Raw genomic sequence first — 144179 nt, forward strand, 5'->3', positions numbered from 1 at the left:
CACTGATTAAACTTTGCATTTATCACAATACAAGATTGTGTGTTTGCTTGTGGAAGGTACTTACTTTTTTAGTCTAAAAAAGGCCACAGTATTTCTCATTTAAGTTTTAAAGTTGGTGGCATCAATTTATGAGCTGGGAATGGTATATTCAGGACCAACCCTGCTGCATAACAGAAGGTGTGGGTTTCTACTCTTTCCTCAGCATAAAGGACTGAAAATGAATCAACTGTCCAAATGTTAGGCAAAAAAATAGTATGATTTTTATATGAATTACTTATTTTAATAGATTTGCCTTTAAAGTGGACTAAAATGTGTAAAATAAACTATAGTTGCATTGGACATTGCATATACCCATTTTGTAAATATGCCTAAATCAGAATACTGGGCACATCAGATTTTTTTCTATTATGTTATTTGCTTCAGAGTATTTGTGGACATCGAAACATAGTTCTTATAAAGTGGCCCAAATATTGCATGGTAGCATATATCTTTACTTTCCCAGTGCCATTTATCTGACTAATCTCTTGTGAGAGGACTCCATTTTATTGATTTTTATGCAGATTAGAGGGCAAGTTGATATTAAACCTGGTTATCAGATGACATGATTTTCACATGAAAAAATATTTCTTAAGAAATCACTTTATCTAGCCCACAGCAACCTCAATCTGAGATATACTGTATGTATATGCTTAACACGCAGCCTGCATTAAGTCAATGAAGAAGTGAGAACCACAATGGTTCAGAAAGCAGACATCAGGATGCACAAATTGCTGTATCTGGTGTGAACGCTGGCCCCGGCACAGACAGACGGACGACATATTTTCACCCAACACACTTTTATTTACAATATTTACAAGTTCCATAAGTCACGTGCACTCACACACCCCAGCGCCTCTGCACTGAATCCCCCAAAGTCCAGGGCCCACAGTCTTTGTGCCTTTCTTCCTGGCCGCCTCCTGTCCTCTCTCAAGCTCCGTCCTTCTGCCTCCCGACTTCCACCACTGACTGGAGGGAGGCGGCCCCTTTTATGGGAACTGCTTCCAGCTGCTTCCCGGCACTTGGTCTTGGCCACACCCCTGTGTGGCGGAAGTGCCGGCTGCGCACCTGGAAGCCGTCCGTGTAACCCCTGTCGTCTTCCCCCCGGCACTTCCTGGTGTGGCGGAAGTGCGGGGCTCCCGGGATAAATAGGCACTGGGGCGCCGCCTGGCGGTGGCCATGGGTCCCTACAGGGCTGGGCTTCCAAGCCCTCTACCCGCGGCCTCCTGCATAACCAGGACGGACGCCACCTCTCGATCTGGAGGAGGCACACGCCCTCCTCTGGTCCTCCAAGGCGTCCCGGTCGGGCTCCATCCCCGGCCAAAGACCACACGGGGTAAACCGGCATCGGGGCGCCGCCTGGCGGTGACCACGGGTCCCAACAGGGCTGGGCTTCCAAGTCCTGCGCCCGTGGCCCCCCACATAACCAGGACGGATGCCCCCTCGCGGTCTGGAGGAGGTACAAGCCCTCCTCTCCTCCTCCTGGGCGTCCCGGCCGGGGACCACACTTGCAATATGGAATCCATGTACATAAACTGACATTTTCTCCTGTCAGGGTAACTCAAGAAAGTGCATTTTCAGTTTGTATAAGAAACATACACTTTGTTAGAGTTGAAAAAGCATCACCATGTTTAATAAACTGTGTATCATATTAATTCAAGTGGAAAGTCAGGATATAATAAAAACACATCTGTCCACTCTGCAGGGAGTCAAGAATGCTGGATGGTCTCAGTGTAATGGTGTGGGATGAGTTTTGGGGGCCAAAGACTGTGTCTTTAATTTGACACAACATGATAGCTGAAAATTTCCACAGATCAGGTGCATTCCTTCATATCAAGAGTGAACTTATTTGTGAATGAGCTTTATCAGTAGGATAATGATCTATGCCATAAGGTAGGAAAAAAACTCTTCAAATGCAGCCAAAAAACATGACAGTGAATTACAGGTCTATGGTGTACCTACCCAAGTAAAAACATCTCAGTTCAACAGTTCATCTGAAGAATGAGCTTTTGGAGCAGAGCTTCACCAAAAGGTATCACCAGCAATCCTGTCCCACATAAATGGCACTAATAACACGAATAATATAAATGTGGTAAGTGATATATACACAGTGCTTTACAGTTTTTTTTTTTTACTAAACTTGTTCAAATCCAAAGAAAAAGCTTCAATCATTTATTTTAGCTAAGTTTAACTGGCAAGTTGCAATATGTTAGAAATAAGTATATTAGAGGGGCAAAACAGGTATGACAGTTTAGTGACCGAGTGAGAGAGGCTAGATTGGGATGGTTTGGGCATGTTCAGAGGAAATATGAGGGGTACATTGGGAAAAGAATGTTGAAGATAAAACCACGAGGAAAAAGAAAAAGAGGAAGACCAAAGAAGAGGTTTATAGATGTGATGTATAAGACATGGATAGATGTAGACTTATGATCTGCTGTGGCAACCCCTAAATGGGAGTAGCCGAAAGAAGAAGACTACTTTTACTAGAAAGATTTTTATTAATGTATTTAGCATTGTATATTCTGAGATATTCAACTCTTTTTAGAACTTATTGTATGTATACCAGGATATATTTTACTGCAAAATTTCACACCAGACTTGAGTGTAGTTTGACATGCAAGAAGAGGCCACTCATTCCATCAAACTCATTTGCTTAGCTAATAGCTAAGTTGCCCCAGTATCTCATTGAGATTCTTTAAGTGATTGTTAAAGATGATGCTTCAACTACTTGACTTGGTAATTTATTCCAGACTGTTATAGCTCCTTGTATGAAGAAGTGCTTTGTAGCTTCCATCTTAAATACAGTACATGTCTCCGTACTTTCCACTGATGTACTGTAGTAAAGCAAATCAATTGATGTTTAGATAAAAGAGTTCTGCCGGATCAACTCTATTGACGTCTTTGAGAGTTCTGAAGACCTGGAATAGGTCCTCATGCAGCCCTCTCTGCTCAGTACCAAAGATGTTTAACTCCCTGAGCATGTCAAATTAGGTCATTAACTTTAGCCCTAGAATACATTTGGTTGCTCTCTTCCCCTCAATGTAAGTTATAGCTATGACTTTTTTGTAGTGCATGAAATCCTTTAAGATAAAGCCTAAAAAACGCAATAAGGAACTGTTTAAGAGCATTTATGTTAGGTAAAATGCCCAGTGGGTGCAGGATGGTGTTTTGGTCTTGAAACCCCAGTTTTTTTTTTTTCTGTTCTCCAGGCCAACTGACCTTCTCATCTAACTTATCTTTAGAGAATTAAAAAACAATTCTTTATGTAAGGACTCTACTTCTCTATTAATTATGTATCTAGTTTTTATGATCCTTATTTTAATATACCTTTCTTTGTTTTAACAAGTTCTTTGACACCTTGTAAAGCAGTTTGTACTACATCCTGTGTATGAAAATGTGCTAGAGAAGTAAATGTTGTTGTTGTTGTTGTAATGTCCTGAGCAGAACTGCACACAGTACCCCAGAAGTGGTCTCACTAGTGCTCACTTGTACATTCTAAACATAATGTCCCATGATTTATATTCAGCGGTTTTTACATCACTCAATATTTTATCTGCCTTTCTACTTGCTTATGCACATTGCTTAGACCACAAGAATGTTGTGTCAATATAAACTCTTAATTCCTTTATAAATCTTACTTCCAGTAAGAAAGTGCCCCATGTTGAATTTATAATAATTTTCTTTTGCCTATATGTAGCATATAGCATTTCTCTACATTAAATTCTAAATGTTTGCCCAGTTCTCAAGATTTTGCAGGGCTTTTAACTGTTTTTGCTGACCACTTAGTATCTGCTATCCATCCAATTTTATTGAATTTCACAAGCTTACTAACAATACCAGAATCTATGAAATTAATATAAATTAGAAAAAGTAGCAGTCCAAGGGATGTCAGAGTTGACCGTACCATGTTTCCTGATGATTAACCAATCAATTTTTGTATATTACTTCTGATCCCAATGTTTGTAGTTACAAAGTTAATCTTTGATGTTAGTGTTTATAAATGGTTTCTTGAAAGTTTCAATAGATTATATATTTTTGTCTGGTACACCAGTACTCCACTCCTAAAATTCTAGCAGATTGGTTTGGCAATATCTTCTTATAAAACCTTGCTGACTGTTATTTATAGTAGTATACTACTTTCATACACATACTATACTAATTTAGTTCTTAGTATAGTTTCTACAGTCTTGCATGGTACAGAAGAAAGACTCATTGGTGTGTAATTATCAGGATCCATTTTGTCAACCCCTCTTTTAGATTGGAGTGACAGTTGCAAACTTCCAGCTTCTTCCCCCATCTCAAGTGAACCTAGGAAAGGTTTCTATGGAATGTCTTTCATTTCTTTGAGTATATCCGGCAAACATCCTATCATGGCTGAGGGTTTTATTATTCTTCACATATTGGTCTACAGAACATCTCTAACTCTTCCATTTTAATTACTGTAAGCTCTTACAGATTTTGTTTTTGCTTAGAGAATTTGTTTTTACTTCGGCCTGACACATTCCATTGACCTGAATCACACTGGGGATTAGAGTGGGATGGAATGACCTTACAAAGCTGTATAGCCAATAAGTTACAGCTCTCTGTGGCAGATGTTTATGTACCTTTGAATCCTATTTTTTAATAGCTAGGCAAAGAGGACCAATGTTTATGCAAACTGCTTATATTTGTCAATATACAGCAGTGCTCTTATGATATCCTCTGAGAAACATTTGCTACTGTGTCTGAATGGGAGATGTAGTTCGATGTGTCACTCTTGTGAGCCAAATGTGCTACTTGTTATGTAATGGGAATGCTAGTCTCTTGGGAAGTGACATAAAAGCAGATAATAGGAGAATGGCTTTTCAGGACTAAGATATGCCAAAACACATTGCAATATGCTGCAGTTCATGCCATTTACAACAAGACACCCCTCCCAAAATATAACTCCTTTTTTATTATCCTGATATAATTGCTGAAATATTTTTACATACTGATTTATACTCTTAAATGCACTTTTGAAGTTTAGAGTACTAAATACACTTTATGATTTCTTTAACTCCGTTTTCTTTGGTTTAATTTTTTTTAATTTTTTGTGTATTATTTGTTTTTGTTCTACTTTAAATAAAAAAGGGGATTGTTGGTCTTAGCTGCATTATATTAGTAACTTTCATGTACACAATGCTATTTCCTCCCTCTGTTTTGACCTGGAAGGGTCGCTTTTAATTGTGTTAAATATAATTATTTTATTGCACAGTGAGGTGCCATCCAACATGTTATGTAAAAAGATGGTAGACTGTTGGAAAACCTCAGAGAAAGACAATTTTTATATTACCTACCAATTAGGAACTAACAAAAGAGATGCATTTTGGTAAATGTTTGAATTGTATTTGTTAGGGCAATTGAAAAGTTGTTTAGCAATCATGGGTAACATTAAAATAAATTCAGATGTTGTTTATGAAACATCAGCCACAGGCACCAAGTACATCATATAAACAAATTCTTATCCTGCTTAAATTTTAACAAATGTGGTGTGGATATCAATTTTCTCAGACACATTCCAGAATGAAGTACATCATCCTGAATAAACTGCACATAACATAAGTACTATAACAATCCTGCATCCTCTCCAGAATTAAACAGGACTGCTGATTTAATGTGACAATAAGATTTTTATGGGGGAAAAAATTGTCTGCTAATCTGGGAATTGTTAGCAAATTTCTTTGTTTTATGTAAATGTGGGTTATATACTCAAGAAGGGGTATATGTGTGTGTGTGTTTGTTTTTGAAAGCAACAAAAACTCTATTCAGAGATGCAGAGAAACAGAAATTATTTAGGTAGCATTATTAATTAGTATTAGTAGTCAGACTACTTTTTTAAACTATGACTTCGAAAAACGTCTAATAAATTGTTTGAATCAGTTTAATAGGAGAAATTAATAAATCAACCCCAACCTGAAACTGAATTAATCTGGTTTGTAAAATACACAGACAGAATTATTGCCTGAAATTCTATTTAGCAACAGATCAAAGAGAAAACACATACTGTTCACAAACATAAATGGGAGTTTACTCAATATTTGTATGAAAAGTAAAGAAATTAAAAAAATCTTCATTAAGGTACTGATAGTGGAAACTGTATAGAGCTGATATCATCAAGCAGAGAAGATATTTAAGACAGATGGCTTTGGGGTAACTTTTGGCGCAGACAAACCCATCGAAATGTAATTAGAATCATTGAAGAACGAACAATATAAATGTATTCGTATTTATGAAAATGATGGAAATTAACACCACACATTTTGCACTTAGAAATAAACGAAAAGTTTAAGTATGCCGATGCAACTATACTGCTGCTGAGTCACAGTAGTTGAGATAAAACAGCCACTTCATGTTTTCTTTCCAGTTCCTGATCAGCTCCCAGTGACGTTATTCATTCAATCTGAACTTCTGGTAAGATCATTAAACTTGTCAGTTGAAAAGGAGAGTATAAATATGCACGTTGAAGTCAAGGGTTCTTCTTTATAATTCCTGTCCAAACCACCTCCCTTTTACATCAGTCTATCTACTCCTTGCATATTCCAAAGCACAGAACTCACAGTCTGAATTTAAACCCCGTCCATCGTGCACATATTTTATCACACACGCATTTTCACAGCACGCGATGCTACTTTTGACGTAAAAGCCGATTCATTAATTCAACTATAAACAACCATGTAAACGGCCAATTTATTTCACTTTATCCAACGGGTTCAGGGTAGCTCTGTGACACTATCGTTGTCTCGCAACTCCAGAGAGCCATCCGATGACACTTATTGGGTGCTTGCTTTCCTCTCAGAACCTAAGTATGTGCTTGTCAAATTTCATTTACGACTTAAACTGCCCCGAGAGAATGGCTGCATGGTGGTCATACTCATACTCCCAAACCTGGCCCCTGCTCCTCTCGAACCTATAAACAAAACTTGATGCAAAACTGGGATCATTATTTCTTGAAATTGGTACATTAATACAATAATCATGAGCCCCTTACGCAAAAATAAGCGACCAGTCCACCCTCTTCATAGCTGAGCTGACGTTATTTCGCAGCTGTATAGTACGAGTCATTTCCGGACGCGCGCGCGCGCGTGCTCGTGAAAGCGGCAGCTGGAAAAGTGCGCTCAGCGTTTGGGAAAAGTGGGAGCAAACCGGGCAAAACAGATAATACAGGGAAGGAAGTATAAAATAAGGCGATGACCAGAAGGAACTGATACGACTGGAGGTGTTTGAGGTCAACACCTTAAGGACGTCTTTGTATTTTATGGTGTAAAACTAAAAAAAAAAGTTCCGAGGAAAATCATGGCTTTGTCCTGCAGGAGTTGGCTGTCCAACGAGGGGGGCAAGCATCTACTTCTGGTGAGTGGAACTACAAAGCCATTAACGCGTTCAGAACGCTAGGGTTTTGCCATTCATTTGCAAGGCATTTAGTAGGAGGGCACGAACCCGGCTTAGCTAAGTCCGACTCTAGCTTCTTTTGTGTTGTGCGGTATAGTATTACAGTAATGAATTATGTATGTGACCATCATGTTCATGAAAGTATTTTGCAGGACACCTTCCAGTTTAGTAATGAGAAATTACAAAATTTCAGTTTAGCTTATCAGGAGTGTGGAATATTTGTAAAATGTTCCCATTTATAACACGTTACAATATTTACATATACTTTATTAAGGAACTAATTAAGTATTGCTAACAATTTATAATTGCACGAAGTATGTTTATGAAAGTCTACTGCTAACGTACACATATACTACCAATAACAGCAAATATGACTTCAAACAAATGACAATAATAATTACTTGCAGGTACTTAATAAACAGATAAAACCAATAAAGTGTATTTTGAACATTCAAGGAGACATGCCTTATTATTTGAGTGCTTTAAATGGACTAATGTCATGGCATCCTCTTTTTGAGTAATATGTGGGAAAATGTATTTACTTGCAATATTCTAGTACCTTTGACTTAACGAAGGTAAATATAAAACAAAGAAGTCCACTCCTGCTATTTTATTTTCCTTCTAATCTTTGCCTTGGGAAAGAGCTTTCATCCTCAGTTTAAATGGGTGACTCACCACCAGTTTCACCAACCATATTTGTTACTCTGGAGAGAAACGTGTAACAAATTATACAGTACTGTACAAGGAAACCTATAAATAAAGGTACCATGAATGTTTGGTAGGATAACCTTTTTATGTGATACTGTACCAAATGTCAGTTTAACTCAAAAACAAATTTAAAATTTGATCACATGCCATTACCTTCATGTACAGACTGTCTAATCCACTAAATCAAGAGCTGTGCAGTTTGTTCTGTGGCTGCAGGGGAAAGCAGTTGTATATCAACTCATTCAGTGATATAACTTTTTTCCACAGTGTGTTTTTCAATGTATCTATTGGTGTCTTGCAGACAGATATCATAAGATTACAGAATGAAACTGAATGCATCTGAGCAAATTAAAAATAAATAACATTGCATGCTTGTCTGATTTCAGCTCTTGTGGTTGGCTGCCAATGTTTGGCTGTTTTGGAAAACCTTCATCTTATACCTTAAAGGGCCAGAATACTATTATCTTTATAAAATGCTTGGGGTAAGTATTTTACGGTTTTATCTGCAATGGAAATAAAGTGTCATGTCTATATTTAAAATATCTTTTTAATTAGTTCTTGAAAAACATTGTATCACTGCCACATAATTTAATACGTTTGGGAGATGCAATGTTCATTTTATCAGGAATGTTTTTAAGAGTGGTTTCTCAGTGCTGTAAAAATGCCACTCTTGATGATCCAACAGTTTGGAGAAAGTAAGAATTGTAAGATGTTCTTAATAAAACATACACTTTTACAGTATAAGTGTTTTACTGATATAATATGATTTTAAAATGGCTAAATATGACACCAAACTCGAAGAACTTGTGCATTTCGACTTGCCTGTACATTAACAGATCAGTTAAAGCAATCTGTGGGGCTACATACCTCGTATGATACATATATTGGATGAAGCATTGGCTACGTATCTGTGCTGGTATATGGAAGGTTGCCGGTTCAAATCCTTTTACTGCCAGAAAAGGATCCTACTCTGTTGGGTCCATGAGAACGGCCCTTAACCTGAAAAATGGTCCATGGGTGGCTGACCCTACTCTCTGATCCCTAAAGGTCATGCAAAAAGGCAATTTCCCATTGGGTATTAACAAAGTATATATTAAAAAAAAAAAAATCTCTGTAAACAACATTAGCAGATCTCTTTTAGTCACAAGCCTGCTATAAGGAGATATACAGATGACATCTTTTGCATTTTAAACATGAGTGAATTTATGTCTTTTTATTTTGTATGCTTTTATTTAAAATGAAAAAACATCAGGTACTGAAAAATTAAAAACATTCATTTTAAATGTTCATATATGAGTGGAATAGATAGATGTAGCGTGAAAGAGTACATTTTCCTCTGTAAACCAGTTTAGTTTGCAATGCAGCAAAGAAAACTTGTCCTACAGTGACTAGTTTTTGGTAAGAATTAACCCTTAAATTACTTTTATTGAAATAAATTATCTGCTATCTTGCTCATGAATACAAATTCTGTTGTCATGTACATCTTCTAAACAGACAGTTGATGTGTTATTGAAACTATTTAAGACAACAAAAGTCTTTTTGTAATAACTTAAGTTATAGTAACCATCCATTCTTTCATTTCTAACCTGCTTTTCCAACTCAGAGATTGATGCTTGTACTGGCAGTGTTGAGTGTAAAATTTCAACCAGCCCTAGACAAGCAGGGTAAATTAAAAAATAAATAAAAACAAATAATAGGACATGGGGGTTTATAAAGTGGAAAAAAAATGTGCATGCGGAATGTACTAGGAAAGGAGTGCTGACATTTGGCATTAGTTATCTGATGATTCAGTAGTGTTCATGGTTGGAAACTGATCATTCTGAATTTGATACTTCACAATGTTTTTAAAAAGTAAAAAATATTTAGTAGAACTTCATTTTTTTTTTTAGGTTTTTACAGATATGTTTGCCTAGCTTTAATACATAACAATTCAAAATAAACATGCTTTCCTATGTGGATGAATCATTTTTTTAAGTAATAACTGATATAATTTGGCAATCTAAAAACAGTTTACTAACTATTATCATTTAAATGCTTTCCATTTCTTTCTTCAGTATAATTTTGACATGTAATATTTAACAGGTAGCATGGAATCATTAATCATGCTTGCATTGTAGCAAAATCTATAGCACATGACTCTGAATTGGATTAAGTGGGTTTGAGAATAGTATCTTATAGTGTGTGTGTGGTTGTATGTATAGGTATATGTAAAGAATGAAATTTAATTTTATGACACTAACATTTTTCAAAAACTTTATATTAAATAAATATTGTTGTTAGGATCTAAAATGAAGGTTAAATAAAGCACTTATACATCCATTCATTATCCAACCTGCTATATCCTAACTACAGGGTCACGGGGGTCTGCTGGAGCCAATCCCAGCCAACACAGGGCACAAGGCAGAAAACAAACCCCAGGCAGGTCGCCAGCCCACCGCAGGGCACACACACACACACACATACATCCACACACTAGGGACAATTTAGAAACACCAGTGTTCCTAACCTGCATGTCTTTAGACTGTGGGAGGAAACCGGAGCACCCGGAGGAAACCCACCCAGACACAGGGAGAACATACAAAATCTATGCAAGGAGGACCTAGGAGCGAACCTGGGTCTCCTAACTGCGAGGCAGCAGCGCTACACACTGCTCCGTGCCGCCCCTTATACATTCAGTCACTCAATATTTGATCTTGAGTAATGACACTGGCCCATTTGGTCTTTGTTCCTTAATACTGTAAGTATGCTTTGAAACAAGCAACTTCTTGTTAAAATTTTGTACAACCACCAACAATTTTATATAAATCATATCTGCTTGCGTTGAAGAGTCTTTTTAACATCATTAACATTCATTTAAACATACAAGTTAGAATTTCACTGTATTCTGTACACCTGACAATTCTACTATTGATACTACAACATTTATCAAATTGGGCTTGACTGAAGCTTGTACCTTTCCATATAGAATTTTAATGAAAAACTAGAGCCTATGTAGGGTACACATAATATGAGAAAAGTCTTAAACATTTAAGAAATTGAAAATTGTGTCATACAATCTTGTACAAGGTGGGAAAGCTGGCGCATGCCTGCCGCTGCTTATCTCAGTATGAATAACGCTTTTCGCAATTACAATGAACTTTGCATATTTTGCCTTACTTTTCACAGTTTCTCACTGTGTGTGTTGTTCATGGATCCAAATAGCTACTTTATTGTTTTGAATTTGTTTTTTTTTTATGGATTTATGCCTTGGCTGTATTTGTGGCCTCTTGGACAATTGATTTGAATGTCCGTGTGCTTCATTTTTTCGATGCCCATCTGCATCCTGATGCCTGATTTGTGTTTTTTTTTTCTTTACAATGTGGAGACCTAGTTTTTGGGAATGTTCCATTTTCTTTGATATACTGGATCGTTGCCAGCCCTGTCTGTATGTACTTCAAGTAGAAAAATGAACTCATGCCTGCATTTACCTGTACGTCTTTGATGGTTATGGTGGCCCTGTTGACTGATTTGATTTACTTTTTATGTACTTCAGGCCGTGATTCATAACATTTGTGTGGATCGCTGCCCATTTGCAATTGACATTTCTTGGTGGCTTGTGTTGCTACACTCCTAAAAATAAAAGTTCCACAGTGGTTCTTCAGCACTACGTCAGCAATGCCATGTGGGAACCAAAAGTGTTTCTGAACAAATGCATTCATATGAGAGTTCTAGAAAGAGCCTTTATATATTTAGATCTGTAACAGGCTCCATAGAGTAAACAATTGTGAACAGATGGTAACAGATTTGTGAAATTATTTTAAAAAGACTCTTGCTTCAAAAATAAAACAGGCTATGTCCAGTTGTTCCTAATCTGTTAGTGAACTGCTAGGAGGCCTACCACACATTGAAGATATCAGTTTATTTTTACATATTTGGAAGTTTTTCAAAACATAAAGTACCAAATTCATATGCAAAGAACCCTTCACAAAATGAATTTGCCATCACTAGCAGCACATGTACTGGAATACACTTTCCTACTCACGCTCTTAAGAGGGTGTCAACATGCCAAATTTGCACTACATTGAAATAAACTTTGGATTTGGATCTGCATACAATGAACTCTCGGCCACTGACATTGCTTTGTTTAACACAAGGTCTGTCCGAGGCAAATCACCAGTACTATCAGAATTAATTACTGATTATAATCTTGATATATTATGTTTAGCAGAAACTTGATCAAAACCAAATGAGTTTGTGTGTCTAATCAAGGCAAGACAAGCTGGGGGGCTTGCTGTAATTGTGAGATCTAAGCTAGGCAGTAAAAGAATCCTAACTGAATGTCCATTGGGCATGTATCTGGCTCTAAAACTAATAATGAAATCTGGTTGTATCTAATTTATTGTTTTTTATCATCTTCCAAAATAGAATGGGCATTTTTTAAATCTGATATGATTAAATTAGTAATACATATAAGTTATCTTTCCCAGACATTTATTCTTGGGGGTGACTTTAATATTCAGATTGATGGTCCTTCATGTATTCTGACAAGTGAATTTTTATTTCTCCTGGACTCTTTTTACTTGGTGTAGCATGTTGATTTTCCTACCCACTCTGATGGTCACATATTGGATCTCAGTTATCTGTTGTCCACCCTTACAGCAGTTATTTGGGGATCTCTGACCACAAATAAGTCTTTTTCACTATCTCAATGCCTCTTCCTGTACATAACTATGGACTAGGCCATGGTAAAAATATTGATTTTTTAATTAATCGTTATTTTTCAATTATCAATTCTTAAAGTCTCAAGATCGATCTCATGAATCTCTCTCATGCTCAATTACTATATGTAGATTTTTGCTTATCTTCATTTTTGGCGTCCAATGCAGTAGATGCCTGACTTTGGAAGGGGTTGGGCTCCTTTAAAGGATTGTTTTAAAGAGGTGCCATGGGACATGGCTAAATGTGTATGCCTTTGCCCTACATCCCCTGCTATTATATGGACCCTGATCACTGCCACTATGATTTGAAAATTGGTTTACGCTACTCCATACCGGCAATTCCTTGTTAGAGTTTTGTAGTACTGGCAGATAATAAAACTCCTCCTGATGTGGACTGGGTAATGTGTTAGGAATGAAAGGATGCCACATCATTTGATGGAAATGAAAATTATCAACCTACAGACGGCTGAATTCAAAGACACCCCGAAAATCAAAGTGAAAAAATGAGGCGGCAGGCTAGTCACGTTTGCCGAAATTTCATTGCAGCAGCTCAAAATCGTACTCAATAGTTTGTGCTTGTCTGCATGCCTGACAATGTCAGGGCATCCTCCTAATGAGACGATGAATGGTGTCCTGGGGGATCTCCTACCAGATCTCTACCAGGGCATCACTGAGCTCCTGGACAGTCTGAGGTGCAACCTGGTGGCGTCGTATGGACTGAAACATAATGTCCCAGAGGTGTTCTGTTGGATTTAGGTCAGGCAAGCGTGGGGGCCAGGCAATGGTATGATTCCTTCATCCTTCAGGAACTGCCTGCATACTCTCGTCACATGATGCCAGGCATTGTCGTGCAGCAGGAGGAACCCAGGACCCACTGCACCAGCATAGATTCTGACAATGGGTCCCAGGAACTCATTCTGATACCTAATGGCGGTCAAGGTGCTGTTGTCTAGCATGTAAAGGTCTGTGCTTCCCTTCATGGATATGCCTCCCCATACCATCACTGATCCATCACCAAACCGGTCATGCTGAACAATGTTGCAGACAGCATTACATTCTCCATGGCTTCTCCAGACCCTTTCACATCTGTCACATGTTCTCAGGGTGAACCTGCTCTCATCAGTGAAAAGCACAGGGCACCAGTGGTGGACCTGCCAATTCTGGTATTCTATGGCAAATTCCAGTCGAGCTCCATGGTGCTGGACAGTGAGCACAGGGCCCATTAGAGGACGTTGGGCCCTCAGGCCACCCTTATGAAGTCTGTTTCTAATTGTTTTGCCAGAGATATTCACACCAGTGGTCTGCTGGAGGTCATTTTGTAGGGCTCTGGCAGTGCTCATCCTGTTCCTCCTTGCCCAAAGGAGCAGATACTGGTGCTGCTGATGGGTTAAGGAGCTTCTACAGCCCTGTCCAGCTCTCCTAAAGTAACTGCCTGTTTCTTGGAATCTCCTCCATGCCCTTGAGACGGTGCTGGGAGACAGCAAACCTTCTGGCAATGGCACGTATTGATGTGCCATCCTGGAGAAGTTGGACTACCTGTGCAACTTCTATAGGGTTCAGGTATCGCCTCATGCTACCAGTAGTGACACTGACTGTAGCCAAATACAAAACTAGTGAAAAAACACTCCAAAAAGATGAGGAGGGAAAAATGTCAGTGGCCTCCACCTGTTAAGCCATTCCTGTTTTGGGGGTCGTCTCATTAGTGCACCTGTTGTTAATTTCATTAACACCAAACAGCTGAAACTGATTAACAGCCCCCTCTGCTACTTAACTGACCAGATCAATATCCCAGATGTTTCATTGACTTGATGCTATACTCTGATTAAAAAGTGTTCCATTAATTCTTTTAAGCAGTATATATGCATATAAGTGCTTACCAACACAATCAGAGAGCTTATGATGTGATGGATCGGCATTATGTACTTAGAAAAATGATGTCCTAAATTTTGTTATCTGCCTTTCATTAATACCCTAATTTATTCTGTTTATTTTAATTTACTGTTTAAAAGTTCTTCTTCTTCTTCTTTCAGCTGCTCCCGTTAGGGGTCACCACAGCGGATCATCTTCTTCCATATCTTTCTGTCCTCTGCATCTTGTTCTTTAACACCCATCACCTGCATGTCCTATCTCACCACATCCACAAACTTTTTCTTAAACCTTCCTCTTTTTCTCTTGCCTGGCAGCTCTATCCTTAACATCCTTCTCCCAATATCCTCAGCATCTCTCCTCTGTACATGTCCAAACTAACTCAATCTCACCTCTCTGACTTTGTCTCCCAACCGTCCAACTTGAGCTGACCCTCTAATGTACTCATTTCTAATCCTATCCATCCTTGTCACACCCAATGCAAATCTTAGCATCTTTAACTCTGACACCTCCAGCTCTGTCTCCTGCTTTCTGGTCAGTGCCACCGTCTACAACCCATATACTATAACATAGCTGGTCTCACTACTGTCCTGTAGACCTTCCCTTTCACTCTTGCTCATATCCATCTGTCACAAATCACTCCTGACACTTTTTTCCACATATTCCACCCTGACTGCACTCTCTTCTTCACCTCTCTTCCACACTCCCCATTACTCTGTACTGTTGTTCCCAAGTATTTAAACTCATCCACCTTCGCCAACTCTAATCCTTGCATCCTCACCATTCCACTGAGCTCCCTCTCATTTACACACATGTATTCTGTCTTGTTCCTACTGACCTTTATTCCTCTCCTGTCTAGAGCATATCTCCACCTCTCCAGGGTCTCCACAACCTACTCCCTACTATCGCCACAGATCACAATGTCATCAGCAAACATCATAGTTCACGGAGACTCCTGTCTAATCTCGTCTGTAAACCTGTCCATCATCATTGCAAATAAGAAAGGGCTCAGAGCCGATCCCTGATGTAATCCCAACTCCAACTTGAATGCATCCGTCACTCCTACCACAGACCTCACCACTGTCACACTTCCCTCGTACATATCCTGTACAACTCTTACATACTTCTCTGCTACTCCCGAATTCCCCATACAATACCACAGCTCCTCTCGAGGCCCCCTGTCATATGCTTTCTCCAGGTCCACAAACACACAATACAACTCTTTCTGGAGTTCTCAATGCTTCTCCATCAACACCCTCAGAGCAAACATCACATCTGTGGTGCTCATTCTTGGCATGAAACCATACTGCTGCTCATCATCACCTCTCTTCTTAACCGAGCTTCCACTACTTTTTCCCATAACTTCATGCTGTGGCTCATCAATTTTATCCCCCTGTAGTTACCACAGTCCTGCACATCCCCCTTATTCTTAAATATCGGTACCAGTACACTTCTTCTCCACTCCTCAGCATCCTCTCACTTTCCAAGATTACATTAAACAATCTGGTTAAAAACTCCACTGCCATCTCTCCTAAACACCTCCATTCTTCCATAGGTATGTCATCTGGATCAACGGCTTTTCCATTTTTCATCCTCTTCAAAGCTGTCCTTACTTCCTTCTTGCTAATCTGTTGCATTTCCTGATTCACTATCTCCACATCATACAACCTCGCCTCTCTCTTGTTCTCTTCATTTATAAGCCTCTCAAAGTACTCTTTACATCTGCTTAACACACTCTAATTGCTTATATGCGGACAACCGTTGAAAAGAAGTTATTGTAATAAAAGTAGGAAAGGAAAGCATTTGACACATCTTGTATTTAAAATAGGTGCACTTTTTTGACAAGTATGTTGGCATTATGAAAATGTCATTTGCAAACAATAATCCAAAACTATGCAACTCTTGAGTAAATGTTATATTGTTCATTTCTAGACAATGATGTTAGTCTGATGCCAGTTATTTCTTAAGTAGTGTAAGTGTTCCACACTATAAAAAAAACAAAGAAATGATTATTAATGTGTAGATTAAAAAAAGATCACTCAGACTGTTTAGATTACATATTTAAAAGGTTTTAACATCCTACCCCCAATCTCTGGTTTAAACATTAGAACATTAGATTATTAGAACAGTATTGATGAATCCCCTTAATTGTCTCTGTACACTATTTGAATGTAAAAAGTAAAGTGTGCATTAAGATAACTATGTCCTTCTCATAAAGTGTAATTTGAAGTTTCAAATTTCCAATTGTTTATTCAAATCACATTTTACATTTATTTACATAAACTTTCATCTGTCACAAATCTGCTCAAGCCTGTATTTTTGCCTCTTCCCTCTGTAATGATTTGGCTATTCTACATCTGCTGTTCCACCTAATTTAGTATAGTATGCAAATTAATGAGCATCTATATATCACTAAGGCAAGACACCCATGGAAAGCACCCCGGAAGGGGCGTGGATTCACTAAGCCGCCGACAAGTAAGACACCTATGGCGCATGCGGGAAGGAGCTACGCCACCAACTCCAAGACCATTGGATACGACAACAACTCGCAGAGCCGAGGTTAAAACACAATGAAGTGAGCAGTCTTTAAAAACTGAGTTTTCGGTTACGACGCACGACCGCGTGCACCATAGCAAACTGTTTTACATGCTACATACAGCAGTTCACATCCGCGACAAACATGCGTCTTCTTAGATGCTCCTGCAGGAACACGGAAAGTCTACGTGAGTCACAGGTGCATCTAGATTGTGCAAAGACAACAACGACTTAAGTGACGAGTTGGAGGTGGGCACATGAGCGATGGCGGTCCGCCAGTTTTCAGTCACTGACGATTGTGTGTTGGTTCGTTCCGTGCATTGTTACAATGTTGCTTTTCTTGCTAATTTATTACATTACCAATTTTTCAAATGTTAATTTTCTCCCTGTGCTTAAAAATCATTAAAATACCGGCCTGATTATGCGGCGTATGGTACGCCGCGGGTTGGGTAGTATTATTTACAATCTTATTTAGATGATTTGATTTTAAAAAGAGTAGTGACCACAGCACTGATCCCAGATCACCTAATTCAGAAAAACTTCCTCTTACTAGAACTATCAGTTTAGCCAACAAATAAAGTTTGAATATTTAAATTAAAAATAAGTAAATATTTAATTAATTTCATTTTATAAACTATTTAGAGTATTATGTATATGTTTGAACACTGTTTTATATGCACTTATATTATTATAGTAATGACAGAGGTGTCAGAAGCCACAGCAACAACGAAAACCAAAAGGAAAAATCTTAGTGGTACTCAGCAACTGTTATTTAAATATAAGTGCCATCAAAGCCACCCATGCAGGTGCACCCTATAAAAATGAAATGAAGAGTGTGCACAGTTGTCTTGTCTTTCATATAGAACTGACAACTGGTTGAGCAAATTAGGGCTAGGGTTAGAGTTACTTCTGGTCTTTGAGAAAATTCTTGAAGGAAATTACAGGATGTGTAGAATGTATTTAGTTAAAATAAAAAAAATGCCAGTTGTGCAAAGTAGAGTGTGTGGACTCCAACTTGATACATTTGTACTGCTGAACACTAGTTATAGTAATAACTGAAAAAACAGAATTATGGTTGTTGTATTTAATTTGCTTTAATTAGAACATCTTAGCATTAAACATCAGTGAGGATCACAGGTTTAGCAGTGTTTTGGGGCAGAACGATGCTTGTAGGTTACAGGAGACATGTTTAGAAAAAGCTGCTCAGTTAATCAAAAAGAGGAGCAGTGGTATAGACAAAACTGTCTCAAATTATGATGTCAGATGGGGTGGGTGAAACTGTTACTAATGAAGAGAACAAGCTTACAATTCAAATATTATGAAAAGGCTGATATGCCAAACTAGATCTGTGAAATACAGAAGTAGATTTGAAATTGTAACACAATGTGAAAATTAGTGAGAGGTATGCCAAATATCTGTTCTTTTTCAAATGTCAGCATTTGTCTTTGAATAAGACATTTTTCAAATAAATTTGAATTATATTTTAATAGTGAAATTCTAGCTGACAGCTCTACCTCTTACCATAATCCTTTAAATGCTTTTGGTGGTTCCTCATAAAACTCCATCATACCAGTGAAGCACAATTCTAAGTGTTCTCAGTGTCTAAACTGATGTTGACTATTCACTAATACATCTGGTTTGCCACGTGCTACTCAATATTTTTTTTAAATAATTAAATCCATTAAATTACCTGTGATACATAATAAGCTTACTGACCTTTTATTATGTGCAGTGATTTTTTTAAATATGTTTTTAATGTACTTGCTCACTTCTTTATGTACTCTTCGATAAATGTTATCTTGTCCCATATAATTTGTTTGATTTTTAAATCTAAGCAGCACTTTTTTCTTCATAATTTCTAAATCATTAAGTACCTCCTTGATATTTTGTGTAACTACCAGGAGGTTATCAGCTTCTTCAAATGTGAAAACTTAAAAAAAAATGCAAATTTAGAATACTTGCTATAAAATTGTCTGTAAATTTTGGTTCTTCTGTACTGTTCCTAATACAATCCAGTTACTCTTTCATTGTTCTTATTTGCTTTGTTCTTTTGTTCCTAAAAATGCTGAAATAATCTCTTTGAATTGTGCTCTAATATTTCTCAGTAATTACCTTTTGGCATTTTCAGTATCATATTTGACAATTACTCTCATGCTCTCACAAACCCTATAACTAGTGCTATAGTTATTTGTTTTATATGCATTCTGCAAATGTTTTTTTTTAATATGCTTTTTTGTGCTCCTAATTTATCCACAAAGTCAAAGTTAAAGCGAACTTTATTGTCATCTCAACCATATACAAATATACAAATAGACGAAATTGTGAAGCTTATGGTCCACAGTGTAACAACATGAAATGCAAATAAAAAATTAAAATTAAGTTAAAATTTAAATTTAAAATTAAAACACAAACAAGAAAAAACATTGTGCAAAGACAAGATTGATGCAATGTATGGTATTATGCAATCTAGATACTGTACATAAATATAGTCAATAAATATGTAATATAATAAATAAATAATAGATATAGATAATACAGAAATTATCAGTGTTTGATAATAGTTAATAGTTAAATGATAATGTGTAAACAATGATAGGTCAGAATGTTTCAAAGAATGTCAAAGTGAAGTGTGCAAAATACTTAAAGGTCAGTATGAGATTTTTAGTTCTTTTCTACATGCACACACGTCTTTACAGGAAAGTGGCTTGCATGTATAAAGTTCTGTCTTTAGAGATGGTTGAGGCAGTGTGGAAGATCCCAGGGGGCAGAATGGTTGCTCTGGTTCTCTTTTATATCTTACTACTTCTAAGTTTCAGGATGAACCTTTTCTGTGTCGTACATAAAATGCTTTTAAGTCTTTAATCTGTTCCACTGTTCCATGACTAATTTTACACTTAAAAACATATCTCAGTTTGTGTTTTTTAAGTTTTGTAGCATTTGCCCTATTAAAAGTTAAATGTAACAGTTTTAGTGTTTGCTCTGTAAAAGCACAGTGGAATGTAATAATTATATCATGAACACTATATTGAAATTGTTCAATCACCCGACCCAATGAATTCTATCCTGATTACCAGAAAATACTGAATCAAGACGGGCTTGTCAGGTTGTTGCTTTTTTCTGGGTTTCCTTTTCCTACATTCACTGAGTTCATTTGTGTTACTGGGTCTGTTTTACCCAAACAAACCTACTCACTGTTATTTTGATTATGTTCTTTTTAACCTAAGAGATAACCTGAGATATATCCATTATATGAGCAAAGAAAATAAATCCTCACATATTGCAGGGAAAAACTACAGTACTTAACTAAAAAATTACTTTTTCTATACTATATGTTACCAATTTCTTTAAAGAGTTCATCCTATCCACAGCTAATTGAGCCAGCAGTAAATTGTTTTCCTGCTTGCTGAATTCTAATTGTTATTGTCGGAGCTCTGAGACCTGGTTTGTTTACATTTTCATTTCCTGAGTATTTGACATCACAAAAGTGGTTTATTATTTTTTTTTCAATATTCATATTTTTGAAAGTATCATATCATGTACTTTTCTGACCTTTGTTGTCTTTGTTCAGCCAGGATTGTGTATTAGCAGGGCCTCTGCATCTGTTCTAAACCTTAACTGCAGCCTTATTCTTCTTCCAATGTGCCGTACGCTACTGGCTTTCCTACGAGGATCACACAAGGTAATTGCTGATATACCATAGTTAACTTGTTTTGAGTATGTATGTATGTCTTCCAGTAGTGAAGAATTTATTTTCTTGTAAGGATTTGTGGCAGTGGTGGAATGAATGTGTAATTTAGAAATAGTAGAGCTGTCCTATTAAATATGCTTCAGTTATTTTTTTTATTAGGGTTTGGTAAATATACTGACTGACATTTTTTATAAAGAGTAAGCAATTAAAATAACTAATAATTTGATTACAAAATGTAAAACCTTAATACATGTAAAAAGTATAAAGTTAACTCTTTATATTTTACTGTTAACAATAAGGTGAATATTTAAGTTTTTCACAAATAATAGTTTGTGCATAGGGGTGTTTTTTAACTGTTTCATTATATTTTACTTTTGTTAGAATGCATTTTGTGATTAGATTTTGGCACAGTTAAAAAGTAACAAGATTGGTTTACCTAAATTAGTGAATACATTACCTTTGGTAACAGATTACAAATAAGAATAGAATTTATAGCCTTTTTTGTATTTATATTTCAGCTAAAGAAAATTAATGGTTTCTTTAATCAAAACATAACTTTGGCTAACAAATCCAAAGAAACATTTCATTAGTAGATAGTAAAGTTTCTGAACAATTAGGTGCTTAGTTATGCTCTGTCACATTTCACGGTTGTCTCTTGTTAGATGTGAATTAAGAAAAATGAGGCTAGCTTAGATTGTTATAGCAAAGCAGAGAAAGCATACTTTTGTTAACATACTCCAAATGAACCAGGTAACTTTATATACGTTTGATGTTTTAGTGCATACTTAAAGCTGACAGGTTTATCTTAAACTGTCATACATGAATGTTGTTTTTAAAAATTAAACTTTACTTAACTATTGACAATTTAATGAAATTCTGGATTGAATTCAATACTATTGTTACTTCTATACCAAACATCTGCTAAAGACAGTGGATTCTACACTGCCTATTCAAATATTTGACCATCCAATCATAAATTAAAAGTGAACAATGTAACTTATTAGTAATTTGTAAATACAATAGATATCATAATGGGCAGTTCATTATTTTGCAAATTTCATCATTTATGTTTTAATGTATAATTAAAAAGCAAAATACAATGTTTTAGTGCATGACTTCTATAAACAACTATTTAGGATGTTTTACTTGTAACTGCTAACAGAAGTTTTTCTTTTTAAACATATACCCTTTTTCTTTATACTTGCACAGCTGGGGAAACTTTCAACACCATTTAACATTTTACAGATTTCTATATAACTAATTTCTAAAATAGGATCTAATCTCCATCAGGGTCTTTGCAGTGGGGTCTGATAAACAAATAACACATAAATATGCAATATGTTATCTTTATTCAACAGTAGTAATTGTACCTAGCAATGCCTGGAGTGGGGACACCAACGAAATTTCATAACAAAACATAGTTCATGGTGTTCCCCTGTACAAAATTTGGTGATTATAGGTTAAAATTGTTTGGATTTGCATATGGGACTAACACAAGCAGAGGTATTTGGTGCACTGACTAAATTTTGCTGCGAAACACAGCCTATGGTCTCCCCCTGTACAAATGGGGAAATAGTACAAAATTTGGCAGAGATAGATTCAAAGGTGTGGATTTCCATACTGGAGAAACACACACACAACCACACATTCAGCTTATATGTTAGATTAGGTATTGTTTTTATATTAAATGTCATGGTTGGGGGAAAATATGTAAAATTCTAGGAAAGAGGAGTGATTAGAGTTAGTTATTCCAATCAAAGCAATACAATGTTGGTGTCAGTTTAAGGTGTTCTTCTCTATTTTCTTGCTCTTCACAGTAGAGATATGTTGAAGTGCAACATGACCTGATCAAAAAAGATTTCAGGGTACCTTGACAGATGAAAACCTTATGTGAATTTCCACTTGGGATTAATAAAGTATCTATCTATCTATCTATCTACAGTGGTGTGAAAAACTATTTGCCCCCTTCCTGATTTCTTATTCTTTTGCATGTTTGTCACACAAAATGTTTCTGATCATCAAACACATTTAACCATTAGTCAAATATAACACAAGTAAACACAAAATGCAGTTTTTAAATGATGGTTTTTATTATTTAGGGAGAAAAAATCCAAACCTACATGGCCCTGTGTGAAAAAGTAATTGCCCCTTGTTCAAAAATCACCTAACTGTGGTGTATCACACCTGAGTTCAATTTCCGTAGCCCCCCCCCAGGCCTGATTACTGCCACACCTGTTTCAATCAAGAAATCACTTCAATAGGAGCTGCCAGACACAGAGAAGTCGACCAAAAGCACCTCAAAAGCTAGACATCATGCCAAGATCCAAAGAAATTCAGGAACAAATGAGAACAGAAGTAATTGAGATCTATCAGTCTGGTAAAGGTTATAAAGCCATTTCTAAAGCTTTGGGACTCCAGCGAACCACAGTGAGAGCCATTATCCACAAATGGCAAAAACATGGAACAGTGGTGAACCTTCCCAGGAGTGGCCGGCCGACCAAAATTACCCCAAGAGCGCAGAGACGACTCATCCGAGAGGTCACAAAAGACCCCAGGACAACGTCTAAAGAACTGCAGGCCTCACTTGCCTCAATTAAGGTCAGTGTTCACGACTCCACCATAAGAAAGAGACTGGGCAAAAATGGCCTGCATGGCAGATTTCAAGCGAAACCATAAGCAAAAAGAACATTAGGGCTCGTCTCAATTTTGCTAAGAAACATCTCAATGATTGCCAAGACTTTTGGGAAAATACCTTGTGGACTGATGAGACAAAAGTTGAACTTTTGGAAGGCAAATGTCCCGTTACATCTGGCGTAAAAGGAACACAGCATCATCATCTATCTATCTATCTATCTATCTATCTATCTATCTATCTATCTATCTATCTATCTATCTATCTGAATCAATTGAGATCTATCTATCTATCTATCTATCTGAATTACAACAATCTAATGAGTGGGCCAAAATTCCTTGTAAGGGCTGTAAAAGCATTTGTAAAAACATTAGTAAACACACTATTGCACAGAAGGAATAAATTGTGACTTACAAAAATCACTGACAGAGTGTGAGGTACTATGCTTAAAACATAGCAAAGCCCCCTAATTTGACAGCCAAGGACATGTGGGCATCAGTTGTGTGCAATTATGCCTGTGCCCATTAGTCTATTATAAGTAAAACACTGAGCAAGAGAAGTATTAATAAGAGGTTACAATAAATAAAACTACCATTCTACCCACCTATCACAGAAAAAAACATTTAAAGCTAGTTAAATGCCATCACAAAGCCTTAGAACAATAGTCTTTGGACAGATGAAAAAGATGTTGAACTTGACCAAATACTAGCACCATACGTAATTTAAAGTATGTGGAAGAAACAAAGGCTACATTTTTTGTTTAGATAGGAGAATGTGCCTAGAGGCTTTTCATTTAAATGCCCAAGAAGATCCAGGGGTACAGCGGTGAATTCTACTTTTTAGGTATTTTTGGGGCAGAAAGAAATCAGTTGGCTTGGATTAATTAACATGCAATATTTACATTATCTTACACTACTAAGCATGCAAATACAGGTAGAGCCAAAATGAAGTACCACATTTCTCAAGGTTATTGCGCAAAATAGAGGCAGCCAAGTGGGTTGGAGTCGGGGGTCGTCCTTTGATAGGTGATCCCTTGGTCCGTTGAACACCGTGCTTTTGCAGTCGAAGCGTTCTTCAAAAACAATGTATCCATCGTCACTACACAACGCATCTTCCGAATGCACTTCAGCATTCTTCCAAACAGTGACGTCCCAAATGAAAACAGTTCTTCAGTGGGTGGCTAAATTTAGACAGATGGGTACAACATTGAACAAAAATATCTCCAGGCTGTCGTCGGACTGTACGAATGCCTGAAAACATCCAAGCTGTAAGGGAATCAATTTTGTAGTCTCCTAGACGTTCAGCACACAAACATGCTTCTGCCTTAGGCATTTCCAACACATCTTTGAGGAGGATTTCGCATGAGGACCTTAATTTCTATTCATATAAAACCATGGTAGTGCAGGAACTCACTGAGAGATACAAGGAGAGCCATAGAGAGTTGTGCACAAACATTCTCCAAACCATTCATCGAGATGCCATTGTCATGTGCAGCAGCGAGTCACATTTCTATTTGAATGGTTGCATAATTAAGCAACATTATTACTACTGGGCTGAAACCAACCCTCGTGAACTTCATCAGAGACCCCTGCACAGTAAGCTTGTTACAGGTTGGTGCTCCATTGCAGAATTTGGAATTGTAGGCTTTTTTGAGGAGGGGGAGCAACAGTCATTGTCACTTCAGTATGTTACATTGAAATGCTACAGAACTTTTTACAACCCTCAGTTAGAAGAAATGGATGTGGTGGATGCCTGGTTTCAACAGGATGGAGCAACAGCTCATACGGTGCAGAGATGTTTCCGGGAAAGCTGAACTCCCTGCACGCCGATGTTGGGTGGCCTTCACTTTCTCCTGATGTCGCTCCCTGTGATTTCTTCTTATGGGGCTATCTCCAGTCGAAGGTATACACACACAGACCTCAAACCCTTGAAGCCCTCAAGGACACTATTTGCCATGAAATCATCGATATTCCCCTTGAAATGGCCGAATGAGTCATTCAAGAAATGTCTCAAAGAGTGTGTCGCTAATGATGGACCACCACCTTGAACACATCATTTTTAAATCACAGTGAAAAAAATCTATTTTGTATAGCCTTTCTTGTGTTGTAATGAAATTTATTTTATCTTGTAGTGTTTTTGTAGAATAAACGTTTGAAATGTGGTATTTCTGGCTCATCCTTTATTATAGTATATCAGTATGCCTGAGGAATATCAAAAGCATCTAATTTATGCAATGATTTTGATTGCCAGCATAGTTTAAATTGAGAACAATTCTGTCATTTTACATGCCACACCAATATCTCATTCTGAAAATTAACTACACAAAATTTAAAAAAAAGATTTTTTAATAATGTTAAATTGAATCCACAACAGATTCCTCTTTTGACAGTTGGACTAAATTTTATAATCATATACTAGGACCTCAACTTTCCTTCTAGACTTTAATTGTCAAGAACTTTCAAAATGTAGTATGGTTTCCTATCTTCCCAAACTAATGGTTTGTTTGTTTTCTAGACTGCTACACGAGATAGGGAAGTCTAGTCTGTTGTGATTAGGTTTGTACTACTTCAAACCATTATCAGCAAAACTGGAATAAAAAATAACCTAATATTGATCTTGACAATGCTGTGATCTTTGCAGAGTCAATGTAGGCTCTGATCTCTCTCTCAAGAGACTGAGTGAGGAGTCTGAGTCTCTGGGCCTTTAATGACCTCTTGAGTACAGCAGTGTGTCTGTTTGCAGAGAGACTTTCGACTTTGTTGAAAAGTTTACTTACCTAGGCAGCAACATTCGTGCCTCTGCTGACTCTTCCTATGAAGTCAGTAGACAGATTGGGAGAGAATGGGGGGTCATGAGGTTGCTGGAAAGGAGTGTGTAGCACTCACAATATCCTGGTACTTCCTGTTTTGCTATATGGTTACAAGACACTCCGTGACCCTGTAGTTAGGATATAGCGGGTTGGATAATGGATGGATGGATGGATGGGTTACAAGACATGGACGCTATCCAATGACCTGAGATGAAGACCTGATTTCTTTGGTACTGTGTCTGTCTGGAGAATCCTTGGGTACCATTGGTTTAGTATTGTGTCAAACAAGCGGTTGCTCATGGAGTCTCAAATGAGGCACATTACCTCCATTGTGAGAGGGTATTAGTTACTGTACTATGGTCATGTGGTGCAACTCCCCGAGGGTGATCCAGCTCACAGGATCCTCATTGTTGAGGATCCAAGTGGCTGGACCAGTCCTAGGCGACGCCTACATAACACTTGGCTCTGGCAGATAGATGGTCATTTCTGGGGGCAGGGAATTGGACCAAGTGTCTGCCTTGGGGGTTGCCTGAGCCATTTCATCGTGTGGTGGGTTTAACAACGCACTGTACCAGTGCATGCTCCCAAACCTGACCTGATCTGACCTGTTTCTTCATTTCCAATTTTACATAAAGCGATTTCAGCAAAATGTTTGTATGAAATTACTTATTTCAAACCTTGCATTTTTCATTCGCTGACTTGCAGTCTCTTGTCTTATTGTTCTGAAGACTTTCAAAATATTACTGAAATGTGTGCCTAGTTAATATTTGCCAGTTTATCTGAGCTGTATAAAATGTAGAATAGGCATATTAAATATTTAAGATTATGACAGTCGGAGGGATTCCCAGAATTTTTCTCATGTATACCTTGATGAACAAGATTACACTTTTGTTTGAATCATGCAGATACAGTATTAAAATAGTACATTTATACTATGTGATAAATATTTCTGTTTTATTTTTAGTTAATTTTTTAACTGGAGACCCCAATGGTAAATCTGCTTATGAATTCATTTTGCCCATCATAAAACTGTTTGTTTATTTCATTAAAGAATTTGATGAAGTAAAAAAATGTTGCAACAACTTAAAGAAAACAATTGATATGGAAAAATGATATGTACCTATGTGATTTTTAAGTTAAAGTTTGATTGCTTGTGATTTTTTTTCTTTGTCAGGTAACTGGTAGAAGAGCTAGACGATTGTTGGATAAAAGCAAAACTTTTCATACAGTTTGTGGCATTACTATCTCTGTCTTTTCAGGTGAGACAACTTATTTGTTTTGTCTGACCTATATGATTTTAGTTTACAAAGTATATAATATGTAACAGCTCACAGAATCCCCAATCAAATATGAGGTTTAATTTAATGTGATTATTAAAAATAAGATCATTTATTTCCATTTTCCTTTTAACTGTATTATGCAGTTTTGCAACTGATATTCATATTGTGTTATATGTGTTTTTTGTTTGCTGTCTCTCTCTTTCCATAAAATTGTTAAGTTGCTAAAATGTTTTCCATGTGCTTTTTTAGTACTTTGAGGTAATTTCCTCCCAAGGGCATGTGTTTTAGGTGTACAATTTTTTCAATCTTCAGTACAGGTTTGTCAGCTGCAGACAGCATTGTATTAATAGCCTTGTATTCTATAAGCACATTGTAATCATGTACCCCTTATAATATTGCCATTTAATCACAAGATCACACACTCCTTCACTTCAAACACGTCACTTAATATGGCACCTTTTTTTAAAAAGAGGACTTGCCAATTCCCAGTTTTTACATTCTGTTCTTTACACTGAAGGGAATGTTAATACCCATATTCTAGCCACGTTTCTCATGAGTTGCTCACACCTTCCTTAAATAGGTGCTGGACATGCACTATACATGTGGAAACTATGTTTTGACAAAAAAGAGAAAATTTGAGAGGAGGGAACAAGGTGATTGAAGGAAAAAGCCATACGCGAACCTTTCAGCACTCTAGTTACATTGTCTTATCTAAGTTCTGTTTATCTCATCCTAAGGTGAAGATCTGAGAAGGAATGGCAGAAAGAAGAAGACACAAAATATATAATAGAAAATATACCTTATACTTACAGTATTTGCTCAGTTCCACATCTGCAGTATTATGTGGTAATTTCAGTGACCATTCCAATAACTTGTTACTTTCCCAGGACAGACAGCTTGTTCAAAGTAGTCATGACATCAGTTGATATACTGTAGGAAGTCATAAGTTGAAACAGAGAATATGAAAAAACCTGGCCACATCTGGTAATGATAATAGTCACAGCTTTCTTTAAGAAAAATAGTGAACAAACATGTTCATAGTATTAGCTACAACATGAATTAAATTAAAGCTGTAATAGTCTTTCTGCTAAAGTTCAGACAAATAAGGTGTCGCATGCGGCTGGAGGTGGAGCCCAGCTGGGACCCCCAGGTGGACCGGAGGAGGGCTTGTGCCTCCTCCAGACCACGAGGGAGCGACCACCCTGGTTGTGTTTGGGGCCATGGGTAGAGCGCATGGAAGCCCTACCCTGTAGGGGCCCGTGGCTACCGCCAGGCGGCGCCCCGGTGCCTGAAGAACCCTGGACCTCAGCACTTCCTCCACACCAGGAAGTGCTGGAGGGAAGAAGACTGGGGATACCCGGAGGGCTTCCAGGTGCGCAGCCGGCACTTCCTCCACACGGGGGTGTGTCTGCAGGGGATTGCCGGAAAAGCAACTGGGGGCTGCTATTTACGTGGCTGCCTCCCTTCTGTCATCAGCAAGAGTCGGATGGAAGAGCACGGAGCTCAAGAGTGGAGTGGAGGCGGCCAGAAGGAAAGGCATTTGGTGACTGTGAGGCCAGGACTTTGGGGGATTGTGCTGGAGGCACTGGGACGTGCACTGAACAAATTGTAAATAATTGTATATAATAAAAGTGCGTTGGGTGAGCAAACGATGTCCGTCTGTCTGTGTCCGGGTCCAGTTCCACAAAGGTTAACATCATACTATACAAGTTTGAATCAGAGAGCATAATACACTTTACAACTGCAGGTGCTGGACCACAGTAACCAAATCTAATACATAATACAAAAATCAGAAAATCAACAATGCGAAAAACAAAAGTCAGAATTGATTATGCTCAAAAGGAGCACTAACTGCAATAAAAAGTCAGATCGTGTTTGTTTTAAATTGTAACATTGGACATTGGGAACAGTGTAACATCTTGTTTTTTCTGTAGTGGCACCATGCATTTACACATCATGTAACAGGACTCACTTGACTGGCATCTGCCCATGCCAACTGTAAATAAAATTCATGTGAAAAGTTAACGAAATCTGCAAATGGCACATGTCATCAGAACCCTCTCTCTTGCCAGTTGCTTGTGTATGCTCCTCAGTTTTAGAAGCAGTAATTTTCATTTCTTAGAAACCTGGAAATAAATATTCCATAAACATGCACATGCAAAATCTCAGAAATATTTTACAAGTGACAATTAAGTATTAATTACATAGTACATAGATACTGTTAATGAAGCAAACTGTTCCAAATATTATTTTAAATATTTTCAGTTATATTTTACTGTGGTGGGCTGGCGCCCTGCCCAGGGTTTGTTTCTTGCCTTGCACCCTGTGTTGGCTGGGATTGGCACCAGCAGACCCCTGTGACCCTGTAGTTAGGATATAGCGGGTTGGATAATGGATGGATGGACAGTTATATTTTGTATAACAGGTATTTGACACTTGGATAAGTTCTTGTTTGATAACTAGACTTAAATGTAAACACATTCCAAGTAATTCTTAGGCACAGTAATAGTGAAAGTAATAAAAACAACACATATCAGATGTTTTAGTTGGATTTCATGTTTTCACACCATTTTTATGTCATTCCAGGTTGCTCTCATCTTCCCGTTTAATTTTGAAAGAAGTGACATTAAATCTATTTGGAATTGAAACATTCCCTACAATTATTTATCATGTTCTCTAAATGCACTGTGGTTAAGATTGTCATATACAGTATATTTCAACTTTTTACCTTATATTTTACATTTGCACTTCCATGCATTATTGCTTACTTTGTTTGGACCAAGTTGTTTACCACCTTTTAGAAAAAAATATCATTAAGTGTTTGTTTTAATATATTAACTACAATTTTTAAGTGAAAAGTAAGCATTCTCTTAGTACTAGAAGTTCTTACTTCACAAACTACATCTTTAAATACTTTAGTAAACTAATTAGTTTGTTCAGACCAAGTCTTTTGTTATTACTTGTGTCCTTACTTATTACAGTCTTGACAGCTTTAACTATGCTTAATGTTTGCTGTTAAGAAAAGTAAATAAAGTCTCATTCCTTTTAACATAACTGCACCTCTAAGAATACAGCTCAGGTGTCACTGACATGTGATTCTATAGTAATGAGGAGACAACATAGCAGTTAAGGCTCTGTGCTGCATAACAAAACACTTGCTAGGATCTAAGAAGGCTTTAAAAACTGTGACACATTTTTGATGATGAAACCCTGTAAACACATTCAGCTCCAAAACCTAGGTGCAAACAGTTTGGGAGGGGTTCCTTTCTACATGTTACTTTAAACTTTTCTTGAAAGCTCTTTTAAGTGAGTTGCTGTGTTTTCATTAATTCAGTTAATGAATTGTAGGTAGTTAAGGCAGTGGTACAAGTACTTTCAGATAGTGGTAGTCAGTATTTTAGCTTTTTTTAGATGTACCCTTTGCATTGTACAGTATATTAGATTTCTATTTATGGCAATGTTCTAAAACACATGTAGTCTTTGCTCAGGAATTAGGGGTGCATTTCTGTTTATGTGCTCTGAGGGCTGTGTGGCCCAAACAAAAAGCACCTTATCTTTCCTCAGAAAAATGTAAAAGTACAGTATATAACTTATTGACCTGTCTTAATTTTTAAAGCTATTAAATGGTCCTGTTGTTACTGCTTAGTCATTTTCCTAAAATACGTTAAAGGATCTTTTTTTTTGAAGTCAGTTATTATGTCTCATTCATGGCAAATAATAATTTGCCCTGGATATCAAAAGCAGGGCTTATCTTTTAATAGTAACCAGAATTCCATCACCCCAGGTAATAATGCTTTCAACTTATAATAGATCTAGGGTATTCAGTATAAGTTGACAGCTGACACAAGCAGCTAATGACTAGGAGTAATGGTCAATTAGCTCAAATTGTGCACTTGCACTTCCAAGATGTTCATTTTTTTATGTTATGAATTTATTTTCCACATAAATGTGGGAGAACTTAGCAAGTAGTACTATCTCCCATGGAGAAATAAAATTCTTAGGTTTCATTTTATGTCACAGTATTTCATATGTTTGTTTATAGGCACATATATATTAACAGGTTATATGAACATTCACTGTTATAGCAGTGCTTATTTTCAGTCAAAAATTTGCTAATATTTTCCTCACTAGAGAAAAATTCTGGATGTCTAGTCAGTGTATTGTCTACATTGGTCAAAAGAATGTAGCCTGATAACAGCACCTGTGGGCAGTAATGCCCTTTTTCTATGGATTCTTAATGTGACTCAGGGTGTAATATGAATCTCTTTGTCTAAGTATTGTTGCACGTTTGAACATCAGTTATAACATAGTAGAAATTGTAAGAAAATGTTCCAGCTAAAGTCTTACTTAAGACTCATTCATACTGAAAAAGAATTGACAAATCACATTTGAACCACTTTATACATCTGTTAGATTAGTGAGTTTAGCTAAAGTAACAAAATAATACAGTACTCACTTTCATGGTTTAACATTTTATTTCTTGATATTTTGTATCACATTTCAGTGTGCAAGGATAAAGTTATTCAAAAGGATAAAACAGGTTCTGGACAAGCATAAAAAAACATTCTTGTTACATACTAAAATGCTAAAAATGCTTTTGGTAATTGCAGAAGAGAATGTCTTAAACACAAAAGTTTTCATATCTTTACACTGTTTTCATTTTTTTTTTCAGTGCTCCATGTTGCATCTCATATGATAAATGCTGTAAATTTCTCTGTCAATTTCAGCGAAGACTTTCCTCCATTGAATCTGGCACATTACAAAGGCGAGGTAAGTAGTAGTTAATGCATTACAGAAATACTTTTTTAGATGTTTTGCATTTGATGACTGCTTTTTTGTTGACTACTTTATAACTTTATTGATCTTTTCAATTTCTGTGCAACACTGACCAGACTTCTTATTGAGTCCATATTTTATAACCAGGTGTTTTTTTCACAGGTAGAAAAGTTTAGGCTTTCTCATTTCTATTTTATCTTCATTTGTGAGAATGCAAGTAGAACCTGCATATAAACAGCAAGTAAATAAATGAGAGGTGTGGCATATAAGCATTATATTTCTCATTTCAGTTGTCTTGCCTGTATATATTTCAGGTTGTTGGTGTCACTTAAGCAGACAGTAATAACCTGTGTATTGGGTAGGTCTTTTGCTTTTATAAGTTACTCACTCCAAATTTTGTAGAAAAACTAAATTCTAGAGAATTTTAAAATTTGTGTGATATCACACATAACCACAGACAAGATATGGAGGAAGCACACAATACCCCTGTACATAGTACATAAGTACATAGGCACCGAGAGACTTGTATCATAGATAACATTTATTACTTTTAATGGCTAGTAGACAAAAAAACTTCTAAAAGAACTTCTTTTTTTGGTGCAGAAAGAAAGAAAGAAAGAAAGAAAACTAAGCATAATTTTGTGTTTACTGTTTATGTAAAATATGGGGTGAAAGGGGTTATTTGACTCTTTGAGCTTTATGTATAAGTGTATATCTTTTCCTGTACTGGTTGGATTTAAGATGGGTGAATGGATGGCTTGACCTGTTGTTGAAAACAAAATCTATAAGCAAAACTTAGAATATAGCATCTTTCAGAACTGACAACATCACAGCAAAGGCGAGGTAAGTAGTAGTTAATGCATTACAGAAATGCTTTCTGTATTCTGTATACATAAATGCTGATTTATGTGCTTGTAAAAAGGTCTGTGCAGGGCATAAACGTCCATCTTTTGCGTGTGACTATAAACCATTCTGCCATAGTATTAAAAAGTGTGTTTAAAGTGTTCTAATATAGTTTCTTTCGGGTTTATTTGTGAGTGATTCATATTTGTTTGAAGCACCGTAGTACTAATACTGGAGGTGGTGATGGTGGGACTATCCAAAAATTATTTTCATATTTGGAATCAGGATGAAGATTAAGACTAACCACTCTTGTTAGTGATCTTAGAGATTTCTTAGAGAGGTTGTGTGTAGTAGTAGGACGGTAGAGTTAGGACTTTGTGGGAAGACTAAGACTATTAGTAATAAAGATTAGTTCAGTTTACTGGTTACTATGCATTGGTTACTATGCATGTGAGGGAAAGCAGATAATAAGTTGGTTAAACTGTGTGGAGGACTGCCAGCTTCGTGCTCCGGCCCTCACCCCCAGGCCGCCAGGAGGAGCTCTCCCGACAGCAGGATCGTGCCCCGAGTTCCAGCAGGGCATTATGGACTATGTAGTGTTTTTACACAGCCCTGCTGGATACCTTGGGGACCACTGGGAGTCGCTGTAGGGGGGCTCATGGGCTCTTGTGTGCCCTATAACCCGGGAGTACGTCACGGTCATGTGACAGGAAGGAACGACGTGCTCCCGGGTTGAAGAAAAGGACTGTTTACCCTGACCCGGAAGTAATAAAGAACTATGGGCTTAATTGGACAGGAACACCTCCTGGTCAGGGGCTATAAAGGGACAATGCCTCAGTCCAGACACTGAGCTGTGCTGGGAGGTAGAGGAGCAAAGTGTCTGGGCGAGGAGGAGTGATTATTGCGTTGAATTTGGTTTATAATTAATGAGTAGTGTGGAAGGTGCTTGGTGCACTGTGTTAAAAGAAAATAAAAAGTCTTGGAATTTTACCTGGTGTCTGGAGTTGTACCTGAGGGTTCAAGGGAGCACTAATGCCCCCTACTGCCACAACTGTTATTGACTAATGACTGGAGATACACTTGGATAATAATACATTGACTAAGTGACTTACTGTAGTTTATGGTACAAGTTTAACAAGTTGTTAAAATTATTTCATTGTATATTTCAGTTAACATGGATTGGAATAAAGGAATACTGAATACTGGAATGCTTTTTACTTTTATGTATCTATTTTAAATATTACATCTTTTTAATTTTGGAAATGCCATTTAATTGTAATCCCTTTGGTAAAAAAGAAGAAGAAGGAGGAGGTGGTAGTTTCAAAAGCTATTGAAATGGAAGAGGACCAGTATAAAATCAGGGCAGTTAGGCAGTACAAGCAAGGTTGCTCAACAACCTTAGAGATTTTCATCAACAAAGCTTTAAAATGGACTAACGTATGGATCATAACACAGGCCATACTCTGCTTTCATTTTAGGGCTACTTATGGTGTACACCTAAACCTCAGCAACCTGTGCCAGTGGTTCAGCACCTAAGCAAAGTGCCTCATCTGCAGTTTTTCTAAAACAAGTCTTCGGCACATTCTCTTGAGCTGCCAGACTGCATTATCACAAGACTGCCATTATCAGGAGGTTCTGGAGACAAGCAGAATGGAGGCAAATAAAGCTTGCCTTCAACAAAAATAGTTACCCATCACAAAAGGAGAAGCAGCACAGGACAAAAAGTGAAGGGAAAAGGAAAGAAAGAATAATTGTTCTTTCAAAAGAAAGCTTTTTTAATCAGTGTCGTCAGAGCTGAATCGACAGCTTTATTTTCTCATTCGAATGACAACCATGCTCACAGTACCTTTAGCAACAGACAAAACAGTCAGTATGATTGAGCTGACTATCCCATGGAAGAAAGCGGTGAAGGAGACCAATAAGAAGAACAGTCATAAAAACTCAATTGACAATTGAATGCAAGGAGCTGGGATGGAGGGGAGCCATTTTTCCATTAGAGGTTCTGGTTTCTTTGTAGGAACATCTTCCCAGTGTTATTTGTGTGGTGTTGGAGGTTTGGGCTGTGGCTAAGGAGGAGATGTAAGGGCTGGAGAGCACATACCGTAGTATACGAGGACAGCAGTAGCATAATACAAGTAGAACTAAGGAACCTTATGTGGTTCCTCTGGTAGAAAAGAATCCTGAGGCCAGTAGCAGGGAGCAGCAGGGAGATTTATCTAACTGCTCCATAACCAGGAGGTGTTCCAGGATTAAAAGAACAAATCATACGTTAGAGATGGCTTCCAGCTGATAATCCTGCAGCTGACAATAAGGCAGTTTTGAAATTTTTATTGTTAAAAAAACATTTTTGACTGTTTGATTCAGGGGGATAAACATATTGCTAAAGAGGCTACTACTAACCACAGACTACTCTGTACTTTAAATGTTCTTTGGACATCTCAAAAAGGTTACTTTAAATGAGATTAAGTTTTTGATTCTGTCAAATAAAGTTGATGAACAAGAATCTGTACAATTTATGCTGCATTCTTTATGATAATAAAAGTGTTTGTCCTTTGTATCTTTACTGTTCATAGGACCCTAGGATTCTAATCTTTACTACTGGTATGTACCATTTATTTGTTAAGTTAATTCTATTTCTAAGGGTATTATGTAAAGAGAAAACGTATTTATTTAATGTCTGGAATTTAAACAATCAACAGATAGTAATCAAACTTCATCTGTCTTTACAGAGTGGGGTAACTTTAAGAGTTTAAACTGGGTTCTTAAGCAGTTTGTAGTCTTTTGGTTAGACTACATTTGAACTTAAATTAAAAGTGGTTACAGTACTTAATTATAAATCCCACTTTAAACAGATGATCCCTCTTTTTAAACTTTTTACTTTTATATAAAAGTTTAGGAAAGAAAAAAATGTTGTCTTATGTCAAGAATTTGATATGTAAGGTTGAAATGAGTACTGCTAAATTGTTCCCCAAAGATACATGATCTGTGTTTCATTTAATGAGTGACAAAGTTAGTTTTTGTTTTGTCCCTGAGGACCAAAACTTTATAAAGAAATTGATTATGCTAACAAGTAAAATAAACCCTTAGATTTTTAACACTTGTGGGCTGAGGCCTATTTAAGCTAGTTACCGTATATTTGGCAGATATAAACTTTAAACAGTAGATTTTTATTGGATTTTAACCATTTTATTTTTCTTTTGCACTTAGTTCCAGGATTAACAGGTGTCCTCTTGGTACTGATTCTTTTCCTAATGGTTACAGCATCTTCATATTCAGTTAGGTAAGGAAAATGTGTTTGTTTAATGGACTTACCATAATGGGGCTGTATTAGAAAGCATTTGAAGTGGGAGATTACCAGTTTACAACAAGGGAGGTACTGATCAGCAGAACACCATTGTGAAAAATATTCATTAAGAGTGGATGTTCCTAGTTTACTCTCATTGGCGAAGCATTAAAATAGATAGGTCACAATATAATGCTTGTATAATATAAAGAACATTGACATACTGTAGTAATTTTGTTTAATTTGTTAACTAACATAGATAGATTTGCCTCCGTTCAATCATTATATGTTGTGAAGTGTAACTACAGTATACTGTGTGTCTGTGCTCCAGAAATACAGCAGTAGGACAAGACATTAAGTAAATTGTGTCTTATTAGTTTTCTTGCTTCAAACTAATTTGGGTAACTTGGTGACATGATTGCCAGTACTGCTGTTTTATAGCAATAGCACCCATAGTTTGCATCTATGTTCAGTCACTGATTGTGTGCTGTTTTTACATTCTCCCAAGTTCTTCTTGAGTTTTACACTAGGCACTCTTGGTTTCCCCATCCATCTCAAATTTGTATATATTAGGTTAATTTCAGGACTAAATAGGACTGATTTGAGCAAGTGAGTGTGGATGTGTCTATGAGTGTGCCCTATAGTGGTCTGACACCCTTCTGACTTTCAGCAGATTTCAATAAGTATGGACTGAGGAATTTAGAAAGAATAAATATTTTTTACCATAAAATACCTGATAAAAGTCACTTTGGCAATTTTGTATATTCTTAGAACTAAAGTAAAACTGCTAAAATACAGAGTATTAAAGAAGTATGTAATATAATGCATAATCACACGCACATACATACTTACTGTACATATGTTCTTTGTGCTGACATGTGCTTTGCAAACGCTAGAGGCTGTTGAGAGTTTTTGGTCTGTTCTGTGGTGTGAGATTTAAATAAAAAAAATACATTTTGCTCTTAAAAACTTGAGTTTTGGTTGCCGCTAAGGAACCGTGTGGGAATTTTTAAAGCTTTTTCCCTTTAGAAGGGTTTTTTTTTTGCTTTTTTTCCTCGCACAAGAGCAAAAGTAGCTGGGTGTTTGGAAGTGCGCTTGGAAAAGTTATTTGTACTTGTACCTGTACTTCTTTTTATCTGTATTTGAATTAGCATTCAGGAGGTAGGGTACAAAGCAGCAGTAACTGATATCGGCATTTGTAAGCAAATAACAGCAATTCCTTAGTTTAAAGGAAAAGAAAAAAAAGCCACGGCTGACTTCAAATCAGTAAAAGAAGAAGGCTCAGCAGTGCGCAGGTAAGTGCCCAACGTTAAGATGCCAATCAGACACTAGAGGCTGTAGGAGCAAATAAAATAGTACGGTTTTATTTATTTGTTTATTTTAGATTAAACAGTCCTTAGCGGTCCAGAGGTAGAACAGTTAAGTGGGCGACAGCGTATTGGTTCATTAATACGGGGGAATACAAACAGTGCGAGTGAAGAGCTTATAAGTAAGAGAGCAAAGTTAGGAGAAGAGACAGAGAAAAGTAAAGTTAACCTCATAGAAAGGCAAATAGCAGGCAGCTGAGAGGGAGAACAGTACAGGAGCTTAAGGGGAAAAGGTGTAAAATATCTGTAGCAGATCTTAGTGTTACCATTTAAGTTAAGGAGCAGCTGAAAAAGAAGAAATTTAATTTTAAGAAAAAAAAAAAGTTAAGGCAGCTTAGTAATCCCAAGTCAAATTTTAATAATGAGGCCAGTGCAATGCAAGTCCTGTTGGATGTTGGACTTTTAGATGATGGTTTGGAAGAGCCAGTTGTCTATGAGGGCTACATCTGCAAGAGATGCCAGCTGATCCAGCACCTCGAGCTCAGGGTCGCTGAACTGGAGGAGGAGTTGGCTGACCTGCATTGTAATAGAGAATTGGCGGACTTGGCCCAGGTGTCCTTTAGAGATAGTGTGCACCCCAAGGTGGCGCAAGAGGAGACCAGACCAGACCGGTAGAAATAGGTGGGTCAGAGTCACAAGGCATAAGGTAAAGGGTGCAAACTGTCCGGGGGCATCAACCCCATAATTAGAAGTGTCAAACCGTTATCATGTCCTTGCGGAGCTGGATGGTGTCTCTGAGGTGGTAGGCAGGGTTGAGGAGCCCCAACGGGCCATCTCAAAACCAGTTCCCAAAAAGAGAGAGGTAGTGATAGTTGGGGACTTAATCATTGGAGGGATTGAAGTGCAGGTGTGCTCCAGAGAGAGAGTCTCTGACGGTGTGTTGCCTTCCGGGAGCACAGGTGGGAGACCTCCTGGAAGGGTGGATAGGCTCTTGGCCAGAGCGGGGTGGATCCAGTTGTCATTGTCCACGTTGGAACAAATGACATACATAAGGGTAGTCTGTCAGTTCTGCATCCAAATTCAAAGAGTTAGGTACCAAGCTGAGGAGCAGAACTGACAAGGTAGTCTTCTCCGAAGTTCTGCCTGTGCCACGTGCCAGTCCAGGTAAGATTGAGGAGATTAGAAGGCTTAACGTGGCTCAAATCTTGGTGCAGGGTAGAAGGGTATAGGTTTATGGGGCATTGGGACTCCTTTTGGAACAGATGAGACCTGTTCCACCGTGACGGGTTACATCTGAACTGGAAGGGCACCAATGTATTGGGGAGGCGTATGTGTAGGCTAGTCGAGGATTGTTTAAACTAGGGAATGGGGGCAGGGAGTTTAGGACAGGCCAGATTTAGATCTATACATGGAAGAACAAACAATGGTGTAGAAATAAAAATGCATAGTAATGTAAATTTTAAGCAAACACGTAAATGTAGAAGGATTAACACATTAAAAATAGCTTGCCTTAATGCTAGAAGTATCAAAAATAAGGTAAGTGAGTTGGAGTTGTATGTAGCAGAGCATAATTATGATATTATAGCAATAACGGAAACCTGGCTAAATAACAAAGATGGGGATACACATTTTTTAGGAAGGATAGACAGAACAGAAAAGGAGGTGGGGTTGCTGTTTATGCCAAACAGGATTTAAATGTAAGTCATCTTCAGTTGGATGATGAGCCCCATCTTAGTGAGGACATGTGGCTTCGCCTGGAAAATATTAGGGAAAAAGGTCTCATTTTAGGAGTGTGTTATAGACCACCCAATTCAGACAGTAATTTCAACACACATCTTTTTAGTAATATCAAAAGGCAAGTTTACAGGGGATATTATAGTCATGGGGGACTTTAATTATCCAAATATTAACTGGGATAACCTTACAGATGGAGGAGCACAAGAGCAGGAGTTTTAGAAGTAATCAGTGACTTTTTTAACACAGCATGTTAAAGCACCAACAAGGGGTGAAGCCTATCTGGATTTAGTATTCTGTAATAATCAGGATAGAATTGAGGGTGTAGAGGTGATTGAACCACTAGGGTCAAGTGACCATAATGTAATACAATTCTCAGTGCAGATGCAAAGACTAAAATTGTTAAGTTGAACTTTAGTAGGGCTAATTTTGAGCAGATGCGACAAAGTCTAAGTAGGATAGACTGGGATAAGCTTTTAAATGTGGAGACAGTCGAGGAGCAGTGGAACAGGTTTAAAATGTTTTACATGTAATGCAGGACAGATACATACCTAAATTTGGAAGTAATAGGAAACTAAAAAAAAACTCCATGGTGGATTAATAAAGATTTAAAAAGAAGTTGCAAAGGAAAAAACTGCTGTATAAGGCATATAAGACTAATGACTGCAAAGAGAACCGTAGAGCATATGAGAACATGAGGGCAACCATTAAGAAGGATATCAGAGAGGCTAAAAGACAGTTGGAGAGGAATATAGCAGATAAGGCGAAAGAAGACCTAAGACCAAGAGATTCTTTCAGTATTTTAGTAGTAAAAGAACAGTTAAGGAGGAGGTCAAGTTCATCAGGAATAGTAAAGGGGAATTAAAAGATACAGACAATGAAATAGCAGATGCCCTAAACTTACATTTTTCTGAGGTGTTTACAAGTGAGCAAGTGGATAACCTGCCAGAGGTAAACACAACTACTAAGGAGGTACTGAGGGATTTGGAAATTGTAGAGGGAGAAGTGCTGCTCAGATTAAATAAGATGAAATCAAACAAATCACCAGGCCCAGATAATATTTATCCTCGTGTTCTTAAGGAGGCTAGTGAGTACATATATAAACCCTTGACACATATTTTTAGGAAGTCACTGTGCACTGAGAGATTCCGAAGGACTGGAAAATGGCAAATATCATCCCATTATATAAAAAGGGTGACAGGGCAGATCCAAGCAACTATAGGCCAGTAAGCTTAACAAGCATCACAGGAAAATTAATGGAAGGAATTATTAAGGATAAGATTGAGCAACACATGGCAAGGACAGGAGTTATTCTGAACAGTCAGCATGGGTTCAGAAGAGGGAGGTCGTGTTTTACTAACATGTTGGAATTCTATGAGGAGGCAACAAAAGGATACGATCAAAGTGGAGCTTATGATATTATTTATCTGGACTTTCAGAAAGCATTTGATAAGGTGCCACATGAGAGGTTGGGCATCAAATTAAAAGAAGTGGGAGTTCAGGGTGATGTTTTTAGATGGGTGCAGAATTGGCTCAGACACAGGAAGCAGAGGGTGATGGTGCGAGGAACCTCATCAGAACTGGCCAATGTTAAGAGTGGTGTTCCACAGGGGTCAGTGCTAGGGCCGCTGCTATTTTTAATATATATAAATGATTTAGATAGGAATATAAGTAACAAGCTGGTTAAGTTTGCAGATGATACCAAGATAGGTGGATTAGCAGATAATTTGGAATCTGTTATATCATTACAGAAGGACTTGAGTACTGTGTGCAGTTTTGGTCTCCAGGGTACAAAAAGGACATAGCAGCGCTAGAAAAGGTCTAGAGAAGAGTGACTAGGCTGATTCCAAGGCTACAGGTGTTGAATTATGAGGAAAGATTAAAAGAGCTGAGCCTATACAGTTTAAGTAAAAGAAGATTAAGAGGTGACATGATTGAAGTGTTTAAAATTATTATTGATAATTAAGGGAATTAGTACAGTGGATTGAGACTGTTATTTTAAAATGAGTTCATCAGGAACACGGGAACACAGTTGGAAACTTAAGGGTAAATTTCGCACAAACATTAGGAAGGTTTTCTTTACACAAAGAACGATACACATTTGGAATAAGCTACCAAGTACTGTGGTAGACAGTAAGATGTTAGGGACTTTCAAAACTTGACTCAATGTTTTTTTGGAAGAAATAAGTGGATAGGACTGGTGAGCTTTGTTGGGCTGTATGGCCTGTTCTCGTCTAGAGTGTTCTAATGTTCTACGTATATAGTGGATATAAATATATACAGTATAGTGTGACCACAAGGGGGTACCACTGAGCCCCAAACCTCAGACACAATAGTACCCAACACAGTCTTGAGTTCAAGTAAAGTAGTTTATTATAATTAAATCAATAATATGCAGAAATAACCAGCTCCTCTTGTTGAGGTTCATCTGCTACCTCCTGACTCTGGCTTTCCCAGTTGAGGCGGTGGGCTTCTTTTAAGCTGGCCCTGGGAATGCATCTGGTGCCACAGTGTGTCCTCTTGGAGGTACTTTCTGGTAATTTGGAAACCAGGGAGGTCCTCCCTCAACAGCGCCCTCCAACAGCACCCAGGGCTATACTTCCAGGCTCCAAATCCCTTGTACCTCTGCAGGTGTCTGAACTGTGATGCCTTAGGAAAACCATTGCCACCTGTCATAGTGGGAGTAGAACTGCTCCTGGCCACTGGTCCATCCATTTTAGCCTTCCTCTAGAAACAGAGAGGGAACTTTAAAAAAAAGAGTCCTTATCTTGTACCTTAAATTCTTCACCTTGTCTTGTTTCACCCTGAGCAGACGTGGTTGAGGTATTTGGGCCAATGTGATCTTGGTGGGACTTCCAGATTGTATATTACCTCACTGTTGGCAAGCCTTTATCCTTAGATATGCCCTCTTCATTTCTTTGAGGCTCCTGTACGGCTTATGATGCTCTAAGGATTAAAGAGGGGCCCTTAGTTTCTGTGCAGCCTTATTCAGATTGTGGGGATGATCCAAACCAGAATCACCAGAATCTTCTTTTGTAGGAGGCAGAGCTATTTGAAAAGCACACACACACTAATAAAAGTGACTTTTTTGCTCTGAACTCCAATTTCTTTACCTAATCTAACCTGACATCCAAAGTTTGACTGGCAGTCTCAGTCATTTGAGGTTCTGACAGGATTTTTTTTTTCCTCATAGTTATTGGAGTGAGCACTACATGGTTCCCCTCATCTGTGTCCAGGTCCCCTTCGTACTGTGTCTCCTTTTCTTTGCCTGTCTTGATCTCAATAGTCTGAGTAGAAGCCTCCAAGACTTGAGGTTTAGACATGGCCAATTCATTCATTATATCTGACATACGTTTTGGAGTGCTACTTGATTCCCTGACATGTTATCAGGTACCATTTCACACTGTATTCTCTTATGCTGTAGTTTTCATGGATTGCTCACCTGTATAGCCAAATCCACTCCTGGCAGCAGTCCTATTCCCAGATGCCATTAAAATCTGTCATCAGCTTCAAAGGGTTCTTTTGTGGTGTCCTTGATCCCTTTTAGTCTCTAATGTATTAAGCATGGATTGTAGCCCATGTACTGGCTGAAGTAGCCCTTTCATTTATTTCAGATCACCTTGGACTTCGGGATGGGTCATACAGTTCCAGAAGGAACTTTGGGCTTTTCCACCCATTCTTCACAAGTCTTTACACACATGCTGTCCTTGCACATACTCAGTTGGGTATTTCTCAGCAGCATGGGAAATGAGTCTGGAAGCCCATTCATGGGGCCAATCTGTCGCATTTCAGATAATTTATCAGCAAAACTCAGACACGTATCCTGGAGCCCATTAATATTCTCTAAAGGAAAAAGAGATTCAATTGTTTTGCGGATCCAGCGTCTTCCAAACCCTCCACATCTAATTCCTATATCAATCTGCTGAAAGTTATATAGTGATAATTATTTTTCAGGATCTATTTAAAATTGTAGTATATATTCCCAATAAATTAATGAAGACATTTTTAGATTAATGAAGGAAAAATTATAGTGCAAAAATGTGCAACTGGTAATGTTATAGTTCATAATTGTTTTGAATGGTAATTGTGTTTCTTTTGAATGGTAATTGAATAGTGTTTCTTTAAATCATACCAACTAATTATTTAGAGTGATATTTAATTTCCTAATTCTTGCAATAGTTTTATCTTTAGTTAACTATGTTAAAAGCTTTATAATATTTTTTTTTTTTGCCTTCCTCAGGCTTTCTAGCTACAACATCTTTTGGTACTCCCATAATCTCTTCTTCATCTTCTACATGGTACTCCTGTTGCATGTAGCTGGGTGAGTGACAATGTTAATTTTTCTTCTTGCATGAATGTCTTTGGTGGGCACAGTATACAGTAGCTTAATACCAGAGCTCCAGCAACAAAATGTATTTCTGTAGAGCATTTTCAAAAACAGGATGTAGTTTAAAGTGCTTTACAAGATGTCAGTGAAATAGTATTTATATACTGTAAAAGAATACGCCATGACACAAGAAAAAGGTTTGGGGCAGCCACCTGTATACCGCAAAATATTTAATTCGAAGCAAGGTTGTTTACAGATTCGAGTCCCAAACAAAAGTGACAAACAGAAAGAAGATGGCAAGTTTTAAAGCCCGTCAGGGGAAGTGATGTCATCTGGTCCAGAACAGGAAGTGATGTCATCAAACCCGGAACTGGAAATGTGTCATTGGGTCCTGGCAGAATTTCTCGTGTTTGGTCTGCAGGGATAAAAGAGAAAGGATTATTGCACTTGCCACCCCCTGGCCTGGCTTGGAATTACCTTCTTTTGGCCCCTTTAGCTGCCTTCCATGCGCACGGGTGTGACAGTACCATTAGTACTATTTTAAAATAAATTCTAAAGGACACGAATAACCAATGTAATGATGCTAAGACTGGTGAGATATGCTCAGATTTTCTTTTTCTGGTTAAGATTCTTGCTACTGCATTCTAAACTAATTGCAATCTTTTGATGTCTTTCTTAGGTAGTACTGTTAGATGTGAATTAATTTTTCAGCATATAGCAGTGTAATAAGAGGTCTAACTTTTCTAACTGATATCAAATAATGCAGTCCTAGTAATTTGGTTAATGTGCAATTTAAAGTTTAGGTCAGAGTCCATGATTACACCAGCAGTTTGACATAACTTTTAACGCAAAGGGATCAAAATTATTTCAAAGATCTTCACTATGTCTATTTTTGCGAACCACTAAGGTTTTTCCTTATTTAGCGTGAGAAAATAAATACTCATCAATTCAGTAATAAAAGTAAAACACTGGATCAGAAAGGTAGAGCGTCAGGTTCATCATGTGTTATAGCTAAGTAAAGCTGTGTGTCATTTGCATAAGTATGGTGGTTCACTTTGTGTTTCGATATAATCTGGACTAATAGAAGCATGTACAGTATATTGAAAAAAGCTGTGCCCAAAAGAGATCTTTGTGCCATACTACATAAAATATCATGAATCTCCGAAATACAGTCATCACAACTAACAAAGTTTTTTCTACCTGTTAAACAAAACTGAAAACACTTTAAGACACAGCTAGAGGGACCCACCTATTGTCTAAGGTGATTTTTGTGGTCAGGTCTAAGAAAAGGTGATGTAAAGAGTCGTGTGGCATGTGCATTTTAGACAAACAAATAAATATCACAGTTGTGATATTGAGGAGAGGGCAACGTGCGGGATTAACCTGTTCCCTTGTTAGCGCCAGAGTCGTGGTTGCCACACCTGCATCCCACAGGGTTTTAAAATGGAGTCAAAGTGCAAGAAGAGAGGGAGAAAAAGAACGAGAATGACAAGAAAGAAGGCTTGGAGGTTAAAAGAAAATGGAAGAAAAGATGGGCAGGAATGGGAAGGAGCTAGTTCAGTGAGATGGGAAGCATGTGAAAGGGAAAGTGAGACCCGTGAGAGGAGCATATGGCCAGATGCTCAAAGGGTGGCAGAGGGGCCACTCCTGCTGAGCAACCTAACCAGCAGGAGCAGCCGAGTGCTTTGGGAGGCTCTGATGGAACCCCGACAGACTGTGGTGCGGAGGGAGCGAGGAGCAAAGCTCAGCATGGCGCCCTGCAAACGTCAAGGGACCCGCAACAGGGACCCAAGCTGGACTTAAGGGTTGTCAGCACCTGTTGGTAGATGTCTCCTTGTGTTAAGTATTCAAGGAAAGGGTGAGTCGAGGAGATATTGTTTTTTAGCTAGGAGTACGGAGGCATATGACTACAAAGGATGAATATTTTTGTCCTTGATTTTAACCTCATTTTAAAGGATTATTTATTTTTTGTTAAACCTTTTAACATTCACTTTGCACATCATTTTATGGATTATTTACAATGTATTTATGTATTTATTGACTGCATTACACTTTGGACATTTCTTGTTTTTGTAAATAAAAAACTCTGTAACACTTTATCGCACCTCTTGCTGAATTTGTGTGTCCTCATTTGCCTGACTCATCCTCTGGTACATTGGGTTCAAGTGGCTGTCAGAAACTGAGTGTAGAGTAGAGCTAACCTGGACCATCAAAGAGAACAAGATCAGATATATGAGCTGTGCACGCATTACCCTGCAAGTCATTTACTACTTTAACCAGTGCTGTTTCTATAGTATGATTTATTTTAAAACCTGACTGAAACTTATTAATAATGGAATGCTGGTTCAAGTAATCATTTAACTGCAGAAAAAATACTTTTTATAGAATTTTAATTAAAGAAAAACCATGTTAGAAAGAGGCCAAAGTTTTCAAAGGCCAAAGAGTCTACATTATTTTTCTTGAGTAAGGGTTTAAAGAATCTGGGAAGACCCCGATATCTAATGATGAGTTAACTATGTCAAGTACACTATCACTAAGCACATCAGGGACTTCTTTGAAAAATCCACTTAGAACTGGATCAAGGGCACGAGTGGAGAATTTAGTCTGAGGAATTATTCTGCGGTGTTCTGGTAAACCTATTTGAGTAATGGTATTTATCAGACTAATGCTGGGGTCAATAGAATTAACTTTGGAGGTATTATATTACATATAATATAATTTATTTTGTGTTTAGAAAATGCAGCAGAACTGTCAAGTTTTGCAAGATGTTTTAAGGAGGTATTTTGTTTAATGAGCTGGGTTTAGAAGACAATTGGTAGTTAAAAATGAATTTCTTGGATTTCCAGCATTATTATTTATATTTTAGAAAAAATATAACTGCCTTTCAAGGCAGATTTCTTTGTTATAATCAGTTGTATGTGCTTTGTGTATTTTATGATGGACTGTTAGTTTAGTTTTCCTCCATTTACATTCACCTCTGCAGCCTTTTTCTTTAGTTCAGACATTCTATGAATCTTCAATGGTATTTTAATGTTAATGTTATTTGATTTCTTAACGATTTTTTTTAATAGGACCACTATGTCAGCTGTAGCTCTCAACTTAACATTCACATTTTCTACCTTACTGGTTACATTACTAGCTGTATTAGGGCAAGCACTATTGATTGATTATTCTGAATATTAGCAAACCTAGAGGCTATTAATGCATTAAAATAATATTTTTCTCGCAAATTGGTTCTTTTTAGCTCTTGTTACCAGTATTTCTATACCATTATCTATGACCTCCCTTAAATCAGTTTTTAGTTCTTTTGAAATTACTGAATCCATTCTGTGTCCTACTTTATGTGTAGGATGGCTATCGTGCTGGCTAAGATCAAAAGACTGCTATAAGTTAATAAATCCTCTTGCTTTAGGATCACATTGGTTATCCATCCATCCATCCATTATCCAACCCGCTATATCCAAACTACAGGGTCACGGGGGGTCTGCTGGAACCAATCCTAGCCAACACATAATGCAAAGCAGGAAACAAACCCCGGGCAGGGAGCCAGCCCACCACAGATCACATTGGTTATCCATATTAAAATGAAAATTGCCTACAATTAGGAACCTATCATAGTTATTATTATAGATACTAAGTCTGGGAATTCCTTGATAAAAGAAGCATTATGTTTGGGAGGTCAATTCCCAGTCAATATTAGAGACTGTGGGACTACTTGAATAAAGATGGCAACATACTGAAACTTGTATCTTTACAGTTTAATTGGCTCAAGAAAGTACTTGCTAAACTGCCACCCTTTTTACTTTGGTGAACAAAATGAATGAAATTGTAATTCAGAGGTGCTGTGTCAGTTAACACTGCAGCACCATAGTAGCCTAAAAGCAGCAATTGGTCACATTAAAAATATTTCATAGGTATGCTCTGTAGGACCCCACACTTTTTCAATGCCTCAGACAATTAGGGGAAAGGATGCTTAATCAAATAAAGTTTAAATATTTCAAGATTCTATCAATTATAGAGAAACAAACATTTTTATAGTGAGCTATTAGCAAACAGATGTTACCAAAAAAGTAAATTCTTAGATAAAAAAAAAAATTAACAAATGAGAATGTTGAGAGAAAAAGAGATTTTACTTGATAAAGGTTACGACGTAAAAAGTTTGGACCCCAGCGAGATGTGAGGTCATACCACATGATAATGGCACTGTAAGCTAGTAGCAAGTACAGAGCACCTCAATGAAAGTACAGTAAATGAAATAAATTGCTATAGTTTCTTTGATTTGTTTGTACACTAGATGTCAAAGTCTACTCAGTGAACAAAGACAAAAAAGGCCAAATGACATGTCTGAACATTTCTTTCAGAATGGTGTAGAAAGTGGGTCATTGGAAAGAGTTTCTTATGTAGTGAAGTTTGTGAAGTTAGATTTGTAAAAGAAATGTAACAGTGTATGAAATGCCAAAAAAAGAATTTCCAGATAACATTTTATTATGCTTTACAACACTACAAAACTGATTTTTTTATTAGTATGAGTATTTTGCGGATTAAACATTTTCAGCTGCTTCTTAAATGTTGTTTCAAAATCATACAGTCTTAAGGCTTTTGTGTTTTCACCAGAACATTGTTTCCCAGTTGAGTCACTACATCTGTAATTATTTAGCCCTTTGATTCTTTGACTGGCTTGTCATTGTGCCTTTAAAACTGTCTGCCTAAAGTTAAGTTTGCCTCATTAGAAAGCATCTCTAACAAAAGAGACATGGATAGACAATGAAAGGAAGGTTGTGAGTAGTAAATCAACCAGCCATGTAATCTTTCCTTCTTTATCTTAAGAGTATCAAGACTGTGACTCAGACATCATACACTGACATTTAGTCTGAGTGAACAGGGCTGTCTGTTTCAGTGCCAGATTTATTACCTTTTATTGCCATTTTTTATGCAGTTATGTGTTTATTTTTTCATTATGCATTTAAAAATGTTAATGAATGTGTGCCTGGAGTCTCACCATGTTAAGGCTGTTTTCTCCATCAGATTCATACAAATTATTATTTGTGGTACAGATAAATAGAACCAATACTACATTATTAAAAAAAATAGAGTCCCTAATCAAACTGTGCAGTAAAACAGACTCAAAAAATTTTAAACTCTAGTACTGTAAAAATGTCTTACTGATAAACTTTGAAGGACACACTACTGGTATTAAGTTAGCAGACGATAAATCAGCTCAATCTGCCATTCTCCAGAACAGAGCAAAGGAATATAGGAATGTCTCTAGGAACAGCAAGAATAGACATGTCTGAAAGCCTCCAAAATGTATTTATGTTTGTTACAGTTCACCACTTTAATTCAGAAGTCATGTTGCCACTACAGTGCACAACTTTTGCCATGAACGGTTATTTGAGTTTTGCTTGATTTAACTCCCATTTAAATTATTGTTTTCTAGATTTGATGGAAAAATTCCTGTTTCGTAGTATAGTAAAGTAGTTCACATTTAACACATTTCTGTTATTTTCTGTTACTTTAAAAGTTAGATCCAACAAAAATTTAGTGACAACACAAACAAATATATAAAGCTAATATACATTTAAATTTTTAGTGGATTTGACAATTGAACAAGTGATATTTAAGATTTACACTCATTCATCTTTTAAGTATCCTTACTGGAGCCAAAACATCAAATTTGACACTCATATCCCCTGTAAGCCATTTCTAATGATACACTGGATGTCATTGCGTATTTTTCTTATTGCTTCACTTATCACATATATTTTGCAATTTTGTGGTAAATGGAAAAAATCTTTACCTTTAAATAGACTGAAGCCTAATAAACTTAAATATATGTCCTTCATTTTACAAAGATGTCTATTATATTATATTTTAATTTCTAATCAGCATAAAGTTTATATACAACTAAAAGCATTCTTAGAGGCTTTATATCATCAAATACATTCTCAAATCCTTATCACTGGTTTAACCATATTTCCTGATTTTGCTTAAAGCTATTTTATGCATTGTCTTGGTGAAACTGTCATATTGTTTTAAAGTGAGAAACTTGCTTCTGAAAACTCAATTCTGGTGGGTCAGTAGGCGAATCATATTTAAGATTTATAACCACCTACTTTTCATATAAAGTATATTTACTGGGGATTAAAATGTAGTGGATTTTGGATGAAAGTTCAGATAAGGCATAAGAGGGGATCATAGTATTTTGCAATTGAGTAGTTAATGATCAGATGAACTAGACTACTCTCGTTGCTTACTTAACATTTTTCCTAGTTGTTTACAGCTGATGCCTTAGCCTAATCTGAACAGATGAAAAATATGGCTGAAAGATAATCTGCTGTGAAAGTTTTGAAACTTACACAGTCATTTTCTTAATCACACTAATTTAACACACTTGATCTTCTAAATGCAGTCCAAATGATGAACTATTCTGTGAATAGTTTGCACTGTTTCCTTCTTCCAGGCCAATGAGTACTGGGAACCTTTAAAGAAGTCACATTGATCAGAAACTACTTTCTGTCTGTAAGAAATAAAAATAACCTTAATCACTTTTCAAACTTTTCATTTGAACACAAGCATTTGTCCAAAAAGGCCTTTAAGGACTTTCTGGTTGCTTTAAGAAAGACAGTGAAAATGGTGCTGTTAAAAAGGCCAGAAAGACAGACACAAGGACAGCACTGACTAATATTGGGACTTTTTATTTTCCAGTCATAGTATTTAGGCTGACTTGTGTACTGTTTTGCAGTAAATATGTCATAATTGTCAGGCATGGATAAGAGAAGAGATGGAATGGGTATAGTCATTTATTTCTTTGATAGACCCAGTGATTAATATCTGAATCTGTAAATATGAGGGTTAAGTTGTACTAAACACCCATCTTCCACCAGTTACCTACATGTATTTTATCTTAACTGTGTAATATATTAAATATTAACTAGAAGTCTTTAAACTGCAATTATGCATTGCAAATACTCAGCAAAGCATTACATTAGAAAACATTCACATCTTTCATTATTTTAGCCTCTCTGATAACACTCTGTTCTTTTGCTTGTCTTTTTTCTCCAGTGGTGCACTTAAATACCAAGCCAATTTGCAAGCTCATCCGCCAGGGTGTCTGAGTCCTAATAAAACTCTTCAAGGCTCAGTGTTGAAATTGGATTCTTATGTTGACTTGCAAACAGATCTGTTCTCAAATGGCTTTTTGAGACAATCATTTATTCATAAAGGGAACCTCACCAATATCTGCAAGGAAGATCCAATTTTTAAGCCACATTTCCCAGCTCAGGTCTGTAATATGCATTTACCATATAAAACTAGCATATCTGAATTAATTGGTATTGTTGAATATGTTTGTATTATTCTCTGTAAACTAACGGTTTTGTAAATTGTTTAAATGTATTATGCTGTAAAATTAGCAAAAAACAGAATGCTGAAATCAGTAGTTATATTAATATAGAATACAGAAGGGAAAATAAGAACATTTCTCCCTGTGCATTTCAACCCACCATATACAGATAAAGACTAAAATAAGAAAATGGTAGTTTTCATCACTCAGTTTTCACTTATCATACTTGTATTTTAATTAATTTCAGTGATCAAACCACCATGGCTTTAGATCATTTCACCACTGTTTCATCCCTTATACTTAGTCACGTAATCATTAAGCATTAAGTTAGAGGGAGGAATTAGACTAGTGGGCTGGTTGGCATTTAAACTTTTAGCTGCTGTAGATTAAAAAGATATGAGATATGAAATAAAATGAGAGGTTCAATGAAATTCTGTTGACTGGTGCAAAACTTGGAATATAATTATTAATATCATGAACAAAGAGAGCTACACAACTCTACCCACAAAACTATTACCTGGAAACTATATTGACTTATATATATAATTTAGAGTGTAGGGACTTGTGTTATTTCCTTGAAGACAGCTGATTTGAACTTCTGTGAACTTCACTAAAAAGGAAGTTCTTTCAGAGTTATAATTATCCCACTAGACTCATTCACATGGTGCAGGTTGAAACAGACACAGTATCACTTGGGTAAGTTTAGATTGTAAATGAGAGATATTGGGAACAGTAGTAAGTAAAGGAATGGGGAAGCAGTAAGCTGTGGGGAAAAATCCAGAATTAATTTGAAGAAACAGGAAGTAGTCAATCAATAATAGAATAAACTGTATGGGAACAGTAAAATAAAACAAGGACAACTAGAAAAAATTGCACCTTTTAAACTAGAAGTGAGATCTGAAAATTGGGGCACAAAAGTGGCATCACGATCATGTTGACTTGGAATGAAACCATAGATAAAATTATTGGACAAAAGGTGGAAATTACTGATTAGAAACAAAAAAATAGAGAGTTTCAACATTGTAACTTTATGTATGAACTAAAAAAACTAGGCCTCTGATATTCAAATAAATTGAAGCAATAGTTTGAAATGACTAACCAAACTAACCTTACAACATTCATCATTGTGCGTTTTTAAGGATGCACTTTCCAAAAATTCAGCATTATGCACATGAGGCTTCAGTTCCCTCAACTTTACAATTGGATCCAGCTGATTAAGAAAATGGATAGGTGAATATTAGAATATATTCTATAAGAATATGGTTGAACATCCATGTGTGAGAAAGGTGTAAAAGATGGGGATTTTTTAATGAATTGTAGTTTATGAGGAAGCCTTCATTCTGCATAAAGTTAACACTTTCTGTCTAATATACTTTAGACATGGCTGTGGGTATCTGGTCCTCTTTGCCTGTACTGTGTAGAAAGACTATACAGATGTATCAGAAGCAACACACCTGTTACTATATTGTCTGTCATCTGCCATCACTGTGATGTTATTGAAGTACAAATGTTGAAAAAAAATTTCAAAGCACGCCCGGGTCAGGTGAGACTACTTTTGTGTACTTTTTTATGTATTTATTTTAAGTTTATTTGTAATATTTATTTTCAGAGGAATATTCTCAGAAATAATTTACAGTACAATAAATTGAAGTAATGTTTTAGGTGACAAGTTTAATGTTAGCAAAAACGCAAACTGTAATATTACAGAGCCATCATGTTTTAGTTTCCTTTTTAATAATATAAGCAAAACAAAATCATGCTTATGCAAGCCAGTATGGAACTAGAATTGGTAGGAAACATTATTATTACAGTAACATTCTTTTATCTGTCCCTAAGCAATGTATTACTATGAATATAATTTAAAATCGTTGACTACGAAGTGTGATCAAAAAATACGATGATTGTTTAAATTAAAAAAAAATGATTACAGTAAAAGACACATTGCCATTAATCCCCCTCAAAATACTCTGCCTTGCTTTGAACACACTTATCCCATCATTCTTGAAACTTTCTGAAGCGGTTCTGGAAGTCCTCTTTCGTGACTGTTTTTAGTTGCACTGTCATGACTGCCTTGATGTCCTAAATCGATTGAAAACGTTTACCTTTCATGATGATTTTGACTTGGGGGAAGAGCCAGAAGTCGGATGGTGCCAGATCCAGGGAGTAAGGTGGATGAGAACACACCGTAATGTTTTTATTTGACAGAAATTGCCGTACAAGAAGTTATGTGTGACACGGAGCGTTGTCATGATGGAGAATGAAACCATTTGTCCATTTCTCAGGTTGTTTTCTACGCAGATTATTTCTTAAAATGTCAAAAAACACAGTAATTATCACCATGATGTTGGATTTTGACTGATATGCTTTTTTCATACAAAGATAACTGGGTGATTTTCATTGAGAACTCTGAACTCTGGTCTCAGGAGCATAACCATAGACCCAATGATAGTTCTTAAAATGCTGGAATCTGAGGCAGTACGATTGTGCAACTCCAATGAAATTAACAAGCACTGTTGCTTTTGTTCAACCATCAAACGTGGAACAAATTTCGCACTCACTCACCTCATTTTCAAATCTATTGTTAAAATGGTTTGAACGGACCCATATGAGATGTTCAGATCCTCAGAAATGTCCCTAATAGTCGATCACCTTTTTGATTGTAATTCGCCTTACTCTTTCAACATTCTCTTGGGTTTTTGATGCTGAATGTCCCGTTCTCTCCTTGTCTTCTACCGATTCAGAACCATTATGAAATCACTCAGTCCACTTGTAAACCGTCTTTATGGGCACTGCAGCATCACCATAAACTACTTTTATAATTTTGTGTGTTTCTTTAGCACTTTTTTGCAGTTTGTAACAAAATTTCATGATAGTGTGCTGTTTGCGATCCATGATTTGCAGCACGCTTTAAAACACACCTTCACTCAACCGTAGCTCACAACCAACTGACTGCACCAAACAAGTTGAAACTCATTGTTACTAAGGGACGACACGCTGCTTCCCATATTGGAGATCCCTGCCTTTCTGCTGGATGGCACTCGGCACTAGCATTCACCATATTTTTTGATCATACCTTGTATTTTCAAGTGTAAAGCCCTAGGAAGTTATAGTACTAATTTAATATGTGTTCTGCCATTTTAATTAAATGTGAAGATGTTTTAGTTATTTATTATTCTGTTTTTTTTAGTATATTGTTTTATATTGTCCAAGCATATCTGCAGTTGAGAACCACCCCTTCACACTTACTTTGGTAAGAAATGTTTCTTGGATTTTGCACATTTTTTCAGACATTTAAAATGGATCAGTCGTTTTGTTGTTGTTTTGTACAGTTCATTGAAATTTGTAAGTCCATCATTTTTGTTTCATATTAGTAGCAAGGTTCAGAGTCTGTGTTTTATTCAAAATTGAGAAAGACAGCAAATAAATGAGAGAGCATTTGTGTTTTTTTTAAACTTTTCTCTCTGCCAGTCCTAGCTCTGGAGCAGATGTTTTCATCACATCTAATCATTTCAGACATCCTGCTGGCAGGTTTTTCACTATATTCTTACTGTCTGTCTACAAATGAAATTCCTTTATGTTTTCCAGAATTACCTGCCACTTTAGACAATATGTTGTCAGAGAAGCCAACAAATGGGAATAGCAGATTACTTATTTTATTTCCTGAATGACTCATTGTTTAAAATTTATTTTTTATTTTAGCATTTAATTTTGAAGATAAATACAACTCATGTCACTTACATTGCTTACAAGAGATTTTGAGATTGACTGCTTTTTGTGTAAAGTCTTTTTCCTCAATGGGGAAACAAAAGATGTGTACCCTCTAAGTCATCTTGGAGGCACGTATACAGATAGAGGACAGTCCAGGTGGAACAGAATGGATATGAAGTGGTGTCCATGTGTGGCTTTCCTAATGCTTTTTCAGTGTGTTTGCAAACAATCTATTCCATGTACTTTGTGTTAGACACCTTATTATGACAGTTCAGTTTGAATCCCAAAATAGACTACCCATTGGAACAGAGCTTATACCTTGAATTAAAAACAAATTAGAAGGATATGTTTATTTTCTAGATCTTCCTAAAATTATAAATAACAAATTATGTTGTTTAATGAAGTTAGTTTTAAACAAAACAGCTCAGTTTATTGTTCTACTTTCTGTTAGTTTCTGCAGGTTGGCATTCTTGAATAATTTCCACAAGACTTATATTATGCCATTTTTGATCAACAACTTTCTGATACTTTAAACACTAAGGGAAGCCATCCTACATTTATAATCTTTTTGTTAAAGTTCTTTAAGACCGACTTTATAGAGGTGTTAGCAATTCTTTGACCTTTTGTGTACGTGGTTTCAATACACTCAGACAAACTGCACCCTACCAATTTGAAGACAAGAAGTTTCAGAATGAAAGAAGATCATTTAATCTGTCAAACTGAATGTTACTTTAGATAATGGTCATATTCTCCCAATAGATAATTTGTTCACTTTTAAGTCTTTTAAATGTTACGTTTAATTATATGACTCAGTTGAATTCAGATTCTCACAAAACTTGTTGTGAGAAGTGCTTAATAATTTTTGTCTTAAATGCATTTTCCATAGGTAGCAGATATGGCATCCTTTACCAAGCCAAGTTGAGGATAGTATTTGAAGGTCAATAGAATCTGATTATGAAGTAGAATAGAAGAGAGAGTGTAATTTAACGTGTTGCAGTAAGTGCTGGAGTTATAAAAAACAATGCTGCTAAAACTTTCAAATTTCGTAGAACTATAACAATCAATATAAGTAATATTCTTTGCTTCTTTCATATAAGTATCACATAAGTGCCCTAAATTACTGTACATCTGTGTTGCCTATTTTAATTATCCTGTTCTAACTGCACAGAACAGCAAAAGAATTTATTTAGAAAAGGAATTGGTAGATGATTTGTAACAAAAGCAATAAGCATGTAAATCTTAACGGAAATGTCAAAAACACAAATAACCAAGGCTTAATACGTGTGGCAAAAATCATTGTCAAATGGACAGAAATTCGAAAACCAATAAATGCACATGTAACACAAGCCAAAAAAATTAATCCTACATTGTCATTAAAAAAGCAGAGCAGAAATATTTCAACGCAACAAAGAAATTAAAATTTAAAGGTTTGGTTTGAATCTAGTCAAGTACAACCAGGAAATGCACAATGTGCCTTATACTCCTGCCACTTCCTAGTAATGACATAGCAATTGCTCTAAAATACTCCTCAAAATGTCATTGCAAGAGAATCATACTTATTTCCAATATATTTAAAAATGTATCAAATGTCGAAATGTATGTGATTGTATTTTTTGAGGTCAAGGAGAATTTATAAAAAATCAGAAACAAGAGCCTAATCATGACAGCCTGCTACATATTTTAATCATCTCCATATACTGCATTTCAACTGATTTGTTTAGCATCATTATGTTAAATATTTGTATCATTTATCATGAATGATTTTGTTTTTTATAGGAGAAGCTGTTATTTGAAAGTTTATGAGTGATGTGCTTTTCAGTTCAGCCAATAAGCTAACAGAAATGTGTAAATGTAGGATATTTCACTGTGTTTTAGTATAGTTAAACTATAAACCAGAAATTGAAGAAGTTATTTATTTATTTATTTATTTATTTATTGATATATGTTCCTTTCTTTTAGTCTTATAATTTTTATTTAATTAACATTAAATAATAAGTAGTTATTTGGTTGTGTTTTTTTATTTTTTCATGTTTATTTATTTTGATTTTATTGTTATTTTTATCACCCCCCCTGGCTCCTTTGTTCATTTCATCTTTAATCCTGTTCTTTGACTACCTTATTCAGAGCGTTCATGATGATTACTACTCATTGCTGTTCACAGCAACTTATTAGTCAGTGTCACTGAGGGAAAATTGTGTGGTTCTTATGTGCTGTGATCTTCAGCACATCAGAAGAATGAGACTGAAGTGTTTGAAAAGAAGAGTCATTCATTCATTTCATTGGAAAGAGTGGGACGGGGGAAGGAGAGAGAGCAAGCTTTATACGTCTTATTCTCTGGCCACATTGTTATTATGCTTGCTAATAGGAAATGCAAAACCTTGCTGCGAATAAATATTGTATTATTTATATTTAATTTGCAAAGCTGAAACATAAATGATCTCAATTATGAACTCTGAATGAAAGAAAATGTTTTCACCTAATATTTCCCTGTTCTCAGATTTATTATTTTTGTGGGATACCCATATAAATAGTTTGATAAGAAATAAATAAATAGTAAGATAAAGAATACCATTTGTAGCTACTGTAGAAGACCTGGAAGGGTGCTATATGATGGAAGGGCTAAACAAAATCAAAGTAATTCTGGTTAAATTTGAGTGCAGTGAATGATGATGAAAGACATTTCATAAAGAAACTGTTTGCATTAATTCCAAATATGATTATTCATAAGGATATAATGGCATGAAAGGTAAAACTGCTCGAATAATTTCACATTTTGGTAAAGATTCTATCCTTTCAGACATATGGGGATTTCTCTACCAATGTCTAAGAGGGTATTCTTTTATGTCAACCAGATGTTGTGGCTATCCATGAATTAAACATTTTTATTGATAGCAATCTTTTGCCATTCCTTAAGTGTTATTAAAATGATGCAATTGTTATCTTGCATCATGCTCATCTTATTGTAGACCCTAACTAACTGTGCTTTACTAATGCAACTCACCATTGGAAATTGAACCCATTATTATGAGTGGTTGAAAACTTTATTAAGTTCATTTCTACACAAAATTATATTTTCAGGAAGAACAACACATGTCTAGAAATATTTGGGAACACTTTAGGAAAAACTCAAATTATATGTAAGAAGACAAATTTCAAATATCTATATATATATATAATTCACTAAGGCAAGACAACCATGGAAAGCGATTCACTAAGCCGCCGACAAGTGAGACACCTATGGCGCACGCAGGAAGGAGCCACGCCCACCAACTCCAAGACCATTGGATACGACGACAACTCACAGAGCCACGCCCACCAACTCGGACGCGATGACACAGAAAAACCAGCGTCATTTATATTCATCTGTTGTAGAGGTCACATGCAGCTCCGATTCACGTTAACTGTTAATAGAGGCATGTTTCTCGCGGAGGTGAATTGCCATATGCGGCGTGTAAAACTGTTTGCGAGGGGTATCCCATGGGATCCTTAAAATGTTCCTTTACAACTGAGGTTAAAACACAATGAAGTGAGCAGTCTTTAAAAAACGAGTTTTTAGTTACGACGCACGACCACATGCACTATAGCAAACTGTTTTACACGCAACATAATTCGCATCCGCGACAAACATGCGTCTTCTTAGATACTCTTGCACTTTGTATACACCCCCCTCCCACCGTGGTCGGGTGTCTTGGTCGATTATATATAGAAAGGCGAACAAAACCGCACAGAGCAATGAAAAGTCTACGTGAGTCACAGGTGCATCTGGACTGTACAAAGACGACACATGAGCAGGCAGTGTATACTGAACGAGAAATCAGCAGACTAGCATGACGGAGGGAGCGGAGTGGATGTCCTTCTCCTCTCCTCCCGTTCCGTTCCGTTCCACCCTGAGCGCCGCACGGATGATTGTGTGTTGGTTCGTTCCGTGCATTGGTTAAAACCCAATGAAGGAAGCAGTCTTTAAAAACCAATAAGCCCTGTGCCTCTGTTTCATTACCGTCTCACCTGCTTCACCAATGCAGGCCCCGCAACAGGCGATCATTCCCATGACCCGCCGGGCAGCCAACCGGGCAACCAAAGTCTTTGGGTTCATGGGGGAGTATGGTTACAAAGCTGAAACTTAAAGGAATTGACGGAAGGGCACCACCAGGTGTGGAGCCTTTTGCTTCATTTGACTCAACACAGGAAACCTCACCCGGCCCAGACACGGACAGGATTGGCAGATTGATAGCTCTTTCTCGATTCTGTGGGTGGTGGTGCATGGCAGTTCTTAGTTGGTGGAGCGATTTGGCTGGTTATTTCCGAAAACGAACGAGACTTACACGACCCAACAGCGGTCGACGTCGAAATTCTTAGAGGGACAAGTGGCTTGCAGCCACATGAGATTGAGCATTAACAGGTCTGTGATGCACTTGTACAAAGTATGTCCGGTACTGCACGCGCGCTACACTGAATGGATCAACGTGTGTCCACCCGGCGTGGGTAAGCTGTTGAACCCCATTCATGATCGAGACCGTGGCTTCCAATTGTTCCCCACAAACGAGAAATTCCCAGTACGTGCGGGTCATACGCTCGCACTGATTACGTCCCTGCCCTTTGTAAAGCTCCCCATGGTCGGGTGACTTGCTGGATTATATTAAAAAAAAAAGCAGCCGGAACCGCAATGAACAATGAAAAATCAACGTGGAAACCGATTAACAGTCAATGTGACTCACAGGTGCGTCTGGACTGTACACAGACGAAAGCGACTCAGGTAGGGAGTTGGGGGCGGGCACATAAGCGGGCAGTGCGTACTGAACGAGCGCCGTTCAACCCCGACCTTCGCTTTGGAAGGAGAAAGCGCGACGGCACTCCTCCGGTTTTCAGTCACGGACAATTGTATGTTGGTTCATAGCGTGCATTGTTGCAATGTTACTTTTCTTGGTGGTTTATTAAATTACGGATTTTTCAAATGTTTATTTTTTCCTCTGTGCTTAAAAATCATTTAAAAAGCGGCCTGATTATGCGGCGTATGCTACGTCGCGGGTTGGCTAGTTTAATATAAAACTGTATTTCAAACTAAAAGAACATCAGAACTAACACCTAGTATTTCTAAGGCTGACCAAGAATAGCCAAAGTCACCTAATGATATTCTTTTCCAAAAAAGATTGTTTTACAAATAGAATTCTAGTAGCTAATATTTTATTTATGTTAATCATATTATGAACAAAGAGAAAAGTCTAATAAGACTATCTCATCAAATACATAAAAACAAAGCACACAATGCAATTGTGGAGATTAAAAATGCAATTGGAAACAAACTTACTGAACGTAAAAAATAACTAATATACCTTATTTGTGGAATATTTGAAATCACAATGCAAATAGGAATGTAATTAAGGAGAACCCTAGGCCAGTGAATTTCTTGTTAAAGCAGAATTTATTGAACATGCTGCTCATTGACAGGATGCTATAAATGTTTTTGCAAAATACACAGTTCCAGATGCTGTCTACTGTAATTTTTAAAAGGATACCCACTAAATTAGCCTCATTAATGCTAATTATGTTTGAGGAAGCAACAAAAGATAACATGCTATTGCCAAACTCTATGTCAGTCAACCAGTTCTAACTCTGGGTTGTGAATGTTTGGATTTGAAGGAATTAAGAGTGGAGAAACTTAACATGCTTGGTTAACCTTGAAAAAAAAGTCTTGCTCAGATTGCTTTATATATTCCTTGCTCTGTGCTCCAGGTGTCAATAGCAATAACTACTGTATATTTTTCTAACAATACAGTTGTTCGTCAGTTCCTCAAAATATGGAACTAATAAAAGAAAAATTTAAATAGAGGAGCTATTCACTACTATTTCAGATATCTGCTGTTCCACTTTACAAAGCACATGATTAATTTTCTTTACACATTAGAAATATTGTCAGAAGGAACATGCTTAACCTCCCTAATCTTCCATCACTATCTCAATTTATATATAGTTTAGTCAGAAATGAGTACAAATTTGGTAGTGTTTTTAGATTTACCAGCTAACTTCATGGTATACATCAATATACCAATTTAGATAATGATGAGAAATTAAATGAATCAATGTCTCAAAGAGTGGAATTCACTTAAGGGGTTTCAATTGCTTGTAGTATAAATGTAATTGTATCTGGAAGGCCCAGCTTCTGGTGAGTCATTGTTGTAGCCTAACCTACAAAATGAACACAAGCAACTCTGTGAAAAGGTGATTTAAAAAGCACAAGTCAGGGGATGAATATAAGAAAATATCTGTCCCTAAATATCAATTGGAGTTCAGTTATGGGAGATTTTTTTTTTGCCAGCAAGACAACAAACCCAAGCATAAAGACAAACCTACATAAGAATGGTTTAAAACAACAATGTTAACATTCAGTTGTGGCTGAATCAGAGTCCAGATTTCAAATTGAGAAAATGTGGCTGGACTTGAAAAATTCTCTTCACTCACAATCCCCAGGCAACCTGGCAGAGTCTGGGCCATTTTGCGAAGAAGAATGGGGAACATTTTAGAGATCAGATGTGCAAAGCTTTTAGAGACCTGTCCAGTAGACTTAACACTATAATGGCTAAGATGGATACTTATCCAACCAATTATTTTGTGTTTTATATTCGTTATTAATTTAGACCACTTTGTAGAGATTTGCTTTCTAATTGACATTAAAGGCTCTTTTATTCTGTTGATCACTGTCAAAAAGCCAGATAATATCCACTATGACTCAGTTTTGTCTAACAATAAAATGTGAAAACCTCCAAGAAAGTGAATACTTTTTATAGGCACTGTAAACCACTCAAACGTGTGCTGGAGGTCACAATGAGATGCTTCTAAGAGGGTAGTTTTCATTTGTAAGTAACAGAATTACAACTCTGTATTACAAAAATGGACACACACCAAGCCTATAGTCTTTCCTTTGATATTCTGTACAAATATTTAAATATGAATGTGTCTTTGCTCTGCATGAAATTACAGTTTCTTATTTTGATATTCAGTCTATATTTTTCTAAAAATTTAAAGAGATGGAAGCTAGGCTTAGACTCCTTTTTATTTTAGAATTTTATGCATTACAACACTAGAGAAAGAGAAATAGGATTTTAAATTTTTTAACACAAAATTCAACAAATTTTATCTAAGTTTTATGTTTCTTTACTAAAACACTGCCTTTAATGTTAAGGCTTAGATCTGCTTTTCTTGTTTAAATACTAAATAGTTCAATAGTAGTACTTTGTTGGTATTCATATCTTGACTTAAAGATGCATTTAAAAGTTTAAATGAACAAGGATTGAGAGGCTGCTTTACATCAGATGATATTGCAGACATGCTTTCACAAGTTTCAGTTTTCTTAAAAGCACTCTCTTTTTCTCCCACATACCCAAAGAGATATATAGTGCATCCGGAAAGTATTCACAGCGCTTTTTCCACAATTTGTTATGTTACAGCCTTATTCCAAAATGGATTAAATTCATTTTTTTCCTCAGAATTCTACACACAACACCCCATAATGACAACGTGAAAAAAGTTTACTTGAGATTTTTGCAAATTTATTAAAAATAAAAACATTGAGAAAGCACATGTACATAAGTATTTACAGCCTTTGCCATGAAGCTCAAAATTGAGCTCAGGTGCATCCTATTTCCCCTGATCATCCTTGAGATGTTTCTACAGCTTAATTGGAGTCCACCTGTGGTAAATTCAGTTTATTGGACATGATTTGGAAAGGCACACACCTGTCTATATAAGGTCCCACAGTTGGCAGTTCATGTCAGAGCACAAACCAAGCATGAAGTCAAAGGAATTGTCTCGAGGCACAAATCTGGGGAAGGTTACAGAAAAATTTCTGCTGCTTTGAAGGTCCCAATGAGCACAGTGGCCTCCATCATCCGTAAGTGGAAGAAGTTCGAAACCACCAGGACTCTTCCTAGAGCTGGCCGGCCATCTAAACTGAGCGATCGGGGGAGAATCGCCTTAGTCAGGGAGGTGACCAAGAACCCGATGGTCACTCTGTCAGAGCTCCAGAGGTCCTCTGTGGAGAGAGGAGAACCTTCCGGAAGGACAACCATCTCTAAAGCAATCTACCAATCAGGCCTGTATGGTAGAGTGGCCAGACGGAAGCCACTCCTTAGTAAAAGGCACATGGCAGCCCACCTGGAGTTTGCCAAAAGGCACCTGAAGGACTCTCAGACCAAGAGAAACAAAATTCTCTGGTCTGATGAGACAAAGATTAAACTCTTTGGTGTGAATGCCAGGCGTCATGTTTAGAGGAAGCTAGGTACCGCTCATCACCAGGCCAATACCATCTCTACAGTGAAGCATGGTGGTGGCAGCATCATGCTGTGGAGATGTTTTTCAGCGGCAGGAACTGGGAGACTAGTCAGGATAAAGGGAAAGATGACTGCAGCAATGTACAGAGACATCCTGGATGAAAACCTGCTCCTGAGCGCTCTTGACCTCAGACTGGGGCGCAGTTCATCTTTCAGCAGGACAACGACCCTAAGCACACAGCCAAGATATCAAAGGAGTGGCTTCAGGACAACTCTGTGAATGTTCTTGAGTGGCCCAGCCAGAGCCCAGAGTTGAATCCGATTGAACATCTCTGGAGAGATCTTAAAATCGCTGTGCACCGACGCTTCCCATCCAACCTGATGGAGCTTAAGAGGTGCTGCAAAGAGGAATGGGCGAAACTGGCCAAGGATAGGTGTGCCAAGATTGCGGCATCAGATTCAAAAAGACTTGAGGCTGTAATTGCTGCTAATGGTGCATCGACAAAGTATTGAGCAAAGGCTGTGAATACTGTGTACATGTGATTTCTCAATTTTTTTATTTTTAATAAACTTGCAAAAACCTCAATTAAACTTTTTTAATCCATTTTGGAATAAGGCTGTAACATAACAAAATATGGAAAAAGTAATGCGCTGTGAATACTTTCCGGATGCACTGTAAATATGTGAAATCATTCAGTGAATGCAATATCACCAGGCCAGGTTGATTGCATCCCAGTGGTACTGGTTCCATATCAGAAACCAAGCAAGCTATGCATTGGTTAAATTTCTTATATTTATTTCAGTCTCTTATTGCATTAAAATAGCAGTGACGCCCAAATCTGTAATTATCATTGCTGATCATCTTTACTTTATAATGGTATATTTACATGCTTACACTCATTAATAATGTCTCTAGTTTGCAGTGACCTCTGAAAAATGCATATTAATAACTGAATACATAATCAGGTAATTTTTCTGAGGACTCATTAAAATTTTTTGGTTTTCCTAATTGTGAGTTGTTTGCGTAAACCTTTTCCTTTTTATGTTCACCAGGTTTTCTGTCCAGCAGATTCTTAAATAGTGTATTAAACTTTAAACTCAAATTTCTGTTTTAGTGTCCATCAAGAAAACGAGAAACTTTCTGCATACATTTTCGTGTCTTGGGAGATTGGACTAGTGAGTATATTTTAACGTAATTCATTCTTAATAAATCAATCCTTTTGTATGAAGGCATAGAGCTGCTTTTCTAACACAAACCACAGCATATTCATATTATTGAAAATTACACCATAATGGGCAATTGAGTATCAAAATATTCTTCTCACTGAAGTTCTTTAGACAGACAGACAGACAGACACCCACACACACACTATGGTCTGAACATATACCAGAATGATTAAAAAGAAAGAAAACTTCTGACTTGGCGGTCACAGTCAAATTGAGGCATTATGCAGGCATATTGCTGTTTGTTTAAATAAGCCCCACTAGTGTTTTCTGAGATACTTCTGAATGAGTAATTGGCTGAAAGTACTCTGTGTTAGTGTGTCAGAGAGGGGATGTACAACACTGTCCATAATGGCAGTCAGTTTTGTTTTAATTCTCCCTCTTCTAATATCTCCAGAGGGTCCAGATCATCTCTGGTATGGTGGTACACCTACCGTATAGGTTTCAGTCCTTATTTTATTCCTGGTTGGCTATTTTAATATGTTTTAATATGTCAGTGTTCTGTTACGTGTGGTTGTGATTTCGACTGAGCTACTTGTTTACCTCCACAGGTCAAAATAATGCTATTAATTTGATTGTGATGAGTGTACTTCTGAGATTATCCATCATGAGATTATCCTGGATCAGATGCCAGTACTACATGTACTGGCGTCCAACCCAGTGTTTTTTCTTGCATTGCATTACTTGCTACAAATAAAAGTTTTGGTAATTGAAGACTCAATTAGCACATTAGGATCATTTTAAAAGTTAAGCAGTAAAAGGCACAAACTCTTCTCTTGAATATTCAAATTTCAGAAACATATTCGAAAACAATAAGTCAAATATTTCTTAGTTACATTGTTGCTAGGCATCACTTGCACCAAAATGACCAAAAGCAGTTTTGTGCAGGAAACACCTTGAAACAATTTGGGTTTGAAAATATAGACATTATATCGGTTCCGTGGGAATCTTAACATGATTTCATCCACATTCACCTCCTGGAAAGAGTCAGAAGAATTAAAGTATTGTGGGAATCGTGCAATGTACTGTACTCTGTATTTTGGGAACATGAGTCACTTGCCCTGAAGCTTTAGAAAATGAGACTCCTGCCAGAAGATTCAGCAGTCATTTCAGATACTGTATCTTGCTAAAGTGAGCTGCAAGGTTAAGCAGACCAACTATCTCTTGATTAAACTCATTTTTAAAAATGCAACAAATAATTTTTCACTGTGTCAGTAAATTAATTACCTTTTTAATATACTAAATTAAATATGGTGTTACTGCCTGAACAAAGGACTTTTTAGCAAGGAGTCACTCACATTATGCATGATACAGGAAGAAAAAATGTAATGGATAAACTGAAAGAAAATAAAGTGAGGTTAAACAGAAACACTATTTACATTTTTATGAACTGGGTAGGCTTGAAAAGTTAACAAATCAGGGCAGCATATTAAATAAAATTATTTGTTTTAGTTAAACTTGTGCTGAAATGTATGTTGTCTGCCTGTTAAAAACTTGTGTTGGATGAATCAGAATTTTTTCTGCTATTAGGACATCATTCAAAAATATTGCGTTACATGAGAAAAAAGTTTTAAAGAAAACAGGCCATTCTTTTCAAACTAGCATGTTCCTGTTCACCTAGTGTGTATAGCAGGAGGGTTGCCCTGGGGAGCTAAAGGAGGTTTTTGAAAACAGACATAGCAAATATATAAGTTTACTAAAGGGTGATTTCACAAAAGAGGGGGCTTGTTTTCAGTCAGAACTGTTTTCTTAAAAGGCAGCACTGAGGGTCTGATGAACTTTAAATAAGAAAATGATCTTGCATTACTCCGTAAAATTAAAAAAAAAAATCTTTTTTAGTGTAACATGATAAATTTACATATTTCATGGTAGTTAATAGTTTTACTAAGCATTATTTTTTATTTGATTTTATTTGCAGTATGCATGTAGCAGTAACCATATGTAGGGGTATAAGTTCACAGTACTTGCTTCATGCTAAGATTAACATAAACCCATCTTGGTTGTACTGCTGCACCATTACCAAAATTAACTATCTAGTTAAGCATAAAAGCAAAGCTTTTAACATCTTTCTTCAGAAATGAAGACTATTGCTTTACTTTACAGGCAATAAATCATCCCAGCCTTTGTGATCACCATTGAAATATGATCCCTAAAACCATATACCTTTAACATAATGTGGACATAAATAGCAGAAATGAAATACTGTTTTCATTTTTTACCTTTTCACTGTAACTTATTCACTTTCATATTCTTATTCATTACAGTCCCTATATTTGACTTGCATATCTTTTAAAATGATTTTATCTACAGCAGGGGTGCACAGGCTTTGTTCTGGGGCTGCAGTAGTTATAGATTTTTCTTCCAGAGCAATTTCTTAATTAGAAGGCAAAGATTGTTGCTGAAGTAATATTTGCATGCTTCATTATAGTTAACTTTCTTCTTTTCATATTATACAGCTGTATTCAGTGTTTTTAACCAGTTGTTAATTAGCAATGATATGTAATGACAAAGGAACTAGTGGGTTTGGAAAACACGAGCAGCTGCTGTGACCCACAAGAGCCAAACTTGAGTGCCTTTCAGCTACAGTATCCACATCAGTAATTGGATCAATTACTCCAGAAATAACACTGTTTACACATTTCTATTCTCCTCCTCTTACCCATTCTTCTTGACTCTCTGTAAAGGATGCAGCGCTTTGGTTTTTGCCTGTCCTTTCTGAAGCTTCATATTGAATTCTGTGGGAGATTCAAGGTTTATAGAGAATCTTGTGTGAACCTGCCTCTTAGAAAGCTCAGCCAATGTCATTCATGTACTAACATGCAGTGTGCTACAATAACTAGGCAGAAAGTGTGCAGTGCTGTGCTATAAAGCAGTGTTTAAGGCATACTGTATCACTCACTGTGAGAGTTCTTGAAGTTTTAAGCAATTCCCTTTGAAGCATAGTGGTACACAGATAACTTGGTTTGGTAACCTTATTCAGGTCTAATAATGGCTTATCCAGATGTAAACTGAGGAACATTATTGGTTACTGTTTGCTGCAACAGAATATTAGAAGTACAAAGGTTTCTTATTACTTATGCACTCGTGTCTTTCTGTGTGGGTTATTACTTATTTAATGTCTCTAAGTCTATTCGTCCAGGTAAGAGTCACTACCTTTGGCATTTAATCACTTTTCCACTAAAAATAATTATAATGAAGAAAGCCAATTCATTCAAGTATTTGTCTTTCCTAACATATATAAAACCGTATAATAAATTAAGTGTATTTAACTTGAAAGACTAACAGGAACATAGGTTTGTTTTATTGTTTGGTCCTGTGGGGATTCTTTTCATTGGTTTGAAGAACAGAGTCCCAGTGCTTTTTAGTGATGCTGGCTGTCACTTTTGCAGAATCTTTTCGCTACAAGAACTGCACAAAGCCATTCTTAATACACAGTTTCCAAATGTATTACACATTTTTGAATCACGTTAGACATTATGTTATGGCAGAAATGTTACTGCCATGTTTTAAAATTACATCTGACATGGCACAAGGGTTGGAAAATGGATGGATGGATTCTTTACCCAGTGTTACTGTGTACACTACAGAGATTCTTAATTGGAGGTTTAAGAAATAGTATGTTAATGTAGTCATGAAAAAAAAAATCCTTAAATATGCTTTTAAATTTTTTTGCAGTGGGGGCGGGAAGAGGATTGGTAGTGAGTTTCCGTGTGAACATGTACATGAAAAGAGAGGTTTACATCTGTGTGAATGGCTTTCATGAGAGACAGAGTTGTCAATTAATAAGTATTAATTAATGTGAACTGCTAAACTTATGTTTATCTTTGTTTGACATGTTTTATGGCTCTCAGTTTCAAACAGGAGAATGTTTTGAAATTAATCAATCTATTAGGTTGTGCAATATTAATATCTAAGTTTTCTTCAAAAAACTACAAATTAAGAAACATTTTATTTTGTAAACATTAGTGACTGGTGATCCTTTTCTAGCCTATCTTCTGTGTATCACTTTATAATGAGAATGCTTTGATTTGTGTTCAGTACTAACATCTGCTTATTTGCCATATTTGTATCGGTTATTGCATTTTTTTAATTTATCTGCATATTCCTGGTTTATCCCCAATAGAGAGGCTACAGGAGCTCCTACTTTCAGATTTGAACACAGACTTGCCAGTGTTCCACCAGAGGAGGTATCCCAAGTAAGTTTAATAAAGGTTAGTCCTTCTGACACTGAGGATATACTCATCTAATAAATCAGATGGTTCAGATATACTGTAGTTTAATTGGAAACTTGGTGGTCAGTTTGTTCAATATATTTATATATTTAAACAATGCATAACAGCAAATTATGGTTATGCAGTCACTATACCAATCTGTAGTGGTAAAGAAGGAGCTGAGCCAGAAGGCCTCACTTGTGGTCATAAGCTTTGGGTAATGACCGAAGAATGAGATTGTGGGTGCAAGCGGCTAAAATGAGCTTTCTCCACAGGATGGCTGGGCTCTCCTTTAGAGATAGGGTGAGAAGAACAGACATCTGGAAGAGGCTCAGAGTAGAGCCACTGATCCTCCACATTGAGAGGACCCAATTGAAGTGGTTTGGGCATCCAATAAAGATGCCTCCTGGGCATCTCCCTGTGGAGGTTTTTATGGGCACGGCCAGCTGGGAGGAGAAACTTGGAAAGACTAGGCCTCGGAGGGCCTTGGGATTTCATAGTATGAGTTTGCAAATGTGGCTGGAGAAAGAAAAGTATGGGCCTCATGGCTAAGACTGTTGCCACCAGAACCCAGTTCCAAATAACTGGTAGAAAATTAATTAGTAAATGAATGAATAATAGCCCTTTGATTTATTTTGTGAGTCCTCACATAGGTTTTGTGTTCTTCTTATATCTGTGTGGGTTTCCTTTGCTTGATTCTGGGTAAATATTAAATGGATTTTTGAATTACAACTGGTTCTAATTGACAGTAAGTACAAAATCATGTATCTATTTATAATCAGATGTTACCTTTTAAAAAAATATATGTAATAGTATAATGACTCTGAATTTACCGCTCACTTAAAACCATATTGCCTATGGCATGATGGTTATTCTGAGACAACAATGACCATATAAACCTATAAGCTCATACTGGTAGAATTTACATGATTCCAGCATCTAAGTGGTGCTTGGATTTTATGTACCTTTGAAGATGCGTTCTTGTAGATTTTACCTTACTGATTAAATGATTGATTATTTGATTGATTGAACTTTATTGTTGTTGTATAGGTCATTCTATAGGTACAACGAAATGTTGTATTGCTAACCTTTAAGTTTCAGTAAAAATCTTTTAACACTTATTCTGAAAATTTTATAAATCTAAATAACTTAAAAATATAGATTCCTTCTGTTCAAAAACATTTCAAAATGTAAGTAACGGCACTAAACTTTACAACTATTTTTTTAAAGTATGTTTACTATTGTTAGTATTGCAAATGATTTCCTTACACTTTGTTTTATATTACCAAAACCTTTTCTGCTTCTTTTCAACATCTAGGTTGTATGTTGATGGACCCTTTGGCAGCCCTTCTGAAGATATTTTTAACTATGAGGTCAGCCTGTGTGTTGCAGGAGGTATAGGTGTCACACCTTTTGCTTCTGTGCTTCATTCACTTCTGTAAGCAAACTTTTCATTTGAAATTTAAAACAGAATATGCAGAAAAGTCTGATAAGTGAAGCAAGGAATCTACAAATAATTTTGCTCTAATTAGTCAGTATGGCATGGGAAGTGCAAGAGTGTCCTGTATTTTTTAATGTTTTTTATGTGAATTAAATGATACTTCAAACTTTGCTTGAGCATTTTATCCCTTCAGTTGTTTGTATACAGTACCTCTTATTATTGTTGTTGTTTTGGTGTACTGTATTCGATGTTGTGTGTTTATCTCATACAGAATATATCTACTATAACCATAGATAGATAGATAAAACTTTTTTGGACTCTGGAGAATATTCCGATTTTTACATAATCCCATTAAATAAATAAATAAACACACTATTGTCTGAACACACATCACAATGACAAAATAAAAAGAAAATTAAAAAGAAAGAATACCTCTGACTTGGCAGACAGTCACAGTGAGGCATTATTCAGGCACATTGCCATTGGTATAAAGGACCCCCAGTTGTGTTTCTTGGCACACTTCTGATGAATGATTCTTTGGCTGAAAGCTCTCAGTGTTAGTGAGTCACAGAGAGAATGTGCATCATTGTTCATAATGACACTCAGTTTTGTTTTAATTCTCCTTTCCATTACTACCTCCAGGAGGTTGAGAGTATGTCCACTAACAGTCTGTCATTTTTATTAGTTTCTTGATTGAGTGGGTCTCCCTTAAATTGATGTTTACCAACTCGGTATAGAGTACAAAATTGCACTGGCCATGACATAGCTGTAGAAGATGTGAAGGATGTCATTACCCACATTAAAGGATCAAAGTCTCCTAAGATGCATATTTATTTTATCATCATTTGTTAAAATATGGTATGATCAGAAAAAGACACATTTTAAGGTGAATTGGAAAACACTGTGGGCATAAAAAAACCTGACCGACAGGGATATACAGTATTAAAACTAATATTCATTAAACAAATTGAAAGACAGCATAAAAAAGGTTTTAGTAATAATATTCAGCTCTTGGAATTTTTAAACAGAATGCTTTATATGTTCCTGTAGAAATTAATCCTGCTTCAAATATATTTTTCCTGTGATTTTTATTATATCATTGTTCATTTACGAATACACTACGTTGTGTGAAGCTTTTTGTAATGACATTGCTAAAGAGATTCAAGAAAAAAACTGCTACTGTATGTAAACTAACAAATTAACATGTACTGAATGCTTTTCATCTGTTTATGCTTTGTTTTACATCAAGGAAAACCTATCAGTTTGTGTTAATTTAAATTTGATTTTATATTTTAGTTCATAAATGTTGAGATTGATAGGTTTTGAAGTGTTTCAATGAAAAAGGCAGAGTAAAAGACAGATCATGGGACTTCAACAAATTACACATTGTGACTAAACATGGCTGAACAAACACTTGTTAAGGTCATGGTGTGGTGTGACAGGGTTAAGAACCACTTCCGTGTAGCAAGTAGTGTTGGTAAATAAAGCTGCTGGTGAAAGAAAACTCGAGGGCAGATGAGATTTACAGATTAGATTGTCTGTTACACATGAGTAGAACAAAAAAGGTAAACATTCCTAACATTTTTTAGCACAGCTGTCTAATATGCCTGAAATAAGGAAGTTTATTTGAAGAGAACATAAATGGCATCAAATTCCAGAGAGCTAATGATGTGAAAACAGTGTCAGAAAATACTTTTCATGTTCTTGTGAAGTTTTTAGGGTTTTCTTCATTGAGTTTAGTGCTTCCCATTTAAAATCGGTAACAATGATATTATTAGATGTTTAGCGTTATACAGCAACTATCCAACAGACATCTTTCGGCACAGATTTTTGATGCCACCAGAAGTCCCGATTGGACTAGCAAACACATACAGTAGTGAGTGGTCTGTCGAAAGCCTGTTTCAGAAATTATTAAAGCAGTTCATGTATGTTTTAATATGCAGCAGGAGCTGTAGCTGCAGGTTTTAAGACTTCCAGCTTGGTTTTCCTTTTTGTGTTCTATGTGCATTTCAGCTTGCATAAACCATAAAAGAGAATGAGATATGTAAATTTTACTGTTGAATAAGTCTAAACTGAGGGGATATATGGTGACTATTTTAAATAAGCAATATTATATACTATTTCAGTGTGCAATTAAGTTTTTGTTTTCTGCTTAACTGTGCTTAATTATTTTTGAAATTCATCCTTTGGTTTTTTTGTTTTTTTTTGAGATTTCATTGTATATCTCTACCATTGAATGGTGTAACATTTAAATATTGTGGTGTAAAATCTAATCCCTGCATTCATCATCAGATGACACAGGTAAATACAATCTACATCAAGCTAATTTGTGCCATAAAATATTGTATTTAAGTCTACAATATATATACATATCATGATTAATCGGATGGAATAAGTGTCCAACAAATGCAAGAATAGTTTTATGGCCAACAACACAACAAAGCTGCAAAATGACAAGTGTGTCATATATAGCAGATGTAATAGCAGATACATACAGTATATTCTGTATTCTGCACTGAATAATCAGGAAAAAACTAATATTTTAAACAGGTCAAAACTATCCTATTCAACATACCTTGCCAATAATTCTAAAGTGCTTAAGCACTTATGCATTTAGCATCTTGCTGGTCGGTCAGCACCGTATTTTAAAGTTGCTTGTGTACTTTGCAATAAACCCCCAACTCAACCAATAGCAATAATGGCATTTTTACATACCCAAAAGTGTCTTCTTTCAAACAGAACATAAGTTTTCATGTTGTCTGGTCTCATTCATTTATGTAATAATGCACTTATACTCAGTAGCAAGCAGTGTGTCACAGCTGAGTTAATCTGCTTTTATCAAATATCCCACCTACGTCAAACCACTTACACTGAAAGCCTAATTATTATTGTTGAGGTTCAGATCATTCTAATGATGTATAGTTGTCATTGGTCATTTGTACTACATGTCAAAGCTTGCGTAAACAGCAGCAAATATAATGCCTATGTAACAGCTCATCTTTAGACACCAAGCGTGAGTCAGATTCTAAGCAAAATTTAGACTTTATTGAGAACATGTTTGATGAAGCATTTGAGGCTATGTTTGAGTTGTAAGAACTGCTTAGTGTGACTTTGAAGTGTTTCTGAGCAGTATTCTTTCAATTTACAACTGAGAGTACAAGCAATGTTTCTTAGCGTACCAATCAGTAACTGTTATGCTTTACTTATGACTCTTGAATTTTCATGCGATGAACCAAAGCACTTGTTTAGTTGTGTGTGTCTGTTCCCATGTGTCTGCTACCAGCAAAGGCATTGTTCCCACCTCCATAACCCAGCACTGGACTAAACCAGTATGAAAATGTTTGTTTGTACTTAGTTGTTTGCAACTTTGAGATGCAAGGTAAAAGCAACAATAATAAGAATCATAAATAGATAAACCTTTGTGAGGCAACTTTTAAGCAAAGCAAGATCTTCCCTGCATAAACCAGAGATGACTATCCCTTAACACTCCTGTATTATACAGATTGTTACCTTGTCTTGTAAATAGTAACTTTCTGTTGTGATTACAATGTCAATGTGCCTTACAAATACTCAGATGCAGTCATATTTTTTAAACATTTTTGTTGAGGCAATGGCTTGAGTAACTTACGTAACTTGGTCATGGTCACCCAGCAAGTCGGAAATGGAAAATTTAAATAAAGCAGCAATCTTGGTGTTTAAAGTAATCCAGTGTGTTAGACTGTAGATCACACTGTCTGCAATTATCCAGGTTTAATCTGTTTGTTTGTTAGTGACCTGATTTTGACTAGCTTCCATTCCAGTCCTTTAGGATGTTCATAATTTGTAGTCAACTCTGATTATTTTGTACTTTACCATCAATCACCAGCTTCTTTTAGGTCTCATTTAGGTCTTAGCATAAATATGGTATTTTCCAGACACAATGATTTGAATAAACAGCTACTAGCATGTCAGAAAAAATAAGTGTTACGCTTATTGCTGTTTTTGTATGAATATATTATAAAATTAAGAGTTTGACTCTTGGTCACATTGTATTTTTAACTGAATTTCTTAATTGAGAGGAAGTTAATACATCATTTAAAGGGTATACATTTAAACATGAGGGTTAAAGATTTGATTAATACAGCTCATTTACAGTCTGAAAAACAATTTCAGCTGCTTTTCTGTGTGCTAACAAAATGCATATTGAAATGTATCAAAGTTAGTAACTTAGTGATTTTCTAAGTTCAAATGTTACTCTTAAAATTTTGCTTGTGTATAATTTTAAGTGTCTCTTCTTGATTGCAAAATTTTAAATTGCAAATGGAATGGCTTTGTACATGATTATGGTTTTGTGTTGACCTTTAACACATTTAATTTAAACAATTGTTCCCATTGGTATGACAGATAATTGTTAGTGGCAGCAGGTATCAGATTATTGAGTGGTGTTGTTACACACTGCTGTTTTACAGCCTAACACATGGTATCATATGAAGTCCAAAACAGTATGTATCATGATCAGCTCAGCACTCTGCATATTACATATTACAGTTACAATAATTGTTGCATGTTATATTGTTTTTTAAGTTCTATTCTTCAGTACCTTTTATGATGGAAAATTTAATTTTCTTTATTCTCTTTGATTCTCTTGTTTCTTTTGTTTTTGTTAAATACCTTGGGAGATTTTGAGTACATTAAAATTTCATTGTTGTGATTACATGTAGCAAAAATAATATGGAACTAATTATACAGCTGTTTATTTACTCTTTTTGTATATATTTGGTTATAAACATTAGAAGTTAATGAAATTATTTAGCTTTCTACACAGGCTGCTGTTTTCTCATTTATTTTGTCATCAGGTTTCTGCTTTTGCATATAATTAATATTATTGTATCCCCATTTGTAAAACTCATACGCTACTTCAAACACTCTACAAGTAACTTGTGCGTATGCCTGCAGATTACTCACTGAAATATTTGCAGGAATGTTTGGATTCAGTGGCTCCATTTGTTCCAGTCACTGAACAATCAGGGCCCCTCTGTCCTAAAAAAATACCTAAGCCAAACATTTAACCACTTTATTCCATTTCATATGCATAATCAACAACTTAAACACACTAATTGGCTGATGTTTTTACATTATTGTATGTTGTTGTTAATTGCTTTATTTTATAGATTTTTTCTGTGCTCCATATTTAGTTTTCTGCATGATTGCACTTTTTCTTTTATTTGTATCACCATATTTTTTTTAAGGGGAGACCTAGAGTATATCAAAATCTAAGTTTTGTGATTATAAAATACAAGTAAAACCTTAACATTTTGTAAAGGCGTATATTGGTCCTCTATCTGCATATACTGTTATGACATACAGTACTACCAACGTAGTGCCTTTTTTCTTTTCAGTTTTTCGTTCTTGTTTGTATCTATAACACTGATTGTCATTTCACAGTTTTCGTGTGTTTTCTGTTTTTATAATAGCTTAATTATGTGCTGCAGCTATAAACAACTCCAATTAAATTTTTATTTTTAATGTTTCTACAGTACTTAAGATTTATCTCTAATTATTATGATTTACAACATTATTTTTATCATAAGGTTACTGTATTTCAGATAATAATATAACTATGCTACTTTCCTGCAACCCAACAATTTAAATGGTCCTGAAATAACTGTAACATACATATCACCAGTAAAAATTTGTCTGTTCCAGCGGGGTCTCATTATTTGATAAATCTAGTCATCCTGTCGAACACCACCCTTTTAGCAACACATCTACTTTTTTCTCAGTGGTCTTAACTGGATAGTTAATATTTCTCATAAAAGGCTTCATTGTAAATCTGTCTTGTCAATTTAATCTCTGAGCTTCTTGTTTGTTAAAACTCAAAAAGATTGATAATTCAGGTAATTTATAGGAACTAAAAATTAATTTAAAATTAAACAGAACTGCTGAAATGGAAAGAGACAATATATGAATAATATGTCAGTATGTTGTGTAACAGTTACAGAACCGAACATACATCTACACTCACCTAAAGGATTATTAGGAACACCTGTTCAATTTCTCATTAGTTCAATTATCTAATCAACCAATCACATGGCAGTTGCTTCAATGCATTTAGGGGTGTGGTCCTGGTCAAGACAATCTCCTGAACTCCAAACTGAATGTCAGAATGGGAAAGAAAGGTGATGTAAGCAATTTTGAGCGTGGCATGGTTGTTGGTGCCAGAAGGGCCGGTCTGAGTATTTCACAATCTGCTCAGTTACTGGGATTTTCACGCACACAAACATTTCTAGGGTTTACAAAGAATGGTGTGAAATGGGAAAAACATCCAGTATGCGGCAGTCCTGTGGGCGAAAATGCCTTGTTGATGCTAGAGGTCAGAGGAGAATGGGCCGACTGATTCAAGCTGATAGAAGAGCAACTTTGACTGAAACAACCACTCGTTACAACCGAGGTATGCAGTAAAGCATTTGTGAAGCCACAACCTTGAGGCGGATGGGCTACAACAGCAGAAGACCCCACCGGGTACCACTCATCTCCACTACAAATAGGAAAAAGAGGCTACAATTTGCACAAACTCACCAAAATTGGACAGTTGAAGACTGGAAAAATGTTGCCTGGTCTGATGAGTCTCGATTTCTGTTGAGACATTCAAATGGTCAGAATTTGGCGTAAACAGAATGAGAACATGGATCCATCATGCCTTGTTACCACTGTGCAGGCTGGTGGTGGTGGTGTAATGGTGTGGGGGATGTTTTCTTGGCACACTTTAGACCCCTTAGTGCCAATTGGGCATTGTTGAAATGCCACGGGCTACCTGAGCATTGTTTCTGACCATGTCCATCCCTTCCTGACCACCATGTACCCATCCTCTGATGGCTACTTCCAGTAGGATAATGTACCATGTCACAAAGCTCGAATCATTTCAAATTGGTTTCTTGAACATGACAATGAGTTCACTGTACTAAAATGGCCCCCACAGTCACCAGATCTCAACCCAATAGAGCATCTTTGGGATGTGGTGGAACGGGAGCTTCGTGCCCTGGATGTGCATCCCACAAATCTCCATCCACTGCAAGATGTTATCCTATCAATATGGGCCAACATTTCTAAAGAATGCTTTCAGTGCCTTGTTGAATCAATGCCACGTAGAATTAAGGCAGTTCTGAAGGCGAAAGGGAGTCAAACACCGTATTAGTATGGTGTTCCTAATAATCCTTTAGGTGAGTGTATATAGAACATGTACTATATACAGTATAATACTATAAGAATAGTTCCTGTTGGTGCAATTTCATTCATTTATGCTGTTTTAGAATTAACTGTATGGAATTAGCAAAGTTTGGCTTTGTGAGTAATTAGCATTATCTTTCTGCAGAGATGAATGGAGGCACTACAAACTCAGGCGACTTTACTTTATCTGGGTTTGCAGAGAAATCCGGTCTTTCTACTGGTTTGCAGATCTGCTTGGTGCGTTACACCACAAGGTAAGAAACATTGAGATAGTACTTTATTGAATAAGTATTCATTTAATAATTTATAGACTTTATAATAATGTTTAAAGAAAAGATTGTAACAGCAAGCATCTTGGTATGTGGATTTAAGCACTATGTTATCATCTCCATCTGTAGAATACGTGCAAAGAACTTCAGACCCTCGCTTACAGTAAACTGAGAATGTTTCAGTGTATCTGTTTCACATTTTTAAGTTTAGTTGCACCATTTGCTTTCATCATCTGGTCAACTACAGATAATGTGCAGTTTCCAGTGAATGTAAAGGTTTCATTGTATTCAAGCAGTCAAATACAAGGAATCCCTATTTGCTTGTCTGTTATGTACTGAAGGGGGAATTGCACCCTGATTGTACGTCAGATTAGGTTTCTGTCATGCATTTCAACAGTTCATCCAGATGTCTCTAATGAAATTATATAATTAGTGAAAACAATGCTTCATTCATTACTGCTGTTTCTGATGGAGTATATCAAACATTGAATTAGCCATCTTTGGATAGATACTTGGCATTTACAGTATTAATATGGACTGAACATTTTAGGTCAAACAATGTCTTGCCTTAATTCGTTCTTTATATGCCAAGAACATAACATTCTACATGAAGATTATAGATATATGCACCACAGCCTTGAATGTCTATGTGATGGTAATGTGAAGATTACAGAGAACATCACTACAAAACAAATATATTTAATCAAATGTGTGCAGTCTTCTTCCGACTAAATACAATACTAACAAAACTTAAGTAACACTTGTAGAAATCCAACACAATGTATCAAATTTGTCATTCTCCTTCTTAAATCAAATCTTACCAAAAATTTTATTACATTGTATTTCCATTGTTCGAGCTATATTGGATTGTATGTCCAAATTAAAAGATTACTCTTTTGCTAATGTTGAAACTTTATTCATCTTCTTTATGTACCATAAACAAAAAATATTTGCTCAAGAAATATTCTAGAACTGAAAAAATAAGTAGATTTTAACTGCAGTTTCAGGCAAAATGCGCATAGAGTAGAAGTAGAAGTGAAAGAAAAATTAGGAGCATCACAGTGATTGGTATAATAGTGGCAACTATTACATCATATTCATTTCTCCTTGCTGTTCATGCTCTAGCATGCTTTCAGTAGCTGTTCGGAGAAGTAACAGCAGCAACCTCAAACCACCCAGATGCAAGACATAAACTCAGCCAAGTGTATGAACATTCATAAAAATAGAAGAGGTCTTTATAAACTTTAGTAGAAATGCAAATTTAATGAGTATTTTTGTATCCATGATCATGCAGATATTGGGAATTGATCAATATAATTAAGAAAGGTATTAACTTAAAAACCCCACCACACTGTTCACAATAAAGTAGGTCTGGAATATGGATTGATGGATGCATTCACTTAAAGACATCACTGGAATGAAATCCTACTGCCTTTCTTGGAAAATAGGCCTTCCATCATTAAAGTTTTTAAGATAAAACTGAGTATGTTTTATACCTTGTTATTTCATACAAAAAACTAATATACAAAAAAGTATGAAGTCCTATATTTCCTGTACAATTAAAGAAGAAACACTGATTCCCCTTCCTCCTCATTTGTATTTGCATCTAATAGGAAAAACCCCTGTCTGCTGTGTTATGCGATGGTTAGCTTTGCTGTCAACCTTCACCAGCAGGAAGATCTATATTGGGTATTAATGAGCTTTTAATGAAAGATTAAGTTCACTTTTGTATACTATAAAAACTGTTGCTTGGTTTTGGATACCTTTAAATCCCATGAAAAATGACAGCAATGTTATAAATATATCTACTAACTGCAGTACCATTTATCAGTTATAAAGTCTTTGTTTTAGTGACCATTTTCCTGTGAAAGGCCGCTGGGTTAAGTTCTTTCAGGAAGACAAATTTACTTCAAAGAATAAAAACAGTAATAAATGTATCCAATAATTTTGGCAAATGCATTTTTGTAAACACAGATTACACTTGAAAGGCAGATTTTAAAACAATTAGTTCTATAAGAAGTTACAATGTGTTTTTCTTTAAAGCTGCAAGTCAGAAAGCAGGCAGCTAGGTTTTGATCACTTTTCACAATGGTGTGAAACTGCTCCCTTCATAAGAAATGTTTATTTCAATATTTGGTTGTTCAAAGGATTTTGTTTCCCTAGTGGCAGTATAATTATCTTTTTACCTGAATGTGTAAAAAGTAATCAGATTTTATCTGTAAATGCCCTTTTAGAAAAAGGTCTGGTCTGTTTTGCTTTTTTATTTTTAACTACTTAAAGGTTAAACATTAGAGACCTTTCATACCATGTATGTTTAACCAGACATAGTTAAATGCTAACAAAAAATGCATCTGTTTTTTGTTAGTAAAAAACTTCAGCTAGACAAAGTAATGAATTGGCTTACTTTCAGATTATACACAGTCTGGTCTATTTATGAAAGTCCACCTTTGCTCCTGACTGTTCAAAGTTTTTCTTTAGAATTAACAACACTGTTAATTGCTGTGTGAAGTATTTGCAATAGTTTTTATGTTAAAATATATAATATATATGCAGGAATGACCAGAGTGCCTAGTTCTAAGTGTAGAAGCAGCTAAATTAAATATTGGGCTTTGACACAGCTGCAAGTCTGGGAAAGAAAGAGCTTAGTATCAAAAGTATCAAAAATGCTTATAAAATTAGAGATTTGTAAATTCACCTTGTATTATTGAAAACACCATATCATATAATTTGATGTTTTAACTTGTGAATGTAATTGTTTGTTTGAATATATACACTCATGTCAAATGTGATGACTGCAACATGTTCCAAAAAGTTGGGACAGTCAAGTTTTTCCCACTGTGTCACATTACATTTCTTTTAATAACACTTATTACGTGTTTGGGCACTGAAAACACTTGATGGTTAAGTTCAGCAAGCAGAAGTTTCTCCAACTCATTTACTATTCAGGTCTCCAATTGTACGGGGCTTTCATTGTTGTATTATGCGCTTTATAATGTGTCACACAGGTCAGGACTGTGGGGCAACACATGTGTCTACCTGGACTTAACCATTTCAACCAGCTATAAAAAGGGTAATATGAGGCCACTATGATCCTGGCTACCATGGTAGTGTACATTGTTGCATACAGGTCCTGTAAGGATGGTGGTGATATGATATGATATATGATACGTGGTATGTCACAGTTCACGGATAACCTAAAAACACAAACAAATTTATAATCTAAATGATAATAAACAATGGCTAGTATTTGATTTTCATCCTAAATTGTAGACTTGATTAGCATATTTTCAATGCAGTATTCAAGAGACAGGAGTTAATACTAATATTTCATGTGTCAAGCATTAGAAACACACCCACACACTAGGGCCAATTTAGAATCGTCAATCCACTTAACCAGCATGTCTTTGGACTGTGGGAGGAAAACCACGCAGACACAGGGAGAACATGCAAACTCCACGCAGGGAAGACCTGGGAGGTGAACCCAGGTCCCCTAGCTGCGAGGCAGCAGTGCTACCACTGCGCCACCGTGCCACCCTGCCATAATACATTGTTAATGTATTTTGTTTTGTTTTTGATATTAGCTTTGGGAGGAAAATCGACCAGATTATTTAAACATCCAGCTATACCTCAGCCAATGCAAAGGAATAAAGGTAAAAAGATACTATTTACTTTTTAAAAGAATAAGAACTTATTAACAATAAAGCATTAACATCAGTAATAGTTGTACTTTACTCTGATAAAGCATAGATTTGTGAAACTTTACTGCCATTAGTATTGAAAAGAAACAATGATTTAACTAGCATGGTTCACTTTTAAACTTTCAGATTGATGTGCTCTCTATTGGTTGTTGTAAATGTATATAGTATAATGTCAAGGCTAGATGTTTCTTTTAGGATTGTTTTTCAATTGTCATTTTGATATTTTTTGTGGCTTGCTCCTTAAAACAGTTACCTCAGATGTGCTATCTGTTTTTCAAAACCTTTTGAACTTCTTCATATTTTTTTTAGAACACACCAAGCTCTTTTAATATTGTGACTCGTGCGTCCCTGTTTTGCACCCCAAAACACGAGGCTGAGACTCAGTACTTTAGCAAAACCAGCTTTATTCAACTTGAAACTGGAACAGCAGGGTTATTTATTGCAGCGGGAGCTACCACTCTCCTATATATGGACATAGTAAATGGACATAGTCAGTGGCCAAGTTATACTGTTCCCTGCATTTATAATGTCCCTTGTATTACCCATCGGCAACAGGCACGTATTGCACTATCTCAATCGGCCTGTAGTTGTTTCCGCGGTGCTGACTCCAGCAAACTTGATCTGATTTTGAAAACGGGTGGAAGGATGATAGGACACATCACAAATTTTCTGATTAGGTACAATATGCAAAAAAAGCTAAATGTTCAGTATCATCTTAGCCTTCAGTAATAACAGTTCTAGTTTGTATTATCATAGAAATGAACCAAGAACAAGAACGACAGTCAAAAATCAAAAGTCATTATGAACATCATACAACATGAACATATGGGATGTTTTGCAGCACATGCCTAAGGTCACAGCTTTTACCATGTTAGATCAATGTAGGTAAGGCTATGTTTGTCAGAGCTTTCTAGAGTTTACTCTACTGCCACAGACTGAGTCCTTTCAATAGATTGTCGAGCTGTAAATAAACAGTTGCTTAAAGTTAAGTACTGCTCCATCAGGCAAAGTTGCAGGTTCCTTGAATGTGATTCCACACGTGCGGCACTTTGTAAAGGTCAAGTTCCGCTGCCTTTTGACCTTTGGAACACCATCGGTCATTATTAATAGATTCATGAAGGTCAGAAATACACAATATTCCAACCAGCATTGTATATTAAATATTATGTAATGTAAAACATACAGTGTTGATCAAAAATGTTTTTATTAGAAAAGGCTGACCTTGAACAGTTCATGTGATTCATTTGAATAGGTTTTATCCTGTAAATTGCAAGGAAATTCAAAAAGAAAAATCAGTGCTGCTAATATGAACTTTTTATCTCCATAACATTCAAATGAACTAAAGCATACCTGTAAATAAATGGTTATTTAGTGCCCAGCCATAACATGGCAGGAGCAATATTACCAAAGCCAATGAAGATCTTGTCTGACTAAGTAGAATTGTTCAGTTTTGCTTATTGATTATAGCTGTACGGTATGTGTATATATTGTATGTATACTCTTACTCTTCCTTTTATTGATTTTTTTCCTCGTAACGCCTGTGTGAAATATTCAAGTTCAAAGTTTATTGTCTTGTGCACAGTAAGGAAACACATTTCCCTATACAATGAAATTCTTTCTTTGCTGTCCACACCAAATGACAAAACCAACATATAAAGATAAACATAAATAATAAGTAGCAGATAGAAAATAAGTAACAGAGACAGCATAAAGTATAAAAACAAAAGTATAAAGTGTAATTGCGCAGGTAGGTGTGTGATGGACAAGTCAAATACAGTTAAGTGAGGTAGATAGAATGAGGTGAACCATGGTTATAAACTCCAGTCAATTATTTAGGAGTCTTATGGCCTTGGGAAAGAAAGGGTTCTTTAGCCTGGAAGTCCTACATTTCATACTTCTATACCTCCTGCCTGAGGGTAAAATTGTGAACAGTTTGTGTTGGGGTGGATGGGGTCGCTGAGGATCGGGGCAGTTCTCCTGTGGACTCTGCAGTTGTAGATGCTCTGCAGAGAGGGCAGTGGGGTCCTGGTGATCTTCTCAGTGGTCTTTACCACTCTCTGCGGCATTTGTGGTCCATAGTAGTAATGTTGCCGTACCACACAGTGATGCAGCTGGTCAAGATGCTTTTAACAATGCAACTGTAAATGTTGCAGAGGATCTTAGTCGACATACCAAACTTCCACAGCTGTAAAAGTTGCCGAGGATCTTAGTCGACATGCCAAACTTCCTCAGCCTCCTCAGAAAGTAAATATATATTGTTTGACACAAACAATTGTATTTATTTATTTAGTTTTGGACCCTAAGACTTATTTTGGTTTAAATATACTTTTACATTGTTACACAAATGAAAATGTATCAACACATCTATTTCTGTTCCTCTATTATAAGTTACTAATATGTACAAATATCTGTTGCTTTATTGTATTATCACATGCACCTAAGTTCATGCTAAAGAGGTACCTTTTAGGTTCTTCTCTTAATGTAGATACGAAAAATGTTAAAACCAGCTGCACAACTGTTATCTGTAGCCTTTTATCTATCTCGCTGCCCTTATTTTACCCCACATATTCAACCCTAGGGACCTCTATTGACAGTCTGCTTCACTGACTAGGACTGTCTTTACTTTCACTTCTTTACTTTACCAACAGAGGGCTTCACAAGAATGTCCCCTGTTCCACTTAAGGGACCATAGCTATACAAGGAATAATCATTCTAGGCATAAGCCCATTAGCAATCAATCAGACAAAGACTGGATTCAGGCTTTTACTTACAAATCACATTTGCTTCCATAATAACCATTAGCAACAAATGCAAGTAATTCAAAGATTTATATTTTTTGTGGGTTCATGTGGTTTTCTTTCAGCAAGACACTCCAGGTGGTCCTGTTCCTCAGTGTGACATCTCCACGCTTCATGGTTGCTTCCAGGAGCCTCTTGAACCCAGAACTGCCAATAACATACTGAGAATGAGCTGTGAAAATGAGGACACACACAATCAGGAAGGGTTGGAACAAAGTGCTTGAAGTGCTTTTATTAAAACCAAACAGACAGTGTCCAAAGTGCAGTGACAAAAAAAGTCCAATAAATAAATAGTCCACAATAAAAACAGTGTCCAGGTAGAAATCCAAATAAAAATATGCAAAAAAAAAAGCAAGGTTAAAATCAAGGGCAAACATATCCTTTTGTAAAAGTATGTGTTTCTCTCTAAAATCTGACATCTCCTTGTTCTACTCTTTGTGGATTCCTCAACACAAGGAGAAGTCCACCAGCAGGCACTGATAACCCTTCAATCCATCTTAAGTCTCTGTTGTTAGTCTGTCTGACTTTGCAGGGCACCAGGACGAGCTTTGCTAGTGAGTACCTCCACACCGCAGTCCATCTGGTTTCTGTGGGAGCTCCTGTTCCACAGCAGGACTCGGCAGGAGTGGCTCCTCTGCCTCCCTCTTGAGCGTCAAACCATATGCTCCTCACCAGGGGCTCACTTTCTCATCTGCCTGCTTCTCCACACAAATTGCGCCATCTCCCATCCTGTTGTTGCATTTTTCGCTGCCTTTCTTTCCTTTAACCTCCATGCCTTAATTTTTCCTTTACCTTTTTTGTCTTCTTCTTCTTGCAGACTCCCTATATAGCCCTGATTGGATTCAAGTGCAATCCTCCACCTACTCTGAGGTGTGAATGAAGAATTTGACTGACCTGCTTGCATTCACATGTGAATGCATAATCAGCTAAGCATCCAAAATCAGTCTTGGAGTAGCATATGCACACTCACATGTGCACTAAGACCCACTTGGAGACTATGTTCCAGGATTCTCGATTTGATATGTATAATCACATTTCGCCACTGACCTCTCATCACATTCAGTTACAGATTATATGTAATTAACCAAAAAATTAAAAGAAAAATATTTTTGCAAGGGAGAGAGCTGCTTTTCCATGTGTCCAGAAGCTAAACAGATTAATTTTGCAAGCTCAGTTTAAGCTCTTCTCAAAGTTTCCATTTTCAGTGGTTTCTGTGACAAAAGCAGAACTGAAATGACCATTTTAACAACTGGCAATTCAACTGAAAACTTTTTGGCAAAAAGAAAATAATAAAAAGCCAATCACTCGCCACCTATTTTCCCCTATCCTGCCCACCCCTAAAATGAGAACCTGACTTTCTTTCTCCAGGCAAAAATGCTTTTAGCTTTCCCAGAATACACTGCACTTCTGTTCAGCATGACAAGATTTTCAGGATTTGGCCTATTACTTAAAATCTGTCCGCTGAAAAGGTTAAAACATCTCCCCTAAAAAGCAATGAAATGTTGTCAAACTGACTAAATGTAGTTCAAGGTCATGTAGGCAAAAAAAAAGTTAATGAAGAGTTATAATTTTTTCAAAATAATAGGTTTATTTAGAAAAACATCTTTTTGGATTACTATAATGCTTTAAGCAATTTTGATATTGTTTTAAACAATGTTGGGGGAGAGTTATACAATTATGTATACTTTTTTTTTTATAAAGAATAAGGAAGATTTCTTCAACATTTGTTTTTCCTGTGGTATGTTTCTTTTAGAGTAGTTTTGGCAAGAAGTACCAAATATTGAACTCTAGGCTTTTCATAGGACGACCACAATGGAAGCTAATATTTGAAGAAATTTCAAAGAGTAACCGACGGTAAGTGAACAGTGTTTTAGTTGTTGTATATTGTCTCCCATGATCTGGTTTTATTTGCTTGAGTGTAACTTTGCATGTTACTCCCTTTTATATTTTTGGGGAACTATCCAGCAATTCCAATAAACTGCTTGTAAATACGAATATATGTAGAGGAAGCTTTGAAGTTCTTTCTGCCTTAGGATTAGAAAATTAAATTATGTGTAACATAATAAGATGATTAAATTAATACATTTGTATTACAAATGAAGTACACACATCACCCACTAGCATTTAAAAGAAAAAGTTGTAGGAGGCTAAAGAGAAAGAGGCTGTTTTTTAGTTATTTACAGTATATTACTAATCAAGATTGAAATTTTCAGGATTGTGTCATTTTTACTTTGTGAGGTAATTCTGTAACTATCACAATTAGTAGTTTTCAGTCATTGATGGCTATATTTCTGCCTGGCTTTTTTAGTGAACAGTTTTCTTAATTACAGCCTACTTTCTTCCCTTTTTAAAATTAATGTTTAATTCAGATTTTAAGTTTCAGCTTTAACTGTACAGCTGAAATGCAGTCCAAGATTCTGAAAATCAAAACCTATTAATGTGTCATGCTAAATATGTCTTTTACAGTGAAACTGCCTACTATCTAACAGAAAAAATATGTTGTATTATACTAATAATGGAAAGTTTTTTAGCATTCATCATGATTTACATAAACTTGTGGGTCCATTCCTTCCGTGGTACAGTGCCAAGTGTATGATTTTTTTTTTTTGTAAATTGTAACTTGCAGTTACATCTTTAATCATTAGGTTAAACCAGAGAATTCAAAAGGCATAAATAAGGCTCAAAAAGATAACATGATCTTCTCACAATTGTAGAGGTATTTCCATCACATTGCTACCCTCTCTTTCCTGCCCTGGTGTTCCTGAATGTTTTATTGTGCCTGATGGAGTCTACCTTACAATCTCTATCCTTTTCTTCCAGCCAGAGTGGATCTGGTGCCTGATTTTTTTTATTTATTATTACTAGGGGGCTCTACCCCCTGCTCGCTTTGCTCGCCAACCGCCAGGTTTGGTTAACTGGATATACAATTTAAAGAGATTGTTATTTTCATTTCATTCATTTTATTTTTTGATATTTGCCAGTAATAAAGGTGTAGTGAATGAATTAATCCCCCTGGGGCTGTTAGTGCCGTGCTGCATGATCTGCATGTTGGGCTGCACATCGTTCATTTAAAAGCCTGTACAGCAGCTGCTGCTGCCTGTGACGTGCTGTGTGATCTGCATGTTGGGCTGTGCGACAATCATTTAATCGATCATCTCACTTTTTTGTCTCGCAGGACGTTAATGTGTCTCCGAGAAATTGTTTTTTAAGTAGGGTGTGATGTGCAAGTAGTCTTCAAGGACTTCAAAATGTCTTCTGTGCAAGTAGTCTTGCGGGACTTTAGTGTCTTCCGAAAAGATCCAAGAAGACCTGCTGTGCATGTGTACCACTCCAACATTTTTGAATTACGACGTTCTACTTTGTCATCTACTCTTTGTCCTCTATTTACGGCCCTGGGCGTGGTTAAATGTCTTTTTTGCAGGACGTATAACACTACTCGCGTTGTGAAATTGGCTCTCTAAGAAGTTTCAGTTGGATCAGCTGTCTTGGTGCTGCTGCTGGTGAGCTGCATGTTGTGCTTGTCATGCTGCACGTAGGTCATCTAAAAGCCTGTACAAACGTCACTTCACGTCTCTGTTGCTCGCGTTGTCAAGGCAGGGAGCTGGATGCACGCTAAGGAGATGTGGTCGGATCATCTGCTGGCTTGCTGCTGCTGGCGACCTGCATCTCGATCATTTAAAAGCCTATACAGCAACTGTCCTTTTGTCTCATTGCCTTGTCAAAGTGTCTTCCCAGAAGATCATGTCTCATCTACCTTGTCTCCCTCCCAAAATTTTTTTATAATAGAGAGACTAGGCATGGGTTAGCATAGTAAACAAGCTCATCACTCACCATACAGTTTTAGGTCTGGTGTAGTGTTTTAAGTCTATTAACATTTAACTGACCACATTTTGCTGTGTGACAATAAAAGGAAATTGCTAATTACCAAAGACACTGTTTGAACAATAAAATGTATGATTTGTTTTCATGAGAAGCCTTAGGAAGATGTTAATTTTCCTGTTATAAAGAGATGATTTCTTTATTCCCAACTCTGTAGTTAACAGCATATTTTAAATATACTGTACATATATAACATATGCAGTAATAGATGTTTTGATTTTTTTTCCTGAAAGAAAATGATTTGCATGTATTAATTTAGATTTAGAAAGTACTATAAATGGCTTAATAATCAAGGCACAGATTATATCTTATGATTTATGTTCTATGACACTGTTTTCTACCTTGATGTTTCTTTTTGTTGTTTAACAGTAAACGTGTTGGAGTGTTTTGCTGCGGACCAAGTAAGATTTCCAAGACACTTCATAAACTCAGCAATAGCACTAGTGGTTTTGGAACAACATTTGAGTATAACAAAGAAACATTTAGTTGAAGACTGGCCTTGGGTGCATATTGTTGTACAGCCTCACACACTTTATCAGGTGGCCAGCATTGCTAAGGGGACCAGCTGTATGAATAAACAAGCAGCAATATGGAGCTAAAGAGACTTTTGAGGCATTTCATTTGGGTGATTGCTTTACTCTCACTAAAAACTTGAACTAAGTAAAATATCATTCTCTAAGCATCATAACCCTTTTTTTCAAAATGTGTCAGTGTTATTTAAAGTATTTCTGAGGCTTAAATATGTTTATTTATTAAAATGTGTTCATTTATTTTTCATTTTAATAAAGATTTCTTTCTTAAAAGGAAGAATAGTGTAGCCAGTCCAATTCTGTCATCCAGTATTAAAATATGTGAGACCAAAAACTGAAAAAATAAACAAATTTCACACTGTGGATTAAAATGCCAGTAATTTATTTGTCTTATGGGTATGGATTTGTGGAGTATGCAGTATGGAGTTGTTCATGTAAAAGTAATTTGATATTAACTTGCTCGATATGAAAGTTACAATATAAAGTAATAAACACTTATTTAAAAATACAGTACATGAATAATTACAACAAAATGCCCCTGAACACTGATTTCTTAAAAGGAGTTATGTACCATAAAATATTTGAGGTATTCCTCATTTTGTGTTGCAGTGTTAAACTGTTACAGTAAATAAATCTCATTTGATGGAATGTGTACAGTATTGTCAATATGGTAATGACTGATATTTCAGCATTTTGTAATAAAGGTAATTTATTTAACAAACCACAACATGTTGAATAATTTGTTTCCTTTGTGCCAAAACATAATAAAACCATGGAACACATTTTTTAATTTTTACTGATGTACTTGAAATACTTTGCCCGTAGATCATAAGCACTGTTGCATTGATGGCTAAATTGGTTACAGATTGCCTTTACAGATGAATTTTTCAAAGTTTGATGAAACTTTTATATTCCCTTTGCTTTCTCAGCATCAAGAACTGATGTATAGAATGAATTTTTTACAGTGTTACATATCAATTTAAGATATTTGTTCTACGACAGTTCATTCACTTTTAATTCCACAGGAATATTTTTCTTCATTTATGGTATTTTAAATTGCAAATTTAAAACAGTGAAGAAGGCACATGGTTTAGTGTATAGGTGGTCAGCATCAGTCCTGAAGGGCAACAGTGGCTACAGGTTTTCATTCTAACCATTTTCCTAATTAGTGGCCAGTTTTTGCTACTAATTAACTTCATTTAATTGATTTTCTATTTAAGACTTGAACCTTTTAAATTGGGGGTGAGCAACATCAGTCCCAGAGGGCCACAGTGGCTGCATATTTTTGTTCTAGCACAATTGCTTAATTAGAAAACAATCCTTGACAATAGCAGATCTTACTTACCATCATGACTTAGTGTTTTAATTCTCAATCTTAAATTGTAGACTTTGTTTTCCTTTCTAATGGTATCACCCAAATGATTCGACGTATGAGTAATTTTCAGTTCTTCATTTTCTCTTCAGTTTCCTTCTGAGTATTTTATTGAACCAAATAGTGCACAATGAAGACACATATGTATAAAAGGAAACAAACTGGATGGAGAACTGCTGGTTCTTTTATCTCCAATGAAATAAGGATCAATTAAAACAGTGAATGTAGCTGTTCATGACTAAAATCAGTAATTAAGTTTCAAAATCTTAACCAGCAAGATAACTAAAATGAAGCAGAAAAATGTCACTTGAGCAATATGTGTTTCATCAGCAATAAATGACTTCTCATGAAGTAAATGGGTTGGAACAAAACCTGCACCCACTGTGGCCCTCCACAACTGACATTGCTCAGCCCTGATTTAAAAAGTCTGAGTCTTAAATGGCAAATCAATTAAATTAAGTTAATTAGAAGCAAGAACTGGTTACTAAATAAAAATAGAATGAAAATCTAAAGCCACTATGGCCCTCTAGGATTGCGGTTGGGCACCCCTGATTTTGTGGTTGAGAAATATTTTGTTTGTGAGTGGTTCTTCAGTAACTGATTAAAACAGAGAACTTAAAAGAAATACTTTAAGAGGTGGTATACACATCCTGAAATTAAAACAGTGTCTCCATACCTTTCCATGTTTTTTTGAGTCATACTTTACCTAAACATCTATTATTTATAATGTTTAAAGCATAATCTACTTCTTACCCCAGTGCTATACTGAAAAGTATATATGGTTTAACAAAGCATAAACCATCTACCAGAATGGAAGAAGCATGCAGTACAAACAGCATAACAGCAAACAATTGTTTCTGTACTGAAAATCCTACAGCCTTATTTCAAAATATACTTTGTTTTTAATTATATTATGTGCTTTTTTATCATGTGTTTTACAGCTGGTGAAATACTAGTGGTATGATCAGCTGCTAATTAGGTTAATACTAGTTATACAGTGTTCAGTCTCTCAGAAGAAAAACAGCAACTGTATCTTACTATTTAGTCTCTACAGTAGTCTCCCTTTTTAAAATCGGAGGCATTGTATCATATTTAGACCTGTAGATTTTAGTAATATAACTAATAATTTAACAGATATTATTAACAGTGTTATTTTCATTTGCTTCTGTGTTAACATAGTAGTAAAAGTAACACTATACCAATACTTAAGGTAAGTATTGCTATATATATATATATATATATATATATATATATATATATATATATATATATATATATATATATATATATTAGATAACATTATTTGTAGTAACACTAAACTGCTTCTTTCTTATAGGCTTTTTGGTACTAAAAATTTTACTGTTTGTTTTAATAGATTTTCATTATTACATTTGCCTCTTGTGTGCCTTACTGTGCAGCATGTTGGGGGACTAAAACTTTGAGCCATTTTCAGTATGAAGTGTCTCTTTGCATGCACTTCTCTATTGGTACAACGGTATGTAATGTGAAGTCCTCTGTGCAGCTACTACCAACATAACATTCACAAATCAGCTTAGTCCAATTTGGACTTGCAGGGGCCAGTGCCAGTTTCACCACAGAATAACTAAAGTAATAAATCTTATCAAAATCTGTTCTGGAAAGTGAGGAGGCAAAGGTTAGATACATTTGATGCAATTAAATAAACAAAATCTACATTACATGTCACCAATATAAAATGAGTGCAATTTTAATTGCTGTACTGTAATATTTTTGCAGAAGTTCTACATTCAAGCAATAGAATCTCTCAACTTCCATATTAGGTGATACTAAGTAGAATAAAAACTGAATCGGTAAGAATTGCCGGCATTAATCTGGATAAGAGGATATTAATTTGAAACTAGAAATCCATAATAGTTAAAATATGCGTTAAGGGTATGCCTCATTCATGAAGGCACATAAATGAAGTATCCGTAAATGATATTCAGTTATTCAGCTAGTTTTGAAACTTGTCATAAGCTTTATGGTCAATATGATTTTTTTTATTCCCTAGTGCATATTTGAAGAAAGTGGCAAAAACCTATTTAATTTTTTTTTCATTCGAATCAAAACCTAATTAATATGCACTCGTATTAATTACTCAGGAATAGATCACATTGACAAGAAAAAGCATAGTGTTTTTAATGACATAACATGCAGTTGCACTTAGGCTTTGTTATGGATGCAGTTACTATACCTGAATTACATGACAGCATCTTTATGTATTGAAACTGTGAAATGGGGACATACATATATTTACAGGCAGAAATTTCAGTTCTGACTATTCATCAAAGATTACAGGTGGGTACAGAAGGCCACTGTACAAAGCCTAACCCCCAGTATGAATCCCTGTTGTGGCACCTTCTATGCAGACATCTTGTGGGTTTCCTTGCACAATTCAGACATGTTGATTGCTCCACATTGAGCCAGTTTACCATCATCAATATATGTATCTTTTATCAATACACCAGTGTCCTGGATGGGGTTACTTTGTGTCTTGTGTCCATTACTGCCAAGAAATGCTCTGTTTGTATGCCAGCCAGTTGAAAAAGCAGACATGGAAAATGGCTGGCCGGATAATGCCTCACTAGTTTATCAGGACCAGGTCTGAAAATAATTTATTTAGAGCAGAACAATATTTTACCCTGATCTGTTTTATATTGAAGAACATATACTTTTGGATTTATTTTAATCAGAAACAGTCTAAATGTTACAGTATATAGATTGTCATGCTATGTTACATGATACTTGGTACAACATTCTTTTCAACTTTACTGTTGGCATTTGGTGCTGAGCTGTAGTGAAGTTCAGAATCTGTCGCCCTTCATCATGCAGTCTCCTAAATCTCGCTGCATGCTTCTCTGGGGGCCTGTATATTGTTGTAAATTCTAGTGAAATAAAATAGAAAAATGTTCTGATGTAATGTTAAGAATAAATAAAGTGTATAAACTAGCACAGTGAATAGTCATCTAAATGCACTATATGGTATGTTTATGTTACCTTCTATGATGGTGTTTCCCAACCATTTTTTCTGAGGCACACTTTTTGTAACCAAAATCATCCCAAGGCACACCAATTATCTTACTAACCACAATCACATTAGGGTCATACACTTGCTCAACTGCTCGAATGGACGGGACTACTGGAGAAGCCGGTAAGAAAGGAGCTCTGAGATCAGCATTTTGCTGACACAGTACTTAATGAGCACTTTGGTGGCATCTCCATGCTGCTTTGCCCTTTTGCCCACCACCTCAGCCTCAGAGACAACTTGTTTGCCCACTACCCACCAGCACTGTTAGGCTTGCTGGCAACCTCACCCAGAGCAGGTGTACTCTAGCAGCCTGCAGGTGCGTCTGAGGTGCTGTCAGTGCTGTGTCTGCAACTCAATGATCACAGAGCTGCTTTTAGGCCAGCTTCTCCAGGTAGTCCTGTTCTCCTCAGACAGGTCTCAACCACCTGCGGAGCTTGTCTTTCTCAGGTTCAAACCCTAGTATGCTACTCTATTATTTCCACAGCACACCTGGGTAGCTCTCATGGTAGCACACTGGTTGAAAAACACTGCTCTATGATAATGAAAAAATGAGTGTTGCCTAATTAACCAGACTTTTAATGGTTGCTTCTCTACCTCAAAATAAGTCAAAATGATCTTCTTTTTGTAAGAAAGGAATACCCATGTGTATATTTGCAGCATTGGTGGTTTGCTTTCAAACTAATTTTCTCACTTTACTTTTGATATACAGTATATTTGGTATTTTTCTGTGTTCTGATGTGCATATTGGGCACATAGTCAGATAAGCCTTGTGTTCTTTCTCCTAAGGTAGTGATTATTACACTAAAAACATTCATTCTTCTGTTTTGTGTGTACACTTTTTGTTGCTCAGTGCTACTTAACCAACAACTTTGCAAGCAAAAAAGAAGTCAACTCCATCCTTTGCAGCCACCAACACTTTCATTTAAGTCCAAGAGTTGCTTGACAATACAATAGAAGAGCTTAGACTGTGGCCAAGAAGCTAAAATCCATTGATAAAGTGGATAAACAAAAAAAGACTGAAGATTGTAAAGCTAAGTACAAAGTGCTGCATCATCCTTCCACACTTCAAGCAATCTGTCAGACTTTGTGTAACAGCCGTCGCCATCACAAGAGGTCTTATTTTGGTGTCAATTTGCACCGTTTTTGTGCAGAAGTATGCAGCTGATACTTTGTTTGGTCTATGTTTATTCAGTTCTTGGGTTATCACGAGATTGTTTCTAGTTAGTAACAGCTCCCTGCAAAATTCATTGGAGGTGAACGTTTTGAATGAGGGAGCCTTAAATAAAAGCATGACACATTACTTGAAACTTGATCTGTGCCTTTTGAAGAGTCAGTGACTGCTTACAAGCTTCTCTCAGCCTTGCATAAGCCATTAGTGGAGGAATTAGGCCCTCTAGTGATCACTCTGTTTCAGAAATTCATGCTCACATGCTATGAAAAATCTTACTTAATATGCAGTATGCATTTTATTTAAGTATATAAGTATAAAAGTATAGTAATTTTAAGTATAAAATTCACTTTTATCTCTTATCAAGCAACACTCAATGCTACAGAATAACAAAGCAAAACAGAAATTGAAAAATTTTGGCAAATGTGTGCGTATGTAAAACATAACTCCTGTATATAACCTAACAGCATACAACCTAAAATCTGCTCTTAAAGCTGTTTAATCCCATTCATTGTTGATGGAGGCCACAGCCAGTTCTAGTAGCAAAGGGGGAGAAACCAATCACAGGACCCACTGCTGCACACACAGACTCAAATTAGAATTGGCAATTGATGTTACTGGCTCCTCTTTTCAGGGTATGCTTTAATCCACGTGCAAAGACAGGAAGATTGGGTTAATTCCAAATGTATAATGACTAGGTGTGGCATTTGAATCCAGGAAGCTGAACTCAGGAGGTGGGTGCACCCCATGCCGTCTTGGGTGGTAGGATAGTCCGTTCTCAATTGTAATAGAAATTGGTCATTTTTCACCCTCTGCCAGAGGTCCATAGAGGGCAGTATCCCTAGTAACGGATCATAAATAAAAAAATCAGTGGCCTTGAAATTGTCTAAAACAGTACCCTACGTGTCTCTGTTTAAAGTGTGTCATTTTTAACCTTCTGGGGCTATTAGAAGTCTAGGACCACTGGTAAAGTATCAGATATCAAAAATATTACCATACTCTTGATCAGCAACCACAAAATAGTATAAAATGACGCTCCACATGCTTATACTACCAATCCCTATTGTTTTGAAGTTTTGTGAAAAGGAGTAACTTTTACCCCACATATCTCAATAGGGGGTGAACCACTGGGGTTGGTTGATATGGCGTACACAACAAATCCTTCTGATCGTGTTTGCTGAAGGCATGTATAGTTTTCTTTTTGTCATAATAATGTAATTTTCTGTACAATAATATGGTACAAAAATTACAAAGAATGTGGGTTTATTGGGTCTCAGGGGCTAAAAACAGGAGGAAACTCTGAAAAACTTGATGTCTTACATAAATAGATATCAAGACACATGTCACGGTATTTCACATGTAGGGTTTTTCTCATAGTCAGGAGGCAAATGACAGATAAAAAACATAAAGGAAGTGATTTCAAAGTGTCATAAGTACTGAAATATCACATCAGTTGATCCTTTGGGGGCATTGAGTGTTGTTTGATGAGGGATAAAATACATTTGCAACTTCTACCCACGTCTGTGAGTGTTTTTTACAAGATTCTCTAATTTTTCCTCCCACCTCCTCAAAGACTTGCTAGTTAGCCTAAGTGGTAAGTCCACTGGTACCGTGTATGAGTGGGCTCTCTGTTGGGAGGCTGGCACCCTGTCCAGTGCTGTTTGCTGTTTTGTACCCATTGCTGCCAGGATAAGTTCCATCTCACCTTGACCCTTAATCAGATTAAGCAGGTTGAAGAATGTTATGTGAAGTTACATTGTGACTGGTAGGGTGCATTTGAGAGGAAATAAAATATTTTGTTTGTTACAGTCACACTAAACATCTTTTTATTTTCCATGTATCCATTTTTATTCACAAAGAGGAGGGCAAATCTCATTTAAATGCAACGTTTTAGAACAGCTGAATTAATGTGAACAAATAAAGTGTGGCTCAGGTGGTATAATGGGGTAAAGCGTTTTCAGCATTTGTCAAACTCAGTCTGGTCTGCCCACTTGGACATTTCTGTCTCTATGGGCTGTTGTACACAAACAAACCTCATCCTGAGGCAATGGGAAGACATTTGCTGGCCAATCCTGGGGTGGTCTGGTTGCCCGGAGCATTTGAAGATCTTCCTTAGTGTGCTTGGGGTAAAGCATTTCTGGCTCCTTCCTTAAAGCAAAACAGTACAACTTTTGAGGCCTTCTAGAGTGCTTCACACATAGAAGCAGAGCAAATTAGGAAAATGTACTATAAATATACAGAAACAAATAACACCAAAGAACTTTTGCAGCTCATTTCCTTTAGATGAATGGGAATAATGTCGGCAGTTTTTATGCATGAATTGGGAGAAAATTTCAATAAGGTTAAAATAAGAAATAACAAGCTTGCCAGATAAGCTTCATCCTCTTGCAACCCTACTCGGGATTAAGCAGGCTTAAAAAATGGGATGGTATGGTGTATGGTATAATATGTTTGATCTCATTGGGCTATGAAGAACAGCTGACCCACAGGCCAAGAGACAGACTACTTAATCTTCAGTGAGCAACTTAATTTCCTTGGGGCAGATGACAAGGTGGAACTCGTTTTCAGTGGATGTTCTATTGTACTGTTTATTTTAGAGAAGTAATAATATTTTTTCTTCCAAATTCTGAAGACTTTTTTTGTTTAAATGTAAGTAAAATAAGACATTGCTTTCCCACAAAGATATGGACAGTAAGGTTAAGGATTTTCCCCTGTTGAGAAAGATAAGAGATGTAAGCAGTGTGCTATAATATATCACAATAGATTTTACATTACATAATGTTGTCCCATCTGTGATTACACTGATTAAAGCTACTAGAGAATTTAGAGCAGTACCATAACAAAATATTCTCCATCCTGATTAATCCACTTCATGGTTGCATGTTTTCAGAGCCTGTCCAGGTACAGCACCAGTCCTTCTCATGGCCTACGCAAGGAAATCCCCAGACTCACAAAGGAGTCCACTTGAATTGGCAATTATCCCGACTTGCATGTCTTTGGGGAGATGGGAGGAACACTAGAGTGTCTGGCGAAAAACCCTACTAGACGTGGAGAGCGCTTGTTGGTTCCATGTGGACATTGAGGTGCTGGATTCAAACCATTCTACAGGATCTTTGAGACCATACAGTAGTGCTACACAATGCACCCTCATGCTACTCTCCTAAAAGATATTATAAAATCAGCTTAAGAACAATGGCCATCGAGCTGTGTATGAGACCTTAAATATGGAAGATTTGTATGTTTAGCAAAGATAAACAAGCTGGAAAATATACACATGGTGTAACCTAGTGCTTTTGGGGACTTGCAGTGGATTCAAAAAGTATTCACTTTATGTACACATTATTATGTTTTAGATTTCAGTGTAAATGTATAAATTGGCCATTTTCAACATCAATCAACACTCAATAACCCACAATTACAAAGTGAAGACACTTTTTCAGAAAGGTTTACAGAGATAAAAGGCTGAAATTTCTTATTCATATAAGTATTCAGATCCGTAATTCATTACTTTGAAGAAGCCCTGTTGACAGCAATTATAGCTTCAAATTGTCTTAGGCCTTCACAAGCTTTGCACATCTGGATTTTGGCAGTTTATGCCATTCATTCTGGAAAATCCCCTCAAGCTGTTTGATTAAATGGGAACCATCTGTAAACTGCCATCTTCAGGTCTCCCCAGAGATGTTCTGTGGGTCTTAGATCTGGGCTTTGGCTGAGCCACTCAAGAATAGTAAGAACTTGTCCTGAAACCACTCCAGTGTTATCTTGTCTGTATGCTTCAGGCTGAAAGGTGAGCCCCAGTCTAAGGTCGCATGCACTCTGGAGCCAGTTTTCTTCAAGGAACTTTCTGTATTTGGCTGCTGTGATGGTCGTGTGTGTTGCAGCACACATTACTCCCTTGAACCTGGGACGTCAATAGATGTAACTGACCATCGTTATACACAGAAGTGAGATATGGTGTCCTGCAAGGCTCAGTACTGGGACCTTTACTGGGATCCATCATTAGAAAACATAATGTTAATTTTCACATATACAGATGGCACCCAGTGATACCTTTCTTTTAGAGTGAATTAGGTTTCTCCATTGTTGTCTTTAATTAGTTGTGTTAGTGAATTAAAGCAGTGAATGGATGAGTACTACTTGTCTTGAAACACTGATAAAACAGAGATGTTAATTATTGGAGGGAATGATGCTGATCGCAGCAATATTTTGTCATTTAACTCAGTTGGAATCACCATTAATTTTACTGAATCAGCCCCACAATCTAGGAGTTATCTTTGATTCTAGCATGTCATCTAAAGCACACATTACAAAGTTGTCTAAATCATATTTCTTCCATCTTAAAAATGTTAGGAAATTAAGGCGTTTTCTAAATAAACAGGATTTTGAGAAATTAATTCATGCATTAATTTCTAGTAGGATTAAGAACTGCAATGTGGTGTTCACTGGATGTTCAAATTGTTCTTTATACAACTTCTAGTTAATCCAAAATGCTGCTGCAAGAATTATTAAAAGAAAAAGAAAATACAAACACATAACTCCAGTTCTTAAATCCTTACACTGGCTCCCAGTTAAGCTTAGGGCAGATTTCAAAATCCTTCTTTTAACATATAGAGCAGCCTTAAATGGCCAACATCCAGCTTAGTTATCTGAACTTAGCATTACTTACAAACCAGAGTGCACATTAAGATCTCAAGATGCCAGTCTGCTTATGATCCCAAGAATTAATAAAATAACAGTGGGAGGTTGAGCTTTTAGTTACAGAGCCCCTGTGGAATGGTCTGCCTGCTATTATAAGAGATGTCCCTTCGGTCTCAGCTTTCACATCTTCTTCAGGTTAGCATATCCTGACTAGAGCTGCTGATTAACTGTACAGACTGCATCTCTGTTGTTAGTCATTAGCACTAAAACATAAGTAATATGATGGTTATAATTTTTTACTAACCCTTACCTATTCTGTTTCTCTTCTCAATACTCAAATGTGGCACTTGGTGCCATTGCCCCCCTGCCACATTGTTGTGCCTGCTTAAGTCACCTCTGATGGAGGCTTCGTAGGAATCATTGGGTAGATGTGTCCTTTCATCAGATTGGCTGGCCCAACACTGACTCAGCTATGGAATGACCAATAGGGGGAGGCAGCTTGATGGCCAAGGTATCCAGGACTCTAAACAAATCCAAATTGTATTATGTGATATCATCTACTGTTGAATTCTGCTCTGTACTTGTAAGATTTCTATTTTACTATTACATTATATTGAGGATTACTTGTGTTCTATTCTGTGTATTGTATTGACCCCCTTTTTTTGACAACCACTGCAGGCCCAACCTACCTGGAAAGGGGTCTCTTTTTGAACTGTCTTTCCCAACACAATCGTCTGACTTTCAGTGGGTAACCCCACGAGTCCTGCTCCTTTAACCAACTGCCATCTCTCAAGTCTTCAGCAAGAGCCCATTTGGAGCTCAAAGTGAATCTCAAGTTCAGCAGTGGTTCTCTGGGGTATGGTCACTCCTGCTGAGTGATCTAGAAGCTGCAGCGACCCTAACCAGGATCACCACTGCTCCAATCAGGACCCCTTTTCAATCACCTGCCTCCTGCCTGCCACAATCACTCTCCCACAATTAAGACACATCTCCTTTATTTTCTTTCATTCTTAGATCATTTCTTTTTCCTCCTCTGTCATCTCAGGCTCCTTTTATCCTTGTCGGCACTGGTGCCTTCATTGCAAAGTGCACTGTTTTTAACTAAAAACACACACACAGCCATGAACCCCTAACTGATCTTACCACTGCTGCATTCAAACTTCCATCAGTTCTGACCAGTCTCCCTGTTCCTGCCATTGAGAAGCATCCTCACAGCATGATGCTGCCACCACCATGTTTCACCATAGGGTTGGTAGGTGATGAGCAGTGTGCCCGGACGTAGTGCTTGGAGTTTTGCCCCCAGAGTTCAATTGTTGACTAATCAGACCACATAATCTCAGGAGAAATTCATGGTTTCCCTCATCACCAGCAGTATTTGGTTGTTGTGTATGACTTACACCTGAAATGGCCAGAGGTTACTGCAACTGGCACAGTCACATCCTGTGTCATCATTAACATTCTGGAATAATTCTTTTCTCACTGGGGGCTCACTACGATGATTACTATGGATAATGGGCATCAGTTCACCTGTAACAAATTTACCTCATTTCTGGAATCAAAAGGCATTTAGCCAATGACCAATGAAGGAGTGGAATGTATCACATAAGGACTGTAAGCGTCTCTCTTTCAGACATAATAGAACCTTCACTTGGATGGGTCTTTAGGGAGCCAAAAATGGTTACCCTATAGCACTGCTCTGAAGAACCCCACTGACACCTTTATTTGTACGAGTGTATGTCCACTTGAAATCATTTGTTGTATATGGACAGATAAACAGACAGATTATGGCAATTAGATATGCATTTAATGCAAATACACCCAAAAACAGACATTAAAAAAAAAATTTCTGTTGATCAGTGTCAAAAAACCTAAACAAAATCTTTTGTGATTCAATGTTGTATAACAATAAAACATGAAAACTTCCCTATAGGGGTGAATACACTATAAGCACTATATTTTGAACCAGCTAGGCAAGGTTTTTTCTGAACACATATTGTTCTCTAGCTTTAGACGTTCAGTGATAGCACCAAACTAGAGATGCTAAAATGATAAAATTTAGAATGTAGGAGCTAATCTTTAGCCACTTACAAAATCAGCACCTATGATCACTATTCATACATAACAACAAATCACTTTATAAGGTGAATATAAAACATTATTTCATATGATGACAAGCGCCAAAGAAAGATTCAATTTTCTTAATATTTTTCTTAACAATTCTTTTTCTTCTCCCCTTTCCTCCCATCTTGCTCACTGAAATAATTTTCTTACGAAAGTGTGGGTATCGAAGCCTGTCAAATTCCCACAGATGTGGCACTGACTCTATACCAAGGGAAATGTCTCCTCTGAAATGGGCATAAACGGAAGTACTGTAAGACAACTATATTCTTTCATGGCTTCTCTTCAACTGTATGTATATAACTATGAAAATTTGGAGAGAAAGCTGCATTTAAAAGTAAGATAAATATATCAAAAGTTAAATATATCCTTTCTCTTGTATCATATTTCTCTAGTCTTAATATACAGTGCATCCGGAAAGTATTCACAGCGCATCACTTTTTCCACATTTTGTTATGTTACAGGCTTATTCCAAAATGGATTAAATTCATTTTTCTCCTCAGAATTCTACACACAACACCCCATAATGACAGCATGAAAAAAGTTTACTTGAGGTTTTTGTAAATTTATTAAAAATAAAAAAACTGAGAAATCACATGTACATAAGTATTCACAGCCTTTGCTCAATACTTTGTCGATGCACCTTTGGCAGCAATTACAGCCTCAAGTATTTTTGAATATGATGCCACAAGCTTGGCACACCTATCCTTGGCCAGCTTTGCCCATTCCTCTTTGCAGCACCTCTCAAGCTCCAACAGTTTGGATGGGAAGCGTTGGTGCACAGCCATTTTAAGATCTCTCCAGAGATGTTCAATCGGATTCAAGTCTGGGCTCTGGCTGGGCCACTCAAGGACATTCACAGAGTTGTCCTGAAGCCACTCCTTTGATATCTTGGCTGTGTGCTTAGGGTTGTTGTCCTGCTGAAAGATGAACCGTCGCCCCAGTCTGAGGTCAAGAGCACTCTGGAGCAGGTTTTATCCAGGATGTCTCTGTACTTTGCTGCAGTCATCTTTCCCTTTATCCTGACTAGTCTCCCAGTTCATGCCGCTGAAAATCATCCCCACAGCATGATGCTGCCATCACCATGCTTCACTGTAGGGATGGTATTGGCCTGGTGATGAGCGGTGCCTGGTTTCCTACAAACGTGACTCCTGGCATTCACACCAAAGAGTTTAACTTTGTCTCATCAGACCAGAGAATTTTGTTTCTCATGGTCTGAGAGTCCTTCAGGTGCCTTTTGGCAAACTCCAGGTGGGCTGCCATGTGCCTTTTAGTAAGGAGTGGCTTCCGTCTGGCCACTCTACCATACAGGCCCAATTGGTGGATTGCTGCAGAGATGGTTGTTCTTCTGGAAGGTTCTCCTCTCTCCACAGAGGATCTCTGGAGCTCTGACAGAGTGACCACTGGGTTCTTGGTCACCTCCCTGACTAAGGCCCTTCTCCCCCATCAGTATAGATGGCTGGCCAACTCTAGAAAGAGTCCTGGTGGTTTCAAACTTCTTCCACTTACAGATGATGGAGGCCACTGTACTCATTAGGACCTTCAAAGCAGCAGAAATTTTTCTGTAACCTTCCCCAGATTTGTGCCTCAAGACAATCCCTTTGACTTCATGCTTGGTTTGTGCTCTGACATGAACTGTCAACTGTGGGACCTTATATAGACAGGTGTGTGCCTTTCCAAATCATGTCCAATCAACTGAATTTACCACAGGTGGACTCCAATTAAGCTGCAGAAACATCTCAAGGATGATCAGGGGAAACAGGATGCACCTGAGCTCAATTTTGAGCTTCATGGAAAAGGCTGTGAATACTTATGTACATGTGATTTCTCAGTTTTTTTATTTTTAATAAATTTGCAAAAACCTCAAGTAAACTTTTTTCATGTTGTCATTATGAGGTGTTGTGTGTAGAATTCTGAGGAAAAAAAATAATTTAATCCATTTTGGAATAAGGCTGTAACATAACAAAATGTGGAAAAAGTGATGCGCTGTGAATACTTTATGGGTGCACTGTATGACATAAAGCAAAAGTAACAGCCTAGCACATCAGTAAAAGGTGATGGGGAATCTGCGCTTTCAGAAAGGGGGACTTAAGTTGCCATTTACACTGCAAAAATGATCTGTCATTTATTTAAGTGATATTTTAAGCAGCTTACAATTTAATCCATAGAAACTCAGAAAGTAATACTTTTCTACTGCATGACAAAGCCAGCATTCATCCTACTCACCGCTATGCCACCTAGAAGAATCAAGCTTTAATGTTTCTTGACTACAGCAAAATTGCCCTTAGCCTTCTCTCATGGGTTACTTTATATTTAAATCCTTCATACAAGGAATCAGTGCAGTTTGGGCTTATCTTATTTTCTTTCTGATGTTACACAGAAAAATTCTGTAATAATGATAGGTTTCAAAAAACTGAACATAATGAAAATGTTAGCAACTTTTATTATCTGAGGTGTTTGAGAATGTAACTGAAGCTTTAAAAAGGTGAATAATCTTCCACTTTCAAAAACAACATTCATTTCCAAGGCCAAAAGACCACCCAGCTCTCACAGGGTATTCTGCCAAATATAAATGTGTTCCAAGTTGTTTCTTTTTGTTTTTATTCTTTATCCTACAAGATCTGCAGCAGTGTGTCTTGTTGACGTTTGAGTATCCACATTTCTCCTAACAGGTGCTTTGATCAGGTGGTGATGGTGCTATAGAAAACTAGGAGAGAAAACAGGGAAAAATACAGGTTAATGATGACTGCATACAGTGGTGTGAAAAACTATTTGCCCCTTCCTGATTTCTTATTCTTTTGCATGTTTGTCACACAAAATGTTTCTGATCATCAAACACATTTAACCATTAGTCAAATATAACACAAGTAAACACAAAATGCAGTTTTTAAATGATGGAATTTTATTATTTACTCTTTCTCACTACATAAAAATTCAAGAAAAAATCCAAACCTACATGGCCCTGTGTGAAAAAGTAATTGCCCCTGAACCTAATAACTGGTTGGGCCACCCTTAGCAGCAATAACTGCAATCAAGCATTTGTGATAACTTGCAATGAGTCTTTTACAGTGCTCTGGAGGAATTTTGTCCCACTCATCCTTGCAGAATTGTTGTAATTCAGCTTTATTTGAGGGTTTTCTAGCATGAACATAATTTTAAGGTCATACTATAGCATCTCAATTGGATTCAGGTCAGGACTTTGACTAGGCCACTCCAAAGTCTTCATTTTGTTTTTCTTCAGCCATTATTTTGTTCCTAATACTTGTATACATAATTTGGTTGACCTATGTGAAAGCGTATTCAAGTTATCGTGTTTGCACACACACAGAGGTGGATTTGCTGGTGTGTTTTGGGTCATTGTCCTGTTGCAGCACTTCAGCTTGAGTTGATGATTCCAATACTTTCCTGTACTTTGTAAATGAGAAAGTAACAGATGGCGGACATTCTCCTTCAGGATTTTTTGGTAGACAGTAGAATTCATGGTTCCATCTATCACAGCAAGCCTTCCAGGTCCTGAAGCAGCAAAACAACCCCAGACCATCACACTACCACCACCATATTTTACTGTTGTTCTTTTTCTGAAATGCTGTGTTCCTTTTACGCCAGATGTAACGGATTTTGCCTTCCAAAAGTTCAACTTTTGTCTCATCAGTCCACAAGGTATTTTCCAGAAAAGTCTTGGCAATCATTGATGTAACATTTTAGATTTTCATTTCTGAAATGTTCATTACTTTTGTCAATGTCATTTCTTAAGTTAATCTGTTCAATGATTTCAAGTCTTGGCAAAAATTGAGATGTTTCTTAGCAAAATTGAGATGATGTAATGTTCTTTTGCTTAACAGTGGTTTGCGTCTTGAAATCTGCCATGCAGGCCGTTTTGCCCAGTCTCTTTCTTATGGTGGAGTCGTGAACACTGACCTTAATTGAGACAAGTGAGGCCTGCAGTTCTTTAGACGTTGTCCTGGGGTCTTTGTGACCTCTCGGATGAGTCATCTCTGCGCTCTTGGGGTAATTTTGACGGACGGCCACTCCTGGGAAGGTTCACCACTGTTCCATGTTTTTGCCATTTGTGGATAATGGCTCTCACTGTGGTTCGCTGGAGTCCCAAAGCTTTAGAAATGGCTTTATAACCTTTACCAGACTGATAGATTTCAATTACTTCTGTTCTCATTTGTTCCTGAATTTCTTTGGATCTTGGCATGATGTCTAGCTTTTGAGGTGCTTTTGGTCTACTTCTTTGTGTCAGGCAGCTCCTATTTAAGTGAATTCTTGATTGAAACAGGTGTGGCAGTAATCAGGCCTGGGGTGGCTACGGAAATTGAACTCAGGTGTGATACACCACAGTTAGGTTATTTTTGAACAAGGGGCAATTACTTTTTCACACAGGGCCATGTAGGTTTGGATTTTTTTCTCCCTAAATAATAAAACCATCATTTAAAACTGCATTTTGTGTTTACTTGTGTTATATTTGATTAATGGTTAAATGTTTGATGATCAGAAACATTTTGTGTGACAAACATGCAAAAGAATAAGAAATCAGGAAGGGGCAAATAGTTTTTCACACCACTGTATCTATGGAGTACATGATGTGCCATACCTAATCTATTTGAAATGGTTCTAAAACAACTATGAAAAGCAAAATTAAAATGTGGGATTTTAGGTATTTTTAAAATGTTCATGGCATATCTTTATTAATTTGGCATTCCATATTTCTGGTGCACAAAAGAAAAATGCTGCCTCACCACATGATTTATGTTTAGATTTTGATATATGCAGTGTGTGTGTGTGTATATACATAAACACAAGTAAAAATAAACACATAAAATGTGTATTATATATAACAAAGGTTTAAATGGAGGTTTGGTAGACTGGTGGAGAGGCAGTTTTACTCAACTTTCTTTAGTTTTATGGCTTTTCTCCTTCACTTCTTCCATTGTGAATTTCCTCTAGATTCCAAGTAACTTCTAAAGAAATGCTGTTGCCCTAGAATGAATGTTTTCATTTCCGTGTCCCGTGACAGTTACCTGGATAAAGTATGTTGAAATTGGATTAGAGGATGTATGTATGATTTTTGATTTAGCAAATGGTGTTAGTCGTAGGTTACATTTTCTCACATCTAGATGAGATAGTCACACGTGTCTTGATCATCGACATCACTTCCTCTACTCTGCTTCTTGCGTCATCATCTTCACTCACTTGGTAGAGCTATATTTATGTTAAAATGAACATGAGTGATTTCAATGCCTATCTTGTCCTGATGATGAGTGACTCTGATCAAAGTTTTTGATCTTTTAAATACCTCCTTACTTCTTCCTTTCTCAAGCTGTAAACTAATGCTCTTATTCCAAATCCTATGGCATCCATCCATTCCTAGGTTTTAAATCAATTAAAATGGCTTCTATAGAATCAATACTTTTCCCATTCCCTGGCCATACAGGAAGAACGTACAAGAAACGAAACTTGCAATGGCTATATTTAAAATCCTATAAATTCAGTTCACCCTGGTTTATTTAAGCAAAATAATTAAAACTTAATATGATTAGTCTGCAGAACGTCAGGACATCTTTAAATAACTAAATAAACAGATAAGACAGATAAATAAATACATACATACAGTGTTGTGAAAAACTATTTGCCCCTTCCTGATTTCTTATTCTTTTGCATGTTTGTCACACAAAATGTTTCTGATCATCAAACATTTAACCATTAGTCAAATATAACACAAGTAAACACAAAATGCAGTTTTTAAATGATGGTTTTATTATTTAGGGAGAAAAAAGTCCAAACCTACATGGCCCTGTGTGAAAAAGTAATTGCCCCCTTGTTAAAAAATAACCTAACTGTGGTGTATCACACCTGAGCTCAATTTCCGTAGCCACCCCCAGGCCTGATTACTGCCACACCTGTTTCAATCAAGAAATCACTTAAATAGGAGCTGCCTGACACAGAGAAGTAGACCAAAAGCACCTCAAAGGCTAGACATCATGCCAAGATCCAAAGAAATTCAGGAACAAATGAGAACAGAAGTAATTGAGATCTATCAGTCTGGTAAAGGTTATAAAGCCATTTCAAAAGCTTTGGGACTCCAGCGAACCACAGTGAGAGCCATTATCCACAAATGGCAAAAACATGGAACAGTGGTGAACCTTCCCAGGAGTGGCCGCCGACCAAAATTACCCCAAGAGCGCAGAGACGACTCATCCGAGAGGTCACAAAAGACCCCAGGACAACATCTAAAGAACTGCAGGCCTCACTTGCCTCAATTAAGGTCAGTGTTCACGACTCCACCATAAGAAAGAGACTGGGCAAAACGGCCTGCATGGCAGATTTCCAAGACGCAAACCACTGTTAAGCAAAAGAACATTAGGGCTCATCTCAATTTTGCTAAGAAACATCTCAATGATTGCCAAGACTTTTGGGAAAATACCTTGTGGACTGATGAGACAAAAGTTGAACTTTTGGAAGGCAAATGTCCCATTACATCTGGCGTAAAAGGAACACAGCATTTCAGAAAAAGAACATCATACCAACAGTAAAATATGGTGGTGGAAGTGTGATGGTCTGGGGTTGTTTTGCTGCTTCAGGACCTGGAAGGCTTGCTGTGATAGATGGAACCATGAATTCTACTGTCTACAAAAAACCTGAAGGAGAATGTCCGCCATCTGTTCGTCAACTCAAGCTGAAGCGATCTTGGTGCTGCAACAGAACAATGACCCAAAACACACCAGCAAATCCACCTCTGAATGGCTGAAGAAAAACAAAATGAATACTTTAGAGTGGCCTAGTCAAAGTCCTGACCTGAATCCAATTGAGATGCTATGGCATGACCTTTAAAAGGTGGTTCATGCTAGAAAACCCTCAAATAAAGCTGAATTACAACAATTCTGCAAAGATGAGTGGGCCAAAATTCCTCCAGAGCTGTAAAAGACTCATTGCAAGTTATCGCAAAGCTTGATTGCAGTTATTGCTGCTAAGGGTGGCCCAACCAGTTATTAGGTTCAGGGGCAATTACTTTTTCACACAGGGCCATGTAGGTTTGGATTTTTTCTCCCTAAATAATAAAACCATCATTTAAAAACTGCATTTTGTGTTTACTTGTGTTATATTTGATTAATGGTTAAATGTGTTTGATGATCAGAAACATTCTGTGTGACAAACATGCAAAAGAATAAGAAATCAGGAAGGGGCAAATAGTTTTTCACACCACTGTATATACATACACACTATGGTTTGAACCCACACCAGAATGACTAAAAAGAAGGAAAAACATCTGAGGCATTATGCAGACGTATTGCTGTTGGTATAAAGGAGCCTCAGTCATGTTTCTTGACACACTTCTGCTGAATAATCTGTTGGCTGAAAGTACCCTGTGTTTGTGAGACAGAGAGAGGATGGGCATCATTGTTCATATCACTTTATAATAACGCTCATTAATAAACTTGTACTGACCATTTCAATAGATTGAATAGTTTCAACTTTAGATTATATACTGCAAAAAAAATGTTCAGCTAATGAATGTAGGAATAATTTACGTTTTTAGTAGCATCTTACTCTTTCTCACTACATAAAAATTCAGTGTTGCAGCTCAGTTCACGTTCTTCTTCATTGGTGTTGTAAAATTCATCCATGTAAACAGTGCTGGGTTATTTGTAACAGGTGAAACGGCTCCATTACTAGCACTAAATTAAAATGTTAAAATGTCAATTTTTTCTTTCACATTTTACGCATCCAGTATAAAAGCTGCTTCTAGCTTCAAATATGTGCACTTTTGCTATAACAAGTTGTTTAAGTTTCTAAGGAAACTGCCTATGAAATAGATTGTGTTTTAACCAGCAGTATCTTCTATATAAATTAATTTTTTGGGGGGTGTCTGCATTGAGCATAATTTAAAAAAATCATGAGTGGCCTCCCCTAGACTTTCTCGTATACTCAGATATGGGGGTGGATATTTGAAGAGTAAACTGAAAGACAATGATTATATTTTTATATTATGTACATTAAAGAGCCATCAACAACAAATCAAATGAATAATATATTGAACAATTATTATAAAAGTGAAGTTGAATAAATCTGACTCTGCAGCTTCATGAATACAAAAGTACCACTTCCAGTTAGCGGAAATAGCTCAAAAGTTGACAGAAATCTACATTTTGTTCCTAATACTTGTATACATAATTTGGTTGACCTATGTGAAAGCGTACTCAAGTTATCGTGTTTGCACACACACAGACAGAATTCTACAAATGGTATTTTCAGAGTCATTGTCGAGATTCAACAAAATCTTGAAATCGAATTTTTGGACGATTCCAATACTTTCCCTGTACTTTGTAAATGAGAAAGTAAAAATGCATATAATATATCTTTTTTTGTATCATATGAGTTGTATCTGTTGAAAAATGCCAATTACTATGTTACGCCTAAAGAATAGATTAGCAACGGTTTGTTAATTTCTTCTAACACAAAGAATGATTTTTCTAAGATTAAAATAAAATGTACAAATTATTGTCAGAAATGAGGAATACTGATGAATGGTACTGAATAAACTGTATAACCTAAGCATAATTTTAATGGCAAAGTATTTGGGTCCTTTTTAATGCTGAATGGAGAATGCTGAAGCTATGCATTCATTATATACTGAGAGGCAAATTCAGCAAAATAGTAATGTCGGGTACTGTGTATGCTGCTTGCAATAGGATTGTAGATTTGGGAGAGCTTTCCCCAAGTTCAAAGACAATGTTGCTTTTTTAGCAAAGCATTTCTAAACATCCGTGTATTCATTTCCATATCCATGTAATTTAATTTAGAATCCTACAATGTCAGAGTCTATTCTGACAGCATTAAGTACAAGACATAAACCAACTCTGATTAAAATCCACATTTTACCATTTAAATTTTGAAAAACATTTGAAAGTTGATTTTTGTAATGTAATGCATAAAAAAAGAAGGTTATGTTGATTTTGAATTCTACATTATCACAGTTTTTAATAACGTATTTCTAATTACTTATTTCATATGTATTATTATTTTTACAGTGCAGAAAACAGTTGTTTATCATTAATATATGTAACATTTTAGATTTTCATTTCTGGAATGTTCATTATATTATTGTCAATGTCATTTAAACATTTGTAAGGTTAATCTGTTCAATGATTTCAACTCTAAATAAGAAGAAGGAAAATTCAACCACTTTCTTTAATTACCCAACTTACGCAAATATTGTGGTGGCCAAAATGAAAACACGTACTATTATTGTCAAGGTTAAATCTTCATCGGCTTGATTGTTGACAATTATTTGAGCAACAGCTAAATGTTATTTATGAATCTCTGTGCAATTATAAAGCAAAATATGATTTTTTTATTTACTATGCATTAAATACTGTAACCAGATAAACAAAGTAAGGAAGTCTTTGTGTGGTTATTTACCGTGAGATACAAAATAAACACTACCTATGATACTTCAACAATCACGAGTTTTGTTTGTGAATAGTTAAGATGCATATGAACAGTCTATGAAGTGTTATTTTGTTTTTCACCAGAACATCTTTAAACCTTATGGAAAACTTAGCAGTAACATTTTGTGAGGTTTATTAACTTGCTTCAAACCACATGCTACAAAGAAATTTTTTTTGTCAAATATTATTTTTCGCTACTCTTTTTTGAGGTACAACACTTGTGTAAACCAGTGACACGCCAGTGTACACCAACACCCGATTTGCCGATGAAACTGAACGAACAAACATATTAGAAATATGAGACCCAGCACCACCCGGAGCTCAAAATGGATTCTCACCATCCGTATCAATACATCCTCTGCCATCGCTGCAGCCGCACAATACACTTGACTTCTAACTGCTGCAAAGGAAGGTCGTTTTCATGGCACAAGCGCATATCTGCACATGCAGTGTCCAAAATGAGAAGTATCCAGCAACGATGACGCCTGAAGAGAAGCCTCTGACGTTACGCAGCGGCGGCTGTTTCGCTTACTTGACAGGGTGAAGTTCGCAGTATTACATTCATAGATCTGAAACGCAAGCGGCTTATTTAGATGGTTTCCTACCAGGTAACGTTTGTGGTTGTTCGGCCAGTTGGCAAACATCTGCCACGTCTACGTCCTCTCAGTTGCGAGAAGCAGATCATAGATACAGTATGTGATGCAGTACCAGCCAAATAATACGAACAGTACATGTCACGTCTTTCGCCCTAATTGGGCTCCACCGGGTGTACGCACCTTTGCTTCCCCTTGCGGAGATCGAACCTCAGTGCCCGAGGAGAAGGAAGCCACTGATGCTACAGCACGGCAGCTGGTTCGCTTACTTGGCAACTTGAAGATTGGAGTATTAAATTCATAGGTCTAAATCGCAATATAATTATTTTGGATGGTTACCTACTAGGTAACGGCTTGTGGTTGCTCTACCAGTAGGCAAATATGTATAGTTTAGAAGTTTAATAAATGCTACCTACACAGGCCTCGAAACCAGCGACTCCACAGGTTTGAAACCAGGAACTCAAAGGAACTGAAATCGATTTGACGGGCAGGTAACAGGAGTCAGTACACCGGCGAAATATGGGGAGTGGCCCTTGGAAAGTGGGCGGAGTCAGAGAGATGCCGCTAACAGGGTTGTTACATTATGGGCCTCCCCATTTCTCAGGTTGCTGAATCAGTCGAAGGCATCAGACTGTCTCAGCCTGCAGATTATTGCATGAAATCAGCCTTTGCATTCGTTGCTCTTGTGAAGTGCACTGAATTAATTTGTGCCAGGAGCCAGTTCAACAACTACGGATACTCTGATCCTCACAAAAAAAATGGGATAACGCTCATCTTACATGTGTCCTGTACGCACTGCGTCCGTGATATTTCACGTTCGTACAGGATACGTGAGATAAGGGTTATCCCATGTTTTTTCATTGTACAGCTCAGAGCAACACTGCGAAATAGGTAAGAAAGTTATTACACTCGAAGGCTATTTCAGTATACTGTCTCCATAGAGTCTGCAAAGGGCAGTGCTGGCATTGTTTTCTCTCCATGGTTACACTTCTGCAAAGGGCAAGTAGTTTGCATTTTTTTTTTATATATTTTACATTTCTCTCAACTGCCCCTTGTAATCCCTTCTAAAACTGGGTTATTTTCCACGTTTTACTTTTGCCAGACCTTATTCTCGGCATTAAACAACATTCAAACGGACAAAAGAAACTGACAGATGAGGTTAGCACTGATTGCTTGGGCTTGAAGTTCACAAAGTACCTACTTTCAATTTCAGATTTATCTATTAAAGCTCAGTAACAAAAAAGCCATTAACTGATGTGTAATCAAATGCAATATATTCCATATTTTTTCAGTTCAATTTAAAATGACTATTAAAAGTAGGGTAATTTTTAGTTCAGTATTATAAGCCCAGTTAGAATTAGTGTGCATATCATTTTCTCTACTGTGAGTCACTGATTTTTCTTTTACTTTTAAAACACAAGCCCCACACATAATTGGGCTATATTTTTTAAATAAATGAATATGAGTTGTTTCTCTTTTGTCTAGTGGGGGTGACACGCCAGCAGAGTCAAATTAGGCATTTTCAGATTTTTTGACATGCTGAGCCCAAAAGGTTTGCTAACACTGGTGTAGATAGACCTTATACAGCCATTTTCTTCTCTGTAGAGCAGGGGTTGCAGTCATGTCTCTAACACCAGCAATACGTTATTTCTTGTATAGCCCAGAATCACACAAGGAATGTCATAATGAACTTTAACAGGTCTTGTTTTTTTGACAGCCACCCCATAGTCTTGACTGTCTAAGAAGACAATTAAAAACCCTTGTAGGGGAAAAAAATGGAAAGAAATCTTGGTAAAGGCAATCAGAGAGAGTGCCCTTACCAGGCACTGTGTAATGTTTTTCAAAAATAGGGTAAATACAATGCACAAAACTTTAAAGGTTCATTGGTAATTTCTCTGAGATTTATAGTACACAATTTGATCCATTAATAAATCAATGGCCGACTCATTCCATAATCTTATGCTCAGATGTTGTAATTTCTGAATATTTAGTATGCTTTATATAAAGAGCTGAACTGTAAATAATTTACTGATATATTTTTAACATGTTAATTACCTCATGTGTTTTGTAGTGAAGACAAAGAATTTTTAATTTCTTGTTTTTATGTAGATCAATCTGTTGATCTCACCATCCTTTTTCCCTTCACTCATAAACAAGACCCCAAGATACTTAAACACCTCGTCTTGAGGCAGTAGCTCACCCCTCATTCAGGGATGACAATCAACCTTTTTCCTACTGAAGACCAAGGCCTCAAATTTTGTGGGGCTGACCCTCATCCCTGTTGCTTCACACTCAGTTACAGATCACGCCAGTGCATGCAGGAGTTCACAGCTTGATGAAGCCAGTCGGACCAGAGTCTTTGTAAAAAGCAGTGATGCGATTGTAAGTCCGCCAAACTGGACACTTCCCATCCCCAGCTGCGCCTTGATACCGTGGTCCATAAAAATCACAAACAACATAGGAGACAAAGCACAGGCACGGCACAGTTCCACGCACACTGAGGACAGTGTTGATGTTTTGCCCAAGAATGCAGACACCGTTCTCATTGTGATTAAACAGGAACCAAACCGCCCTTATGTGGTATTGGGCCTGAAACCCTGTACTCTCCTGGCACCATGAATTCTCCCCAATCAAATTCCTCAATGAACAGTCATATGCCTTCTGCAAGTCCACAAAACACATGTAGACCAATTGGGCATACCCCATGTCTCCTCCAAGATCTGAGGGTAAAGAGCAGGTCCTTTGTTCGATGGCCTGGACTGAATCCATATTGGTTCTCCTGGGGCATCATGTATAAATGGTGCGTACGCACAAAAATGTTACATATGAACATTTCCACGCTCAAATCACAATGTATAAAACCTAAACTTGGTGTAAAGCCATGCACATTTCCACGGTAGCTCATACCCTGGCGTATGCAAGTTCTCCGCTCAGTTTTGCAAACTGGCGGCACCCAGCGTCAAAGCAGTGCTACTTTTCAGTGTGGTTTCCCTTTCTTTTTTAGATCCACATCACTGACACAGCTTTATAAATACACTGAAATTAACTGCATATTGTTTATTAGTTTAATGCATCTGATTGCAATTAATCCAGTGGTTCTCAACTGCCCCCCTAGGAGGGCGCGAAGTAACAAAAAGGGGGGCGAAGATGTGAAAAAAAGAAAACAAGAATCAAAAATATGAAAAAAAACATCTGTTGAAACCAAAACAAATTAACTTAAACTACATTCTGATACTAGAACACTAAATATAGAGTTAGATACAGTAAATGTCGATAAAAGTTAAGTAGGTATAATAAAATATGCATCTACATTTAAAAAAATGTTAGGGGGACACGATTAAAACTGTTATGTAAACTCGGGTCACAAATACTTAAATGTTGAGAAACGCTGAATTAACCTGTAACAATATAATGGTCCACAGAATGGTCAAACTATTCTAGCTGCTTTAGCATTGTTACTCTCACTGCACTTTCTTCTTCTTCTTTTAGCTGTTTTTGTTAGGGGTTTCCACAGCGGATCATTTTTCCATATTACTTCTCACTGCACCACTTGGAGTATTTATATCACTGTATCTGAGTGGGGAATCACAGCTCTACAGTAGCTGACTGGAAAGAGAATTATCGGTATACAGCATCTAGCAAACGTTGCCTCAGCCATGCTGTCTATTAAACTGCTCTCATACGGCAAACGCTTCAGAGCCTTTCCTCGCGGTTCAGAAACAGTTTCATCCCAAGAACTATAAACAATACAATACAATACAGTTTATTTTTGTATAGCCCAAAATCACACAGGAAGTGCCGCAATGGGCTTTAACAGGCCCTGCCTTTTGACAGCCCCCCAGCCTTGACTCTCTGAGAAGACAAGGAAAAACTCCCAATAAAAACCTTGTAGGGAAAAATGGAAGAAACCTCGGGAAAGGCAGTTCAAAGAGAGACCCCTTTCCAGGTAGGTTGGGCGTGCAGTGGGTGTCAAAAGTAGGGGGTCAATAAACGCACTCAATCAGTTCCATCAAGTGCTCCTTGTAGAACTGTTTGTTCTTATAAGTACAGTACAATTACCTCACTGTACACTTGCACTACAGTTATAATATTGCACAACCTGAGCCACTTTATAAAGCGTGTACAGTAATCCTTCCTCGATTGCGGGGGGTTGCGTTCTAGAACCCCCCCGCGATAGATGAAAATCTGCGAAGTAGATATGGTTATTTTTATATATTTTAAGCCCTTATAAACGCTCCCACACTGTTAACATTATTAGAGCCCTCTAGACATGAAATAACACCCTTTAGTCAAAAGTTTAAACTGTGCTCCATGACAAAACAGAGATGAAAGTTCTTTCTCACAATTAAAAGAATGCAAACATATCTTCCTCTTCAAAGAATGCGTGTCAGGAGCAGAGAATGTCAGAGAGAGAGAGCAAGAGAAAAGCAAACAATCAAAAAATCAATACGTGCTTTTGGGCTTTTAAGTATGCCGAAGCACCGCGATAAGGCGGCATTTTTTAGAGGAGCGTCCGTATCTTCTAAGCAAACAGCCTCTGCGCAAACAGCCACTCTGCTCACACCCCCCTCCGTCAGGCGCAAAGAATGTCAGAGAGAGAGAGAAAAGCAAACAATCAAGCACCGCGCGGGAAGCATATCTTATATCATTCAGGAGTTTTAGTTAATATGTAATACATGCTCTGATTGGGTAGCTTCTAAGCCATCCGCCAATAGCGTCCCTTGCATGAAATCAACTGGGCAAACAAACTGAGAAAGCATGTACCATAAATTAAAAGTCCCATTGTCCGCAGAAATCTGCGAACCAGGGAAAAATCCGTGATATATATTTAGATATGTCTTATATTTAAAATCCGTGATGGAGTGAAGCCACGAAAGTCGAAGCGCGATATAGCGAGGGATCACTGTATTTACATATGATGACGAAATCATTTTTAAGATGAAATGCAGCAAAATATGTTTATTATATTATACAGATAAAACTTTAACTTCATTTAAAAAAATCTATATGGTTAATAATTAAACATGTGGGGACACGGTGCTGCAGCGCTAGTGAGGAGCTGGTGCTCCGTTCACGGATTGTTCCTGCGTTGCGCTGTATTCTTGCTGGGGCTGGCGTGACACTGGAAGGAGAGATGGATGGAATAATTAAACACGTACTATGAAGATATTTCAATGTTCCTTAAAAGTTTTGAAGAATCAGCGTTCTAAGCTTACAGATGGCTTAAGGTCTATTACAGAGCTAAATGTGTGGCGATTGGGTATTTGGAGAAAGAAAAGGAAGGACAGGAATTGGGGGTTAGTACGTTTGAAAGAGACAGTACTGCTGGCATTCCTCACCTCTGGTGTTCACCATTGGGTCCTCGAGTTGCCACCTAAAGGCCATATATTGGGCAAATAGAAATATGACAAAGAGTTTTCAGAGTTTAAAGGTGCTGTTTAATAAGTGCTTTCAACATTGTTATACAGTTGTCACATGATCATCATAAACAGCATTTCATTTTCTGATTAGTTGTTCACTGTTAGGCCCATATTCAGTACCATTGTCCAATAAGAGGATGCAAGGTGAATCCAAACTCATTTTTTTTTTTTTAATAAAACCTCACCTACATATTTTTCATTTTCATTTAAGGTCACAGTAAAGAGGGAAATGTCTGAAAAGATTATGAGGTTCCTTTGTGAATGTAGAATTTGACTAATCTCCAACTTGGACTCTTCTTGTAAATTTCCAACTTTTAGGTATTGCTAAATGTGTTTTTCACAAATAGTAAAGCAATTCGTAAAGTAGACTATCAAACACACTTTCATGTCATTGAAGTCTGAAACTTTTAATATTTCTGGGGCATAGTGAAAAAGTAGTGGAATTAGGATAAAAAAAATATTGCTTTGTTTCAAAATGTGTTTTTTATAAAAACTGGTTGGAAACTTGGTCAAATTCAGTAATAGACACCATGGAAGCTTTTGATCTTGCTGTTCCCTAGGCAGGCTCTCCTTATCATCACAAAGCGGTCTGATAACTGAGGTTTTGCCCATCTTCTCCTTCTTGCAGAAGAGGTTGCCTCTCATCATACAACTCCATCCTCTTCTTCTTTGTTCTGCGACATGCAAGGGTAATTACTGCAGCCAAGAGGGAAGCTAACAGTGCACCCAATATTGCAGCTCCAAGTAACCACTGCCAGATATGCCGTGCCTGGTCTAAGTATGGGTTTAAAAATTCCTGGATTCTCTGACCTGGAAAGCAAAGAGAGGCAGGATAAGTACTTTCTATTTCTATTAAGAATAGTAATGTTTGGCATGTGCTATAATCAGGAGACAAGAAATCATGATTTTTTTTTTTTTTAATTCTTGGTTTTCTAGCATCTTCCATCAGTTGAGGATTGTTAAAGTAAAAGCATTGTTTAATAATGCCAATACTTAAGGTGGCACAATGATTAGCACTACACTACAGCTCCAGACTGCTTGGTTCAAATTTCAGCGTGGCCACGATCAGAGAGTTTGCACAGAATACCCATGGTTTTAACCTTGTCCTTCAGGCAGTAACTCACTCTTCACTCAGAGATGACAATCAACCTTTTTCCTACTGATGATTATGGCCTCAGATTTGTAGGGGCTGATCCTCATTGCTACTGCTTCATACGCCGTTGCAAACCACCCCAGTGCATGCTGGAGTTCACAGCTCAATGAAGCCAGCAGGACCAGAGTCCTCTGGAAACGGCAGTAATGCAATTTTAAGTCCGCCAAACTGGACACCTCCCATCCCCGGCTGCTCCTTGATATCCTGTTACGAAAATCATAAACAACAAAGGACACAAAGCACTGGCACGGCACAGTTCCACGTGCACCGAGGACAGTGTTGATGTTTTGCCCAAGTATGCAGACACTGTTCTCACTGTGATTAAACAAGAACCAAACAGCCCTTATTTGGTAGTGGCCCTGAAACCCTTTATTCTCCTGGCACCATGAATTCTCCCCAATCAAATTCCTCGATGAACAATCATATGCCTTCTCCAAGTCCACAAAACAGGTACAAAAAAAGTCCACTTCAGGTATTCCAGCAATGTGCAGGTTAAAGTGATTGGTGGACTGAACTCTGTCCAAGCTGCTACCAGTCAGGTCTCCAGTGCTGCTTGGGTAGGCTCTCTCTCTCTCTATATATATATATATATACATATATATATATATACACACACACATACATACATATACAGGTATATATTTTGTGGGAAGCAGCCTGGACACAGACAGGTGGACAACGATGGTTCAAGCACCAACACACATTTAATCATATTTACAGTGAAACACAGCACACACACAACCCCAAAATTCCCTAAAGTCCAGGCCTCTATCAAAATGCCTCTCTTTAGGCCGCCTCCTTTCCTCTTCTCCTGAGCTCTGTCCTTCTCTGCTCCTAAATCAAACCATCGAATGGAGGGAGGTGGCCCATTTTAAACCCACCTGGACATGCTTCAGGTGCCTTCCAATGCGCTTCTGCCAGCACGCCCCAGTGTGGTGGAAGTTTTGGCTGCACACCTGGAATCACTGCAGGTGTCCCTAGTTGACTTCCCCCAAGAACTTCCGGGTGTTGCGGAAGTGCTGAGGACCAGGGCTCTGCAGGCATCGGGGCGGCCCCTGGTGGTGACCACGGGCCCTTATAGGGTTAAGCTTCCAAGCTCAGTTCCCGTGGTCCCCAAAGCCACCAGGGCAGTAACCCCCTCGTTGTCTGGAGGAGGAGTAATGCCTCCTCCGGTCCTTCCGGGCATCCCAGCTAGGTGCCACCCCCAGCTGCTATCCATCCATCCATCCATCCACACACACATATACACACACACACATACATATATCCCCATCCATCCATCCATTATCCAACCCACTACTGTATATCCTAACTACAGAGCCACGGGGGTCTGCCCAGCCCAGCCAACACATGGCACAAGGCAGGAAACAAACCCTGGGCAGGGCACCAGCCCACCATAGGGCGCACACACACACACAAGGGCCATTTTTTTTATACTATATATATATATATATATATATATATATATATATATATATATATATATATATATATATATATATATATATATATTATTCAAGAATGTTGAATTTTAGATCATGATAGAAAAAGGCAAGGGCTAAAAATAAAAAATTAACAAAAAAGAGCTGCATATAATAAAAATCAAGAACAAAGAGAATTGTCCAATAATTCAAAAAGAGAAAAACATCCTGAACATTATGAGAAAAGAAATGTTAGAAAGCATTGTTTATAGAATGTAAGTTAGAGGATAAAGTAATTCGCAGCATTGTAACACTTTAGAAAAGAAATTACCATTGAGGCAGTGTGTCCTAAAAAGCCATGCAAATGGGGCTGCTATATATAGTCGGTTTCAAATGCAATAAGAATGTTGCTCTCAACACTACTGGAAAAACTGTGCGGCTTTCCAAGAGTAACTTGTTTTAGGCATGCTATAGCTTATGCAAAAATGTTAAATTGAAATGAACAGTTTTACATAAAGATGGATTGTTTAGTTTTGAGGAGAACAAATATATAATGAAGAAAGATAATCCAATTTTTGAGATGAATGGACCACATTAATGTCAGTTTCAATAGGTCAGAACCCTCCAGTGAAGGAAAGGCAAATGAAAGGTGTTAAAACAATTTAGCAAAGAGTTATCTTTTAAAAGTTTTGACATTTTCATATTTAAGTTGCACAGGATTACACAGTGAATTGAAAGATGTATGCCATGCTACAAACAAACATATTAAAGGTAAATACTTCAGTTTGCAAAAGGAATTTTATAAAATTTCAACAAAAAATAAATAAATTAATTTTATTGCAATCATTCAATACAAATCAATCAATTTTTACAAAAAGTAGAATTGAGAACAAGTCGACCCCCACCACTGAGAGAGAAAGCAAGGCCAACGGAGTAAAACTTAAGGCTTGTAAACATACCTAAATTGATAAGTTTGATAAGCCAATAGAGATGAATGGAGCAGAAAAAGAAATGGACATAATTGCTTACTCTGTGCTTTAAGAGCTTATTTTAAAATATTACTGATTAGATCCTGCCATGTTTTGAAAAAAATCTGTACAGATCCTCCGAGTATTTGATTTTTTCCAATTTCAAATAATATAACACATCGGTTTCCCACTGACTTAAAAGAGGAGAGTTTGGGTTCTTCCAGTTTATCAGAATAAGTCTGCGTGCCAACAGTGTAGTGAATGCAATCACAATTTGTTTGTCTTTCTCCACTTTAAGTCCCTCTGGAAGAACCCCAAACACAGCTGTTAATGGGTGAGGAGGGATTGTGAGTCCAAGGCTGTCTGAGAGGTAATTAAAAATTTTTGTCCAGAATAATGTTAATTTGGAGCAGGCCCAGAACATGTGACCCAGTGAGGCTGGGGCTTGGTTGCAACGTTCGCAGGTTGGATCATGCTCTGGAAACATTTTGGAGAGTTTTAGTCGAGACAGATGTACTCGATATATAATTTTGAGTTGTATAATTGTATGCTTTGCGCATATGGAGCTCGAGTGAATTCTCTGCATTGCTACTTTCCACTCCTTTTCTGATATATTAATTGAGAGCTCTTTTTCCCCAGTGTCCCCTTGGATCTTTGAAAGGGAAGGATTGTAAAATGATTTTATATATTGTAGAGATGGAGTCTAAGTCCTTGAGATTGAGCAATATTTTTTCCAGCATTAATGAGGGTGCAAAAGGAGTAAAATCTGGAAGGTTCTGTTTAACAAAGTTCCTGATTTGAAGATAGTGAAAGAAATGTGTAGCGGGAATGTTAAATTTGGAATGTAATTGTTATAGGATGCAAAGACGTCTATATAAAGATCTCTAAGCAAGTTAATCCCAAATTTTTTCCAGATATTAAAAACTGCATATGTTTGTGAAGGTTGAAAGAGATGGTTCTCTTGCAGAGGTGCCACAGATAAAAGCTTCTCCATCTTAAAATGCTTTCTACATTGGTTCCAGATTCTAAGTGAGTGGAGCACAATTGGGTTATTAGTGTATTGCCGATAACGTGTGTTTATTGGAGCACAGAGCAAGGAATACAAAGAAGTACTGCAGGATTTTACTTCTATTGCGGTCCAAGCCTGTCAATTGCAAAAGGAATTTTAAAATAACCAATAGATCTTTACACTCCTGATCAGCCTTTGCACCCTCTCTCCAGTAAAACTACCCTTGCTTTGAGCTACTTCACCTTCCATCGTTGCATACTAGTTGCATGAAAGATTACCCAATGAAGGTGTGTGTGCATTCTGGTTGAAAAATTTACTTTGATAAACAGGCAAAATACAAAAGCTTTAAAAAAAAAAAAAACTTCAAAATATTTGATCTCTATTACTCTTTACTTCATTCATCTAACACAACGGAGGCAACTTTCCTTAAAATAGTACCCCGAAGCCATGGAGTGACCAAGTAGCCAGACGTTTCCTTTTTAAAACTGCCTCAAGACAAAAAAAAAAAAAAAGTGCTATATACATACAATTTCAAATATGAATGCAAAGCTGCCACATGCAGTAAAGGAGGTGGAGGTTTGAAGACACTGCTTCTTTAAAGCAACCCTGCTGCAGATTGGAGTCATGCTGAGCAGTTTGGTCTTTTGTCTGCATTCTATCAATAAGAATAATTCATATTAATTCATAATTCCGTATTTCAAAATTCCTTTTGTCTCCTTTGCTTCTACCTGAGAATGGACACCCTGGGGTTTCATCCACAAGTTTTAGACATCTGAGAATGCCTAGCACTCTTTTATGCCACCACGATTATCACTGGATGTGATCATTATCTGGCACAATAGCAGGCACCTACAGTACATGACAAACCTCTTAAAACAGAGGATAGTATGTGAGCTATTGTGCTGTTTGGAGAAGTGCTTTAATCTTGGTAAATTTTTTTATTACAGAAACGTAGACTTACGTTTATTTAGAAGACATGTGGTCTGGGGTGAGAGAGGTGGATTTAATAAAGGAAGCAAGCCTATAAAGGTTACACATTCATCTCATTTTGACCCAAAGTTCTGTTAAATGAATAAAATGTGCTCAATCTTATGAAACATGTTTAAGGCACATTTAGGCCGTCATTAGTTCAGCTACAATTTAAATTACATATATATGACTGACATTCAAAAAGTTTCTGCACTTTTATATTTTCATTGGAAGCGGTGAAGGCAGGAGGAGTAGTAATTGGTCGTGTCTGGGAGAGTGTCATGTGACAGGGAAAAAGGAAGGAGACTATGTAGAAAAGTCATGTAATTTGTTTTTAAAATTTTGAATACATAGAGTTTAAAAAAAAAAAAAGTGTGGAAACTTTTTGAATGTCCCTCTTACATTCAAGCCAATATTTTGTCTACGAACATGAAACTTTCGTATTACCTTCCTATGACACTGCCAGATGCATTAAGAATGCTTCTTTTTCACAAGTTACTAAGTTAACATCTGATCTCTGCAAATTCTGAAAAGGGATCCATAAAAGTAATCTTGAAGGTATTTGGCAACATTTACAGTGCCTAATACAAATCTAGCTTTATGTCTATCAATTTTCCAACCCATACTCTCTGCATCTATGGGGGGGGGATTGGGGGAAGACTGTCACGGTATTCCCATTTTTATATTTTATTCTCAGTGATATGCATACGGTATTAACTTAATGGGCATCAGTTAATTGGTGACAGTGTGCATGAGAGTACCCTAAAATGGTCTGGAGTGACGTCCATGGTTAATTCCTGTCTCATGAAATGAGGCTAAACTCTAAGGTAATCAAAGTTCTTCACCCTAACAATAAACAAGATCCACGCAACAACAGACACCATCTTCAAAGGCCTGGTATTGTAAACTGGTTTATCTGCGACAAGATAACTTAGAAAAGCCAGCTAAGGACCAGGGTGATTGTATTCTATGAAACATGCATATGAAATCAAGACCTAGCTGAATAAGGCTCACTTGAATTAGCCTGGTTCTTCAATAATGCAAAGTACTTCATTAGCTCAAGACAGAGTTATGCAATTCACAATTAGAACAGTTTTGATGAGAACCAGCCATTCAGTCAACCATAGCTTGTCATTCCTATTCACCTAATTTCTTCCAAAATAACATCAAGTCCTATTTTGAACTTCCTTAAAGTTCCACAATACTTTATGATTTATTCCAGGTGTCTATGGTTTGCTACGTGAAGAAAAACTTTCTAATTTATATGATAAATCTACCCATTACAGGTTTCTTTACACATTCCCAATTCCTTTAATTTAATGACTAACTTCTACTGTGATACCTTATCAAAAGTATTCTGGGAGATTCATATGTTAATTATCTAAATTTTCAGATCATATGCTTTGGCTGCTTCCTCATAGAATTCCAGCATATTCGTGAAACGCGATATCCCCAGTTCGAAGCCATGCTTACTGTATACCAAATACCTCTGGTTTTATCCCATGAATCTTTTTCCTAATAATTGCTTCCATAAATGTACCCATCATGCAAGTTAAACTTACTGGCATATAATTATTTGTATAAGCCCGATTGCAGTTTTAAATGCAAGAGAGTGCAACATCTGCAGATTGAGCGCCTTTGACTTTAGAAGTGAAGCTGATGGGATACATGGTATATTATGGGATAGGTTGGAATAATAAAAGGCCAGAAGTTACAGACCATATAAACCAATGTAAAACAGAAGAACAAGTCTGGTGGTCTTTCAGCTGCTGTACAAGAAGTAGTTTTTGAAAAAAACTTATAAGAACCCCAAAAGAATTTGCATGTGCTGTTACGAAAGAGAGATGCTGTGTGGCAATTTTTAGCAAACCAATTAAATTCCTAAATAAATCACGGTTCGGAATCTTTGCATTGCATGATTGTGTTATTGGCATTATTCAAATTAATTTTTTTTTTTTTGAATTGGCCGGTTTATTTTTAAACTTACTAGTTTGTGAATGTATGTCCAAAGCATTGCAAAATATTATGTATTCTGTAGTAGCGCGTGTTGTTAAATGTACTTGGAAGCAAGTGAAAATCCTGTACAAAAACACACTTCAGAATGACTACAACATAAATTTGTATGCAAACATCTATTTTAACATCGAAAAAGAAAGCTGCAGCTTCTGATGCTGGCAGAAGGCCCCCCCAACGTTGAATGTCACATCATCTGAGGAGGTTGTCCTGGGCATACAATTAATGTCATTTAGAAAAGCACTTACTTGTACATTGATGTTATGGAATTATTTGTAGTTTACATAGCGTAAAGAAGGTATCACGGTAAGTCTAAAAAACATAATCTAGTACCATGGATAAAACTTTGGTTATGGATAAATATTTTTCCAAAAAGCAACTTCAAAAAAGCCTCTGATTGCATGAAAGTCATAATGGCTGGAAAACGCAAAATATTAAAAGGAGCCACTTTGGCACAAGGAATACATTGTTAATCTTCACAAATGTCTTTGTAAGATTTTCCACAAAGCAAACACTGTACATAAATACACAACAAACAAAGAAACAAAACTTGCACAATATTCAGTCACTTGCTACTGCAGGAGTATTACTAATTGCATATATACTGTAAACAGAATATATCTATACTAATAAAAGGCAAAGCCCTCACTGACTCACTCATCACTAATTCTCCAAGTTCCCGTGTAGGTAGAAGGCTGAAATTTGGCGGGCTCATTCCTTACAGCTTACTTACAAAAGTTAAGCAGGTTTCATTTTGATATTCTACCTGTAACGGTCGACAACGTCTGCCATGTTAAACTTTCTTATTTATGGCCCCATCTTCATGAAATTTGGTAGGCGGCTTCCCTGCGCTAACCAAAACTGATGTACGTACTTATTTCAGTGGTATGACACCACTGTCGGCCACCATATTGAACTTTCCAACGATCTTTGTTACTTATGAGCCCATCTTCAAGAAATTTGGTACACGGGTTCCCAACGCTAACTGAATCCTACTTGCGTACATATATACGTCCATAGCCTGCAGCTCGGTTGCCATTTGAGGCGGCTTTGGGTTCCCCATCCCCACGCCTCCCACGTAGTTGGCTGCCTGCCTATATAAGGCCGTCCGTTGCTCCGGTCACTTCATTCTTTTCCTTGCTTCGCCAGAGTATTCACGTCTCCCTGCTGATAACTGCAGCCTTTTTATTTAATCCATGGCTTCTCCGCTGTTTTTTTTGTTTATTACGATTATAGTTATTATGTAGGTATTTTAGACTTAGTTTACATTGTTCAGGTACCCATTTCCTTTATCGTTCCAACTGTACCCCCATTAACAGGTCCATCGAGGTGATCACCATCAATCAAAGAACTGTCACTTACCAAGTGGTTTCCATGCCCGGAGATGGCGCCTGCCTTTTCCACTCTGTGTTACATATTGCATGGCCATACCAGGCTCACTCTTGATATCCAGAGGAACATTGTGTCTTATGTATTGAATGACTGGGACAGGTTCAAGGTGTGGACTGATGACGGTACAGGAGACAATTATACTACACAGGAGCACCATAAGAGTGAAATGCTTAAGCCCTTCACCTATGGTTCTGCATGTGATTTGATGGCTGCCTCTGAATTGTTCGGTTGTCGCTTTCAAGTGTACCGAAATGGCCAAATATTTTACACCTTTGGACAACCAAGGTGATGATTTGAGTAGTGGACACTTTGTTTAAACTCTCAAAAGCTGGAAGCGAAGTTATCGATGAAACCGGTTGTATGTTTGCAACGCTTGACAGATGCCGAATGTCACTTCAACACAACAAGTCCTGCAAATACTAACGTAATTGAAACAAACCATGAAACTCAAACCGATTATGACAGCCGTAATCCAAGCTGTGAGAAAACAGTAATAAGTAGGCATGTCAGACGTCATGGTACATTTTCTGATGCAGCTAGATGGAAACAACTTTGTGACGCTGCCGCCAAATACTTGCAGAAAAATCGACAAGTTAGACACGCTGTTGCTAAATACTCGAAGGCAAATCCACAAGTTAATAGAGCTTCTGTTTCTAGGTATGATCCCATTAATGAAAAGTGGCTCATACGAAAACAGGAGGTTTGGCTCAAAAAACCCGATTGTGGATTTGCGTACGACCCAAACATACATTATGAATCTGACAAAAGAGTACACATTGGGAAACTTTGAAACGGCACGAGACTTCAGGTCACGTGTCTGCAAAAGAACCTAATTGAGGCAACTATTTTTACTGGCGGTGGCTCAGGGAAGGGAGTTTTTATTCCTCGCATCCCCGTTCAAAAGCCTCCAATTTCCAGTAAGGCTCTGCTTTGCAATGACCATTAATAAGTCTCAGGGACAGATCCTACAAAAGGTTGGCATTGATTTGAGGCAAGATTACTGTTCACATGGCCAACTGTACTTTGCATGCTCAAGAGTAAGCTCAGCACACAGCTTGGTTATATTACAACCGGAGGGCCGAACTTACAATGTGGTATACAAAGAGATCCTTAACAAATAATTATTGGTATATTTTCCCTCAGTTTAAAAAGGTTTACATTTCTTCTTAATAAAAATTTTAAGGCAGTACTTCGTTACTGCGAAGCTCGGGTATTTTGCTAGTTTATAATAAAACTATCTATGTCACCTGTTGAAGGCAGGTAATAGAATAATTTAAAAATAAAAATCAATATCTCTCTCATGCCTTGTGTGTATCCTCATGGTCTTTCCTCTTGATCCTGTGTGTGTGAACCTGTCCGGACCGGTGCTCAGACTCTTCCTGCTTTTGAATACGACTTTCACTGGGGCCGCTACACCTTTACTCCTCCACAAGTGTCTCACACTCCCTACTTAAACAGAAAGTGCGTCACCAAAGCCAAACTGACCAATCAGATTGCTCAGATAGCTCAATCAGATTGCTTGGAGGAATTGGACACACAACACACACACACACTTTAGCATTGTATAATACAGTATTTTTTTTTGGCGGATCTAATGTATATCTTGCACCGAGAGATTTGTTAATAAATGCCAAGAGATCTGTCCGCTCTATTAGCAATCTTGACAGTGATGGTGTAAAATCCCAATATATAATCGAACTACCTTTACCCTTCAGATATTCAAGGAGTGGGCATGATATGACTAATCCTGGAGAGTAATTGAGGATGATTAAGACACAAACCTCTGTATGCAGTTCATCAGTGTGAGCACCAGACCATACATTTCCAATTTTTATTAGTGTTTCTATGTTATTTGCATTTAATCCATTATAAAAATTTTGCCTTTTTAATATTTCATTAGTGAAAACAGAACAAGGTGAAATATTATAAAAAATAACATTATGTGATTAATTATTGTGATTAATTATTGAGCTATGCAATGGAATCTATTTAATATGCACATTAGTGTCGTCTAGAAATATGTTACTATTTGTTATTAGACAATATAAATCTATAAATAGTGTCATTAAATACATTATATACCAAAAACAACATACTTTATTTCTAATCTTTATTTGTGATGGTGTTCTAAAAGCTACACACATTTCCCATTGTTCCAATTGTTCTGGTGTTGATAAGTTATTGATCTTGGAAAAAAGTGAGATGTTTCTACAAACTGAGATAAGGTATAAAATGAAATGCAAAATGAGGGAGGGGGTGGCTGGAGTTGATCAAGCAGCAATTATTTGAAAGAAACATTTCACTGGCCACAAATGTAAGCACACGATGGTAAACTTAGAATTGAGCAACAACTTGCTAGCAGAAGAAAAAGTAATCACTTGGATAGTCACAGAATCAAGTGGTTAACATTTGATTTATAGCAGGATAAAAACTTTACCCCAATACCGAACAAAACAAGAAAAAACAAATTGGGTATTATATAATTAAATAGTCAATTACCCCAAAAACTGTTCTGATAAAAGGGCAGAGCCAAGTTAAACTATAGTTTACACCTTAGGGAATGGCGAAAACAAAAAAGAAAGAAGTGTTTAATATTAAAAAAAAACAAAAAAACAAAAAAAACCACATAATCCATGAAGTCTCACCTGGTTCTAACAAATAAGCGTAATTATATCCAAAATCCAACGATGAAACAAAGTAGTCCCCATTTCGGAACAGTGGTATGAAAGGCACCATGTGGTAGTCGTGGTTGTGACCGATGGGAGCGTTGACTGCTGGGTAGAGATCTCTGACTGGCTGGTGTCTTCTTAGCCACTGCTCAAAAATACTAATTATATGGAGACAAATAAAAAAAAAAAAGTCTGTTAAAATGACCTGTGGCCTGAATAAAAACTAATAAACACACACTTTCCAGTTGTGCTTCTTTATCTGCAACATATTATCTCAAATGCCAGAAATGCACAAGTAAGCAATGTAAAATATGATGAAGACTAAAACCAAACAGGACTGGAAGAAAATGGCTGTAGCCAAATAGTATGGTTATTTCACAACTTTTTGGTTCCCATTTCTAATATATGTATTAGTATTGTTGTTGCAACCCCCTTTCCAATTATGGCATATGCTAATTGGTCATAAGGGATTTACAGAACCAGAAGGACTAAAAAGAAAGAAAGAAAGAAAGAAGAACCTTCTTCTGAACCTTGGCAGTTACAATAAGGCATTAAGCAGATGTATTGTTGTTGGTATAAAGGAGCCCCAGTAGTATTTCTTGACACACTTCTGCTGAATAATTCATTGGCTGAAAGACCTCAGTGTTGGTGTGTCAGAGTGAGGATGAGCAGTATTGTTCATTATGACACTCAGTTTCTTTTCATTCTCTCCTTTGCTACTACCTACACGAGATCCATAGTGTGTCCCCATAACTGGGTCTCATTTGAAGTGATGCTACAAGCCCAGAACACCATAGCATAGAAAAAAATTGCACAGGCCATCACACAATCACAGAGTTGTAGAACATGTACTGGATGTCACAACGGAACAACAAAAAAACAAAAAAAAAACAAGCAAACAGTCTGCTCTATCCTTCATATATAGTTGTACTGTGTTAGGAGACCTTTCCAGCCTGTCACTGATGTAGACTTCCAAGTACTTTCAGCAAGGCACCACCTCTACATCCACTCCCTGAGTAGTGACTGGACATAAAGGCTCTTTGGTGCAATGAAAGTCAATAACCAGTTCCTTGTTTTGTCAATGTTAAGGTGAAGGCAATTCTTTCTGCATCAAGAAACAAAGTTCTCCTCCCAATTCCTATACTCTGTTTCTTCCTTTCAAGTGACATGACCTGGAGTTATATTTATAGTTGGAGGTTTACAGAGAAAAGGAGATAGGACCGTTCCTTGTGGTGCTCACATCGGTTTCAGAAACACAGTCCTCGAGTCTCACAAGCTGTGGCCTGCCCAAAAAAGAGTCCATTATCCAGGACACCATAGGCTCATCCACCTACATATCTCCGAGTTTACCCCTTAACACGGATGGCTGGATAGTACTGAAGCCACTTGTGAAATTAAAAATAAAACCAAACAATCCATACTGCCAGGTGAGGGAAAGCCTTGTCCAACAGATAGGTAATTTAATTCCCGACTCCATCTTTGTCCGATAGGTCTTCATGATATGATAAGTAAAGGCCACTGGTCTGTAGTTAAATGGCATGTTTGATAAGGAAACAAACATAATTGTGGTAATTTCTCGCTAAAACTCATTGAAATATTTTCTACTATTCTTTGCTCCTTTTCCAATTAACAAGATCGGAGTCTGGGAAGCACCAACAGGAACAAGAAGTGGCACTAGGACTTTGCAGGGTCTTAAAAATGCCCACTCACAAACTCACTCATATAGGGCTAGATTTAAAGCCATCAGTTAGCCAATACTGCACACTTTTGTCTTGTGAGAGGAAATGTGGGCACAACTTGTACAAGAGAGTCTGGAACTGTGTCCCAACAGTGGTACCCACTGTGTTACTGTGCGGTCAGTTTCTAATGTGAAAGGCCTGGTTATTTGTGTTTGCCCCCAATAAATTTTAATCAAACAATATAATGTTCAATATTCAAAGGAAAATACAGCTCTCTCACAAGTGCTTTAATTACTTGCTCCGAAAATTCAATTTTCTTGGTTAATTCCAAAAAAAGTGCATTTCAATTAAATTGTATTAAAAAAGGTCAGGTTTGAAAACATGTCCCATTTTACACAATAATAGCCGATCATCATTATTTTAAATACCTTTAAGTACACAGAGATGCACATTTCTGAACTAAACTTTAGTTTACACTCACAAAAACAAAGCTGATGTTATATTATACATTTTAAAGGTCAAAGATATTAAATATTTCCACTTGTATATTAAATGTAAATATTTGTAGTATGGTGAAAGTTGATTCTGACAAACTCCATTTGGCAGTCAGCTGCTTTTCCAGAAGTGGAATTGAGGGCGCTGAATAATTTGAATTGCTTTGATCTGTAAGATGATATTAACATTTAGTATTAACACTGGTTTGTAGAGGAGACTGACTTTACTTAAAATTCTCACACTCTACCTAAAACAAATAAATAAGGAATGCTTTATGCAAACAGGCTTAAAATCAAGTATCAAGCTGCACAGCCTCTAGAAGCAGGTCTCAAGCACTGACATTATGTATAAAAGAGGCATTTTAACTTGAATTAAGCGAAAGAAAAAAAAAAATGGGTGTATCTGAAAAAAACCTTATTGGCAAAAATGTATGCAGTTTTCTTCAAGTCAAGTGCAGGTTTCTTACAGAAATGTAGCTTACAAAAAATAAAAATTTTCAAAATAACATTTTTTGAAAAAAAAATAGGCAGAGAAAATGCTCACACTTCTTACAGAAAGTGCTTGATAAACAAAAAAAAATCCACATTAATGTTGTTTTCATAGCAGTCATAAAATAATCAGAAAAAAAAAAAACCCATACTAGTCTCAACCATAACAGTACAGATGAAATCTACTTCATTCAATGGCCAAATGTATCCAATCCATTGATGAGGCACTTAGCGAGTTTAAACAGTTTAGTGTGAAACAAGGAGTCAACTGTCCATTACTTTGCATACACATCTACATGTCTATGGAATCGTACACTTGCTTAAAATAATAATAAAAAGCATATCTGAGAAGGGGCGGCACGGTGGTGCAGTGGTAGCGCCTTGCAGTTAGGAGACCCGGGTTCACTTCCCGGGTCCTCCCTGCGTGAAGTTTGCATGTTCTCCCCGTGTCTGCGTGGGTTTCCTCCGGGCGCTCCGGTTTCCTCCCACAATCCAAAGACATGCTGGTTAGGTGGATTGGCGATTCTGAATTGGCCCTAGTGTGTGCTTGGTGTGTGGGTGTGTTTGTGTGTGTCCTGCGGTGGGTTGGCACCCTGCCCAGGATTGGTCCCTGCCTTGTGCCCTGTGTTGGCTGGGATTGGCTCCAGCAGACCCCCGTGACCCTGTATTTGGATTCAGCGGGTTAGAAAATGGATGGATGGATGGATATCTGAGAAGCATCAGTTTATGAACAGTAACAATAGGGCTACATCGTTTAATGAATGCTTGATTGTGTCACTTACAGAAGTAATAACAATGTTGTTCTTAAACAGTCACTGTAAAAGGAGATCTTTTGCCATATTCAAGCTGCTTTGTGGTCAGTAAATATCTTTGATGAAATTCTGCCTTCCATTTAACAGCAATAGTTTAGGCACCCAACTCTCAAATTACTTGTTATGGGAATGACACCTTTTCAGTGATCACATTTTTGGCTCAGATATGCAGAGTGTTTAGACTATGAATTTGACACATTCCTGAGCTGGATTAATGTATAATTAGATAGTGTTTCTGACTCCTTAATCTTTACATGACAAGCATGCATTTGCTGTTTTGAACATTTACTTTGCAGATGGGTGTATAACAGACCCTTAATATTTTTTTTTAAAGTTTGGATAGAGAGAGATTTCTTTTGAGTGTGTACTGCCCTTTTTAGTCAGCCAGTCATTTTCCAACCCGCTATATCCTGTTGGCATTGATAAAATAGTAAATGGCAAGTATGTCTGTCAGAATATCACTTTTTGATTCTACTGTGAAAGTGGAACTAGGAACCAACTTACTTTTTACCTTTGTAAATGTCCCCCAAGCCACTAGGTCTCACTTTAAAAGTCACAGGATTATAGGGGAGGACAGACAGGCTGACCCTCACCAATCACACTCTCAAGTACAGAACGCCTGCAGAAAAACTAGTGCCATTAGCGGGACCTGCTCAGGGTCACCGACCGACTTTTGAACGTTGGCCAGGTAGCCTGGAGACACTTGTGAGCACGTACTCTGATGGGTTTCCTGACCTAGCCTTAAAAGGCCCCTGCAGTTTGTATACAAGGGGCCTTAGCAGTGCCTTCTCCCAGCTCTAAAATAGCTGGAGACAGAAAGAAGGCTTGTTGGTAAATAGGAGGGCCTGAAAGCTTAGCCATATATATGTTTGTAGGGATTTGTTTTTGACGGTTCACCTTGCCTGGATAATAAAACCATTTTCTTTCATTACCTCAGTTCTTTTGGTTATCCTTTGGATTTTGAAGTGCAGCATGAGCACCCTCTACAGTCCACACTGCCTATTACTGCAACACCAAAGTATGTACCAGGGGACATAAAAATTTTTCATCCCATACATATATATGCTGAAAAAAACACCTCATACCCTTAACTTCTAAGGCACAAAAAAGTTTCTGGAAAACATCTGTTTTTGCTCTATAAACACATAACACTGTTTACATACCTTTAGCAAAACTGAAACAAGGACCATTGCTGAGTCAGCATGACTGTTTAAAGAATCTGACAAACACGATCAAGTTCCAAAGTGTCCATCCAAATGGATACAGGAAGAATATTTATATTGCCATTCCTTTGAGGATTTTAAATAACTACGGAGATTACATCAACCCAATTCACCTTGTACTTAGGATAGTTGATAACAGAAAGAATCCACAAGTGTGAATGATTAAGTAATTAACAGTTGGCATTCAGAAGTCAGGGCGGCACGGTGGCGCAGTGGTAGCGCTGCTGCCTCGCAGTTAGGAGACCCGGGTTCGCTTCCCGGGTCCTCCCTGCGTAGAGTTTGCATGTTCTCCCAGTGTCTGCGTGGGTTTCCTCCGGGCGCTCCGGTTTCCTCCCACAATCCAAAGACATGCAGGTTAGGTGGATTGGCGATTCTAGATTGGCCCTAGTGTGTGCTTGGTGTGTGGGTGTGTTTGTGTGTGTCCTGTGGTGGGTTGGCACCCTGCCCAGGATTGGTTCCTGCCTTGTGCCCTGTGTTGGCTGGGATTGGCTCCAGCAGACCCCCGTGACCCTGTATTCGGATTCAGAGGGTTAGAAAATGGATGGATGGATGGATTCAGAAGTCAATACTTGTATATAGAATCAAACTTCTGTAAATAAAGAAAGATGCCAGAATGAAGAACCATAAAGACCAGCAACTTCAATCATAACTTTATAAATATTAAAGCTCAAAGAATGCAAATGATTTCAGAAAACATTAGCCCAGTGGTTCTTCAACTTCAGTCTTGGGAGCCCTACCTGTGGCTGCAGGTTTTTGTTTCAACCACTTTGATAATCGGAGAGTCATTTTTAATTTTCATTTAACTCATTACTTAAATACCTGCCTGTTTTATTTTATTTTGCATTCAGAAAAAAAAGCATTATTGTTAAATTGGCATTTATTGAAAATTAATGTTTGTATTTTTCTCTATAATTTTAGAAGTTGGATTGGCTCCTGCAGACCCCCTGTGACCCTGTGTTACGAAATAGCAGGTTGGACGATGACTGACTGACTAATTCTATCATCTTTTTAACTCCTCTTTTCTGGGGATTTTTCCCTCTTAATTATATCACTGACAAATTAATGGCAAGCATAGCAGACACTGGGGCAAGGGACACCAATTTCAAGAAGTGAAAAAAAACCAAAACAGTGTGCTTATTAACTGATGGCATAAATAACCAGAAAATTAACAAAATATCAAAATTCTAAAGAACAACAAAAGAATTGTTAAGCACTGAAACTCGCAGTTTGTTCAATCAGGAAAATTAGCATAATCAGGATGCAATTTTCTTTTCTTGCAATCAGTTTGCAAAAAACAAAAATGCACACACAAAGTGGAAGGAAACACTTGCTTAATTAAGGCTGAATTCAAAGTGAAAGAAGAAAAATGGTTGGGGGAAAAAAAAAAAAACCTGCAGCTGCAATGGTCGTCCAGAACTGAACTTGAGAACGACTACAAGTAGTGAACGACAAACCATGTGTCCGCAGTTAGAAGCAAAAGAGAAAGGCTGAAGCTGAAAACAGACAGGCCAAGATCATGTATGGATACATTCCTGCTGTCTTGTTAGACTATACTGCATATAGACTTATTTTCCTTAATTAGAAGAATCCAAACCCACTCTTAATTCAGTAGCAAAATTATGCATAACATTAACCAAAAGTAGAAAAAATATCCATGAAAAATGGTTCGAATTTTTATATTGTAACCTTTAGGATCAATACATAACAGCCTAATGTAATTCACAGAGTAGGAGTTTGGTGTATTCCATTTGAAGTGGGAAGCTGGAAGTTTCAACTTGGAAACTCTGGGCTGGTCTGTCAAATCTGAGTTTGTTGTGATCATGACATCAATCCAAAATGGCGACTTATACCATACATTTTAATGAAAGCTGTAGTATTTACTGTTTATTAGCACTTCTGTCCAAGTGTGTCTCATTAAATCTGTCATACACACAGTACTGTGCAACTTCTATTTGTGGATATGTTGCTACAGTGCTTGGATCCACAATGTGTAATGCCTTGTTAACAACTGTTATTTATTCCAATGGAGCAAGCACAACAAAAGGTTCCCAACCCAAGTACATCCATATTGGTTTTCTGAATGTTTTACTGGAACATGATCAATTCAAATGTGAGGTCATTCCCAGCTCTGACATCTGACTTGCAAGTTAAACGGAACACAGCATCTCTACCCATAGTACACAATGGATCCCATTGTATGAACTTAAAGGTTTGGTAAACACTTAGACTTCTGTTCCATATGGTGAAAGATGAAATCCAATTTTGGCAGAAATTTAAGGGAATAAATAGTTGGTCTCAGTTAAGCACATGGTAAAAACTGCAAATGCAAAAATCAAAATTCAGTAACAGGGAAGGCATTTGGAGATGTACATTAACTCTGCATTTAAATACATATGGTATATCTAATTGTAAAACAATCAGGAAATTTATGAAATGGAAAATCATTTGAGGCAATAAAGTTGGCACATTAAATTCAGTTTAAATGTACAAAAGTAGTCAGGTATATAGCTTTTTTCTGTGCAGTAATGTCTTAAATGCATCATCTGAGAGGGGAAAAAAGCAGCTTTAGGCACCTTATAAATTTCTGTTTGTTTCATGATATACTGTTGGTACAATTTACATCAATGCCAAAAACTCAGAAAAATGCCAATGTGAAAGATTTAAATGTTTGAAAGTACTATGAATTTGAGAACACAGACATTTTTAAATAGATAAAACGCCATTTCCTAATCACTATAATAATGTATACCATATAAATGGTATGCAGTACATATTTTACCCTGGAATATTTCACTGTATACAGGAAAATGTCTAATATACTTAACTAATGAAAAGGCAGTAAGCTATAGGCTAGTATGTTTAACATCTGTGATAGGTAATTAAATAGAACATATTCCAGAAAAAAATAAATAAAAATAAATCGTACATCAATTATACATGTAGAGCTGTGAACAGTCAATGTGGGTTTAGACTTGGAGGTCACATTTCATTGAAATGGCAGAATTTTGCAAGTACTGTAAACAGCTAAAGAATTTGACACAATGCTTCTTTCAATTTTCAAAACACTTTTGATGAGTTACTGCACTGGTGGATTGCAGAAGCTGGATTTGAAGGTGCATTGTGTAGACAAGGACAAAAACTGGCTGAAACACAAAATACGTTTGATTCATGACAGGTGTCAAACGCTCTAAGGATAATAAAAGTCCTTTAGGAATTGGAGCAGAGTCCACTGCTCCTTTTAATGTATGTCAATGATCTTTTAAAAAATGTACATAACAAGCTGTTTTACATGCAATACTAAACAAGGTAAAATGGCAGATACTCTAGCCTCAGTACAATCATTGCAGACAGACCTGCAAAGAATTCAGACTTTGATAGATGTATTGTAAATAAAAGTGAGGTTTTACACATCAGAATCAAATTGTGGGGAGGGAGGCTGAAACTTGAAAGAACTCCTCACAGGAAGGATTTAGGAGTTTTGTTGGACTTGTCATAAAACAGACATTTTACAGAAGTGATTAAAGTGGCTAATAGGATTTTAAGATTCATAAAACTTTGTGCTGACTACATATCAAGAGAAGTTATTTACAATGCCATTATAAAACGATATTTAGAATATCTGGCTTTGAAGTTGCTGTCAGTTTAGTTGCATTGTATCAAATGAAAGTGAAATTTTCCTGTAAATAAATAAAATAAAATTACATTCATATGAGTAAACCATCAGTGGGTGCACACTCACCTGTCCACAAACACATGGTGAATCAAAAAGATTGGATCATTTGCGGAGCCTTGAACCTGAGACATGGATCCATTCATGTAAATATGGAGAGCATTGTGCAAAGTACTCTGCGCACGTGTAGCTACACCATCAACTGGATTTGCAAAGCCTTTTTAAAAGTAAGAATATGTTAAAAAAAGAAATTATTCCCATATAATCCATACAAGAGAGACAATACAACAGAAAACTCATTTCAATTATTTTTTGGTTAGCAAAAAAAAAATAAAACAAAAACATTAACTAAAAAGAATTAAAACATTTACAAACACACACACACACACACACAATTAAACCCCCTTCTTAGAAAACTGTATCCCCATACACATCCCAGTTTTAAAAGACTGCACACCAAGTATGGCTCCAGACAATTGGCAATGAAAATGGAGAATTTTGTTCACACCATTCCGTTATCTATGAAATTGATAAGTTCTGTCATACCTTTACAAACAAGAGTTGCTATTTTACAACAAAAAGGTAAGGAGTAATGATTTTTAGAAAATAGTACAAGCATTTAAGCTAAATGTTTTTGCACAATTTCCCCACACAGAAAAACATATACAAGATTTTATAATCCACCCAACAGAAACTCTATCAAAATTACACAATGTCAAATTACTCAAATGATTGAGGAAAAAGTATTGGTTTGGAATTATGATATTGTTGGAATTACAACACTATGCTTAAATGCATCACTTGCTATGTATTCTTCACAAAAGATACAATTAGGCTTACAGGATCACCTGAAACTTCAACCAGAAGTCAACTGAAAATAAGCAGCAAATAATCAATGAACTAAACAAACATTTCATGGAAGTCTTCAAGAAATTATACAGCAGATAAAAAATAAACATGAATGGAAATGCATCAATAAAAATAAGAAACTAGCTCAATGTTTAAAGTTTTTTGCACTTTATGCATTTGGTGCATTGAAGACAACAAACAAATCTCATTATGTGAAGAGAGTTATCAGTCAGTCATTTTCCAACCCGCTATATCCTAACACAGGGTCACGGGGGGGCTGCTGGAGCCAATCCCAGCCAGCACATGGCGCAAGGCAGGAACAAATCCCCGGGCAGGGCGCCAGCCCACCGCAGGGCACACACCCACACACCAAGCACACACTAGGGACAATTTAGGATCGCCAATGCACCTAACCTGCATGTCTTTGGACTATGGGAGGAAACCCACACTGACATGGGGAGAAAATGCAAACTCCACACAGGGAGGACCCGGGAAGCGAACCCAGGTCTTCTTACTGCGAGGCAGCAGTGCTACCACTGCGCCACCCATTATCAGTAGTGCTTAACAAAAACTCTAACGACCAGAACGTTGCCCATGTAAATCTAATCCATAAGAAGTATCATATATTCCCAGTAATTATAGACAAATAGGCCTTACATAAAGATTATGAAAATTATACTCCGAAATAAATTTAAAGACTACAAAGCATATGACAGTTTACTTAAACTTTCTCAAAAAAAAAAAAAAAATTACATCGAGGAGCCATTTGGACAATTTGGCTTTAAGGTAACCAAATTTACAAAAAAGTGTCTTCTGGCTGGCCAAATTCTCATACTACTGTTATGGGGTTCAGTGTATACAATTCGAGATCATTGAATATCTAGAAGAGGGAATTGTCCAGCTGAACGGTGTATTTGCATGCTGCAGTGATCCAGGGGCTTAAAATTCTACTGGAACACTTAACAAGGAATTTGTATTTTTATGTTTAGAGATCCATTTAGTGACAGGACTTGCAAGTTGGCCAGCTGATTATTTAAAGATTGCCATTTTCCCTTTTAGGCATGGTTATTTATAGTTAATGTACTTTTCTGTTGATGTATTTGTAAATCTGTGAGAACATTCCAAGTAGGTCTTCAGGAATAATTTGCATAAAAATAAAATGAAACATAAATACAATTTGTACAAAATCGACATTTATTAACCTAAAAGGAAATATCAAAGTGGGACAAAAAAAAGTATCAATTCCTAACCCTATTCGGTGAAACTACAGTATGTTCTTAATCAAAAAACATTTCCCCAAAATAAACTCATTTATACTACAATACATCTTAAAAATATGAACAAGGCTGTGAACAATCTGTCATCTACCTGGTTTAACCAGGGCATTTACTAAAATGCATATTGTGTTGTATGACAGACATCTTTAAAAATACAAGATGAAATTCAGTCTTCAATGTAGCAGCAGCCTGTGATAAATGCTATAGTCAGTTACAATCTTTTATTCAAGTCATTTACCTTCTAGAGTGTTCCGAAAGCTGAAGTTTGCGGTTCTGTCCAGTGGTTCAGTTTCATATTGAGTTAGACTCAAGCAGAATTCCACCTCAGCAGATGTTGGCAAACGAGGAGTACGACCCTTATCATGATTACCAGGATTCCGCAGAAGAGGCCCTTCAGTTGTGCCATTGCATAATGTCTCCAGACTGTTGTACTCATCTGATCTCGAGCAAATTACCTGTGGAAATTATAATTTAAAAAACAAAAAAGGTGCGGTTTGCTTTTACTCTCAGTACTGACTTTTAATAGAAAGTTAAAAATAAAGCAAAACAAAACTGTTGAAGAATATCCATTGTAGGACCAAATGTGACCAACAAGTTTGGCACCAACAAGACCCAGACAAATAAAAGACATCACATCAATAAAATGAAAAATCATAAATTTACAGCACACATGTCAATTATGAATAATTTCCTTTAATACCAAACCATATACCCGATTCAGTTTTTAACAATGTCCCAAAGAAATTTAAAAACAGCTTGACTAATCAGACCTAAAAATTTAAGGCCATGAATTTAGAGATTATAATACACTCTGTGCAAGTGTTTCTCAGTTAAGGTGAACTTTCAAATATGTATACTAGAAAGAAATCTTTGTTCATGTACAATAAATAAATTAAATGTGTGTATTATAAAAATGATCCACCTATAAGCAATTATAAATGAAAACATCAACAGTATTCTTTTTGTTTTTATATGTTTACCAGGGTGAATTATCCATCCATCCATTATCCAACTCACTATATCCTAATTACAGGGTCACAGGGGTCTGCTGGAGCCAATCCCAGCAGGGCACCAAGCCCACCGCAGGGCGCGCACACACACACACACACACACCAAGCACACTCTAGGGATAATTTTTAGGATTGCCAATGCTATACATTTTGCAAAAATGACATTGTGCACCTTCCTATTTCCTTCCCTGGATTTTATTAGCTATGAATTCTCCCTAGCCTATGTGATAGGATACTACGGAGCAGACATATCTTCTGAGGAGGGTGTTATAGTCCACCCACCTTCTGAAAGGCTGGGATTTGCCTACCAGTAATATGAAAAATAATTAAAATGGGAAGTGTCCCACCACACATAACATTTGTCCCAATAAATAGATAATATTCACAGAGATTTAGGACAAAACAAGAAAGATCTGACCTAACTATAACTTGGTCACACATCCTTAGAAATCCATGGTCATTTTTGTTATAGAATGTTAAGGAGGTCTCACGGACACACAGTGCTACACAATAGTAAAAATCTCTGTAAAAATGGAGGGGGTGCACTTGAGTGGACCCCAAACCCAAATGAAGCCAAAGAAAACAAAGTATACAAAAAGGAAGGAATTATTGTAGCAAAAATGCAGAAGGGAACAGGTTGTAGAAACAATAGCATAAGACAGGGAAGGGGAAATATAAACATCCGTGGGCCTAGCTGAACCATAGTTTACCCAGACTCCCTGATGGTTCTTCTTTTTCTGGCCTCTGTTCCTCCAGTCAGTCCATCCACCTCCTAGAATGGACAAGGCTTTTAAGCCTGGGCAATGAGGTTGTAGAGCAACTTATCTAGGCCTCCATAGTATAGGCAGGACCAAAGAAGCCCAGAATGTTTGTTCACCTCAGTGACTCATGGGATTCCAAATATACTGCAGTGGTGCTTTTGTTTTGGGGAACATCTTAAACAGGTGTTCCTCCTGCCCACTGCTTACTTAATTTCAAGACTTGTGCATCCCGAGACATTAATTGTATTTCTGAATGAAGAGGCCTTTTAAATATCTTAATTTTGTTTCACTGGAACATATGTTTGATCGAACATTAATTTGTAATGAATATTTTTGAAGTAAATACAAAATAAATAGACATGTGCAGCCCTGCATTGGTCCTTTAGCACCCCCTGTTAGCTATATACGATTGCCTGCTACTCAAAAAAAAAATCAATAGAGATTCACCCCAAAAATCTTAAAGCACCAACCCAGGACAAATACATGCAAGTCATGTTATTATAAAAAATCCCTAAATATCTGTAATATTAAACATTCCTATAATCAGTCCAGGAAGGGATGCTATCCTTTTGCAAATTCTTTTTTTTTTTTTTGGAAACTCTTCAGAAGTTCTTTTTGTGCTTTTTGAAAACATTCTTGGAAGCTTACTGCTTTGAAAGCCAGCTACACAAAATCTCAGGTAGATTACAAGAATCAGAGATGCCAGCAATTATTTTCTATAGCACGGATTCCAACTTGGTGCTGCTGCTTCTTAATTCCTGCAGTTAATCTACTCCTACGCAACCTTAACATCCTTGCAACAGACAATTTGATACAAGCAAGGGCACTTTTAAAATCTCTCACACATTATTTTTAATCTACACACTTTACAAATTTGATATCTTGAAACCATGCTTCTACAGGATTGTTTTCTGCAAATTCTACTTTACTGACTTCAATGTAACACAGAGTCAAATTAAGGAGGCTGTTTCTGATTATTATGTATAGGGTGAAATAGAGAGTATTCTGGTTTTGTTTTTCCCCCATTTTTGAGAAATATAGTGACAATCATTTGTTTCTTCCAATTCTTTTACTGCTTCTAAATATGTTCTCATAATTGATGCTCCCACTTCATCTTATGTTGTTACAAAATGTTAAGAAAGGGTGCAAAATGTTATTATCTTCCTGATCATAAACAGTAAGCTCACACATTTGAAAACTACAAGGAAGCCTACAAAATGGAATGGATACTTCATTGCCATTCATGAATTCCATCACATCATCTGCTTTTACATCTTCAAATGAAGAGGAAATGTGAAGAAAGTTTGAGTAAAAGTGCTAACCCACTTATGCATGTTTGACATTGCTCAGATTGCTACAGTATAAGGCATTTGAGTTTATAAAGCCTGAGGGCACATGCAAACGCTCTTAATATATGAGGCGTTCAAATAAAGCCAGCCAATTCCCCCAGTTATTACGTAAATTAAAGTGAAGCTATTAGCTATGTAGTCCCCTTGCACAATACAGTATAATAAACTTTATTCAGTCTCAGATATTTAACAAGTGTAGAGGTCAGGGAGCTAAAAGCGACATCACTTATTCTTCGAAGCATAAAACTGAAATCTACTACCATTACTATAAATTTGTACTTCAAAAACGGTATTGTAATTAGCTTAGCAACCCCAAGGAAAAAGAGAAATCAAGTAGGAATTAGAAAATGATGAGTAGGGGATAATCACAGGAATAGACTTAAACTGGAAAACAAGAAAAAGTAGATGAAGCAAAACAAACAAAAGAAATCTTCAGAAAATTTTTTTATTAAATATCCATAAACTTAGATGTCAAGCAAACCACTCGCCATCTTAAATATCCGCCACACGACAGGACGTGCAAGGTGGTCAGCCACCACGTGGTAGGAATACGCAACAAGGCTCCAACTGAATTGGCAAATTTTGCAACATCATTGCAGCAGGCCGAGGTCACCTTCATAATCATAATAATAGCAATATGCTAAATTAATAAAATAAATGACAAAGCTTTTATTTTCCAGTAGTGCCTCATGTCCGATTAGCCTCCAATGTACAGCATCAGTGCAGGTAAGAAATATTTTTACATTTATAGAAGACACCTAACTTTAGAAAACAATTTCATGTGACAAAGCATACATTACACGTTTGTAAAGAAATAACTAACTTGAAAAATATCAAACTTTGCCTTTAAAGGTAATTTTCACACAAGTGTTAGAGTTTTTCTTCATATGGATGAAGTTGCAGAGCAGTGTGGATGAGAGTAAAACTTCACTTCATGTTAATTTGGAAAAATGAGATGAATACAATTTATGGGCTTTATTAGGATGAGTAGGCCATTCTTTTCAAAATTGCTTTAACATCCTAATTGTGAGCAGTAGAATTTGACTGTGGACGCCCTTTCAAACTGCTGGGGAAGCCTCTCATTTACCTAGTGGACCACTAACACTAGACTTTAGCTACTTCTCTTTCTGTGCAGCATTTCTCCAAGAAATGGAATCATTGACCACCAACACCGATTAAATCTTCAGACAGCTACTGTCACATTTGAATAGCTCAATATCAGCAAATGTTAAGGTTATTTCATTTTGCAAACAGTATATGAAAGATTTTTTGTGCTTAAAATGATGTACTTGTTCTGTGTCAATAGTGATCACATATAGTAAATGAAGATCTTTTCATAAGCATTAACATGCACAGATCAGTAAACTGCTTTGAGATAGTTCTCATTTAAAGACAGTGCAAAATATAATCACTTAGCTGTAACCTTAGTTTTTTCCTCCATTCTATAATATCTTAGTAGTGCTGGCTATTGCACATACTATACAAACATGGACTCTCAGTCTTCAAATACACATTTATTTTTTTTTAATTTTTGCAGATAAAAAGGGAACATACAAGTCAGTGATTGACAAGAATAATCATCTTCATTCTTGCACAGTTTTTTTTGTTACAGCTTTCTTGAAAGTGACATCATATAAATCATAAACAGATCTTGCTCAGTATCTAATAGGTCTTTCTCTAAAGTAACTACAAAAAGCTTAATTGTAATACTTTATTTAGTCCCTTTTTATAGTAAATTAATTATGTTGCAATCTAAAAAGAAAAACTTTAATATTACTGAATGTTGTGAATTTTACATGCAATACAAAAAATTAATACGTCAAACAGCATTCCCCATCAAATTTGCAAGTGTATAAGTAGAACTGAAGCGATTGCCTTCCTTCAAATTTTTTTGTAAAGCACAATTACATCAGTACAGTAGCTACAAAACTGGAACCTTTAATGCCATTAAAGTAATAACTACTCAGAACTTCACTACAGCCATAATGGAAGTAGTATTACGATTCTGAGGTCAGTTTATATAACGTACGGTAATTTTAATCTGTTTAATGTATTGAATCTTGCAGCTATTCATTTGTGTAGAACGGAGTGTCTCTGCTTGCTAAAATTTCGAGTATATGCAACTTTGCAAAGATTGCATTGTTGCCACTTTTGCAGCTGAAACCGATAAATGTTACTTAAGCATTAGTCCATTCTTAGGAGTCATGGAATTCACTCTGATATCATGATGATCGACTGCAACTTCAGAGGATATTTCAAAGCATGACAGGCTTCAATCGGCCATGTATTTCATGAATATATAATATTTTAATAATATATATTAATTTGCTTCATTCCCATGTTTTTTTCATATTTGCAAGTGTCTCTTTTCTTCCTTTTTACATAATGAAATATAAATAAGGAAACCTCAAATAACTGCAATTCTGTACCACAGTTTTATGGCGATTACTGAACTGTTTCCGTTTCCAAGCAAATCACTTTACAAATTGACTTGGCAATCGTTTCTTACTCAATCTCATTACTGTTGCACAGATGCAATTACCCAGTCAAATTAATGGTGTAATGCCCAGCATCCTTTGTTTTATTGAAATAAATGCATAAGGCACCAAGTGGAAATAAATGTACGCCATCCAACTCTCTCAGGGAATATTCCCATTACTGCAG

General features: G+C 36.9%; 2 protein-coding genes and 1 long non-coding RNA gene across 4 annotated transcripts in view; 1 reads left to right on the plus strand and 2 right to left on the minus strand.

Moving 5' to 3' along the window:
- The first annotated feature begins 7140 nt into the window (after nucleotides 1-7140).
- Nucleotides 7141-89228, plus strand: LOC120523149 (NADPH oxidase 4). 2 transcript variants are annotated; one of them, XM_039744163.1, is made up of 18 exons: nucleotides 7141-7407; nucleotides 8541-8636; nucleotides 20821-20931; nucleotides 27556-27640; nucleotides 32334-32431; nucleotides 35854-35881; nucleotides 36488-36560; nucleotides 43845-43925; nucleotides 50994-51213; nucleotides 52652-52816; nucleotides 54461-54523; nucleotides 64361-64421; nucleotides 68593-68665; nucleotides 69999-70118; nucleotides 77473-77581; nucleotides 81178-81246; nucleotides 85846-85946; nucleotides 88341-89228. In XM_039744163.1, exons 1-18 carry the CDS (start codon nucleotides 7351-7353, stop codon nucleotides 88459-88461), a joined length of 1731 nt encoding a protein of 576 aa, XP_039600097.1. In that variant the 5' UTR covers nucleotides 7141-7350; the 3' UTR covers nucleotides 88462-89228. The 2 variants fall into 2 exon arrangements, with proteins under 2 accessions (XP_039600097.1, XP_039600098.1); XM_039744164.1 differs by lacking the exon at nucleotides 7141-7407 and having other exon boundaries at nucleotides 8556-8636; nucleotides 20825-20931.
- Nucleotides 89229-102942: 13714 nt separating this feature from the next.
- Nucleotides 102943-111058, minus strand: LOC120524231. The gene is made up of 2 exons (XR_005632784.1): nucleotides 110634-111058; nucleotides 102943-103550 (listed from the first exon to the last, which is right to left on the minus strand). It is a non-coding gene; the product is annotated as an uncharacterized LOC120524231 (long non-coding RNA).
- A 5267-nt stretch (nucleotides 111059-116325) lies between these two features.
- The window catches only part of tyr (tyrosinase), a 28248-nt gene continuing 394 nt past the window's right edge, over nucleotides 116326-144179 (minus strand). Inside the window, exons 2-5 of the mRNA XM_039746245.1 lie at nucleotides 138634-138850; nucleotides 136339-136486; nucleotides 127879-128060; nucleotides 116326-117118 (exon numbers count right to left, since the gene is read on the minus strand). Coding sequence (XP_039602179.1) covers nucleotides 116886-117118; nucleotides 127879-128060; nucleotides 136339-136486; nucleotides 138634-138850 — 780 coding nt within the window. The 3' untranslated portion in view covers nucleotides 116326-116885. The remainder of the gene's footprint in view (nucleotides 117119-127878; nucleotides 128061-136338; nucleotides 136487-138633; nucleotides 138851-144179) is intronic.

Source organism: Polypterus senegalus, chromosome 2, assembly GCF_016835505.1.
Source record: "Polypterus senegalus isolate Bchr_013 chromosome 2, ASM1683550v1, whole genome shotgun sequence".
NCBI classification, from domain to species: domain Eukaryota; kingdom Metazoa; phylum Chordata; class Cladistia; order Polypteriformes; family Polypteridae; genus Polypterus; species Polypterus senegalus.

Bases quoted from the DNA above. Each gene is read 5' to 3' on its own strand.
- LOC120523149 (XM_039744163.1), top strand. From the start codon at position 7,351: ATGGCTTTGTCCTGCAGGAGTTGGCTGTCCAACGAGGGGGGCAAGCAT. The intron at 51,214-52,651 runs GTCTGTAATATG...AATATACTTTAG, and splicing joins AGCCACATTTCCCAGCTCAG to ACATGGCTGTGGGTATCTGG. The intron at 68,666-69,998 runs GTAAGTTTAATA...TTCAACATCTAG, and splicing joins CACCAGAGGAGGTATCCCAA to GTTGTATGTTGATGGACCCT.